General features: G+C 41.9%; 7 protein-coding genes and 1 long non-coding RNA gene across 10 annotated transcripts in view; 4 read left to right on the top strand and 4 right to left on the bottom strand.

The window, feature by feature from the left end:
* Window positions 1–1933: 1933 nt before the first annotated feature.
* Window positions 1934–53138, bottom strand: LOC308408387 (bifunctional heparan sulfate N-deacetylase/N-sulfotransferase 1-like). 2 transcript variants are annotated; one of them, XM_080900591.1, is made up of 15 exons: window positions 53119–53138; window positions 16716–17733; window positions 14035–14517; window positions 13192–13279; window positions 12644–12798; window positions 11629–11814; window positions 10328–10456; window positions 8148–8330; window positions 7606–7702; window positions 7163–7286; window positions 6123–6297; window positions 5833–6003; window positions 4554–4663; window positions 3910–4012; window positions 1934–3823 (listed from the first exon to the last, which is right to left on the bottom strand). In XM_080900591.1, the coding sequence occupies exons 2-15, from the start codon at window positions 17259–17261 to the stop codon at window positions 3704–3706; spliced, it is 2670 nt and encodes an 889-aa protein (XP_080756717.1). In that variant the 5' UTR covers window positions 17262–17733; window positions 53119–53138; the 3' UTR covers window positions 1934–3703. The 2 variants fall into 2 exon arrangements, with proteins under 2 accessions (XP_080756717.1, XP_080756716.1); XM_080900590.1 differs by lacking the exon at window positions 53119–53138 and adding an exon at window positions 50594–50769.
* Window positions 53139–53231: 93 nt separating this feature from the next.
* Window positions 53232–59047, top strand: rbm22 (RNA binding motif protein 22). The gene is made up of 11 exons (XM_080900592.1): window positions 53232–53306; window positions 54425–54478; window positions 54585–54614; window positions 54754–54886; window positions 54985–55085; window positions 55285–55457; window positions 55593–55793; window positions 56634–56798; window positions 57173–57261; window positions 58063–58191; window positions 58347–59047. Exons 1-11 carry the CDS (start codon window positions 53253–53255, stop codon window positions 58499–58501), a joined length of 1284 nt encoding a protein of 427 aa, XP_080756718.1. The 5' UTR covers window positions 53232–53252; the 3' UTR covers window positions 58502–59047.
* LOC308408389 (myozenin-2-like) lies at window positions 59041–65630 on the bottom strand. The gene is made up of 6 exons (XM_080900593.1): window positions 65526–65630; window positions 63675–63768; window positions 61582–61730; window positions 61255–61336; window positions 60424–60607; window positions 59041–59653 (listed from the first exon to the last, which is right to left on the bottom strand). Exons 2-6 carry the CDS (start codon window positions 63754–63756, stop codon window positions 59470–59472), a joined length of 681 nt encoding a protein of 226 aa, XP_080756719.1. The 5' UTR covers window positions 63757–63768; window positions 65526–65630; the 3' UTR covers window positions 59041–59469.
* Window positions 65631–77939: 12309 nt separating this feature from the next.
* arl3l1 (ADP ribosylation factor like GTPase 3, like 1) lies at window positions 77940–82087 on the bottom strand. Its single transcript, XM_080901712.1, has 6 exons — window positions 81864–82087; window positions 80632–80775; window positions 79427–79543; window positions 79117–79167; window positions 78832–79017; window positions 77940–78609 (listed from the first exon to the last, which is right to left on the bottom strand). The coding sequence occupies exons 1-6, from the start codon at window positions 81879–81881 to the stop codon at window positions 78562–78564; spliced, it is 564 nt and encodes a 187-aa protein (XP_080757838.1). The 5' UTR covers window positions 81882–82087; the 3' UTR covers window positions 77940–78561.
* LOC308409147 (regulator of G-protein signaling 14-like) lies at window positions 79753–100893 on the top strand. Of its 2 annotated transcripts, XM_080901709.1 has the most exons (16): window positions 79753–79785; window positions 87126–87262; window positions 90618–90639; window positions 90799–90950; window positions 91069–91161; window positions 92576–92719; window positions 92816–92989; window positions 93836–93917; window positions 94048–94112; window positions 94294–94512; window positions 94750–94826; window positions 95183–95309; window positions 96272–96353; window positions 97179–97228; window positions 99164–99263; window positions 99987–100893. In XM_080901709.1, the coding sequence occupies exons 2-16, from the start codon at window positions 87137–87139 to the stop codon at window positions 100259–100261; spliced, it is 1788 nt and encodes a 595-aa protein (XP_080757835.1). In that variant the 5' UTR covers window positions 79753–79785; window positions 87126–87136; the 3' UTR covers window positions 100262–100893. The 2 variants fall into 2 exon arrangements, with proteins under 2 accessions (XP_080757835.1, XP_080757836.1); XM_080901710.1 differs by lacking the exons at window positions 79753–79785; window positions 87126–87262 and adding an exon at window positions 87890–88008.
* A 1122-nt stretch (window positions 100894–102015) lies between these two features.
* On the top strand, window positions 102016–107066 carry LOC308408841. The gene is made up of 5 exons (XR_013973854.1): window positions 102016–102106; window positions 106151–106261; window positions 106338–106415; window positions 106501–106554; window positions 106639–107066. It is a non-coding gene; the product is annotated as an uncharacterized lncRNA (long non-coding RNA).
* A 4731-nt stretch (window positions 107067–111797) lies between these two features.
* Window positions 111798–120231, top strand: part of slc34a1b (solute carrier family 34 member 1b) — a gene marked incomplete at both ends in the record, with an annotated part of 17928 nt that continues 9494 nt past the window's right edge. Inside the window, 6 exons of the mRNA XM_080900404.1 lie at window positions 111798–111858; window positions 111933–112118; window positions 112474–112620; window positions 112900–113043; window positions 119614–119725; window positions 120108–120231. The exon at window positions 120108–120231 is cut by the window's right edge and continues 72 nt beyond it. Of these exons, the coding sequence (XP_080756530.1) occupies window positions 111798–111858; window positions 111933–112118; window positions 112474–112620; window positions 112900–113043; window positions 119614–119725; window positions 120108–120231 (774 nt within the window). The remainder of the gene's footprint in view (window positions 111859–111932; window positions 112119–112473; window positions 112621–112899; window positions 113044–119613; window positions 119726–120107) is intronic.
* Window positions 115735–118736, bottom strand: LOC308408306 (uncharacterized protein; the record flags this gene model as incomplete). Its single annotated transcript, XM_080900509.1, has 3 exons — window positions 117541–118736; window positions 116596–117510; window positions 115735–116448 (listed from the first exon to the last, which is right to left on the bottom strand). Exons 1-3 carry the CDS (start codon window positions 117979–117981, stop codon window positions 115735–115737), a joined length of 2070 nt encoding a protein of 689 aa, XP_080756635.1. The 5' UTR covers window positions 117982–118736.

The raw sequence follows: 120231 nt of genomic DNA, 5'->3' as shown, positions 1-120231 counted from the left end.
CTTCTAGAAATCTCTGCATAATGGTCATCATCACGTTGAATGCTTTTAATTTACAGCTACCCCTAAAATAATAGTTCATACAAACTCCCACCTGTGGACTGTAATATATTTAAGGACTTATTTAGGACTGCAAAATTTACTACCACACGTTAACATTTTTACAGTCACATGACCTTGGTGCTTATAAGGCTGGGTCAAAATTAGGAGGTCTTTAAGCCAACTAATTATAACCAAAATATTTTTAGGCTTCTTATACCCATAATGATATTTTCAGGGCTGAAAAACATATTTACGCTCTGTTAAAAACTGCATGCACTTCGTGTCACAATTTAATACTCAAGTCTTTATAATTCACTGGAAAAAAATACTTTCAAATGTACATTTTGGTTAAGAAAGAGTTAGTGGAGTGGAAGTAGAGTGGAAGTGAGTGGCTAGTTAAAACAAGCCAGCATCAGAAAGGTGTCCTTTTATAGTAATGCAAAAAAGAAAGTACAGAGTACAGGCCACCTTTGGTAGCACTAACCGTCCGTTGATGTTTGCAGGTGTTAGTTTATGCACAGCTCTCTTGAGGTCCCACCCCAGCAATTCAATCAGATTGAGATCTGAACTTTGATTAGGACATTTCTTTTTTGCCATTCTGTTGTAGATTTGCTGCTGTGCTTGGGATCACTGCGATGTTGCATGACCTAGTTTTGTCCGAGCTTTAGCTGCCGGACAGATGGCCTCTCATTTGACTGGAATACTTCAGTATACAGAGGAGTTTATGGTTGACTCAGTAACTGTAGGTGACCAGGTATTGTGGCTCCAAACCAAGCCCAAATCCTCTTGCCAACTATGCTTGACAGCTGCTATGAGGTGTTTGTGCTAATATGCTACGTTTGCTTTTCACCAAATGTGACTCTGGTGAACCATTTCTACTTTGTCCTTTAGACAGACAAGACCGTTCAAAACAATCTTGTGGTTTGTTCAACTTTCCAAACTTAAGCTGTGGTGACATGTTCATTTTAGAGAGAAGAGGCTTTTGGCTGGCAAAACCTTAAACAAGCCATACTTGTTCAGTCTTTTTCCAATTATACCGTCATGAACATTTAACATGCTAACAGAGGCCTGAAGAGTCTGACATGTAGCTGTTGGCCTTTTGTTGTGTGCAGTATCTGAGCATTGTACTGACTGACCTTTAGGGTGTCTTTGACGGGACTTTCACACCTGGGAAATTTGTAGTATTGTGTTACAAGACACAAACGAATGCTATAAAACCATCAAACCACCAAAACTGCTGTTCTAGAGGTGATCAGACTGTTTTCAAGCAATTAGCTTTTAGCTAGCAGCAACACAAAGTTGCTTACACTCCTTAATTCCTATGGATGGACTTCACAGGACTGCATCCAACCCTGGAAGAAACTTCCCTTTTCACAAGACTCTGTGAGCATTTTGACACTAGGCTCATCTTCTAATCTCAGGGGTGGATCTACAGGGAGGCAAAGGGGGGCAACTGACCCAATGCTGTAGATCCGTGCTCCCCCCACCCCAATTTTCTGTCCCCAACTAATTTTCTCAACCTAATTGTCTTTGTTTTCTTAGAAGAGATCATGCACTTAATAATTTAAAGTGTTTTGTGGATATTTTGTTGACATATTCATATAAATAATTTCCCCCAGGGATCAATAAAGTATTCTGATTCTGATAAGGGATTTTCACAACCTTCACTGAAGAGGTATGTGCCACCCTGCCTAGACCTCTTGCCCCCACCCAAATGTAGAGTTTTCTAGATCCGCCACTGTTTAATCTTGTTTCCATATTCTTATATAATCATAGCATGAGGTAGGCTTTTGCATGACTTTATTAAATGAAAGAGCTGTTTATGTAAAACAAACAAACAAAAACAGCTGGAAGCCAAACAGCAGAGAAAGGAGAGGAAAAAAGATCCAACTACTGAAAAATACAGTGGTGTTTTATTTGCAAATTAAAAAGCACCGACAATATTAGTTACACTGTAAAAATTATTGACAACAATTACAAATCTTTATCATACAGTCCAGGAGATTAGTACCATCGTTGCTGTTATGTGTTATCATTTAATACTTTATATGGAGAGACTCAGTACCTTTGTACAACAGTTGGCAGTGAGAGGACATGAGAGGAAAGAATCTCAGCGACACACCTCTGCACAGTGAGGAGAAAAATAAAATAAAATAAAATAAAAATTTCCACACTCCCCCTCAGTAGAGCACTGACATTTCACACAATGGGCTGATGGAGAGTGTAAACCCAAACACATTCAATAATTTAGGTCTACAGAGGGTTTTCGCATTATTTACATTATAAAGTCACCGTCATGTGCATTGTTATAACATCAGAACATCGTACAAAACTATTGCAAGAAGAGCAGCTTTTTGTTACCTACGTTTGACATCTAGTTGCAGTGGTAACACCTTGACCGACAACCAAAATGTCTGAGCGGTCTCTCTGGGCGAACTGTTGGTTTGCCGGGTGACTTTAAGTGTTTGTTCTGTTTTTAAATAAGCAGAGTCAGCTTTTAATCTCCCAAACGAAACCTTTTCTATCGAGTGACATGAAACAGAACATAAGAAAACATAAACAGCTGTGATTAAAAAACAAAACAAAACAAACAAACAAAAAACAACAACAATGCTGACACCAGATTTTGAGATGCACAATCTTCTGAATCTTGTGGGACCAGAGTGTGGCGTTAACATACAGTAGCTAGCTTATGATCTTCTTCTTCACAGATTGTAGTAGGAACAATTTCGTGAGTGTGCTTTCCAGTAACCTTTTATCTTCAAACAATGTGCTTTCATCACCCGTCCTATGTTCCTGCTGTAGCCAATCAAATGGTTGTAAAACTGGCTACAGAGCATGCTAAGCTGAAAACAGTGTACGCAACTGTACTGTACATCTGGCCCATATGAAACCAATGGCGCTAAAGTGTTTAATTTTGGTACATTCTACAGCAATGCATTGCCATCCGCATTACAGAGACGTTAAAATCAAAGTAAAGGAAAAAAAACACTTTAAAAAAAAGAGCCATGAAAAGTCCATGTGGTAATAGTTTAAGGAAGATTCTTGTCCTGGCACTTGTAACGTGATAACTAGATTCTACCAAGGCCTATCAAATAAGGCTACAACATGCAGCCTAAGTCAAGACTTCAGACGTCCCATTCTCCCTTCATACAAACACGTGCATCAAAGGCATTTGGAACCAATGTCTCTCAGGCGATCGGGATATCATCCATTAAGCCTGCTTTAATGTGCTCCTTACGTGAAAATTCATTGGCGGGGACACAGGTGATGCTCTCCATCACCTGTGTCCCACAACTGAAATTTCAGACTTTATTCCCTTCCTCTGATTTCCAGGAAGAAGTTCAAGTGATGATAAGTTTGATTGAGGAGAACGGCCATGTGATTATCAAACACCGACAATTCCTCGTGTGCGTCCTCTTGAGTCTTCCCCGGTCTCTTCTTCAGTGCACACCGTTAAGGCTTCCATGTTCCTGGTTTGCTCACTGTTGCCCTATTTAGGAAGATCACAGTTGAGTCTTGAGTTGTATGCGGATGTCTCATCCTCAAATCTCAGTCAAAACAAATTGGGATCTTCAACATTTCAGGCCATGAGGCCAGTGAGCCCCAGCAGGGAATATTAGTGGTTCAGTATGAGGAGGTGTGGTTTTCCCCTGTGGTGCTGCTACCTGGTGTGGACCAGCTCTTCTCGGAGCCAGCTTGGTAGAGGCTGTCCCATCCTGTAGAGCAGCTTAGACAGCTCAATGTTATGATCCCTATAGTACTCCCTGAGGAACGCCTGGGACTGGAGAACGCAAAAATAGAGCAAATATTAAACTAAAATATAGCAATTAAAAAAAGATCATACTATAATGTGATAATTCTTCCTACCTCAGGGTCCATATCAGGGTACCTGCGTCCTTTACTCTTTCCTAAACACTTTGTCTTCCCCCCCTCCAGCAGCTGACACCAAAAACCTTTTTTAGGGTCGAACCTGGACGTAAAAAACACAAGAATACACTGAGAAATAAGAAACGACTATTTAGAATTTCAATTCTAATATTGAAAATCTAAAATCTCCCCCCAGTTACTGTGTTTCCGTCATATTTTCTTTGCTCATATGTCCACGTGCTGTTTTCTAGCGCGTGGACATATGAGCATGTTTGACGGCTCCACAAATAATCCCATTCCAATAAGCAACTTAAAGAAGTGTGATGTTCACACTTAGAACTTTCAGCATGTATTTTAGGAGGGTGGGAGAAATCTTTTTTTGAGCTGACAAACCTTCAAATTAACCATGAGACAAACACATTTTTAAAAGCCAAGTGATTTAGATTTTTTTTAATGTAATGATTTTTTAAATGTCTTAATTCTTTACTAGCGGGAGCTGTTGATAGCTAAGGTTTTTTAATAAGCTAATGACTCAAATCCCATCTTTGTATTTACATTTGAAGGCAGGAAAGCTATTAATGCAGCTGCAAGTTCATTTGTAAACTTGGCAGCTGAAAGCAACATGCTGGGATGAAGATACTTACGCTAAGATCTTGTGATAGTTGATAATGTTAGTGAGGCCAAGAAACTTCTGGATTTTGTCCATGACTGAAGCAGGCTCGGTTTTCAGCATCTGTCCATCCAAAACTAACACCTGGGAAACAGTATGTGAACAGGAAGAGGATAGTTGAGTATGCAGAAAGCTATAAGACACTCTCAAATTAATAATGAGCAGAGCTGATAAAGGAGTTTTAAGACTGATACCAGTTTATTTGCTCATTTAAGAATCAAGTTTATCGGCCGATATTTCCTTTCATATGACGCATAAACAGATTTCCATAAAGTTTGATATGCGTAGTTAATTATGAGTCTTTACTAGGATAATATGGCAATGAAATAAAAAACATATCTTATTTAAACTTCACATGAAATTGTGCTTTACGATCTGCCCAACTCTGCTTGGACCAGCTGGTTGTTTGGCGTGTGGAAACGTGTCACGGACAGGAAAGTTGTGTAGTTCCCTCTAGTGAGCAAACTATGAACACGAACACTATAAACATGGTTGAAGAGAGATCCTCCAGCCACTTCTTTATTTTTTAAATTCTAATTTCTCAATAGGACTAACATATTGGCCAATATATTAGTCAAGCTTTAGAAGTATTATTTATTATAAATGATCATATTTTAGACCTGCAAGTCTGAATATAATGATCTGTTAGCCAGAATCCACCAGAGCTGACTCTTATGGACGTTCTTGTTCAGTAATGACGCTCACAGTTAATCCCGACTCATTGTGCAGCTTAGAGATTTTGAGCAACAAGTGTTCACTTTGCTGTTGAGTGTCCCCAAAGAGCAGCTCTCTTTCTTCAAGGTCACCCGCATTTGAAATACTGACTATGAGGAATACCAAAGAGAGAACAAGCCACCCTTACCACAAGTGATTTACCATACCTACATTTATACAACCTGAGTGTTAAATTCATTTAAATTCAACTATTAAATTAGTTGTATACTTTGTAATTAGTTTAGCATTTTTATTCTTTGATTTTATTTCAGTTTAGTTTAAGTGTGTTTGCTTGTTTTAGTTTAAAGTTTTGCCAAATTAATAAATAATAGAAGGACAGAAATATTCAATTCTTCTGTATTCTTATTTTATTTTTGTTAGTGTTCAAAGTCCACAAAACCTTTTCAGGTAGTTATCTTTATTTTTTCATAGTAGTGGTAAAGTTTTTTCACATCTAGCATTGTTTTAGTTTGTTATAATGACTTTGGGTGCATCTGCACATTTCCCCCCCACTAAACAAAGCATCCTCCCCTCGGTACCTGGCTGGAGTGGTAGAAATTAAGCCAGCGCTCCAGATGGATGGCATACCAGCCTGGCACCAGACAGCGATTCTGGAGGACCCGTAGTTTGACAGGAGCATCACGCCCTGCAGTGATGACGTTGTGGAAAGAATATTTCAATGCCACTGGGTCATCGTGGGCTCTTTGGTGCTGCATACAGACACAAAAGGTGAAGAGAGTATTTTAATTGGGATGAAATAATTCTCTAACTATAATACAGCAGCGTTTATTCAAAAGTTTGGAGATTAGTGGAGTAGCAGGTCACCAACCTGGTACCACGAGTAAGCTCTGTCTGCTGGGCTGATGAGGATGGTGATGATCTTGGCTTTGGGTAGGAGAGTTGCAGCCCTCTGAGCTGCCACCTCAGAGTCAAAGTAGTTAGCACTCTTCTCAAAGTAGTAGTCTGAGCTAGTATTGGAAGGCAGAGGGAAGTATTCCATATACCTAATGCATTAAAAAAACACACAAAAACACAGCAAAAAAATTACAAGCAGCCAGAGTTGATCTGGTCCAATTTGCAACCTGCAGATAAGGATTATTTCTCTGTTCACTGTGTGGGTGATTGACCATGCACAACAGCTTGGCACCCCGAGTACAAAAAAACCATCTAACACTCTATAGTGTTATACAATGTTAATATTTGGGCAGCCCACTCATAGAAATTTCCAGCCTGCCAAGTAAATTTTGTGTTGGATTGTTTTCAGATTGTCTGCAGTGGCGCGTGAAGCTTCACTTTAATGCTGCTCGAAGTCAATTAAACCTGCAGGAAACTCAAAACAGTGACTTTTTTTTTAGATGAATGGGTGTTAATTGCGTTGCTGGTCTTGCTCTCGGCAATGTCACAAATGAGTGGATTTGTTGTTGTGAGGTGGCGTCGTTTGCTTTTTTTTTTTTTGCTTTTTACTAACAAAGTGAAAATAAATTGTTCACTGCCGTTGCCACTTTGTGTTTTTTTTTCTTTTGATTTAACTGCAAATGATCTAACCTGTGCTCCTACCTACACATATGGGAGAACGTAACTCCAGATGCAGGTGCAGCAAAGTTGTGAAGCAACTGTGACTATAATTACAAGTGAAAACTGCCTTTTTCCACTCACAGTCCGGCGTATATGCCAACACGCCGAAGAGGGATGTTAAATTAAGAGCACTGTGAACAGTTGCTGTCAGTTGCTTCGATGCTGCAGCATCACACCAGACAAGGGGGGGTGGGGTGAAAAAATGTGAACATTAATTATATTATGGGGATATTTCTGACTCATGAAGTGTTACTTCCCACTGCACAAAAAAGAGGCGAGTGTAAAAATACATACCAGTCAATGCCTCTGTGGTAGTTATGCCCATTGAAGAACTGGATCTCCTCAAAAGTCTCCTTGCTGGGGTAGTTACTGGTCAGATCAGGGTGCATGCCAAGAAACAGGTAGAGTGCTGTTGTCCCTGAGTGAAGAACAGCACAGCAAGCGTCACTGACATGATGAAGATGGTGAGAGGAAGAAAGAGGAAGTCTCTAACAATATAATTAGAAAGCAGATTTAAGTGTAATGTAACAGACATCTACAGTCAACCACGGTGACAACCTCTCATAAGATAACTTCTGCTTTTGAACTGAATGGCTGAATGTACTGAGTAAAGCTAAACATGTATATATTGTTTTTTCTGTATATGTCTGAAATAAAGATACAATAACAATGGCAATCGTCACATTTAATCACTTCTAGCTATGTCCTGTAGAGGGTGTTGAAGTACTGCTTCTCACCTGTCTTCTGAGGACCAATGACGAGCAGTTTGGGGAAGCGGTCACATGTTTTCTCTTTGGACCAGATGTCCTTGTGCCTTTTGTCCTCGCAAGGATCCTGTAGCCAACAGAAAACACATTGAAAAAACATCCAGTGTTACAAATTTTTAACAGATATGAGAGCAACCAAATGGTGAAGTGGCCATCATTAAGGTATTACGCACAGGCTTTGCTTGATTTATGACACGGCCTAACTTGGGAAAATCTAACTACACGTTGCAGTGTTGCAAATCTCAACAATTGCGATAGGCCTGTGCGGTGGTGATATATGGTGTATACTGACTACAGCAAGGATGATACCCCCGTAATGGGCTGTAATTGTATCTAGCCTGCTCATTAAGCTATGCAATAGCTGCCACTGTGAACATATGCTGTTTTTCTCATTTTCATAGCTCTAAGAATACGTGCGCAGACTTGGAGCAGGTTCTGGAATCGTCCCTCCTTTGTGAGTTTCAGTAAAATATAAAAAATAAGGAATATTACACTCAGTATGTTCTTTTCACCTGCCAGAGGGGATCTCTCTCAGATGGGAACAGGCTGAAGTACTTCTGAGCCAGCTGGACAGGCGGCAGGGTCTGCATTTTCAGGTTGGTCCATGTTTTGACAAACATGACCAGGCTTTTGAAGGTGTATAGGCCGAGGCGGTCGTTCCCATAGTTGGACAAATGGGTCATGAAGATGCTGATCTGCGAACGGAGAGGGAAACGTGGAGAGAGAGTTATAAAAGGGGAAGAAGACAAACAAAATATGGTCTGAACTGAAAACGTGGTAAACTGTGTACATTATGTAACTGTCTGTGATTATGTGAATTTGACAGGAAATAAAACAATTAGTTGATTAATTGATTAGTTCATGAACAGAAAATGACAAACATTTAGTGAGTCCAGCTTTTCAAGTGAGAAATGTCTGCCTATGTCAAACAAAAGCAAATCCTAACTCTGGTACATTATTATGAGCACACTTTGCCAACAGTACTACAGTACTGTGAAAAAGTCTTGAGCCACCTGTCTTTTAGAAAAATATTTTGCTTCCAAGTAGCCAGATTTCATTGCAAGGTTTTATGAAGGTCTTTCACTTTTTCTTACCATTATCAGAGGAATGTTCTCAGAGGAATGACACTAAACACTGACCTATGAATCATTCAAGCACAAAAAGGCCCCGAACTCAAGTGATGAACCAGTCGAGCCTACACATAACATAAGGCAACTTAGCAGTTTTGAAGTGCATCTTCAGGCACTTTGTTACTTTGTGCAAAAATGTGCAAGATAAAGAGTTTTACACATGTAAAATAGTATTCTTGCAACACAAATGTGATTTCCAAAGAGCTATCGGCATACCTCACCACAGTGTACAGTGTGTTCTTTGAAAACCCCAAAGCAAAACATAACAAAACAGTTTAAGGAAACTAGATAACTGAAAGACAAAAGAAGAAGTGGTAAGCAAAAATGGTAAGCAAAATTACCCAAGAACTGAACTGAAAAAAGGTGACAAAAGGTCTTACAGGGTGATGAACTGAAACATAATTTTTTTTAATTTCAAATCACTCTTGAGACGTACGGAGGGGGTCAGGAGCCCAACACAATGGAGACTCTGTCATGGTTCGAGGGGCTGGGCTCTTGTCAAAAGTGAACTATGAACACAGAAATGTATCGACAGATTTGGATCCACCATGTGATAGCATTCAGAAAGCATCTGATTGGCAACAGCTTCCCTTTTCAGCATGACAAGAAACGCAAACGAATGGACCAATGCAGTAAACGGTCAGAAAAACAAAAACAAAAAATGCAGCACTATCAGTCATGGATTGGTCCAGACCTCAATATTATTGAAACAGTGTGGGAACATCTTAACAAAGGACATAGCAAAACACAGCCAACACCCCAAAATGAGCTTTGAATGTCTTTCGAGAAGCCTGGAGAGCTTTTCCTGAAAACTACATAAAAAAAGATGACAACAGAGCTTGCCTAACAATGTTTTGCCTGATGTGGTCAGTCTAAAATTTGACCTCCGCATGTTTTCAAATTGTACAAACTGTGGTTTTGCCCCGGATACTATTTTCCATTTATGCTTTACTGCATTTTCCTAGCAAAATATAAAGAAATGAGGGGTGGTTCGAGACTTTTGCACTACATTATTAAAAAAATAAAAATAAACATATTAATCACAGATGAATGACTCTGACATTCATTACTATCACTATACAGTATAATAGACTTTAAATATTAGAGCATGCTGCCCCAGTTCTCAATAAGCCACTAAAACCTTCAGATGAACTTTTCCTGGATCACAGTTAATTATACGCAGTATGAGGGAAAAGGTTTCGAGCAAAAGAGGAAGTGGCAGTTTAAAAAAAGAAAAAAAAACTGTTGAATCAACACTTTATAATTATGTGACACAAACAAGTCTCACTTAAAAAGTAAAGCCTTGCAAAAATTATCTTCAGACCAGACTAACCCATTTATATCATCTCAAACAAAACATGCTGACAAACACAACGAATTCTCAACACTGTTTTTGCTAAAGTAAAAAAAAAAGAGTGCGCTTGATGCAGACATCCCTGTGTGACTCACCGACTAGTCATTGTCCCGTCCCTCGTTTAAATTTCAATTTACACCATCAGTAAAACGGTTTTTCCAAGCTCGCAAGACTATCGAGGTGCTGTGCGGATGTGTAATTGACTCACGGGGTTCAGAAGAACAGTGAGGAAGAGCTCTCCACCATTGATGAGCTTGTCCAGCTCATTCGGACTGCCCGGGTAATCTTTGTAGAAGATAGTGTGCGTGAAAAGACCACAGGTCTGTCTGGGCAGCACCTGCGACACGAACAAAAACACAAAGTCACCAAACCAAGAGCGAGGAAACAAAAAGGGAATGAAGTTACACACTCACGTTAAAAAAAAAAAAAGGATCATGAGAAGTGCATTGTCACAAATAAATACACACCATCAGCCCTCCGCTGAGAGCAGAGCGAAGCTGTCAGTACTCCAAGCAGTTACCCCACACATTGTTTGCTTCCAATAACATTCATATTATGCAGCTCATCTAGCCAAGGCAAACCTCTTATTCACTCCGAGTCTATATGGAAATTCATGGAAATGCGTTTACAGTTTGGAGTGTCAGGGGAACTGAATATCAATCATCAGTAAGCAGTGGAGACTGTCCATTCAGACTGCTCTATCTCAAGGACAGGAACAGAACTGTGGGACCACACAGGCTGACTGAATGCCAGCACTACAAAGCAACTGGACTGAGGCTGCACTGCCTCTTATCAGCAGTGAAGGTCAACCTGGGAAAGAAATGGATAAGATCCCCCCTTCACCCACCCACCTTTTAAAACCTCCTGAATGTATTCTATTCATCTTTAATTTTGCTCTCTTCAGCACCAACTCGGATCCGAAGCTGAATAAAGTCAAGTGTATTTTTCTTTCTGTTTTTTTTTTTTGAGGAGGGAGTGCTGACATTTCAATGATTGCTGTATGCAGACACTTGCTATGCTGTTGCCAAGGATGTCAGTCTCCATTATGCTGCTGAGGCCTCCTAGGCAGCGCAACCTAGACAGGTGTCTCATGCAAGACTGGTTCACTTGACTACATTATCATTTGGCACTCGATAGGAAATACAACCAAGCAGGACTGGCCTTTTGCAGGACTCCTGATTCCAAAGATGGAAAATAATAACACTGTCATCACAATTATCATCTAGGAAAAGCGGGCACGCTGAGAGCAGTAGATGAGGGGCAAAAGAACAGGTTGAAAAGAGAGTTGGTCATAAGAGAGGAATAAATATAAAAGAACTGAAGGAGGAGGGGGGAGTGATAAAATATGTAAATAGTAGAAGATAAATAGTAGAAGAGCCCCCTGAAAGGGATTATTGGCTCAGAAGGTAATGGATGTTGAGAAGCCAAGTGGAGAGAAAGCTAACAAGCCAGAGGTAAGAAGATAACGAGGCTTTTTCGAATGCCTGGGTGTATGAAAAGTTGCCTTACACTGATGCCGCTATGGATGAAACCTCGCCGGAAGCGAGCAGGCTTTAGATGTGGGTACTCTTCTGTGCTGGTCACCTTGATGCCCCACACCTTCTTCCAGGCATCGTACAGCTGTATGTGCACAGGGTAAACGCCCGAGTGGTGAGGAGCCACCGCGTAGCCCATGTTAGTGGGGATCCCCTGCTCCTGGGGATGAAAAAGAAAACGAGGCGAGGTTTAACGACACCCGTCAAGCTCTGGGGATATTGAGAATTGTCTGAATTTGAAAAGGGTGTCTGCGTTTTCTTTGCTGTATTCACACTGACTGTATAAGCAGAAGGAATTCACAGGAAAACAATGCAGCGTGTGCAAATTTATGCAACTAATAACGGGCTCGCTGTTCTGTTGCTCATATTACACCATTTAAGAGCTCTACCAAACCTATAATTTCCCGTTGCTGCTGTGCAGTTAAATCTTAGACTTGTTTTTTAACTGTTAAAGGGGTCATAGAAGATGCGTCGCACGTGCTAACATTGTTAGTGGAGATGGAAATCATTCTTTTTGAACAAGTTCATTTTTATGCGTCTCTGTTTGAGGAGTGAGTGAGCGAGCAGTGAGGAAGGAAAGAGCAGCCACAGCGAGATATTAGATAAGAGCCGAACGACGCCTCAGCAAGCCTACTTCCACAGCGTCTTCTTGCACAGAAGACATGCAGGTCCGAATCTTCACATCTGATTAAAATTGCACTAGTTTTGCATTCTTAATCAAAACAACGCAAGACTTTTTTTTGGCTACAGGCACAGATGCACCAGATGCCCTTTTGTATTACAGACAAAACAGCTGCTCGAGGCACGTGTGCCGCTAACTGAAGTGAGCTTCAATCTTTATTGTTTTTGGGTTTTTTTACTTGCAAAAACGTCACCAGCTCGTCCGAGACTGCCTATTTAAATCAAAACAGCAGGATATGCAAAAGATAAGGCCGATCACTGTGTTTACTCAAAACAGCGATGTGACCTTTACCCCCAAGCTGACTCACCATGGCAAATTTCTTGTTGAGCAACATCTGCTCGGCCAGCACGGACTGGTTATGAAATAGATGGGGCTGCATGTGGCTCCACATGTGAGGAAACCACCAGAAATCCTTCACATAGGAAAGCAGCAGGTCATCTCCCAGGTCCTCCTCATCAGATCCTGGACGTAAGAGAGAATAGCATGGGAAAGGAAGAGGGGGAGATGGAGGGAGATGAACGGGGTTAGCGCAAAAATGAGGGGCGGTGGGTTATGAGGAAATTGAAGATATAAAAATGGGAGATGACAAAGAAGAGGCAAAGGTAAAATGGAGCGAGTGATGACAGGGAGAGGAAATGAAAGTCAGCAAGGCAAAGGGAGAGACAGAGTTCAAATATTAGAAGGAAGCATTTGAGAAATGAGAAGCAGGAAATGGACAAAGTCAGGGCATGACAGAGAGGACAGAGAGGAGAAGCAAAATTAAAGAATATGAATCACGACTTCACCAGCTTGAAGTTTTATTTATTTTAGTTTATCTCAGCAACTGGCAAAAGTTCTCGTCGGGTTGCATCTCACCAGCGTGAAAGAATTTCCCTGAGAAGCCCAGATTGAAGGTGAAGTTGGGCACATGGGTGCGCAGCTCCCTCTGTGTCTCCAGCAGGGCCTGAAACAGTAGGAGGAGAGGAGGGTGAGTCAATACACGATGCGCTGAAACCGGTGCACGAGCGCATTAATGAGAAAGCGCGAACACCCGTTCGGTCTTGTGCCCACATGCATATTTTATTCTGAAAGTTTCTTTCGGTAAACATCCAGCATCCACTCCCAGTTGCCTCACTCCTCTCCTCCATTCTGTTTGATATTTTGCTCTCCTCTGATTCGGGTGTTTGTTTCATTTGATCTCCGTGCTGGATGAGGCTCCCAGTGCACACCCCCTCTCTCTCGCTCAGATTTCTCCATCATGTCAGGGTGTGATGCGTCTCTAAAAGCTAGCTGCTGCGCTGCCAGTGAGGGGGGCCTTGATGCCTCTTCCATAACTTTTTCTCATACCCTCTGCCTCCACATGTGAGGCGAGCCTGTTCTGCTCTGAGGGGACGCAAGCAAGGAGCTTTTCAACATTCTTTGTATGTCTCTGGGCCCCTGAAATATTCATTGCTGTGGAGCTTCTGTGACAGTGTGAGCAGTGGGGCCTGTCAGCTTTGAGCAGCCTACTGGGACGAATGCATTCAAAAGGAGTAGAGGAGTGAGAAGAAGGGGTTTCTGTATGACTGGCAGAGGGTAGAACATGCTATGTGTGAGGCAATTTTTTATTTTCCAGCAAAGGGCTGTTGAAAAACAGCGGCTGATGAATAGATAAGTGGGTTCAGTTACTATTCTGAGAAGATGTTTTTCTTTTTTTAGCACTTTGAAACACAAACTCACCTTTACGTCAGGCACCTTCATGCGGGTACCCTCTCTGCCCACAAAGATGTCATCTATATCCACAAGGATGTAGCGCTCCAGAGAAAGCGAGAGTCGCTTCCCTGTCAAAAAGGCCACAGCGTCCACAAACACCAGCTTGTGCAGCCAGAAAGCCAGATTGTTGCCGAACAAGACCCTCTGGATGCCGTCGTGAAGCCCCAGGTCCTGCACCACTGATGGCAACAGAGCAGCATTCTGCCCCATCGACGCGACGCTCTCAGCTGATTGGGTCTTGGCCAGTAACACGGGTTCGTATGTCGAGTGGTTGGACTGAAAGACGGTCCAGTCATCTCCGGGGAGAGGACCTGGCAGCGGCTGCCCAGATCGAGTGATAAAGAGAAGCGGGGACTTGGGGTTGACCGTGCAGTCCTTCAGACCCAGGTTAGAGTGAAGAAAGAGGGGGAAGCCTTTCAGCTGTGCACTGAGCAGGCTGTTTTCATTGGCCTGATCAACACAGAGAGACAGAGACGAGAGAGAAATCACACAGATTCATCATACACTGGAGTGATGAAGACAGAAATGCATTGGAAATAACTCCCCAATTTCTCCAGTCATGTGTGAAATAAGGAATGTCAGGCCTGCTCAAACGTGAAGGCATGAGGCAGCTTCTACCTGCTATGCTCAATCTGCTATGACCTGAGATTGCAGTCAAAATGAATAACCTCCTGCTGTGTTCTCAAAGACTCTGAGACTGAGACTTCAGCAAAGGCTTAATGAAATTTCCCCGCCAAAACTTGCCATTCCCTGATTCTCTCTTACTTCATCTTGCACTTCAACATAACTCTTCCTTAGAATTTCAACACAGTGTTTGGGTGTTAGTTAGAAACATTAACACTAATATACACTGTGCAGTGTCCACATGATGGTGATTATATCTAAAGAAACATTCATTTGTTACACTCATTTACCTCGAGGCTGTGGATGTAAATAAAGTGATTACCCATGTCATCTAATTGATTTTTCTTTTCATCACATCTTATCAGAAACTAATATGAAGAAAGTGATACAAATACTAATTACAAATTAGGCCTGCTCTGTGAGGTAGACTGCATTTAGAGCCTTTCATTTCATTGAAAAGGAGCATTTTATTCTCCGCAGACTACACGTGACAAAAAGTGTATTCGCTTGATTTGCTGTATGATTACTTACAGTCACTTCATGTTGCACAACTTAAGTCTTCCTTTAGAAATACAAAACAGCGCGTGGGTGTTAGCGAGAAAAGTTGACACTAACACAAACTGCGTGGTGTCACGTCACCGTTTTTCCCATTCATGTGTGCAAACTATACGTTACATCTCTGATCATATTTAGTAGTTTTAAAAATCTAATAAAAAACAAATCAGCTGATTTTCTTTAACCATTCGTTCATTCTGGCTTCTTTTGCCCCGCATCATTTGGAGTTAAATTACCCCGAGGCTGTAGATAACAACTATTGCAATGCTTAACTATCTAATTGTATTTATTTTTCTTTGTATTTTATCTTATCAGCACCTAATATGTAGAAAAATAAACAAGCACACATGCAACATCAATTTCCTTTTCCATATATCAGGCGTGCTTTATGAAGGAGATGAAGCCTCACTAATACACAGAATTTTTATGATTTCCCTAACAGTTGTTAGATGTAGTTATTTATGAGTCTTTATTAATATGAGAAAACAATATCGATATATTGGCAAATGGCTAATATCAGCCACTATATCAGTCGAAATATTTTATTTCATTTAAAAAAACAACTATTTTATTCTGCACAGACTACACATGACCAAAAACATACCATATCATGTTTGCTATACGGGAAATTCTACAGTGTGCAAAACTCTGGAGACATGCTATTCGTGTTCACGGTCATGTGAACCCTGTAGAGTTTTAACTGTAAACAACACAGAGTTGTAAATCACAAATAATCCAAATAAACTTTGTAGGGCTACATGAAAAAAGTAGCCAAAGCTAATTACAGATGCAGAGCAGATGCAAGTCCACTGTTGTACAGCTGGAGTCTAATTAGAAGCAATGCATCTGCGTCTGTAGTGGACTTCATGTGTATGTAACAAACTCGCTGATATCCATCAAGGAAAGGCCAAAACGGGACAACGACATCAATCATGCAGATGTGTAAGTGTACTGGTTGCTTTCTCTTTCTCCTTGTGGTAAATTCTGCCAGGAAACCATGACCTGCCTAAAATTTCTTCTACATCTCTAGATCTTCTGTACATGGCTCAGAAATGGTGATTAAAACCATAACACCTTAGAAGAAAGAAAAAAAAAGCTGGCCTTGGGCAAACATAAGCATCTACGGATTTACTGATCTAGAGGAAAAAGGAGAGAGCATGAGAGAAACACAGAGGGAGAAGGAGGCTGGGGAATGCATGTGTAGGTTAAAACAAAGCAGAGAAATAAGACACTGAGGAAGAAAAGAGAAGAAGGCCAGATTGCAGAATAAAGAAAAACATTGATACAGAGAACATAAGAGAGACAGAAGACACTGCCGTGGGACAGAGTGATATTGAACCAGGCAGGTCTTTCCAACTCTGTGAATCCCATCTCCTTAGAGACGGTGGAGCCAGATGGACAGGGCAGAAGGTGTGAGTGAGAGAGGGGAGAGAAAGGGGGAGGCAGAAGGAGTGTGGTGTTGTCCTAACCTTGAAGAAGCCAATGATGCCTACTCCATATTCCACACAGTATTTGTCCAGCAGCTCTCGGTTCCAGGCGTCCAAGTTGACATACTTGAGAATGTTCTCATAAATAACAAGTGTAAAACGCCCCTTTTCTTTGTCCGTCAATGTGGGCATGTCCCCTTTGCCAGGAGAGATTTCAGTCCGGTACCTGAATCGGCCAGACTCCAAAATGGCCACAATCTCCTGCCCCAGTTGAGAATATTGGCTTTCCACAAACACCAGGACAACAGGTTCTGTCCTTGTCCCTCCGGGATCTGCCCCAGGGCCCCCTGAGACAGGCCGCAAAGGCAGCAGTCGGGATGGAGTGACCCTTGGGTCATCGGTGTCGGCGGATGCTCCCTCGGCTCCGGATACACCCCCTCCTGATGGCTCCAGCTCCCGCTTGACGCCATATAGGAAGTAGGCTGAGATGAAGACGCTGACGGTGCAGAAGAGGAAGAGAAGTATCAGCGAGGTCTGCAGGGGGAGGAGACGGACCTGCCGACGGAGGCGGGTCACACATCCCAGCATCGTCTCACGCCACACCGCTCTGCCGCGCCGGCTCAGCAGCACACCTTGGGGGACAGTCTCTCTCTCGGTGTGGATAGAGGACAGCGAGCAGGGGATTCTCAGAGCAAGGTCAGCCTTGTTATGGAGCTAAATATAAGAAGCATTAAGATAGCAGCTGCAGGAGCTACTGGAGAAAGAAATGAGGCGGTTTTGGTTCTCCCTCATATTGCAGCACTGCTTATGTCACCATGGCAAACAAATAAGGGGCCTTGGACTGCTGGTACACACTTATGCCTCGCGGGGAGAGCTGGCAGGCCGAGTCACTGGTGGAGAAAGATGATGGAAGACTCCATCACCTGTCCATCATGTAAACCTGTCAAGCATGTCCTGGCTCGATTTTGCTCCACTCTTTTGATTGGAGAATAATCTCTTGAGGAAACAAAGGCCACGCAGGTCATCTCAACAGCATTCCCCCAGGATTAAATCTCCTGACCTAGAAAAACGGCAAGACAGAAGGAAATAGCGTTAAAATCTAACAGCACAAGCATCAGCTCCTATAGAACAAACAGCATATCACGTTCTTTTGTTGAGTGGGATTAGCCGTGTGTGGGAGATGTTGCATACTGGCAGTGCCAGCACTCCAAAAGTTCGCTCCAAAGTAGTCCTTGCATTCACCTACACAAAGTAAGAGCTGCCAGTTTTCCCCTACACACACACACACGCCTAACCCCTGTGTGTGCAAACATAACACACACACACACACACACACACAAATCACCCGCTCACGCAGCCTCCACACAATCAATAGGCAAAATTTGAGTGACAAAGCTTCAGGATGAGCCAATTCCCAGTTCAGCTCAGAATTGTGTGACTGCGTGCAAGTGAAGCCATCACCCATGGGGACATTCGCCTTCTATTTCTCTCAAATCCGCACAGTATCGGAACCAAAACGGAGAGAAGAAAGGAAAAACAAGCCGATGGAAGGGAAGCGATCCAAGAGCAGAGGAGTGGATGGGAGTGACAGACAGACCTGGCAACAAAAGGATCCTTTACTCTTGGAAAAAATCCCTTATCACACTCTATATACATTTCCATACCCTCAGCAGACCTAACATAATATACCAGCCCTTTAGGCAACCTCCATCAAGCCAAGTGTGAAAAGTAAAGCATCCAGCATGAGAATGGTATGAGCGAGTCACTTACAAAAACATCATTTCTCCATTAAGTCTCCTGGTGGAGAAATGAGATGGAGCATCATTACCTTTGCATGGAAAATGGTCTGACCATTAAGCGGGAAGAGCTATTGCACCGTGCACACATCCCTGTGTAAAAACCATAGATGCTGCATTAGAGACACATACCCCTCAACCCGAAGACATTAAACAGTGACCACGAAACCCAGCAAGACACAAAGGGGACATAAAGTAGATGTAATAATGCCATTAAAGGGTTTATTGGTAACCCGATAAACCTAGGTTTAATTAAAAGTAAGCAGTAACGTCAAAAATACACAAGTGGCCGCGCTGAGCTCGGCTCAAACGGAATTCCAAAGTGGAGAAAATCAAGTGCATCCGGTGTCCTTTTAATGAGAATCAAGGTCTGGCAAGTGTCTCTGCCCCGGCTATCCTTCCAGCTAAGCTTAACAGGATGCCTTAAATCTGCCTCCTGCAAGATCTGTGGAAGAAATTGCACGTCTTTTTTCTCTGAGTCGTGTCCAACTTCTCCCTTCATGGGGATGCAGAGACTAATGTAAAGAGAGGCAGTGAAAAAAAACAGTGGGTGTTCAGAGAATATATCACAGCGGTGCAGACAAAAACCAACAGAGCTGGTTGCTTGAAGATCCCCGGGTACCTTGTTTGTTCCTTTCTTATGGAGCCAGGGTTCGTGCCACAGCATATCAAAGTATGATTAGCCACAGGAAGTGACTCCTGATGGAAACAGTGAAGCAGAGGACATGACCAGGGTGACAACTATTACCACTGTAAAGAAGCACAGTTTTCTTTTTAGATTTCTCAGCGTCAAGATGCTTCAGAAATCTACATGGCTCCAATAATGAGGACCAGAATATTAATCAACAAACCTTATTCACTTGATCTTAAAATTGTATCACGATGATGTGTTATGGTTTTATGGTCATGGGTTTGTTTTCCCAGCATTTGAGTTTTTGGACTTTCTAGTTTTGTTTATTTACTCGATATATATTGAGATCTCAGGGTTGTGTGAGGTTTAGATTATGTCTTGTATTCCTTCTCCTAGCGAATTTAGTCTAGTTCTCTTTTCCTCCCTCCCGTGTCAAGCCTCTTGCATTTAGTTTATTCATGTCTCGTGTATGATGTTTTCCTCATTAAGTCATCAGTTCCTGTTTTACTTTGAGAGTTTGTAGTCCTGGTGCTTTGTTTTTACTTTTGCTTCCTTTGTCTTGTTCACTGTGATTTGGTTTAACGGTGTCTCATTCTCCGCAGCTGTTTCCACTCCCCCCATCACCCTCCTGTGTAGATATACTTGCTGTCCCCCCTTGTCCTCTGTTGTAGTATCTTTTCACCTCACCACAGTGAGTTCCTAGTTTTAAATTATAGTAAGTTTATAGTTTTCCTCCTTTTAAATATGTGAGCATATGCCTTTTGGCATATGCTCACCTTATTTAGTTTAATGTACTATTGGACATTAAACTAAATAAGCAGCTAGCTCTAAGTTGTTTTGTTCAATGAGCATAGAGGCATGATTGCGAATACCGGCTGAAGTTCAAACTTACTATTGAAATGGAGAAGAAAGGTGATTTAAGTTACTTTAAATGTGGTATGGTTGTTGGTGCCAGATGGGCTGGTCTGAGTATTTCAGAAACTGCTGATCTACTGGAAATTTCCCGCACAACCATCGCTAGAGTTTACAGAGAATATATCCAGTGAGTGGCAGCTCTCTGGGAGAAAAATGCCATGATGCCAGAGGTCAGAGGAGAATGGCCAGGCTGCTGTGAGCTGATAAGATGGGAACAGCAACTTAAATAACTGCTTGTTACAACAAAGGTATGCAGAGGAAGATCGATGAATACACAACACATCCAACCTGGAAGCAGATGGGCGACAGCAGCAGAAGACCACAACGGGTATCAATCATATCAGACAAGAACAGAAAAAAATGAGTCTTGATTTCTGCAGCAGCATTCAGATTGTGGGGTCAGAATTTGGCATAAACAACATAAAAGCACGGATATATGCCTTGTATTGGTTCAGGCTGCTGATTGCAGTAAAAGTGTGGGATTATTTTCTTGGCAGTATTGTTGCCAACCATGTCCATCCCTTTATGCATAGTGAAGCAGTCTACTTATGGCTGCTTTAAGCAAGATAAGACACCATTTCACAAAGTTCAAATCATCTCAAACTGCTTTCTTGAACATGACAATGAGTTCACTGTACTCAAATGACCCCTACAATCACCAGATTGTCAATCCAATAAAGCACCTCTGGGATGTGGAGGAATCTACATTACAAGATTTATATCGCGGACGTGCAGCTGACAATTCAGCAGCAGCTGTGTGATGCTGTCATGTCAATATGGACCAAAATCTCTGAGGAGTGCTTCCAGTTTTAAAGGCAAAAGGGGGTCCAACGTGTACCTAATGAACTGGCCGGTGAGCGTATGTCAGCAGATATGCAGGAAGAAACATTGAAATACACAAGAATATTTGTGATAAGAGAAACAACAATGTAGATTTAACAACAAAGTAACACATTTATAGTGGTCTATTAAGAACATGGACACTAAAGATTTATTTTGTTCTGACGAATAGTCAAATGCCAAAAGATTTGTTTTTAAAACAGGAAGAAACAAAAAAGAGAAACAAATTAATCCTAACCGGTTTGGTTGAACGCTAATTAGTAAAATGTTTCCTCCCCAAATGATAAACCTTCTAATGATGTATATATTTTCAGATTTCTCCATTTCCAGCCATAGTGGCCTGCCCCGATCAGAGCTATATTAAAGTCAATTCCTGTTAATGTGTAATCAGACTGAAGACATGCTATCTTTGGCCGTGTCTGCAGGGAGACAATAAGCACTGCTGTGACTTTAATGACACTGTTAACATGGCTTGGAAGCAGATCTAATGGCAGCGCGGAAAGACTGAGCAGACTCACAGGAAACCACATTTCTTGCCCAAATCACAGTAGAGATGACCGCCTCCCAATGTTGACCTTCACACTGCGATGCAGTGAGCTACAGCTGAAGAAAGGAAGAAGGCAGAGAGAAAGAGAAGGCCTGAGAGGCGGAGTGAGAGAAGCAGACACAAATAAAGGGAAATCTCAAGGCCTTGAGTGCGAAGCAGTGAGGTCAGACCCGTTAAATAGAGAGTACAATACATTAGACCATGATGGGGCTGAAGATAAAGCACCTAAACCGAATAATGGCTAATGGATCTCAAAATGTCTGCATGCCCATCTCACCTAATGTGCTACGTATACCTTGGAAGAGGCCGAGATAGAGCTGGAAACGTGCCTGTGCTCCTTTCTTCAAAATAATAGATTCAAAAATGCAGAGGGAGAAAGCAAGGGGGACATGAATATTTCATGCTTTGCAGAAGCTGATGAGAGGTATAGCCAGCAGACATATTGGGTAAGGTGAAGAGAAGCCAAAAGGGTTCACAGACACCACGGTGTTCCAGTCTGCCAGAGTCCTAACTCATGCATAAAGGAGCGGCAGTAGGAGACTAACGCAGATCCCATAGCCAACCTTTTCATTCTTGGTGATGGAAAGAGCTCAGACCAAATATGAACTCTGTAATTGCACATGTGGACTAAAGCCTCCCTAAATAGAGGTGGCAGACCAGAGTAGTAAGAAAGGAAAAAATGAAAGACAATAGCAAATGAAAGGACAAGTTGATCAACTCGTACAAGACAAGAGAAATTAGCGAGAGATTCATCCCAAAGTATAACCATCAATCCCGACGCTTCGAAAACTACAATTAAAGCACTTTGCTCATTATTTTAGAGCGGCTGATAGACACGAGGCGACAGAGTGAAATGTAGGCAGAAACACTAGCAGGTGACACCGGGGGCAGACTGATGCTTTTCCTCAGGGTGGGTGGTCACTTAAACCTGCTCGCTCTACATCGCTGGAAACAAGCCAGAGCCATAGTGCTAGATTAATGAGAGACAAAGAGGAGCAGGGGGATGGAGGCTAGTCCTCAGCTGTAACAACTCTCTGGAAAAACAACGCTACGGTCGACCATATGCGGCTTCACACGTCTCCCCCCCTTTTTTGCCCCCTCCCCTCCCTCCCCGACACTGCTGCTGCACTTCTTTTAAAGTGTGAATACGACTAAGTGTCTGAGGGATTTGCGAGGACAGTCGGTACATTAACACCAACAAACCAGTGTCAGACTCCGCCGTAGGCGATCCCTTGGACAAATAAACTTTTAAAGGAGATTTAGGCCCTCCACATCCCCTCAGGACCCAACAGTTCCCCCTCTTCTCCCCCCCTGCTGTCCCCTCTCCAATCTGCCCCCTTTGCTCCTGTCAGACAGAAATAAACGATGACCCTCAGCGCTCAATCGCCACAGGACTTGGCAACTGCACGTTTCCCATGGAAACGCTGGAGTTGGGTTGCGTTCAAAGGCATGGAAGCTGTGGCGAAGGAAAAACAGTGAGGGCGCTAATCCATAGGACCCTCATCGAAGGGCTGCTGGTGTGACCACATACGCAAACACACACAAGACACTCCAATAGTAGATAGGCTTGTTTGCGTTCAGTCCTGGACAACACTGCCAAGTATCGTGTTCAAACACTAACACTGAACTTGGTCTTGTGTTTGCAAAGGCCTGAAATTTTTCAGCGGGGCATGCGTCAAGGTTAAATGGGTAAGAATGACGCTAGTGTAATCCATAATCTGTAATCCTGTTAATCTGCAAACAGCACCAAATGTGCTTATGGCAGCTCTGTTACTGTGTGAGATACCTTGAAGGGATTAAGAAATGAGACACAATAGAGCCACTATGGTGAAGTTTTGACAGTACATTGGGAGGGAGGCTGGGATGGCAGCCATGTTTTTGATTTGAGAACTGAGATGTCCACGACGCTCGCTCAGAAGGCTCACTCAAAAGCCTGACATTTTCGAAATGCTGACTGTCCGCGGCTACAAGATGCCCAAGTCTCAAGCAGTAAATAGCAAAGCCGGAGCAAATTTCCACATTTGCATTCTGCCTCCTACCCTTTCTTAAGAGAGATTAAACTTCAAAAAGCAAGAATTTTTCATATTTCTTTTGAAGCACATCTAAAAGCAACAAACGGGCACATGAGAGCAGCAAGGACTCGCCTTCTTAAAGAGGTTACGTTTAAAAAAAGCCACAGTCACAGTTCTTTTTCCCCTTAAGCCAGCCTTGGCATTCATCAATATAAAATCAATCAATCTGAAATTTGAATTCCATTTTATGCATTCATTGTAGCTGCTGCGATTAAAGGCTTAGGCCGTGAAATAGTGTGGAGCGGAGTACCGTATCCTCGCTCGGGCTACCGCCTCTCACCCTTCAGCCAATCTGAATGCGCGAGCAGGCAGCTTCATTTTAGCTGCAAACATTTACACCGACACTTCCCTCTCCCTCCGTCTCATCAATTCATTTCATGCCACTGCGTGAAGGACAGAGGACTCGGGAGGGAAATGTAGTTTTGCCTTCTAATTCTCCAGAAAGTGCCTTTCAGACAATTTCCCCTTACCAAACCATGTGGCTGAATTATCACATCATTTTTCAGCACCTCAATTTACTGTCCCCAAGACTGAGGCAATTTCGCAGAAGAAAAATGCCTTTCCTCGGTTCGCCCATGCCCTTCCAATTACTTCTCAAGGCCCCACTCGATGACCTCGATCCCAGCGCTGTCATAATTGAAATGATTGCAATGCTATTCTTTGACATAGTAACGGGACAAGGAGGGAATTATCTTCAAATGCGCACGAGGTAGTGGAATCTTTACCTAGGAGCAATTATCGAGAGAATGGGAAGACGGTAACCCTGCCCTCAGACTTCTATATTTAAGAGATCACATCAGATCCCATCAACACAAACATCATCGTCAAGGGAGACAACCTAAGTAGGCGTTGGCATAATGGCATGATTACACATTTATAATATGTGAGAATGATTAAGACCGAAATGAATAAGAAACAGGAGGAGCAGGGAATAAATTATACATGGCACTCGTGAGTCATTTTCATCTTGGAGGCTCACAAACCTGGCTGCCACCTTCCTTTAGTTTTCCAGTGGGTATCTGAGAGCAGAGGGAAGTGTAAAATGGATCACCTCACAGTGGGAAAAGCAGTGCGGAGTTGGGAGCCATGGGAAAACTGTGGCTGAGCGGAGAAGGATCATTAGGGAAGGGTCTAAGTGAGATGTGAAATGGTATTGCACCCCTGGGCAGCAGGATGGAGGGGCCGAGAGTGGAACCGGCATCCTCATCAATGGCCTCGATCACTTCCACGGAACATGTGAAAAGCAGTACACACACGCGCACACACCAGCAGCTCGGTGCCACAGTATATCTATTTATAGACGCTCCGTGTCCCATTTACAGGCATAGGGGGACACTGGATCAGAAAAAGAATATGTATAAAAAGCTGAACGTGTATTAAGATGGACAGTCGAACCACAAACTCGATCGTGCGATTTACACAGGGGACAAATTAACCAGATAATAATTACATAATGAGACGACGGTCTGATTAAGCCAAAGAGAAGAAAATAATTGACATCATTTTGGAAACTGTGCATATGACTACTTATTTAAGTGACACAGCAGACTATCAGAGGCATTAGCCGCAGGGTAAAGCGATCCTACGGCGTCTGCCATTGAAAATGCATATTAATTTCCTTCATTTGTCTTCCTTAATGCTCTGACATCACGGATATGGGCGTCCTGCAGGGTTGAAATTATACCCAGTGACATGTTTATGTGTGGAAATTACTGCAAAGGTGGTGAACAACCCGCACACCGGCAAAAACTACACTTCAGAGAAAGGGGAAAAAAGGCAAGCACACTCTATTGGATTTCTGAGGGTAGAAAATAGGTTTGTAGAGCCTCGGACAGCCAACGTGAGGCAGAGGGAGGTGGCGGAAGAGGGAGGAAGGGGTTGGTCATTTATCATTTTTGTCAGTCCTGGTAGAAAAGGGAGGTGGGGGGGGGGGGGGGGGGGGGGGGCTTTCATATAAATTGAGTGTAGGTGGAATCAATGTGGCGTTGTTGGTGAAAGCAGGGAGGGGTGAGCCAGCCAGATCAATGCTGGTGGGAGTGCCTGTTTGTTCCCATTGTTTATCTACTGTCATCTCAGGATGCTAGTGAAGGACAAGAGAGCATGGCGGGCAGCCTGATGTCTCCATCGGGAACTGAAGATCCCTGACGGGTCTCTCTTTATGCAGACAATACACATCACTCAGAGGTGAAAGTCGCACTGTTCGCGAATAACGCACGTCTCCGTGAATGTGAGTGTGGGAGTCGGGGGTTCCTGAGTGGAAGGGGAACGTAGAGACAACAGCACTTAAGTGTCAGCGTGGTTTGATGCTGCAGGGTCTGCTGATCAAATGCCCATTCAGCTGAGAAAACCCTACGTAGTGCCCCGCAGAATGTCTGACTGAAGCACAACGGTTTTATTAGGACCTCCCCACCTGCAGCAGAACAGCAATAAGAGATCTGCTGACCTGACATGAACCAGAGATGCTATCAAACGGCAACAACGCGCATGATGGCCGCAGACGAATAGAAAAGAAAGCGATCAAACTAATAACAAAATCTCCAGGCAGGCTGTTACACGAGTCGTGGCACTCGCATAAACAATATAACTGTCTAATCTGCTCAATCTGAGGGGAAACAGAGGGAACGCAGCCGAGGTGAGCTTGCATCCCGGCCTGCAAAAAAAAGGGGGGCAAGTAAAATACCTGCTTATGAAATGATGATGGGCTAGATTCAAGAGCCGCCGCCCTCCCACCCAAATTTCAGGTATTATGATTCCCAGAGGATCTCTTCCTCTCTCTCGTCTCCTTTCCTCTCCCTCACTTTTACACCTTCCCTCTTCCATCTTCCCGTCCTTCATGTCCAGATAAGAACCGGCCCGCACTGATCTGTCTGTGATTCGCGCAGCAGAAACGCGTTCCCATGAGAATATCGCAGCGCGGAAGAATAGCTGACACAAGAGATGAGATTCTGTTGTGCTGCCCATATTTTTGCCTGCGAGATCAAACAGATATGATCCCACCCACACCCCCGTAAGAAAACACACTCATAATCATCAGCTTGCTTTCAGCGCACAATCAAGAACAGCAGATAAATGGAAGGAAGTGGAAATTTGTCTACAGTATGTTTTACATAAACAAACAGCGCACACTTGACACATCCAACTGCAGAGAAACACTCAGCCTCGTGATTGGCTTATCGCAGTAACAATAACTACACACCGGATTGTAGGCCCAGTCGTGAATCTTATTACAAATCCTATGTGTTGCTTGAAACTGAGCCTGAGACTTTTTTTTCCTCTCCTCTCTCTTTCTCTCTAATTCTTTCTTCCACAGCCGCGGTTTGAAAAAACACGACCGCAGTCAAGCTCAGCGATACTTCCAGCTTTTCCAACGTGGCAGCACGAGTGTCTCTGCTTGTTTCTTAATTGAAAGAAGAAGAAAAAAGGACCAAATGTGAGCAGTTCATTTGAATGCAATTCCAAGACCTTTTTTTTGCATTAGCTCCATATGTCAATATTAATGTAAAAGCTCTCACAATGGTTACATGTTTTGGACCGGGGAGAAAAAATCCCGGCAGTGTTACATACTAAATGGTAAGCAGCAGTGGAAATAATAAACACGTCTATATAAGCCATCCAGTGATTGAAAAACTTTAATTCATGGCCATCTTCAAAAACTGAGCATCTCTGCATTGGAGGACACCACTTTGAAGCCAAGCGAGAGGTCTGCAGCAACTTTGAAGAACCTACAAGCCTCCATGGCTGAGAGATGAGAGACAATGTACAGTTGCCCGGGTGATTTACCAGCTAGTTTTCTGGTAGACTGAAAAAGAGAGAAATCACTGTTAAAAAAACTGATGCCATCTCAGCTAGCGTTTGCCAGAAGGCATGTGGGAGAATTTGGAACAAAGCTGAAATAGTTTTTGGAATAAGGAGAAAAATGAGCTTTGCTTCCCCCCCCCCCTTCTATCACACTAAATGCTATGTTTGGTGTAAACCAAACAGTGTGATGTCATCATAACTCATCCTTCATCCACAAAGCCTGGTTCCTGCAGAATCATGCTTGGAGGGGCTTCCTTGCAGCATAATTTGGTAAAGGTAAAATAAATTCAACAACAAAGGAAGGGGAAAAACGAACTATGGGAATCTCTGTTATGAAACTATAAAGAGAAGGTTTTGATTTCAGCAAGACATAAATCCCAAACACAGGCCAACAGCTACACAGGAGTGGCTTTAACACAGCTATGTTATTTTATTAAAGTGGCTAAGCCAGCTTCCAGACCTCTGTGCAACGCAGAATTAGTTGCAGGACTCCAAACTTGCGGTAGCTGTGCAACTTACTGTTCACAGCTATATGTGCAGTCCCAACATTAGCTTGTAACCGCTGACTGCAGACTTAAGCTAAAAATATTTAGCACTCATGTAGTTAAACCCTTCTTATTTTTGTGAATCTGTTGATCTGTGTGAACAAAAGGGAGCAAGAATTTACGCAGCGCGTACCACACCTCTGCCGTGGCTTTACGGCTCTACCTGCACCCTGTCACGCTTCCTTTCCCTTGCTCTGGTCTCATCCCAGAGGAGAGCCTGAGCCATGTGTGGGTGTCACAGAGCTGACAGGTCTATCTGGGCTCTGTCTACTGTGCTGGCTATTCCCATTTCCCCTCTTCACCGCCTCCTCCACAGCTGCTATGTATCCGACTGTGACACCACGCCTGCACGCGCACGCACACATGAGGTATATCAGTTTACAAAAGGGGGAGGCTTGAGGCTACGCACGAGGTCAATCCCAGAACACCTTTAAAAATCCAAACTATATTTTAGCATCTGTTAGATAAAAGAAGAGAATCAGAGAAAAGTAGACATATGTAAGTGGGAAGAGAGACACTGCCAGACCTGTGGATAAACAGCATCCTATATAGACATGCATATCTACTGTTTGACCATTTAATGGAGTGTATATTGCTGTTGTTGTTTATGGGTGTAAAAGTGTGCACGTTTCTGCACGAGTGCGTGGATGTTAATCGGCAGTGGGTTATGGGTTCTAGCACTCAATCGGAAAAGCAGACTGTCATATAGTGTGTTAGCCCTGTAAAAATCTAAAATCTGTCTCCTGCCACGGATCCATAATAAGGCCCAGCAGCTGCTCAAGTCAATGCGGTTCAAGCACACGCCGCCACCATAAACCCTATGTAACACATTTCTCATTTAATACGCCTCTCAGACGTGTGCTCTCCTGAGCACACAAGCAGCCTCTTGCACTGACACACGAGGATTTGCACGCGCAGATGGGCCGTTTGTGTGTGTTCTTGCTAGCTGTGGCAGGTGTGGTGACGGAAGTGGGGGTAAGAAGGAGTAAACTGATCCATCCACTTGTAGTCCCACTGCTATACTATAGCTCCTAAAGGAAAACTTCCAATCAGCTGGGCAGATCAATACACCCAAGCTTCAAGATATGGTGCTCAAAAGCTAAGTAGAAGCACTTAAGGTGAGAGGAATCGTATTGATTACAAAGAGTTAACGTGACCATATGTTCTTAATACTTTCTCTTTCTGAATTAGAAACGTATGACTTGGTCAGCTGATTGATAAAAATTGGTAATGCTTTACTTTTCACTCCGTGGCCTTGTTTTGAAACCTAAAAGTACATCCATCCATCTACAGCCAGCCATGCATTCAGCTGTCATAGGTCGAGAGGCAGGGTACACTTGTGGTAGGTATATATATATATTAGGGGTGCAACGATATTCGTATCGATATTGAACCGTACAGTGCTTTCGGTTCGGTACGCATATGTATCGAACAATACAACATTTGTAATTTATTTTATCAATTTTCCTTCTGACGATGCTGTCTGTGTTGAGCGCTCAGTGAATCTGTGTTCGACTACTCCGCCTAGGCTGCACTGTCCAGCGCAGATCCACTGAGCGCTCAACACAGACAGCATAGTCAGAAGGAAGAGCGCAGGGCAAGCTAGCGAGACAGAAGTTAAGCTCTCCTTGCAACAGGCAAATTGAACCTCATTCAGATCTGGTGTTTGGAATTATTTTGGTTTTCATGTGACGTATGACCCTGAAGGTAAGCGAGTCATGGACTAAAGTAAAACAGTATGTTGGATGTGCCATGCAATGCTCAATTACATTGGTGTGAACTAGTGTGTTAGCGCAGTTAGCTCGTTAACGTGTTGGCCGTCTAGCCCCATGCACGGAGCGATCGGCGGTAGCTCGTTAACGGAGATTTGCCGTGTTGTGGCGTTAAGGTCATTTCAACGAGATTAACCTGAAAGCACTAGTGGGAACACAACGAATATGACTGCACATTTACGCCGACATCATCCTAGTGCAAAGACAAGTGGAAGCAGACAAAAAAAAGCAAGCATGCTACTAACTTTAGCCGAGTCATTTAGACAGCTGTTAGCACATGATTCTCCTTATGCTGCTGAGAATATAGCCCAGAAGAAGCGGATAGTATAGCTTTTATTTTGGAAAGAGCCATTTCTCTGTAATAAACTCTCTTTTCCAAAGATGAGTGATTCCTCAATCAGATACAGGGCTTGCAATATCGCTAGCCCGACGTCCCGAAGCTAGCGATTTTTTCAGTCGGGCTACCAAAATCTATCTCTTCCCTGCCCGTCGGGCTATTGTAGGAAAAATATATGTCAATGCTTTTGCATTCTTTCAGAAATGTAGCTGGGTAATTATGTCATTGGCATCGGTGAGCCACTGTCAATATGTGACATATTGAAGTCGCGTTTGAATTTGGGCTTGTTTTTTTGCTTTCACTTTGCAATTGTGCGAACTGTGTATAGAGAGCGACAGCACTGATCTGTGAGTGATGATAATTTGTGCACCAATTCCTCTGACATCGTCTTATTAATCGTTAGCTTACTATGCAAACATGACAAGTGAAATCTCCCGCAGCAAGCTTAAACATGTGAGAGGTTGATCGTGCAGAGAATCGCTGAGCTTATGTGAGTGAGTGTGTAAAAGCATTTCAGTTCTGCTGAGCCAAATAAGACAGGTCAGGGTGAAGAAGTGACAGCCAAAGAAAAGCTTACCACAAAACGGAGAAGTTATGACAAATCAGACTATAAGGCAAAAAGAAAGTGCAGCTTTATGGTTTCATGGACAAAAGAATTTCTGTGGCTGCAATATGACGAGCTAAATAACCAGGGCTGCACATAAGTGGTCCGCAGGTGCGCATTCGCTGTCAAAATAAAAAACACGCACAAGGGTTAGGGTTAAATTTAAAAACTGTACTTTTGAGTTAAAATATATATTTATAATTTTAATAAATGACAAATTAAAAATGCATGAACATTTTTTTGTATCGAAAAAATATCGAACCGTGACACCAAAGTATCGAACCGAACCGTGAATTTTGTGTATCGTTGCACCCCTAATATATATATATATATATATATATATATATATATATGTAGCTCCTCAGTCACAGTGTAGCATTGACCACAATGAAACACTGCTAGCTGAAGTAGATGACCAGAAAGCAAACTGGTAAATCTTTTATCTGCACTGCAAGTTAAAACACTGAGCACAATGAGGTTCAGGATGCCACGACATCTTTGCTCCAATATCAATTATTCAGCATTGCCTTTTCTAACCCTTTAATTATACATCAATGTTAAGATAACTAAGGCTAAGGACGCTCACTGTGTTTCTGCTTACAAAGACACTGCCAATGAAACCCGGATGGGGAAACTTTAGCCTTCAGTTAAGGGCTGAAGGAAGACAGAAGCAAAACGGCCTCCAGGATGCTTTTCCCTGCTGTCGAGCTGTCATTTACGATGTGTCCACCTCACCCACTGTGTGATCAGAGATCAAAGGGTTAAATGAAACTCTGGCCTATAGCCCTGTGCTTACATTATTCAACAGCTTGTTACAACAGCCTGTTCACTGATCTCACACACAGGGAGATAGAGCTGGAAACTCCAGGGAGGGGAACACTGGGGACGAACAGCCAGATTTAACAAAAAAGGGATGACAGAGAGACTGCGAGGCTGGAGAGAAGAAAGAATAGAAAGAGGGGTGGACCTCAGGGATGTTTTTTTTAAAGGGTGAGCTGCGGTGAAAAAAGGAGGACTTACTAGGATGAAAAGAGGTATTGAGAAAAGGGGAAGGATGAGAAAGTGGTGAAAGATTGTGAGCACAGGTGGATGACCTGCCAGTGCTCACAAGGTTGCCAGGGGGAGAACTCCTGAATATGGATTTTTAACCTTTGCCCAGAATTTGTTAGCTTTGTGCTCAATGTCCATTTATGCACGTCTCAAATACGGTGAAACATAATGGTGATGAAGGCATTCCGGGTTTTCCTGACAAAAAAAACAAAAACGTTCCAAATTCTTCCCCATCTTTCACTTCTCATTCTCAATAATAGACAGCAGAGTTTTGTCAGGCTGGCAGTGTGTTCAAACAGATAACAGTATCCATTTGCTTTGGACTGCTCTGAAATAGTCCTCTCAGACGCGCACTTACACACGCGCAAAGCAACAAAGCAAAACAACATCCATCAGTTGAGCACTGAACTGACAGTGACCATGTTTTGGGAGCGCCCTGTTTATAGTCCCAGACTTGCGCTGCTGCTCAGTGAGCGGTCTCCTTTGTTCATTAATTGATTGGCCTCCCCTGCTGGGCCCTCAGTAACTAGGTTACACAGATCCATGAAAAGAAGAGGACTGCCCCCCCCCCTCGGTGAAAGGCGGAGGATAGACAGACAACTCCGGGGCAGGAATCCGAGTGTTAATATAACTAATGGAGTGAGGACGACGGTAACTTTATTGAAATCACCCTCATCTAATTAGAGCGAGCAGCTGATGAGAGTGAAGAGGGACTGGAAGGAAGACTGGATTCCATTATGCAAAGGGTGATCTCACCATCAATCGAAAGGGTGAGGCTGGGGGAAAGGTAAAGTGATGGCTGGGAGAGAGACGGAGAAAGCACTGACAGGACCTCTAACATCCTATCACTTTGCTCACTGGCACTTCTGCTCCCGACAAAAAGGAAGAGCGGCTTTCTCTAAAACAATAGAAGGGTTTTTGGGAAGAACGCATTGGGTGATGTTTTGAACTTTCCTCCCACATCATTAGCTCTGACTAAAGCACCAGATCTTTGGTGGTGCTATTTGAAAGCGAGTGACCTCTGTGGCAAGATGAAAATCTGCGCACGGTGTACTGGCTTTGGGCAGGAAAGGCAGCTAAATGTTAACATTTTGCTTCTCTGTCCTGAGGTCAATGAATTAAAAAGGCACTGGAGAAGCATTCCTCTTTGGAAGTCCTTCGAATATTCACAGACTTTAAAAAGAAAAGGATGCAGTGCCAATAAGTCGCAGATTGCATTCCTGTAACTCACTCTGTATACTTTATACTGTCACACAGAGGACGAAATGTATCAGTGTGATCTCTACTCATAAGGGGCTCATTCTGTGTAATATCTGCGTTAAAAATATATTCTTGGTATTTTGGTCAAAATATAAGCAAGTCTACAGTTTAAGGTAGTTAAAAAAAATAAAAAAAGATGAAGGAAAAACTGTCACCCTGCCGTCAGCAGCACAAGCAGGCTGACCTCAGACCAGCCGCTATAGCCATCAACTAACCACTAACAAATGTTTTTTGAAAAAACTCAGTCATAAGACACTAAAGCCTGGGCTGCTTAGCGCTAGCAGATTTCTTTTAATTTTTTAACAGGGGAATAAAAGACAACTTAACTTGGACATTTCTTTGCATAAAAACAATGCAAATGAAATAATGCACAGTTAATAAAAACGCCCCTGCACAAAAAAAGGGAAAAAAAGGACCGCCATGACCCGAATTTAGATTTAAAGAGGCGTGAAAACCTTCTCGCAAACAGTAAATGTCTCGCCCAGCCCCGTAACTCCTCCAATAACAGAGACGGAGGCCTGCTGTGCCTTCCCCGCCTGTACGAGGCACGACAGCTGAACCAAATGAGGGTCTGCATCTACCCCGCATACCTCAGAGGATACAAGTTTCCACCACACAGTTTATCCCTCAGGTGACAGGCCTGAGCCCTCTCCACAAACGAAGAGGAGCGCAGACAGATGGGGTGGTGGGGAATGTGGCAAACACTGCCGCTATCAGCCTGATGAATATGGGCGCTGTGTGCGCTAGTGGCGGTCAATAACTGGGGGAGGGGGGGATGAGTGGTGTGGATGACACTGGCAAAAGGTTGGAAGCTAAAATCAAATCAAACCGGGCCTAAGGCAGCCTTTGAAATGAGGGCTCATCAGAGCATGACTCTACAGAAATTTTTTTGCCAGCGTAGCGCTTCTCAACCTAAGTGTGGCGTGACAACTCGCAACATAATATTAATATAATATTTGATCCGCCCACCCCCGAGCGATGCAGTCATAATGCATTATGAGCTTCAGAGGTTCAAGACCCTGAGCAGCAGAACAGTTGACCGCTTCTCACGAGAGACGACTTCCAGGTCACATGATTCCCATGCAGCGGAGAGGAGGTTAATATTACTGTCACTAGTAGTTGGAGGGAGAAAGACAGGGGGAAGAAGCAGAGAAAGGGAAATACAAAGCATGCTGCTGGTATTTCTTCAGACTTCAAATTACCTGCTTGGCAAATTGAAAGGAGAGGGAAAAAATGTCCAATTTCTCCTCAGAGCTCCTCTAACGGTGTTGTCTTTAAAACCTTTATCACTAATTCATTGCTTCTGATTTCCCAGCAGCAATGGTTGAAGCTTTGTCTTCTGTCTAATTGAGAGCCAGAGGCTTCAGGCTCTAATCAGTCAAAGGTACTAACAGCTTTTCTTGGGCGAGGATGAAGTCAAACACGGAATTATCGTACCAGTGTGTGCAACTTCAAATTACTTTAGTTTCAAGCTCTCCAAAATGGTGATGTGGCAAGAGGTAAAAGTGTCAAGCTGTAACGAATGTTGGGGTTTGCTGCTTGTCAGGATGTGAATTCTATCACCGAGCGGCATTCAAAGAATGTGCCACACATTCAAGACATGAGTTTGGAGCAACTTTAAGCACACGTAATGAATAAAAACTTCCAAAACCAACCCTCCCCGCCCCTCTGTTTTTGCTAGATCTCACTACACCCCCACCTTTCCCCTCACTTATGGAAGAGTACACTAGTCTAATTAGCTGAGCCGTATCCCTTGATGACTCCGCCATTTCCTCTCACTGGGAAGATTAACCACCACAGCACTCCTATCAGCCTCCACATCAACACAATTAGGTGAAGAGTGAAATGTGAGGCATGTCGTCACATTTCCCCAGCTTCATTAGGGCACACGAAAGACAGCTTGACGACAGACAGACTGCTGCATCTGCAGACCAGGGAGGCTCTCGAGCAGGTATACTTAGCAACCATATCGGCATGGGATGCGGTTAGAACTTGTCCTACATTTGACTGGCCAGATTTATTGTTGATAGCAGAGATTATAACAGGAGCTCAAAGGCCACTTAACATTATAGTCAGCTGCTTTAAGTTTTCACCTGTGTTGCAGCTGATTAGAGCTCAGCAGTACCAGGATGTCAGCCCATTATTAAAATCTACCCATGGGCTTAAAAAGGTATTATTTCCTCAAGAGGTCTATCGGATGACCGGCCAGGGACAGGAGTCTCGTGGTCGGCTGGGAAGCCTCACATATGTCCAATTACAAGCCGGTCCATTTCATGTGTGCGGTGGCACAGGCAAACAGTCATGTACACAATCAGAGCCACACACTAGCATGTGGTTAGCATGGGAGCTCCTCGCTGTGAGTGAAGGCACAAAGTTCGCCAAAGTAAATAACTGGGAGACCACCATGCATCGTTAATAACAACAAACCTGGACAGACACTTAAATCACCCTCACCAAGCTGAAAATGCCCATTTTACAGAAGCTGACAAAGGTGAAGCTACTGAGAGCTAGCCAGCCACAATCCAGCAGCCTCGGTATGAGCAAATGATCATACCGAGCCATCGTAGTAGATGGCTGTCCCTACCCAAGCCTGGCTCAGCAGGCTTCTTCCTGTTAAGAGTTTTTCCTCCACACTGTCTCCAAGTACTCGTTCATGGTTATTGGGGATTTCTTTCTAATACTGTGATATCTTTGCCCTATAATAAAGAGCCTTGAGGTAACTGTTATTATGAACTGGCAGTATATAAATAAACTGAATTGAACTGCACTGAAAATCAGAATGTCTCTCTCTCTCTCGAGGAGAGTTCACATAAATGCATATTTTCAAATCAACTTCTGGTACTTCCTGATAACCTTCACAGGGGTGTCTCAATCTGGGATGCACCTATATTATATATATCTGAAGCTTTGTAGATGCTGAAGTAGTTTTTAGTAGTTTGCCAGATCATTTAAACGCACAATTTAAACGCACGCTTAAATAGCACAAGGCTGGAAAGTGCATCTGGTTTTACGCTGTCAGGTTTGGGTAAAATCTGGAAAGATTCCTATCTGTCAAACCACCAAAACTATTCCGGCATGCATGAGGATGATGATTTTTGCGATGAATATAAAATCGAAGCATAATAAATCAATCACTGGCATCAACTAAGATAGTTGTCTGAAGAGGCCTAAAGTCAGGAAAGAGAAGCATTTATTCAGTCTGACAAGGAGCCTCCTAAAGACAATCCATTGTTTCAAACTGCTTCCAGATGCTCTCTTACTTTAAACTGTTGCATTTTCAGGCTATGATTTGTCATTCTTCCAGTCAATGCTGGGGCTTCCTGTTAGCCAAGCCACCACCCAAAGCATCCGCAGAGAGCAAGTGAACTTCAGGAACACTTGGGTGCGTTTGTATTCGCTTTTGTAACGAGACATGTTTCAATTAAATGCAACGAACACAACAACGCGAGTCTGAAACAGGAGGAGAGGAATGCCCCGTTCCCCACAGTCGACATGCTGTTAAACAGACAGCTTTATCAACACCAAGAAAACATTTTTAGGAGGAAACTGACTATTTTATCATTTCATGGAAGGTTCACTGTCAAAACAACATGAGGTTTAGAAACAAAAGTCTGCAAATCAAAAATAAACTTAACCTTTGTAATATTACTCCACAGCCAGCACGCTATACTACAAAATGCAGCCAGTTCTACTAATGATACCATTAATTAAAGGCTCCATTTGTCATCCGAATGTAAACCAAGCCCATCATTAAAGCTCAAAACACTGAACGGGAGCCTACCATAATTCATTAACTAACAAGACACACAAAAATATCCAAGGCAGCAATTCAATCTCACAACGTTCAGTGTGTACTAAAAGATTTGCTTTTCTTTGTCACGTGGTAGATGTTTGGGACACAATGAAAAGAGCTCTGAACTGTGAGGCTGCAGTGCAACACCACGTTTCAGATGTACTGACTTCATAATTGCAAGGTTAAGTATTTTGTGAATACCGATCCACACCAGGTGGCCAACACACACTGACCTTTTAGTAAAGAAAAGACCATCTGGATAAGAGGCTGGCCGTGAAGAACTGCACTAATAAATCACACAGAATCAGAATCTGAATTTCATACAGGGTGAAGATTGTTTAGTACTCTTCAAAGTTAATGCAATTACTCTAACTACCACAATTATTTCACAATTTGACGATGGCTTCAAGTTATCCTCAAACACCTTTCACTGCTTTTTTTGTTAAAGCAAAAATCCTCAGTTGTAGCTCAGTGGGCAAAGGATAGGAGTCAGTGGTTTGGCAAAGAATGAACAGCCCGCGGTAGACGCCAAAATAAAAATGCCACCCCTTCTTTCAGTGAATCAAAATTTGTTTTGAAATAAGAATAAATTCTGAATTGGAGTCAAATCGGTAGACTGCCAATGATTACCATCCTTATGTAACAGGCATTTGTGACTCTTTTGTAATGCTTTATGCACCAAGTAAGAAAAAAGCAGAAAGATGAAACGAAAATAACAGTTACTCACTGCTGTGATATTATCCTTTGAGTCACAAACAGTCTTTTGTTTTATTGAGGGCTCTAAAGTCAAGACGATTTATGAAGAGGTTGATTTTATGCTGGATTTTCTTTTTCTTTTTTTCACATTTCAAAATGACCCAGGCACATGGTATAATGGCAATATACAGTGACCAGCCACTTTGTTAGGTACACCTGCTCAACTGCTACCAGCAGTAATCAGTGGATAGACTGCTGATGCTGGTCTATAAAGCTCTGAATGGTTTAGGACCAAAATACATCAGTGACCTCCTGACCTGAACCTTCCAGATCCCTCAGGTCTAGGGATGGGTACCGGTAATGGCATCGGTTCCGACATAAACGGTAGTAACCAGACCGAAAAGCAGCGCACATTTCGGTGCTTTATTTCGGTGCTTTTTTTTCCTGAGATGTCATACACTTTGGATTCTAGCCAATCATTTCACCTTTGCAAGCGTAGTAGGCGGGCCCAGGTACGTACGTTCTATTAGAGCAGAGCTACAGATTAAAAATGCCCAAGGCGAAGCGGTCAAAAGTCTGGCTGTACTTCACAGCAAAAGATGCAAACTCAGCAGCCTGCAACAAGTGCTTTAAGCTGATACTGTGCAAAGGAGGTAACACCTCGAATCTGATGAAACACCTGGCGACGCATAGCATTTTGTTAAAAGCCGAAAAATGCACGGTATTTGATAGCTTGCTGCGAGCCCTCACACCATGCACATCTACTGCGGGTGGGTTGCCTGTTATTGGACGCAGAGTTAGCAACATCCCCCAAGAACCCGAGGAGTACAGTCCTGGCCCCTAGCCCTGCCAGTATAGCAGAAATGATGACAGATGATGATGGCAGCAGCAGCTGTTCTTCTCTGAGTGAGTGGCTTAATGTTGTTCGTGTGTAATTTACGTTGAGTAGGCTAACCACGTTATTAAATTAATGCACGTAAGGTGAACTAGCAAACACCGTCGTAGTTACATGCAGCTGTCTTCTTGTTTGACGGCAGATACTCCCTTCACCCTGGCCAAAAAGCCTAAAATGACCAAAGAAAAAGTGGAAAACAGCTAAACATGAGAGGTTTTTGGACAAAGTTTGTGTTTTTTCCATTGTTTAAGCACTGCTTCCAGCCAAGAGTGATACCATATATGCCCTATAGCTGCAGAAAAGGCTAGCATTGTTATCTTTTTTACAAAAAAACAGCTAAACATGAGAGGTTTTTGGACAAATTGTGTGTTCTCCATTCTTTAAGCACCGGTTCGAGCACCGTTTAAGCACCAGCACCATTTCAAAAGTACCGGTTTGGTACTGGTGTCGGATAAAACCTAAACGATACCCATCCCTACTCAGGTCATCTGGATCTGTTTTTTTTTTTTATCAGTTCCCAGAGTCAGAACCAGACACGGAGAAGCTGAATTCATTTATTTGAATAAAGCACCAAATTTGCAATGTTTCATTTTTAAGTTTAAATTCTAAAACTTACATTTTAACTACTGATTTTATCCATCTATTTTAAATCATCCTTTTTATACGTTTTTATTTTTTTAATGTCTTTATAAAGCACTTTGAATCACCTTGTTGTTGAATTGTGCTATATAAATAAACTTGCCTTGCCTAATCAAAAAGTCACATGACAGCAGCTCAGTACATTTAGGCAAGTAGACGTGGTCAAGACGACTTGCTGAAGATCAAGCTCAGCATTAGAATAGATATGAAACGTGATTTAAGCGACTACGGACACACGACCTGGCACCAACAACCATGCCATTTCACAAGCATTTCAGAAACCTCTGATGTACGAGGGTTAGGGAAACACCCCCAAAACAAATCGAAAGAAAAATTGGTGCAACATAGCATCATGATATTTTGCGTGTTGATGTTGTATTGATACACCAAACATCAATGTTTTATTAAATAAATAAAAATACTTATCTCCTGCACCACCATCCTGAGAGAATATCAGCAGAGCAAACTGATTAATTACATTAAATTAAAATCCATCCAACACAATTAAGCTGCCTCTTAATTCAGAGCAAGTGAATGGCTCATTCGCATGAGGGGTAAATGGGACAGCAACCTGCTTGCACTAAAAAAAATAATTAAAAAAATATAAAAAGTGGATGTCTGGTGATTATATTGATTGTTTCCCCACATTCTCCGACTGATTGCAAATTGTGGTGATTGAACGGTTACCCAGACCTTAAGGGTGCTGCACAATTACAGCCACGTTTAATCGCAAAATGATTGCAGAGGTCGCCTGATAAGAGGCAACCTTTCTGCAAAAAGTTGCATATTGCAGATTGCCAACATGTTGCAATCGGTCTGAATGAGCCTTTGTCAATGACCACAAATCGAGAGGACTCAACACAATTGGTTGTAACGTATAAAACAGGAAGTTTGCTGAGCGCAAATATAACCCATCTTCAAATAACTGCTTCCAGCAGTATAACGCACCACTTTACAAATCTCAAATCATGTCAAACTGGTTTCTTGAACACAATAACGGATTCACTGTACTCAAACAGCGTTATAGTCACTAGATCTCAATCCAATAGAGCACCTTTGGGACGTGGCAGAACAGGAGATTAGCATCAAGGATGTGCAGCCAATAGTGATGGGATTTCCGGCTCTTTTTAGAGAACTGGCTCTTTTGGCTCGGCTCACTAAAAAGAGCCGGCTCTTTCGGCTCCGAACCGGCTCTTCAGGTTGTTTTGTTGCTTTAATTAACTTATTATTAACAATAATATAAAATTATGCACAAAAGGAATTACTAATGTAAAAAAAAGTGGTTTTATATGTGGTGGCCCCTAGAGACAAAGCACGTACAAACTCCAAAACACATTCCTAGAGTTAACTGAACTTCCAAATCAGAGCTACCTAGATCACTTAAATTACACAATTGAAAGCATATGTGTATGGTTTGTGTATTTATACACAAGCACTCATATATATTCAAATAATTTAAAAAAATGTTCATTTACCTGTTACTACCACACACCAAATCCGGTCGTTGGTACTTCCTGGCTTGTGTAGCCACTAGGTAACAAAAGCTCAACACTGCCCATAGCATCCTGGAGCATTTCTGTTGTGTTTTGTATGTGCTTCAGAGTTTGTACGTGCTTCTGGAGTATTTACGTGTTTTGGAGTTTTTACAAGTTTTGGAGTTTTTACGTGTTTTGGAGTTTTTACGTGCTTCAGAGTTCGTACGTGATTTGAAGTTTGTATGTGCTTTGTCTGTAGGGGCCACCGTAAATATACTTTTATTTATTCACTCCACATAAAATGTAATAAATAAATCATATAATACAAAAACCAACAAGTCACAGTTCAACTTTTAACTATATAAATGTTCCGCTTTTTCCTTTTAAACCAATTTGGAAAATCTATGAGGAAAGTTCCAGCACCTTGTTGAATCTGAGTCATGAAGAACTGAAGCAATTCTAAAAGAAAAAAAGGGGTCCTGACCTGGTAATAAAGGGGCCAGTGAGCATAAATAAGCAAAAATATCCTTGCACAATGTTTTTTATGAAACATTTGGACCTTCTGAAAAACTTTTTCCCTGCATGGAAAACAGTCAAGGACAAAAAGACTGAGGCATCCTCATGATCAGACATGCTTCCAACTGACATAAGAGTACACAGAACACATGTCGGGCTTTTTGAAAACATCTGTAGGCTCAGAGAAGTCTGTCAGGCAGGCAGGGTAAACAACATGGTTACTAGCATCTCACTCCCCCATGCTAGCCAGGCCTGTCAATCACATGAATCAAGCTAGTGGCTGCAATTCAAGTGGTTAAAGGAAGCCCGAGACACGGAAGACACGAGCTACACCGCACGAACAAAAACATGGCAATTTATTTAAAAAGGAAAACAGACACAGAAAGACAAATTTGAGTTTAAGGCTCAATGAAACAAAACACAACAAATGTGTAGCTAATTGAGATGTTCAGCTCAAAGAACTGCTGTGGTGACAACTTGAGCAGCAGGTTCAAAAATATGTAACAGAAGAAGAAAGAAAATGCGAAATCTGCCACTGAACAGGATGGGACAGAAAAGAGCAGAGAAGCGAAAACATGCAAAGGGAGGAAGACGAGCGCATCGGAACAGAGGAAATCTAACAAAAGACAACAGAACTCAGTCGGAACACAGCGAAGCCGAGCACAACACACCAGAACAGGCTGTAATTGTGTTGTGCGGGACTGACCCCAGCGCATCCCAGCAGGCACTGCATGATGAATGGGCCTGGCGATGACTACATCCCACTCCCCTCCTCCTCCTTCTCACATGCTCTCTTCTCTCCCTCTCTTCTCTGTCGCCACTGTTAGCCCTTCTTCTGTCCCTCCCTTCCCCAAAACCGCACTCTATTCAGCTGCTGCCATCCCACAAGATTAATTTGCATTCAGTGCACTTAGTCCTCGTATTGTGCTCTGACACAATGACATATTACAGTGCACAGCACACCTATTAAACATATAGTCTAGCTTGAGGGACGATGCTTTTTTTTTTTTTTGCTCGATGGTTATGATAAAGTACAAATGTGTGCAAGCAAGAACCGTGAGGGTAGAGCTTGATTGGTTACAAACACAGAGAGGCTCTGACACGCGAGTCCAGGCGGAATCATTACAGGAACAGTTAGATAACCTCGATTAATGATTTACTAGACCCAAACTAATAAACTGGGTCAGATTGTGTTAGCGGCGGTAGCGAGAGCAGAGAGACCTTCAGGTTAGGCCGCATGAGAGCGAACACCAGCAGTAAGAGCGAACTAAAAAAGGAAAATTAAAGAGAGAGAAAGAAAAAAAGTGATAGAGGTGTTGGTGTTACTCCATCCTTGACCCTAAGGACAGAGACAGTAATGCATGGGAAATGGGCTTTTTCCTCTAGCTTTTTAAGCTGTTGTTTCTCTTTCTGCTGTTCCATCCTAACAATGTCCTGGGAGAAAAAAAAAATAGGGATACAAAATTTAATTTGCTACACTTTCTCTAGCCATCACCCACTGTGCCCGGGGGCAAAAGAAATGGATTCTGGAATTTATAAAGATGAGTGAAATAAAGAAATAAAACAGGGCACTCAGGAGAAGGCACCAGAAACAATGGCACAGAGGGTGGCAGGGAGAAACGAGAGCAGAGTTGGAGGAAAGTGGAGGGGCGGGCAAGAAACTGGGAGACTGTTATGTAGGCCAGACATGAACTCTATGGTTATCATAAACCAGCGCTGGGGCGCGGCCAACTAAAGACCAAGGGGTTACTCAAACAATCAGATGAGGGTGATGATAGCTGCCACTCCTGATGCTATCACGGCTAAACACGGAGGTGACTGAGGGGTTAACAAGTCATTACCTCACCCTGTTGCACTCCCAGGGGAGACACAGCATAGAGTTGTGGCAGCAGTGTATATGTGTGTGTGTGTTTTCCTCAAAGCCTGAACTGCACCTTTGGGCTAGCACTCAACAAAGGGAAGCTCAGCAAAGTGACGTCAGTACGGGGATGAAGCCAGCGTGCGGGAAGAAAATGGGAAACAAGGGTGTGGAAGATGGCGAATGGGGAGGTTTTGGACCGTATAGTGGAGTCACATTACTCCCCTGCAGCTCTGCTCTACCTGTCACATAAGCACTTTGAGGACTCGACACAAAAGCCTGAGCCTTCACAACTTCAAATGCCTGCTTTGCTGGGGCAGATCAGAGGCATTGGAGGGATAAAGGAAAGAATAAAGGTGAAAAAAAAAGTGCCAGGCTTGCTCAATGTATATTCACAGGATCCCCGTCATGAATATCATTATCAGATTCTTGACTCTATTTCATCCACTACTCAGTCCTACAGTTTAGGGGGGGGGAAAGGGAAGGGGGGAGGTTCCATCTCGGCCCACTGAGAGCCAATGAGCTCGGTCAAGCTGCAGCAGAGAGTTGGAGGCCATTACTAAGAGAAAACAAACACAGACCTCTGGCCAGGCACATACAGCCCGGCCCAGACACCTGTGTCCCATTCACCAAACATATCCGGGCACTTAACACTCCACAGAGGGGGTAGGGTTGTGTTTGTGTTTTCAGGCTCGCACACCCCACTAAAGTTCCTTCAGTTTGGTTTCTTTACCCAAACAAGCCTCCCAGCCTCTCTGCAAGGACCGAACGCTCGCTGCCGTACGCTTTCCGCTGAGAGCGGCCAGCCGTTATGCCGCCTGACTGTCACAACTGACCCCTCTCGAAGCTGCGCCCTTTGAATAAAAACTGGCCAAAAACCTGGCAAAACAAAGCTCATTCATCCTGCTGTCATTTGCAGTCTCCAGCTGTCCTTCTGTCTAGGTACCCCAGCTGTGTCTGGACCAACCTCCGCCAACACCTGTCCTGCACAGACAGGGACAGCTACACACACACAGGCAGAGGCATATCTCTCTGCCACACAGGATGAATGAGAGACAGCAGGCTAGGCAGACGTGGCACCGCCTCGGATCAGTGGAGGGGTACGCGCGGAGCTGCCAGAAGCTAAACCTGGGGTCGGCACCGTCACAATTCTTTCCACCTCAGCAATTCAAAATGGAAAAGAGGCGTGTCATCAGCTGCGGTCACTTTGTAGCGCTGTATTCTCAGTGTCTCGGTATGATTTTATGAACTGATATGGAGATGACCCATAACCCTGAGGATGACTCACAGTTTCCAAACAAAGATGAAGGGGGAGGAAGAAAGCGGGACCGAGCTGTTTAGATGTATTAGCGGCCGTTTGCATGCTAGAATGTTTTGTTTGCTCTGAAGTCAAATACACTCGCAGATGGGAGCCGACTGGACACCAGATGACTTGCTGTGATGTGGTAAAATCGTCTGCTTTGGGGCCAAGAGATGGGAGAGAGGGAAAGAGAAGAGAACAGGGGCACTGGGCACCAGATGCCCTACAAAAGTCAATGCAGTCCTGGTGGGATGCCACCACTCTGGCGCGGTCGACTCTCAAGCAACTGGACGGAGAACAGAAAAGAGCGTGCCACAGATCTGCCTGCTCTTATGTTGTATTGCCGTCCCAACGAACAACAACTATCATGACAGGCTAACAAAGGAAAACTAAAACCTCTACCTGACTTTGCGTAGGTGTTCACTGCCTGCTTTTTTTTTTTTTTTTCACAGTATCACGGCTCATCGTGACAGCGCTGTAAACATAAACTCGAGTTGGCAAACAGAGAACACGGGTTGCCTGACAGCGTGAGGTCAAAGCTGTGATCTTGTTTAGGCTCGAGGAAGAGCCGTCAAACAGCATGAACACAGGCCTGAGCACTGCAAAATACAGTACAGACACTGATTACACTGTCAGTTATCTGTAAATTGGTACACTTAAGTACATCTAATGCAACCTGCTACACCTCCTTTTGTGAAGGTCACAATTTGTGCGCATGTTAGCAGCTGTAGTCCGTAGTGCTCCCGAATTTGGAAAGGTTATTCTAAATTTATTCTCACTTCATGATTAAGAAAAAAATGATGGAGCTTGTACTTGTGTGACACGTGTGGTCTTTGCTTTTTGTGAAAGCTACTTCATTGAGTCCGTTTCACACTTGGTGGGTGGATTACTGGGACCCAAAACAATGCAGTGCAGAGACTGAAGTAGTTTCCATGGCCTGTAGTCAGACAAACATAAAAGGGAAGTACTTTATAATGACAGCATGAGACTACATTAGGGGTGGTGCAAGTAATCAACGCAATCAAAGCCCGGACAATGCATTCCAGTGGAGAACAAGCTGCAGCTTAAACTCACCCATGATCACTTATAGTGAGTACTAAGACAGAGACCCAACAACGTGACGCTCTACAAGCACTGCAAATTGAAAATGGCTTATCACAAGTACGACTGCTACGCGCAGGCACTTGAAGAAAAAGCATCCAAGAGTGCTTTGTCAAGACTGCAGCAAGCGCAAGACACAGTATTGTTTACTTTGTGTCCTCATCCAAGCACGGTACATTACGATTATAAACACGAGAAACCCTTCTGTTAGTAGCAGACGCGTTAAAATTGATTTCGAGAAAATGGCCTGAATGAACGACTGTTGGTAGAGGATGTAAATCATTTCTGTTATTTCCCTTGCCCACAGATTATTTTAACTGCACATTACTCCGACTAATGAAATTAATCTATGTCATAACAATTTGGTTATGACAACAATCATCCGAGTAAAATTTTTTTTAAATATAAATCAAGGAGAGGGCTGCTGTAACGTAAAGTAATTCAATTAATCAATGTGTCACAGCAATACTTTTGAATTTCAGGACCAGTACTTTTCTAATTAGGCGTCCTATTTATTAGGGCTAATATAATAGTATTATTATTAATGTGCTAACAGGGCAGGTAGTGAAATTAGGTGAAGATTAAATAACTGACATGCAGTATTCAGGTGGGGAAATACATATTAACCTTTGGAACAACTGTTATATTAATTGACTTATTAAAAAATAATCATTAGATTAATTTTAAAAAAGTGTAATTATTAAGTGGTGCCCCATATTATATTCACATGCATGAAAAGCAGTGGTCAAATGTATATTTGGTATATGGCACTGCTTAACAATTTACTAGTTATTAGTTATGCAATTTTGCAAATCTTGCAAAATTCCACTTAAACCTTAAATTCTCCTACTGCCTGTTCCTCAGTGACATACATGCAAATAGATGAACTTTTCTATTTAGAGTAAGGGATGGATGCTATTTGCAACTAAACTGTATACAGACTGAGACATGCATGCGTGAGAGCGTGCACACATGCCAGTTCGACAGTAGGTGAGAGTATGTTTGTGGTATGCGTAGTGCAGTCACACACGGCCGGGGCCACGGCAACTGAATAAACACAACCACCCTCATCCCCGCCTCCACCACCACGCCAACTACCGTTACCTATCTTCCCTCAAAGTTCATGTAAATGAGCTTTAAGCACCAAACCTATAGTTTAAAATATAATCATCATTGATTTCTAGTGTAATATGTAAGACGGGCTTAAAATTTAAAATACCTGGATGCGTTAAAAGCATTTCTTAAAGCAACACCGAGACAAATCACTGACAGATCTCTAACTCAGTTGGAAAAAAAAAAAGAGCAAACCAAACATCTAAATGGACAAAGGAGGGAAAAAAATCTAATCATATCCGATGACTGATAGCACTTATGATGAGGATGGGGGGGTTAAAATATCCGGCGGTGAAGTGGTGCGTTCCCATTACGGCATCTCTCCATCTCTGAAAATGGCTTCATTAACAGGCCTGTGCCGAGAGCTCCCTCGCCGAGCGTACGAACGCGCAGTACCCCGAGGGTCCACCGGAAAGGCTGAGGTGAAGTCCATTAACACCCGACAGCTTGTTTTTTGACCACTAAATAAAACAAGATACTTTTTCTCTGTCTGCAGTATAAATAGCCTTTAGCTTAGGGGCTGGAGAGCACGAAAACTCTCCACTCGAAGTAGAAAATTAAACCCATTGATTTAGTGCTGTTGATCTGGAGGAAAGTGAAGATGTAAAAACCCGTACGAAGAGCAAGGTCACGCAATATTCAGAAGCCCGTGGACCTGAGAAACAGCTTCTTATCAAAATTTATACAGAGGGTAGCCAAACGAGGCTCTTTTGTTATTCATTAGAAGCAATTTAACAGCCAATCTTTGTTCAGTGTAACTCCCGCTGTGGGCCTAATCAGAGCACAACTGATGTTTTTCCTACTACGTCATTCATTCATTGTATCTTTTTCTGGATGAGCATGTCAACTAAAGAGATGTAAAGGTCTCTATCTTAGCAGTGGTAAGGGGAAATGGGTGTGATAAAAAAAAAAAAAAACCCTGTTCCCTGCCATATCTCATGACCTGTCTTGCTTTTCTGGCATTCATTCTGACCCCTCAGGCAACTAGAGCCGGCTACCTCGAAGCCCATGACATAGGTCTTAATTTCCCAGCACTTACACTCCAGTCATGTGTCATTTGATGAAACACAACACCCCAGTTACCATTATTTGTCTGGATACAGGATCCTCTGGAATGTATCGGATTCCTGCCTCAGGGGGTATGCACCTCGGAAACATGGTCCTACCTCCACCAGCGACTCTCTTCCACCCTCCTCCCCCAACCCCCTCCGCTTTCCATTCAGTAAAATTCCACTAGAGGCCTGCTTGATTCGCACTGCCTCATCGCCGATCAGCCTAGCACGCATCACAATAGAGGAACAGTTTATTGTATTGAGGGCAGTTTTCCTCCTTTGCGTCACACTGCCAGCTAAAGAGTAAACATCACGCTGAACTCTACCTTTTGTGCAACCAAAGTTGAAGCCAGGTCACACTGCCATCTGTGCATGAAAGCAGGTCCCGGAGCTCTTAATGAAATTCAAATAGAAAAAAAACGATTTTGTGCTCTGGTGCAACAAGGGTCACAACATATCTCCCCCTCCCCAGAGAGCAACAGTTATACCATGCGGTACTTGGGCTGGTAGTACGGAGTATCTCTGAGTCACTGGCCGGCGTAATTCAGTCTAGGGAATTATGACAGTGGAAAATCATTTCCCCGGGCCGGGGATGGGAGGCCATGGCTAATCGTTCAGTAATCTGATCTGCCTGCATACTGTAGCATTCAGCTAGCCTCGCCAGCCACTCGCACATGTGGACACCCCTACCGCCTGCCAACTGTCTGGATGGACGCTAGCGCCATTCAAAGACAACTCTCCAGGTTTTCCCGAGGATTACAGATGATATCGGATCATTTGCTAATACTCGGTTGTGCTGCGCTGTCTGAAATGTATTTACTTTTCTCCTGCTCTCCAATACGCCTCATGGTAGCCCAGCCTAAGCCCAAAAATGCCACCTCCACATTCCGGGACAGAAAAGACACTTAAACGCAATCTACTTTTTAGAGGCTACAGTGGCGCAATCTGCCTCTCGAACTCTGGCTTATTAATCCAAAAGCTTCATTTTAATGAGGGAACATCTGACTTTGTCTGTCAGACAGCAGGCTCTAGCTGGGTTTACGTCGAATTGCAGATTCCAGTATCTTGTGGAGCTAGTGGTGTTGTAGTAATATGTGAATAAAAACCATAGGGAGCAGCTCTGTGGCACAAAGCAGTGCTTATAACCAGCAGAGAAGGTTGAGGGTTGTTGGGGGGGGAGTTGAGTTTGGAAAGATGCCTGGCTTCGGCCTCACACTAAAGAGAGGTCTGCCCCCCACACACAGAGTGGAGCTACAAGGAGCAGTGACATGGAAAAATACAAGCGCTGGCAAGTTGTTGGGCCCTGCAGCTCCCAACAATTACTGCACATAGCTTTAAATGTGATGATAGTTACTGCTTACAATTAAATTTACATCCACCTCTACAAGGAGATAAGCAACGACGAAGGGCTGGAGCCTCTGATCGACAGCCGATCTCCCTCTGTTCCCTGTTAAAACCTTAAAATCTACAATGACATACTGCCTGTGATCATGCCTCATTCTGATAAACGCTCAAGACGCGCCTCGGTGACGCGATCTGTCATACAGCATCATACCCGCGCTATTTTATCAACCTGCGTGTATGTGTGTGTGTGTGCGCGCGTGTAGGCATTGTAGCCCTGCTGCGCTGTTTCACAGGTATATCTAAGTGAAAAGATGTTGATATATGATCAAATGGATGCGGCAGCAGTGGCAGCCTTCATCAGTTGAAAGCGCTAGATCACAGCATGGTTGGCAGCCAGTGGGAGCAGTCAGATGGAGGGTTAGAACAACCAGACAAACAGTTGGCACGGATAAATAGAACACAACTTAGGATCTGGCTTTCCACAAAATTTTGACAAACAAATGACAGCAACCTCACTCCTTAAAAAAATATAATCTGAAAATGGAATAAGCCCCACTTTTTTTTTCTCTCTCTCTCTCTCCACAGATGCAGGGTGGGACATTTGATAAACAACACATGGCTTGGGAATAGCAAAAAAGGAAAAGAAAAAAAAGTTAAGCAATGGTCAAATGAATCTCTTGATACATAAAATCAGCAGGGCACTGCTTTTCACTTGCAAAAATTTGCTCTGCAGCTGAGGCAAAATGCAGGGAAAGTCCTTGTGACTTTGCCAAATACATTCTGAGCGTGAGTCACTGTTCTTTAGTAATCTCTTAGTCACTTGAGGTGCACACTTCCATGCTCCAACGCCCCAAGGCAACAGATTTCAGGCAGGTCTGGACTGCCTACCCCCCTTTTTTCTCTCTTTTCTTTTTTTTTTTTTTAAGTGTTTATAGTTTTTAACGGATGCGGTGCTTGGTGGAGGCATGCATTTGCTCTATTTTACGCCAGACAAGAGCAACAAAGCAGGCTCACAGAGAGAAGACACAAATCGTATCTGAGCCTTCCTTCTGTGCATGGCTGGAGCCCTTTTACAACAACCACCAAGCCACATGTAAACATATCAGAACCGGGTGCCTTTCTCGTGCATTTGAAAATGTCCCACTTTCTCAGAATACAAAAAACCCCTCATCTGGTTAATAATTTGACCTAATCAGCTTCACATTATTAGTTGTAAACAGTTAGTAAATTAGAAAAATCAATAAACAAACACCAGCATTTAGATGACTCCTACAGGTATCTGATAAATCCCATAATAACAGCTTTGAACAAGCAAGTTTCAAGAAAAAAATATGATCACCTAAATCAAATGAAGTCATATTAAAGCACTAGTTACACTCCCGTGCTAATCTTTTGTCCACCTCTGCCACGCGCAGCAGACACTCGCATAAATCTGTTATTTTACGCACACTATCATTCGCCTTTTTAACCACAGCACTGTAACAGGTCTGCTGTTAACACTGCGGCCGGATAGCGCAAACTTATGGGAGGGCGATAATTTCCTAACACCGTGCACACTGAGCCACAAAGTTGTAGAAAGCAGTTCTGCTCGGTGCCGAGCTGTGCCGTCTGGTCCCCTCGATAAAGGAATTCCCGTGAAAATCACGGAGCGGTTCTATCCTGAGCACAAACTTCCACCCGACGCGCTCCACGACAATAACGTTAGCCCCTCGATCACCGCTGCTACGTGGACGAGCGTGAAATCTGTGCCGAGGGGCCGCCACCATAATAACAACGCCGGGGCTTTATGTTCCCAGCTAGTGGGCAGAGAGAGAAAGAGAGGGAGATCAGGCCGAAAAAAAACTGGCCTCATCTCCGTCTGCGCCAGACAACTAGCCTGGCCTGGGGAGACCGAGCGACGAGGCTTTCGGTCGCCTACCAAATAGCAAAAACACCGCGACGCTCCGTGCGGTCGTGTCGATTTTCACTCACCTTGTCCGTATGTGACGACGCACGAATGTTGTGCACAGGAGGCCGGCCGGGTTGAATGTGGTGATTTAAGCGCGCCGGGCTCACGTCGTCTCGGTTTGCTGTCGGCCGTGATGTGGAAGCGGGCAGAGCGGACTCGGCTGGGAGAAATCGGGAAATGTGAGAAAGACCCTGTCTCCTGCAGCTCTGTGCACAGGCAGTAGCCCATAACTGTCGTCAGGAGGCGCCAGCGCGGCGCATTTTTCCTCCTTCTGATAGTTCTGATAGTTCTGATAGTTCTGATAGTTCTGATAGTTCTGATAGGAGTTCTGTAGCTTGCATGCATGCAAGCTACAGAACTCCTCAAAGAAATCACTGTGCGATCTTGTTCCTGCAGGAGATTACTGCGGGAGCGTCCCTGATCGACAATGCGGAGATTATTTGTCTTCTTGTGCTTCCACATTTGTCGAAAACTATTACAATTGCACTTAAAAGTTTTTGATATATTTTTTTAGGAAAAGGGGTAGTTGAGGGAAAGGAATGCTATGCGCACAAGGAGCCAACATTTAGGTCATTTAACCGGTTTTGCATCAGTCTCTGTTTCCTTATAAGAAGCACTTACACAGTGTTGAGTCATAGTGGCTTTATCACTGCATTACTACAGTTATCCTTTCACACTACGGTATTTTCATTATCTTGTGAAGGATATGTCTAATGGAATACTTGTATTTGCAACCATAGTCTTGGTGATGCTTAATAATACAAAACATTTCACAGCAAACATCAATATCTTTGAATCATCTGCAATAAAACTGGTGACGACGGTCCATAATAGCCTAAATAACAACCAACTGTCTGTCGTGTCATGTGCCAAACAGATTCACACAGTATCAAGGCGATGACTTCTTGAAGCAGCTCTGTAACACGAAGCATCTGAGATGCGGCAGCACACCTACACGTCCTCTGACCTTGTGACTCTTGCAGTTGGTGATTTTAATTACAGGCCGGTTAATCCGAGACAAAGCCGTTCTTCAAAACAACTGGCTCACATGATCAAGGAGAAAGGGTCAGAAAACTCATTAGGACAAAAGGGCTGTGCCCAAAAGGTTTGCTTTGTTGTGCTATAGGGCAAGAGACTGTCTGTTCACCCCATTTGAAGAAAAACAACAGGACAAGGCCAGTGGAAATTTCTGCTCCCCTATTATGTAAATATGATTACTCAAACCCTCAATCATTAACAAATGGAGCCACCTATCTGATAGAATTCAACCAGTTTACACTTGAAATCCTAAATCTAGGTAAGAGATCAAAAGAAAAAGGACAACATGGGGATTTTCCACTTGGAGGTGATCATAAAGAATCCCAGACGCTTCATCTTGACTTGCTAAAGGGCAGCTGCATGCTGCCAGTGCTCCAGACCTCCATCTAATCCCTGCCCTCTGACTCCACAACCTCTCTGACCTTAAATAAACATTAGGGACTTAGTTGCCATCTGTAATCTTCAACATCCTTTGGCCCACTAATTGGAGTTTCACACCGCAAAGACACCCTGACCTGAATCAGAGCAGGTGGATAGACAAACTGTGTGTGTGTGTGTGTGTGTGTGTGTGTGTGTGTGTGTGTGTGTGTGTGTGTGTGTGTGTGTGTGTGTGTGTGTGTCGAGGACACAATTGGCCTACACGAGCTCTCACACATCAACCAAGCAGTCTGTCTGTCTTCTGTTTTTCCCTGTCTCCGGAAATAGCGCTTTACAGCCTTTGTTTACAACAAATATCTCTGTATCAGCACCTCAGTTAAGCAAATAAAGCATTAAAGTCATTTTAAACCTCCCCACAGGCTGTAAGCCATATCATATTAGGTCACTGATTTTTTTTAAGACATACTCAAAAAACACCAGTTGCGTTTTCTGTTTTTGGGGTAAATTAATATTATACACCTTCACAATTAACAGTTCGTGTCATAGAGCCAAAGGGAAAAGCACACAACAAAAACACACTCAGGTTTACACCCAAGGTGCAGATGGACGAGTCGGGGTTAGTATTTCTACTATACTGACAGTTATTCTCTGATATTTACGTTCCCATTTTATTTTATCGTAAACCTGATAGTTTCTTGAAATAGAGCGACATCCTTAGGTGAAACGTGGCTATCTGGCCCGCGGTGCATTGTGGGCTTTTGTAGTCTCGCAGACTACACAAGATTCCCACATCCCGCTAAACGAAACACATCCTCAAACTGACTCCTGATAGAACACATCCTAGACTTAAAAGTAAAAACAATAGTCAATTTAAAAATGTGTCGCCTTTCGCCCAGTGTAGAGCGAGGTCTGCAGGGTTGCCAGTTCTGCAGTTTTCCCGGAACTGGGCTACAGTTAAAATGCTGCAGGGTAAAAATTATTGGTTAAGTAGACACATTTCGAAGGAACTTACATGTACATCTATAAATACAAATTCATTTTTGAAATGAAACAATGCATACATGACTAAGCAGTTATATACATGTTTACATATCCCAGCAAACTGGTTCTAGTTCACATGTCATCCACTTACAGGTACTCTCTGCCAGCCGCTGCCTGTACCGCTACCAGCGTTGGCTGATGTGGGCGCCAGTTTTGATTGGCTATTGGGGTGGTTTTTCACGCACAGACCTGGCAACCCGTTCCGGTTGATCCACAGTCTGCAAAATGGCGACTTCCCTAGGCTCCAACACTTACAACAGACAGAACTGGGAAGACGCGGTACGTTTTATTGGGGTTATATGTTGCCGAGTGGTTTCAATGATTGAAGCACATTATGTTACGTTTCATTTCACGAGTTAATATAATCGCGAAACACGCTAGCTTTTTATTAAACTAGTCAGTTTTCTCGATAGTTAGCCTTCCGCTAGCTAGCGGTAGCTAGTTGTAGAAGCGTGGCTGCTAGCTTCATTAGCTCACCTGTGTACATTATTGCTTTCGATATTTTACATTAGTTCATGGAACATACCTTTTTCCACTGGATCCAACGAGACCATATTATAGAGTGTAGTAAAAACGACAGTGACTGAGCTTACAGCTATCATTGCTAACGTAACCTAACCCTGCGCTGTGTGATAGTTAACTGGCTGCACCTATAAAGGCCAGCACTAGCAGGCTAACAATGCTAAAACGATGGTAGGCGGGTGAAAATTTGCTTATATAAATGAATATGAGGAAACGAAAAAAGCCACATCATCCTGGGTGGAACCGCTCTAAGTGACACTGAAAAAACGAACCTTCTTGTTAGGCAGGTTTGACAGCGGCGAAAATATTAGAGAAAATTTAGTCTAAAAATAAAGTCTTTACACTACTGGGTAAATTCAACAGCGACTGATTGTTATATAAGGTCACAAACAGACCAGTCCTTAGTTGGAAACAAAAAACGTGTTTGTGACCTACCTAAACATTACTTACCCTATAAGGCAACAAATCAGTTTCCCTTATTGAGCTATGACACCACAGGGCATTTATCCAATGTTGGTTTTGTTAAGATGCTAGTCTATAAACTTTGCAACCCTAGATTATGTAGATGTCGCTTCAGCCATAAGATCTGCCTATATTTAGATGTTTGGCTGATGCTGTCTGTGAGACGGATTAGGGCAAGGCCGTTTTCAGCACCCAGCACTTGGACTGAAACAGCATCCTTTAACAGATGGCAAAATAGGTCCCATAGCACGTCTTGTATTCAGTCTTACCTGTACGTGTGCCAAGGTGCTCACAGCAGAAGGTGAAGCAGAGATGGGGAGCCAAGTCGGTCTGTTGAATAACTTAATTCAAGGAATTGTTGGATAAACCGAAGATTACAGTGCTTGATTTTCACGGTTCTTCTTTCTCCTCAGGATTTTCCAATTTTGTGTCAGACATGTTTAGGAGAAAATCCTTACATTCGTATGGTGAGTGAGCATCCCTGTGCTTTCATAGCAAATTCAAAACTATTTGCTTGTAGTGTTAATACCAGCAAATGTGCAAGTCCAAATATGGTCATGCTTTGTTTTACAGACCAAGGAAAAATATGGGAAAGAATGCAAGGTATGTTTTTTTTGTTTTTGTTTGGGGGGGGTGCCTTAACTGTTTAAATTGTACATATTTAGCCCACATTGTACAGGCCTTTTTGATGCATGACAATAAAGGGCTATTCTATTCTAATACGTCGCTCTCCGCCTATCAGATCTGTGCTCGGCCCTTTACAGTGTTCCGATGGTGTCCAGGAACACGGATGCGTTTCAAAAAGACAGAAGTCTGTCAGACCTGCAGTAAAATGAAAAATGTTTGTCAGACATGTCTGCTGGACCTGGAGTATGGTGAGTCTCCTCTGGGTTTTGTCGCTGTGCAGATTTCATGAGCTCCTCATTTATATAGTTCTGAGCGTAACCCTCCTGTCATATCTTGTGTTTGACAGGTTTGCCTATCCAAGTCCGAGACACTGGACTCTCCGTTAAAGATGAGGTTCCTCGGTCAGATGTGAATAAAGAGTACTACACACAGAACATGGAGAGAGAGGTAAGCTCCTTTCTCATGACTGCAGTATGATTTTTTTGTTTGTTTGTTTTGGTTTGGGTTTGTTTATTTTTTAAGTTGTTATGCTTGCACAGTGATAACAGTCTTTACTGGTCCAATGTCTGATCCAGTGGTTTTTTTTCAAGCAAACATAAGAGAGATTTTCCATCCATCATGCCTCTCTGGACTTCTTTGTTTACAGATAGCCAATTCCGATGGCACTCGGCCAGTGGGCCAGCTTGGTAAGGCTCCAAGTTCTAGTGATATGTTGCTGAAGTTGGCTCGGACCACACCATATTACAAGAGGAACCGGCCACACATCTGCTCCTTCTGGGTCAAGGGAGAGTGTAAGAGAGGGGAGGAATGTCCCTACAGGTGAGTGCCATGATGCTAGTCTCCATGGAGCTGATTCTTTCTTTTGATATCAGCTCACATATATTAAGACATCGCTATGGGTTAGTTGAAGTTTCATATCATATTTATTGTTTTTCTGTTGCCCTCTTTACACAGGCATGAGAAGCCCACAGATCCTGATGACCCTCTAGCAGACCAAAACATAAAGGATCGTTACTATGGCATCAATGACCCAGTGGCTGACAAATTACTAAAGCGGGCTTCAACTATGCCCCGACTGGACCCACCAGAGGACAAATCCATCACCACTCTCTACATTGGGGGGTTGGGAGACACTGTTACAGATGGAGACCTCAAGTAAGCATTTCTGTTTCATAATGACCTCTTTTACAGCTTGCTGTGATAATTTATTGTTATGCCTCGATGCCCGGGACAGCTGTGGCTGGAGGCATTGTGTTTTTGGCTGTCTATTCATCCATCTGTTCCATTCCTATCTTATCTCTCTCATCACTATTTAAATCAGGCACAAACAAAGATGAGCTGGTTAGAATAATACAAAATACAAATGTCTAATTATACTAAAATGATCATAGCGTATGTATCTTTGCATGCTCCTTATCGCCTCCAACACAAGTGCACTAATCTTGATGAAACTTTGTATAAACATTGCCTAGGGCCCTGTGAGTGCCGACATTTATATGGCCTATAGGAATATTTTATAGAAATCCCACAGTCGTTTATTGTTGTACATTTGACAGTTCAATTGAGCGGTGCAGTGTCAGAATAGAATGTTGCCACAATATAATGTATCATAGCATTACACTGTAATGATCGTAGCATATGTATATTTGTTCCTTCTCCGCGATGCATAGCAAGGGCGTTTGGCAGTAATACAAAATGCTGATGGGATGTTCTACGAGAGCAATTTGCTGACTTTTACTCAAAGAAATAAGTCAGGAAAAGAAGAAGAGATTGTGGTCATATGTCACGTTTGGTCAGATTCTAAATTGGTAACACTTATCTTTCGTGCCTGCTTAATAAACTCTTCTAAAGCTTCCGCTACATGTATTATTAGGCTAGACAGCTGTTGTTGCCGGCTAGAGGGTTACAGCCACAAGCGGATATTGTTATTTCTACTTACTGCAACACAGCAAAATTTACAAAGTATTTTTATTTCACTATTTTGTGTCATTGCAGGAGTCACTTCTACCAGTTTGGTGAAATCCGAACCATTACCATAGTCCAAAGGCAGCAGTGCGCTTTCATCCAGTTTGCCACGCGGCAGTCAGCTGAAACGGCTGCTGAAAAGTCCTTCAACAAACTCATTATTAACGGACGAAGACTCACTGTCAAGTGGGGAAGGTAAGAATCCGATCAAAAGTTAAACATTGTCCAGCTTTGTGAATATTAAGAGCAACACCAGAAGGTACTGAATCCATTAAAGGGGGCTCATAACAATGTAAATTACAAAACATCATTTTGCAATCTGATTTATAAGCTTAACTCCCATAAACCCCCACCAAGGAGAGCCATTTAGGTAAAGATGTCAATTTTAAAAGTGATAATTTGCCATGTTTAAAGGTAATGCCCTGACATAATGCTTGACTCAAAGTGGAAATGTAGAAAGAGTTTAATCAAATTATGTCAGGCAGGAGGCTTAAAATTGATTTTGTCCTGGATGGTGAATGTTGCAGTGTCATTAGTCATTGTTTGACTTGTGCTGTGTGCCCATTTAGGTCCCAGGCAGCAAGAGGAAAGGAGGGAATCAAAGATGGTGTCAGTGAGATGGGTACCAGACTTGATCCTGTGCCTGGACTGCCTGGAGGTGAGTCTCGAAGAGTGTGAGGATGTGTGTGTGTGTGTGTGTGTGCATGAAGAACATTTAGAGTTGTTCTTGCGGCGCTGAGCATTTGTGGTAGGTGTGTATGGGCAGGATTTCAGCTGTGCTTGATTTAGGGTTGAAAATGTTCCTTATTTATCTTATACTGAGCTATTCAGTTCATCATCTGTCCCACACCAGTCATTTTAGCTTTTCTCCCTTAAACCTTCAGTTCTGTACTGACACTGGTGGGGAATAGAGTCACTGCAGAGGGGAAAAAAAGCTGAGTGAATGTGACTTTTGGAGTAAAGCAAAGAGTCTGCCGTTCCTTTTTTTCAGTGTTTCAAGGTAGTTGCACTTTAGAGCACAAATAAGATTGTGTGCAGCTCCACACAACCTTGGAGGAAGTTGCCACATTTGCAGATTTCATGTGAATCCAAGTGGAACGGACACTTCATCTGCTGTGACTGCGTATGTACTGCAGCTCAGGTTCAGCTGTCAGACACAGCGAGCAGAGGAGAAAGCGAGCTGTTGCATGCTGTTTGATGTCTGCATCTAATTCTTATTTGTTGTTTTACAAACTCTCAATTAACTCATTCACTGCCAGCCATTGGCAGTGAATGAGTTAAACCCATTGACTCATTCACTGCCATTGACGGCTATAGACGTCAATGGCAGTGAATGAGTTAATATGAAATCTGTGCGTGTAGAATTGGGCTAATTTGGCAAAATCGGACATAAAAACATCTTGCTGGCCTGTTGCCATTTCCTGTTTAGTTTCTAAAACTTTGCTCTTCTTTGCACTAGCTCTGCCTCCACCGCCAGCTCTAGATGAAGAGCCTCCTGCCAACTACTTCAACCTTGACCCCAGCTCCTCTCCTGCTGTCATGAACATTGCATTACCCCCACCTCCAGGCATCAATCCACCTCCTCCAGGTAAAATTATGACTTATTAATGTGTATTTTATAGTATAGTTTATGAATTTTTTTTTTTTTTTTTAAAGGCATCAGTCTTGGTTTAGTCACTTACATAGGTGTACACAGTTTGTAATTGTAGATACTTAGCATGTTTATTTCCTTTGCTCCCTTAGGCTTTGGCCCTCCAATGTTTCACCACATGGGTCCCATGGCCCCGCCTATGCCCCCTCCAATGAGCATGAGACCTCCAGGTCAAATCCACTACCCCTCTCAGGATCCTCAGCGCATGGGTGCCCATGCTGCACATGGAGCACGTCATGGCGATTAGCAGTCAGAGGGAAGTCGTGCTGTTATTAGATGTCGCTCTTCTCCTTGTATTCAACCTGGTCAGGACACATTGCAAACTGGCGGTGAACCCAAAGGCAACGTCTGGGAGCAGGACATCGCATAGAAAACAGTCGGGTTTTTTTTGTTATGTTTTTTTTTTAAATACTCCACCTGCAGAGCAGTGAATGATGTGAAGAAGCACCATCTGTGTTTGGAGAGACGACAACCAGGATCTTGCAAGTTGTCAAAAAGTAGCCAAAACGGCATCTGAACACCGGAGCCTAACGTTTTAAAAGACTTTAAAAACAAGAGCGCTGACCACACGGGTTTCAAAGCCTCCTGTGGTAGGAACCATTGTGTGTGTATATATAAAATGTTTTTCCTTAGGTTAAACTTGTATTTGTCACATTGTGTGTAGTATAACGTGCAGTTAGATTCTGTTAATTTCAGTTGACTTTTTTATCTGACATCATCTGACTTACTTTATTGTAAGGCTTTCTTTGAATATTGTTTTCATTTGTCATTAAAACGGCTAACTTTTTCCATCCATCGTCTCTGTGTGCATTATTCATCATTACTTGTATAACGGCGTCTGGCAGCTTCTGATTAATAGAGAAGATGTAAAGCTGCAGAGTGAAGGGAAAGGAGAGGGCAGGCAGACATTGAGACATTGATGGGATCAGATACTGCTCGAGGTGACAAACAGGAACAATAGGTAGGACTGATCAGCCTGTGGCAGCATTGTCCTGGACTTGACTGAGTGTGTAATGAACTTGGGAGTTCGCCTCAGCTCATCAATCCACTCGGCAGTAGAAAACCACTTTGTATATCATGCAGGAGTACTTTTTTTCTTCTTCTTCTCCCCTGCGGTGCTTTAGGATTAACAGAGGGTTCGTCTTTGTAGGAGGAGAAGAGCGATCATAGGCCAGAGTTTCAGTCTTTAGCTTCTTTTAGTCTGTCAGCTTCTCTTCATAGTTCATTAGATTCAGGGCAGTAATCGGGTCCCCATCCCCTGGGTGCTCTGTTGAAGTTGGGGCGACGGCACATGCGGTCCAGAGCGATGCCAGGAAGTTGCTGGGATTCTACAGCCTCAAAGCTGATCACCGGGATCACCCGTTTGCTTGCCACAGCGCCCCCAAATGGCATTGGAGATCTGAGAAACAAAGAAGAGTCTTTTGTGGTTAAGTAAACACTTTATGGTGGAACATTACCTAGAAGTGTTAGCTTACACTCCTTCCCTTAAAGCAGGTGTCTTTCACATGATACCTAATATGAATTTGGAAGTCCCTGCTCTAAACAGAAGGCTCTTTTAACGGTTAAAAAAAAAAAACCCCTAACAGGCATTGGGGGTGAACTTGACCTCCTTTACTAACACTGCTGCTCTCACTGTTAGAGTTCAGATTTAATTAAGCCTTCATAATAACTGTAAGTGTGTAAAAAGATCCTTCCACATTGGCTTCAGTTTCAACCTGGCTGTCAGAATTTATTTATCTGACAGCTTCAAGTGAGTAAAGCCAGTTGGTCTTTCATATATTCTCCGTTTATCCGTCTGCCCAAGCGTAACCTTTGTCCTGCCCTCGCTTGTGTGATGCAATTCCTTGTGTGCCATGAGAGACGTGATTCTCTTTCGTGTGCTGGTTTGTCCTGTGGGGCCATTTAAAAGCTTGCAACCCCTCAGTAGATCGTTTTTCAAGAGCCAGTGTTCAAAATAGCCATCACAGATACGTCACTCCTAAGGAAGTGCAAGCCAGACACTGGATTAATTTTCAAACCATGGAAACATGGAGCGGAGCCGACGGGAAGATATGATAGTGATGGATAAGGTGGTGAAGTCATCTGTGGGACTATTTGTAGAACTGTGGGCTTCTAACAGACTAAGATTTACCACTTTTTGATTTATTTGGGGTGAAAGGGCAGATTTACCTGTTGAAGCACCTGTAGTTGGAAGCCTGTAGTCTTTGTGGGGGCTGGGGCAGCTGAGTATTGAGGGTGTTCAGGAGCTCCTCATTGTCTCCCAAAGCTTCCATCCATGGTGAGCAGTAGGATTTGGGGATTACCGTCATGTTGAACTTCTCACGAGGAATTTCCTTCAGAGGGCCGGAATACCCTGACATGAGCAAAAATGTAGTATCAGCGGCTAAAAATAGCACACCGCTTTGGGCAAAGAGAAAAGTTTGACTTCAGTTGTGAGTGTGTGCTAAATTCTATGTAAATGAGCTCAACTAAAAAAAACTCAAAACCCACTAGATAAAAATCATAAAAGCTCTCCTTATTAAAGCAGACACAGATCTAATATGAATATGTTTGATATCACCCCTGTCAATAGGAAATAGGAACTACAGTAATTAGATCTCAGTGTGAATCCCTGATAATAAACACTGTCAGTCAGAGTGTAAGCGGTGCCTTCTGTTGGGGCAAATACACAACAGCACTCGGCAAAGATGCTCACACTTAATTGCTTTCTACAAACTGCCAACTCTCCTGGCACCAATAACCATCAAACAAATCCATGTGCCCGATGCATTTCCAAAACAAAGGTGAGCACTTGCAAACCAGAGTGTGCTACAATGACCATGCATTGCTCAAGCGTTTCCTCTATCCAGGCACTGGCATTGCAACGAGCAAGTCTCATGGCTTGTGCTTTTGGCAGTCCTTGGCAATCCTTTCATTGTCGTGTATTACCTGGAGCCAGGACATCAGGACTGCCCTTCTTTGCTACAGTCTTCTGAAGGTTCATGACCAGGCTATGCTTACCAGGGATGGAGAAAGCCTGGTTCTCTTTTCCTGCCTGCACCTCTTGGATGACTTGCTGGGTAGGAATGGGCTCCGCATAAACCTAGGAAAGATACTGGGTTAATTTACTTATTACTTTCCTAACAAGTTTCCTTGTTGTGATGCTGATATGGCAGTAATTCTTCATGATGTGAGGTAAAGTGGCCTCTTGCTGTACTACAAATTGCACAAGGGCTAAGAAAATGCTTTTTTGCTATTAATCGTAACTGTTCGATCCATGTAGCACACTAAGCTGTTACAAGAGAGTATACACATGAGAAACAGTTTCCTAATCTCTCACTTTCTTACATTACTGGTGTTGGCAGCACTCTCTACTGTGAATCTCTCAGCCCTCTTCTGTCTCTCCTGAAACATGCGAGAACCCCGATTAGAGAGAAGGTTGAGCTCCTCCATCATCACGTCTTTTGGAACGCTAATCTTCTTCCCCAGGTTCAAACCTTGTGCAAAACAGGATACACAAAGAGATACTCATGTTTTAAAAACTGATTACACGTGGCATTTTTTAAGTTACAGCTCATACTACAGAAAATAATTTGCTTCAAGATTTTGTGCAGTGAGGCAGCGTGGATGTGACCCTCCATAAATACTTTTAGCTGTTGGTGCTAATTAATGATGGCAGCAACTTGCAGACGTTTGGAAGGAGAAGGGCAGTAACAACAGGCTATTAAGGACCTTTGGCAAATCATAAAGTTCCCTCTGGTCCTCTTATTTCTGTCAACATTAAACAGCTGAGAGGGACTTATATATAAAAGTAAAAGCATGGGAAGCCTCACTTAGTTGGTATCCTCAGAGCTTTTGCTCAGGGTCTCTTCTTGTGTGATATCCCGGCACTGTGGAGGGTCTCAAATAACCTCAAGGTGATGTCAAGAGGTGTGTAATGTCTGTTGTGGTCCAAGGTTGCATGGGTAACCGGCATATAAATAGGCTCTTTGGATGAAAGACTTGTGTAAGAGCGGCTCTCTTACTTGCACATGATAAGTGTTCGGGGAGGTTTGGGCATGTGCCATCCTGGAGGAGCTGTCTTTGATCAGCTTGTGTAAAATTCAGTGGTGGGAGTCACATTTTGCTGAGTTTAGGAGACTTAGTTTCAAAGTGTAGCTGGCGGCCAAAACTGGAAAACAAACAGTGCAAATGGGATGGTCCCCACTGGAATGTGCAGAGAATTTCAACAGCACTTTGGCCTGCCGGGGATTTCAGTATACTACAGTTCATTTCTCTCCAGGCAGTGGGCCAGCATGTGCTGATGTTTGGCTCAGTTCAATCTGCTGGTCCCAGATATGCTATATGTCACATGGGACATGGGCTCATATCCACACGTTATTTTATGGAATATGAGGAACTGTGATCCTGCATGAGGAAGTTAAGAGTAGAAGGTATGTGAGGGTGATACAAGACCTGCATGAGAACAGTGAGAGATTGGTGAAGTGTGTGGTAGGAGTGACAGAAGGGTTCAAGGTGGGAGTGGGATTACTTTCAGCCCCTTCCTTTTTGCAATGATTGATGGAAAAAAAAATGGCGCTGGCAAAGGTCGGCAGCCTTAACCCAATTTCCTTCGGGGTCAACCTTCAGGATCAATAGAGTTTTATTGAATTGAATTGAATGGACGGGCTGACAAATGAGATCGGACACAAGTTTTTGTGGACTATGATGTTTGCAGAAGATATCTGTAGTGAGAATAGCAAACAGATGGGAGAGAGCCTGGAGATGCGGAGGTATGCTCTGGAGAGAAGAGGAATGAAAGTCAGTAGAAGCAAGACAGAAATCATGAGTGTGAATGAGAGGGACAGAGGTGGAAAGGTGAAGATGCAAGGAGTGTATGCAGTAAAGGTGGATGAGTTTAAATATCTGGGGTGATCCAAAGCAATGGACAGTGCACAAGAGAGGTGAAGAAGAGAGTGCAGACAGGGTGGAGTGGGTGGAGATGAGTGTTAGGGGTGGATTTGTGACAGAAGGGAAAGGGAAGGTTTTTAAGATGGTAGTGAGACCTGCTATGAGGTATGGTTTGGAGATGGTGTCTCTGACAAAAAGACAGAAGGTGGTGCTGAAGATCTTAAGACTTTCATTGGGAGTGACCAGGATGTACAAGATTCGAATGAGTCGTATAGAAGAGGGATAGTGGAGAAATGATGCTGAATATAGAGGCACGAGAAAAAAAAACACAGAGAAGATGGATGTAGTGAAGGAGGACATGCAGAGAGCCTCTGTGAGAGATAATGGGATAAAGGTAGATGATCTAAAGGGACCAACTAAAAGAAGAAGTAGACCAACGTGCATAAAAGCATTGAAACTAATATGCAAATGTTTTGTACACATATGTCAGTTCTATTTCCTGATGCCCTGACATAGGCAGTAATAAAACAAAGCATCTAAAATACACTTACCTCCCCTGACTTCCTTAGACAGACCCATAGTCTGCAACAACCTCTGCTTAGTCATGTGATTCACGTCTGACTGCATCATCATTCACAGCTTCCTCTAAGGAACACATACATTTTCATCATCAGTATAAGGGCTAATGTGTAATTTCTCCCATATAACATAAACACAGAATCTTTCTAATCTGTCTTTCTTTCTTTCTGATTTAGTGACATTTTATAATTAGATATTTTTATATCACTGATGTTGATAAAACTTAGCTATGCCACCCCTCACCCATATGCCACAAATCCTTAGTAATGTAACCCAGTACTTAAAGAAAAATGTTTGGATTCTGTGTAAAATGTAAGAAATACAGATTACAAAAAATTACAAAAGATCGAAAACCAATTTCTTAAACGAGAAACTGAATTTTTTTTTCATACTGAATATGTTAAGTAGAGAATTATCTTTTGGTCAGATGGATTATAAACAACTTCTTGCACAAATTCTCTGCATCCTGTGGGTTAAAAAAGAAAGGGACTATCCAGCTTAGAGGTGGAAAGCACCTACCTGCAAATTGCAGAGACTATTCATATTATGCAAATCTGGAGAGGCATTATTGATGCTGAACGTTATACACAGGCATCGGAACATACAGTTGGGTTCATAAATATTTGGACAATCACACAACGCTTGTAGCTGTGTCTCTGTACACCAAAATAGATTTGAAATCACACAGTCAAGATGTGATTGAAGTGCAACTTTAATTCAAGGGGTTCTATAAAAGTATGGCATTAACTTTCAAGGAATCGCAGCCAATTTTATAAACAGTCCTCAAAAATAATTGGGCAAAGTAACATACATACAAATATAAGGATTGTCTATTTTAAGAAAATACCAATTGTACTAATTTGGCTACTTCAGATCTTTAATATTTAATTTGCCACAGAATAACAACAGAGATAGGCCTCACCTGGTCAAGAACCTGCTTGTAAATCAAAATCCAATTACTTATGATCCTCTGAAAATGCGGGACTGTGTTTAAAAACGCCTGTGATTCCCAAAGAGTTCATGTATTTTTTTAAACCCCTCAAATTAAAGCCTAAAGGCTACACTATAGTCACATGACTGTCTGATCATAAATCCACTGTGGTGGTGCACAGAGGCAAAATTACGAAAAGAGAAGGTCTTAATTATTTTACTAAAACTAAACCATATTCATAAGATCATGACTGTAAAGTTAAAGACTCTGGGCTCTAAACTTGGGTGCCTGCAGTCCGGGCCTGTCAGTCACTGAGAGCGTTTGGTGCACCATGAAACCCAAATTATGACAAGGGAGACCGCAAACCGTTAAGTAGCTGAAATCGTATATCAAGTGAGTACAAGAAAATAATAAACTTGGTCAATAAAGTCCTCAAACCCTTACAGGCTGTCTGTCGCCTGTAGAAAAGTTAAAAAAAACCCCCAACCAACCAAAAAAACAAAAAACTGTATAAAAACAGTATAAAAAACAGTTTTTGTCAAAACAAAGTTAAAAATTAATAAAATCATGTCAGTGTTTACATTTAATCTGCACTCATTTCACATACATATAGTCAATGATGATTTGCACTGCATCACCATACTCTTTTTTAAAAGGTGGCCCAGCTTTCTTTGAAAAAAATGTATATTCTGCAGATTTTTTTTGGTACACACGTACTCCGGTCATGGGTCTAAACAAAACGGGCAGATTACTTCTTTACAATGAAAATAAAAATATTCACTTAGCTGTTCAGTCATGCTTCTGATAAACAGTCATTTATGAATCCTGTGTCTTATGTCACTCCTTATTTGGATGATACAAAGGTTTGCACTCCCCTTATTTTAGTCCTTACCTGCTTCTCTTGCTTCTGCTGGCTGCCTGTTTGCCGGGTGTTGGAGCTGGTTGGGGTGTTTGTGTGGTTTGTTCTTTTACTGTTGCTGGGATGCTTCCACGCTCCACTCTGACACTCCTCAGCACAGAGGGAGCAGTCTGTATAAAACTCATCCCAAGATGCCTCCAGTGCTTACCTCACTGAGTTTATTTTAGCAGAGGGGTAAGAGGGCGAGGATGGATCGAGGGAGTATTTGAGGAGGAGGGGTGGCACTAGCGATTTAGGGAAAGGGACGAGCACAAAGATTTACATCCTGACCTCAAGCTTCTGTGATGATAAAAATCGGATCCCTTCAGCGTGTGTGTTTGATGACAGCAGCTGTCCAGACACTTGCGCACTGAGGCCAAGCCCCCAGCCTCCCCCGTTGCAAACTTGGACACTAGAACGCGGTTTTGGAGAAAGAGCTTCAGGACTGATCCGAGGTTGTGGCTCTGAATCTAGTTTGGTTGTTCTTTGAGTTTCTAGAGGTGGGAGATCTTTAGCTGAGTTATTCGGCTGTGTAAATGATCACAGTAAGCAACCATGCAATACTTTTACTATCTGGATTTAATTTATTTGTTGGTTTACCAACTGCAGAGAAACTCCAATAGTGACTTGTGCATAAATACTTTTTGCCTTGCACAATGCGTAATGACCTTTAACTTTATTTTTGGATGCCCTTTTTGAACTAAAGTTAATTTTATCATGCAGTTTTTCTTCCCCCCCCAAATTGATTCATTGAGCTCAGCAGGAGTCTGGAGGGGGGGAAAACCATTTTCTTTATCCCTGCTGAGATTGGATATCGATTTTGCACCTGCCCTGCTCCACAATACCACTATCTCCCAGTGGGAAGCCTCCCAGCCTGAAAGAAAATGTGAAGTCATCCCGAGTCACAGAAAATCAGCTGCAAACAAACAATAAAAGCTGAAGAGTTTCTGCCCATTAAAGGTTTATTTAAGAGTGTTTGTTTAGTAGAAAAAGCAATTTTGCTTTTTTTAAAAAGAAAAACCCCCTCATAAAGGTTTAAACATTAAAAGAAAAAATAAATCTGCTTTGTGTGGTTCAGTCACATGTCGGGAACAGTGAAAACAGTTCATAACTCAAGTCTACTCTGAGCTAGATAAAGTAATAAATAAATAACACACACATACACATTCAGATTTTGTGCATTGATAATTTTATTGCAAACAAGAGGATGATAAAATGAAGGCAGAAGTTTCTCAAATTGGTCTCATCTGTGTTCGAGAGGCGTCTTCCGCAGGGAGTTTGTGTCACATCGAGAGGTGCACAGCCACCAGGCACTGACAGCTGACACAAGAACAAAAGAGTCCCATTCAGACTCAAGGGTTTTGTGCAATTAGGGCGCCTTTAAAATCGTTTGCCCCGCTGGCCTTCAGATGAATCCTTATTGGCAGAGTGAAGAGCTGGAGAAAGCAAAAGCAGCAGTATAAGTACACGTCTTTTTATAGCTTCCCGCTAAAAGCTAAATGCATTAATATTCAGCTTGCAGCCCTGAAAAAGTCATCATTCTGAACTTTTCTTATCGCTTGCAGGTGCCTTGGGGAGGACTGTTGCAAGTCAGTCAGCTGGGGAGGCGTCTTGCTATATAGTGCTAGTCAGTCTGAGCTTCAATCCAGTGAGAAATAATGTATGGGCTTCTGTGTGAGAGTCATGACTTCATCAAGGAGTCTTACGGAGACGATGTGTGGAAGCTGGTCAGAGAGAGCAGATGTCAGGTGGGTACACTGGCATGGCTTTATGCTTTATAGTCATCCATGGACTAATAATATATTTTAGGTCTGTAGTGTGTGACTGCATCCAAGTCAACATGATAGCACTTTTATTCATTGCTCTGTCACTTTTGTCTGAAAGGTCATAGTCAACAGGCCAGAACAGCTTCTTCACCTAAGTCAGAGCGTTTGCATTTGCAGGTCTATATTGAGAGTTTCATTCCCCGGATTGCAAAGGCAGCATGTAGAGTGACAGCAACACCCCACAAGAGGCTGATGAACTCCTGGGGTGTCTGCTTCCTGGGTTTTGTTGAGAAATATGGTTATGACAGGATCCTTGAGGTGAGAAAAGATACAGATGACAAAACTGTCACGGCTGTTGTTCTGCTAGTGGGTGTTACATGAGTGTAATACCATGCAGCTTCTTCCATATCCAGAAGATATCGGTGGGTTTGGAATAGCTTGTGTAACTGCAATAAAGGACTAATAACACTTAGATATAGCTGGCGGACTAAAACATGGACTGTAAATGAAAGATATTCAGAGATAAGATGAAATAACATCAGATTGGATTATTTTTAAAATGGATGAAATATTCTGCATTAAACATCTTAAATGACTTTGTCCCTGTATGATTACTTTATTAAAAAAGTCAGAGTAACATGTGACTAAAGGTGTAATTTCTCTGTAGTTAAATTGCATTTCACTGTATTTTATCAGCTCTTTAGATTTTTCCCCACCTTATGGTAGAGATGTAGTAGGGATTCAGAACAGTGATGGTGAAAGGAAGAAAAAAAAGTTAGGCTTTGTTTCATCATTTTACGATTATTTAGGGATGCAACTTTGATGATTTGTTTTTTCTTGTAAGGCGGTGAGGGAGAACAATCCTCAGAGGGTTTATATTCATATGATAAAGGGACAATCCATCATGCACATCAACATAGTCAGGATTAAATAAAGCTAAAAAAAATAAAGATGTAAAAAGGCTAAATTAATCCAGTCCATAATACGGCCTGTGCTCTGAGAATTACAGCTTACTTATGATGTACGATGAGGAAATCTTGTTTTTCAGCAAAATTACCATGAAATTATGCATCACTTAAAACAACCTAGAATGTACTTAAATGTAATTACACTCTAATTTGTTTCCAGAAAAACCTGACTTGTCACCCCCTTATTCTAGTGTACCTACCTTAAAGTATTTGTAGGTAAATATAATTACATTAAAATTCAAATAAAATACAATGAATTTCCAGTTACTTACAAAGGGATTACACGCTTTGTTGCAGGGCACATTACAAAGGGTTTCCAAAGTCATTCTCTCTCCATCCAAGTGCTGTGCCGACACATACGTGACTTTGTCAATGGCCTTGATAACTTTCACGAATACCTGCTACCCCAAGGTGCAGCCGCCGACCTTCTTCTGCCAGGAGGAGGAGTGACCCTCCACTACAGGTCTGCTACAGCAGGGGTGGGGAGGTGGTTGGGGACTGACTGCAGCGTTGGGCTGGGGCAGACAGGAGACATAACAGACATAAAAGCTGGAGTAGAGACAAGGAAATGCTGCGTGGTTAATCTCTTTAGAAAGACATTAGATTTTCTTTGTCTGTCCCCTGCAGGAGTAAGCGATAGGACACTTTGCTAGGGGTCAGCTGAGGCAGATGTGGAAACAATTTTATGACACTGACATCCATGTGGAGGTGCTCTGTGAGCAGATGACTGGGGACTACTCCCATGTTACCATGAGGTGTGGAAACAGAGAAAAACATAGAAGATCAAGTGGTGGGAAGAACTCTTTATTTTCATTTATTGCAACTGGATACTTTTTTTTTTCTGCATGTATTTTGGAAGTGACAGTTAAGATATAATATAAAAACATGAAATCAGTGGTTACCAAATCCTCATGCCCCGCTGCCTTTTTCTAAAGTTAAGATCTTCATGCTTCTTTCAACACAGTTTTTTGAAAACTTAACTTTAAACTTTTAAAAGAAGCACTCATCTGCTTCACTACACAGGCTGAACTTTGATAACTCAGCCTACCGGCACATCATGAAAGAGGATGAGGAAAAGCAGAAAACCTTTCCCATTACTTCTGACTTCTTCTTTGAGGTCTTCCCCTTTAACAGACAGGTAATTATTTTAAATTGCCCCCTCTTTATATAACCGCTGGCAGTCTGGAATGAAATGAAGACACACTCACTGATCCTTTAAATGATTTAGGACATGGTGGTGCAAAATGTTGGCTCGAGCCTGGCTACAGTCTTCCCTGATCTGGATGGAAAGAAGTTCAATGAAACCTTCTTGGTGGCTCGCCCCCTTGTGGAGTTCACCTGGAACATGGTGAGAAATTTCAGACGGCAACAATGTTCTTGTTAACAGCAAATAAAGTTCAGACTAGACACTAGTTAGATTACAATGTAGTCTTTAAAATATGAGCTATTCAGAATACTGATCTAGTATTGTGTAAACAGATAATCTCCAATCCCAAAAATCTGTTTCAGATCATATTCAAGCAGCTAGCTAAGCGAGAGGAACCATCAAACCAAGACCGAAGCTTGTAAACAGTCACAGGGGTGTGTGTCTGATTTAGAGGACTTGTGGTTTAATCAGATATACTGTAGTCAGACACAAAGTAGTGCCTGGCTATTTAAATTTCATTCTTTTAAAGAAGTGTGCAGTTAAACTGTTAAACTGTCTGTTCTTGTGCAAGGGAATGAATATTTCACCTAGAGTGGAATCAAATTTTTGAGGTCCTGCAGTTGCAGAAATTCAACTCTTTGATGTTTTCAATTGACTGAATTTATTTGACCTGATCCAAGCCCGGGTAAAACACGTTCATGAGTCTCAGTGCTTCAGCTTGTTTATCCGCAGATTCTGACTATGAAAATGTCAGCTGCTCTGCTGATGTACATGTGGAGATCATGGCCTACCAGTCTGTCATCGGAGATGATTATAAAGGTCAAGTCCTCTCTGTTATTCGCAAAAATGTATGGCGAGACTCGTTGGGTTCTTCAAAATATTTATATATATTTTCAATACCTCTTTCTTTTCTTTTCAACATGAAACTGGAGCCAGTAGAAAGTTTCTGAAGTCCAAAGGCAGCCCAGAACAAAAGCTGAGACAGAGTCAGGCAAGCTTTCTCTCAGTTAGCGCTTCCTATGCCAAGCTGTTGTATCCAGCTTCACTCTGAACACACAGATATGAGGGTATTATCTGTTTTCATCAAACTGCCATCAAGAAAATGAATAAAACTACTTCCCCAAATGTCAAACTACTCTTTTAAAAAATGCTAAGTCCATTAAATTAAGATGACATTGTTATCACAGTGTGCAAACCATTATCCCCCGCTGAAATGTACTGCTGAGTATCTACAGTTAAAATCTAACCTAAAACACCTCTCTGAATGTTTGCTTTCTCACCGTTTGATTGCCCCTCTTTTAGGCGGTAACAGTGCTAATGCAATGGAGAGCTGGAGTGATGGGAGCTGCTGCCTCAAACTAAAAGGACAAATGAGATACATGCCAGAGTGGGAGTCCATCATCTTCCTGGGAACCCCTGTATAAAGCCTCACGTTCACCTCCAAAGACACACACACACACACACACACACACACACACACACACACACACACACACACACACACACACACACACACACACACACACACACAGAAAGAGAACTTTATTAAAAGGCTGCAGTTGAAAAGTAAAACATTCTAAAAAGCAGCAAGAGCTAAAGTGAATTACGAGTGAGAAATAAAAGCCTGGGCAGTGAATCAAATCAGAGGCCCATTCTAACAGCACTTACCATGCATGAAATGAGCTGCTAATTAGCTTGTAATCAGACAGTGCAGCTCTTGTGAGCCTAATGGGAACCCATTTGCAATTGAGAGTGTTTTCCACTGAGTACATTACAAAAACACCCCCCTCCTCTTCTAAAACATTTTGTTTTCCAAGCAAAATGCCCTTATCCCTGTATTGACAAAGCTAGTGAAATATCAAATGCCACACCACACTGCTTACATTATTAATGTTGCAGGAAACTGAAAAAAATAAAAATAATAATGCATCCCATGATCACAGTTTTTATAATTTTATAAGTAATGATAGTATAATTTGATTTTATTACACATAACTACCACTATCATTGTTAATTAATGTATTTTTCCACCTCCACTGTCTTTCACTGCATGTGGAGGTTGGAGAGCCTCAATGTGATGTTTAAGACCGGCTTGTACATCAACGACCTGAGGCTGCACGACTCGAGCAGAGACCTGGTGCTGGAGGGAACGCAACAACAGTGAGAGGAGCTAAAGAGAGCTCTCATACAGGTACTTGGTGCTAAAGTGCAGCTGTATTCTGTATGAGTGATCGGCTCGCTTGTCAACCTGTATTATGCAAAGTTGCTCTAAAGCCCAGCTTTCAGTCTAGCAGAACCAGTTTACCAACCTTTTGCACAAACTAATACTTTTTCTCTCTTTCTTCTCACTGGGGAAAACCAGGAGCAAAGGCAGTCGAGTAAGCTGGAGGAGAGCGTGAAGTTGCTGGACTATGAGATGAAGAAGACTGAAGACCTTCTTTACAGGATGATGCAGAAAGGAGAGCTGGCTGTGAACACTTCGGCTGTTAGAAAATGCTGTTTTTCTACTGTCTGTACCAAGCTAAGCTAACTATTATTGCACACAGGTGGTACTGTCTTTGTACAACATGCTGGGAAAGAAACCTTGAAGGTAATAAAAGGTCATTTGTTTACAAATGTTCTGGTGAAAAATGTGGCTCCATGTCAAAGAAATGTTTCTTCTTCTTCCACAGAAAAAGGCAAGTGAATATATATTACCAGCATAACTTTGATAAATTTTACAATGTCTTCAGCGGACTCAGTTTGCCTCATCAATATTAGGATACAGACGCTGCCCTTAAATACTTGCCTTTAATTGGCTCTAATTAACTCTAAAAGAAATTGAGATGAAAGAAAATGGTCCATCTATAATGAAGAGGGGAGTACTGAGGGTAGCTGTCATAACAGCATGATTTGCTGTGGCTGCGCTAGGGAGTGAAGAAGGCCCCGAGACATGTGTGCTCTGTGCACTTACTCTAACTCACACGCATGTATGAAGCACTTAAAAAAGTCAAATTTTTTTTTCATTACATCTCCAATCTAGCATTTACTAAAGCATAAACTGAGCTGTTTATATTGTGAAGAGTTCCCAGACACTTTGTGTCTTTTCTCCCAGGTTTTCCGTGATGTGACCTTCCTCTTCAGTGATGCAGGGATTTACTCGCATTTGTAGCCACATCACACTGAGGCAGGTGGTCTCCATGCTCAACACCATGTACACCCTATTTGACACGCTCAGTGTGACACAACACATCTTTAACTTTTTTCTTTCTTATTGTAAAGCACTTTATACCCAAGTGTGTTTGGGTAAGAACACTTGTCCTTTATTATGCAGGTTGAGTACAGTGGAGATGCAGACACGGTAGTTGCTGTGACATGGCCTTAGACATGATGCACTCCATAGATCACCTCAAAGACCAATCTAACAGCAAAAACATACCATTTTTTCTTGGTGGGTAGAAGCTGCGTAAACTCCGGTGACAACAATCAAATACAATTTAATACAAGTTATGCTAACTTAAAATAAAGAAATTCTGTAATATTAATTATGGTAGTAGACATATTTATTTATTAATTTTAGGAAGCTTAGGGTAGTTAAAGGAAATATTATTGGAAAATTAAGGGAGAGGCGATAGAATCCCTCTTACATACACCGCACAGCTTTCTAAAGAATGCTTTAATGAATGTATGACAAGCAACTGGAAATGGGTCATTGGCTAGAAGCTATTCATCACTGCAGGTGTCTCAGTCATGGTGGATTGTTGCTAGCCAACTCTTGCAAAAAAAAGATCCACAAAAATAAAAGTCTGTGCATGATAATAATAACTGAAAAAAATACACAAATCAGGTTTAGACTGTACCAGTCCCACAACTTGTCAGTGTGGAAATGTTCCTTGCTCAGTATGTATGTATAGTCAGAATGTCTTTATTTAGTTATTGTTGGTAATTTGGGGGATTTTCTGGGGACTGATGACTCTGTCAATCAGGAGCTGCACATTCAGCGAAGCAGTGCCTCCTACAAGCACCTGAAAGGAAGCCACCTCATGTCTGAAAGGAGGGGCATCGTTAGCATCAAGGTCAGCGATCAAAACTCTCCCCATAGCAACGACACCTACTTCATTTGTTGCGCATAACGAGCCATTACAGAAACATGTAATCAATTATCTATTGCTGTGGAACAAATACGCATCATAGTTTAAATCAATTCAATACAATTTACCTCAAGAAATTGTTTAAAGTAGCAAATGACAGAAATAAGAACACAGGTCTCAAAAAACAGAGGATGAGGCAACGACGTAACAGTATTAAATAGTCTGAATGTTTAGAAAAGTATAACGGGCATGCCTGGATATTGTGGACAGGCCTTATGAGACCCAAAGACTGAGGGTTTCATTTGTGTTAATGGATGCCTACCAGCAAACAGAAAGGATAAACATTTATGAACCTCAGAAACACATGAAATAATAATAACTGACAATGTTTTGGCTCTGGGGAGTCAGCACACTCAGTATTCACAGCTGGTAATTGCAGTTTGCTTCTTGATTTACTGCTTTATCAGTGAGCCCGACTTTGAGGCTGTACATTCAGCGATAATACCGGCAAAGTGACTCCCAGAGGTTTCTGAGGCACCTGATTACACACACCAATCTCAAGAAAGCAACAGCAATTCATTTTTCATCAGGGAACTAAGAATCTGGCAGCTGCCATTTCACTTCCAAAGCAGAAATTGTGCCTGTGAATCTCTGTCTTTGAATATAAGTTTGTATGTTAGGTACATTTATGGTAGAACCCCCCCCCAAAAAACAACAAAAACCATCAAATTTCTCTTCTTTTTTCTTCCCTTTGTACATTTACAAGGCAATGTTGAAATAGAAACATAGTGGCTGAAAGGCAAAATGGACAAGCATTGTAATGCTCAGGCAGCGTGTCCTCAGTTTGAGACAAGGACCATCAGTAAAGCCATCAGCAAGGCCACCATATTGGACCCTGAGGCCACAGGGGATGAGCAGGGACCGGTAAAGGTTCGGCTGAGACACGCTTGAATGGTGCGCACTCTCATTTGCTTTATTGCCACAGTCATTATCTCTGATTCCTCGAGGCTCTTTCTGTCTCTGCGCTCAGGTTTTCCCACTGGTACCAGGGGAAGACAAGGATGATGTCAAGTATGTTCGCTCTCATCGTATGAAAATGGAGATTTCAGGCCATTTTCTGGGGACTCGTTGAAGGAAAGCAGGATGGAGGAGATAACTGTTCATGAGTTGAGAGAAAAACTGTGGTGCAGGAATTTTTAAATTGCTGAATTAAATAAAAAGATTTTTTTCTTTTGCTTTTCATATATACACAGTTGAGTCAACCTTGCTGTTTTGTTATTAGGATGATTAAATAACGTCTTCCTTCTCCAGTCTTACTATAATGATGGTCTCCAGGACTCTCACCTTGATTGGGACTCGCGTGGGTCAGAGGACAGAGACGACACTGTGGTTCCCGCTGCTCCAAAAGTGCCATGTGCTCTTTATCATGAATCATAAGATAGTAATGCAATCGAAGCTAAAATGCAGTCACGTAGAATTCAGAATGCTGAATATTAGCCTATAAATGACAGATAATGAAGATCATCTTGTGTTGATGTCTGTATATAAGCTGTAATGCTCAGAATTACTAGTGACCTCATGTGGTGTTGAATTTCCAATATGGAAATAATTCATTAAGCTCCAAAAGTGCACAAATTGATTTTATTATTAGTGTTAATTTGCTTCACGACTGAACAGACAAGTCTCAGTTTCAGCCACTAAAGCTCTGTAAGCTTGTGTCTTCCAGCCAGACACAAGCTCAGTAATTTCCTGCACTCCTTGTTTTTGCTGCATCCAAATGTGATGTCTTGATTCACCCTTTAAACAACCTCTCTCCCCCCACCCTGTCCCTTCTTTCTCTCTTTCATTTGTTAGAAACACACAGCAGTGGCACAATAAAATCACCTGTCACCTCAGTGAAAATAAAGCACGATGGCTGCTGGGATGGGTGCCAATGCATTTATTATTGTTTTTCTTGTGATTCAGTGGCATTCAGACTCATGTGCACATATATTATACATATATTCAACAGATTTTTATTGGACACAATAGCTATGGATCTATGACATTTAAGTGCATTTGGATTCGTCTTACCTAAACTCATGTGAGCTTAGGAGGAATCCTACTAACAATACTGTTTTGGAATTATGCTTTCATTGCACTGCTACTGCAGGAAATTCCCAAGAAAGCTTAATCACAACCACATGACAATTATCTTGGTCTGGCATCACAGTCAGACAACATTCCCTACTGACTGGTTATCAGATGAGCTGCACTTATATGTGGCGTCCTCATGATCTAGGCTGCATCCGTTATCTGCATGCGAGTCTTTAAGCGACGTACTGATGGAGCAATGGAAGCAGAAGGCGTAGAAAAAGGCTGAAAGGAGCAGGACAAAGACCACGCAAAAAATGACCACAATCAGGAGGGTGGATCCTTCTATGTGAAAGCGCTCATGTGGCAGAAGTGCTGTGGTGGTCAGGAGGCTGAAAGCTGTCGGGCTCGCGTCAAACCTGGGATGGGGAGTGAGTGTTGGGAAGGGCGGCTTCATGGAAGACAGGTAGGCGTCTTCTGGCATGATGGATATGTTCCGTCAGTGGGTTTTGGAAGGTTTTGTTGTGGCCTTAAACAAACCAACCAACAAACAAACAACAAAACATTTTAACTAGCGTAAAATGAATCCAAGTGGAGTTTAAAAGCAAGATAAGCATACAGTATATGCAGTGATAAGCCAACCTGTTGAAAAGACAACATTTGGCAATAGAAACAGTTATTTTGAATCTCTATTAATGTAATGACATTTTGTAAATTGTTAACCCTTTCAAATGTAAACATTAGCTTTCTGTTCTGTATTTTTAAACTGGCAGGTTAATGAACACACAGACAACCAAACACAGAAAAAGTTTTTTGATTCCTACCTGCAGTGTGTAGTTGCAGTGTTGTGGTCCAGTTTCTGTGCAGGATTCAGGATTTCCTTGGTAAAGGAGGTAAGGCGAGCTTTGGGGAAATGAAAGAAATGAAGGAAGGGAGAGAGAGAAAGGGCTATACCGAGGAAGAGCGGCAGCTGCTTCTGGACCAGGGATAACAGGGATGGTTGCTATGGCAACACTTGCCAAGGGGCTACTTGCATGAGAGTGACATCATGTCTCTTTAAGATTAAAACACGTTTTATTGTATAGAAATTAGGAGATTTTTACATTTTAAACAATCCAGAGGTAAAGCCACTAAATTGTTGCCCAGTAACCTGAATGAAATACATAATTTATTTTGTATTTACAGAAAGCAATAAAAGCATATGCTCAATCACACTTGACCTTTCAAACAGCAAACAAAATCAGAGGAATTAGAGAGTGTCAGATCACTTATGTGCAAATAGAGGACTCCCCGTCTGCCACAAGAGTGATCCGACCCTCTAATGCTGCCACCTGTGGGCGAAAGAAGCAGCACTGAAAAGTCCATTGCAAACCTCATTTCTCCACCAAAGACTGTACATGAAAAGAACTCAACGCCCTCCCAGCCCCTGCACTGTCTGGTCCCTTTCAGACTGCCATAAGGTTCTTTAGTACATCTTGTAATTGGTCCCACACACCCCTGCTGTGCTCCCTCAAAAGACATTGAATGTTTTAAGGCTTGCTCCAGTATTAGTCACCATGGAGATGACTCACTTAATCAGCCAACATCTAGCGTTTTGTTAACACTTACCAAGTAAACAAACATACATTTAATTTTTCAGAACTACTCAAAAATGTCAGACTAAAAAAAACAAAACAAAAAAAAAGGGGTGGGTGGGGGATATTAATTTGCATAATTTAATGCAGAGCAGAACACACGGAGTAAAGCCTGCCAGCTGATGTGATTTTAGAGTGCTTTCAGATGGCTAATTGCAGCTCCAAACAATAGAAACAAAAGATCCATTAAATCCAACTGCAGCAAAAGCAGGGCCAAAATGGCTGAATAGAGGACTTAGCTTACACCAAGGTCAGCGTAAAGGACAAATATGTGGAGAATGACCACAGGGGTAACTGCTCGAGTACCAGGACAGATTAACTGATTCAGGAAGTACCTTTTTTTTTAACACATCTCAAGACAGAACTTGAATAGTAGATGAGACTATATGCATTTCTGCTTGAATGCCGTGCATTCACAGCTGGATGTGAGATGTGTCATATGACCAACCACCACCGTTAGAGCAGCTAGACAGGTCGCACGCTAATACAAAAGTCTTGGAATTAACATAGAAAACATCTGAAGAAAAAGAATCCCTGTCGAAAATGTAGACAACTGTGTAATTTCCTTCTCTCTGTTGTTCCGCTGTGACTCAAAGATTTGATATCTTCTTCTGCCACGCAATGTGAGTGTGTAATTGTAAACCCTCTTCCCTCCAACTTCTCGCTTTTCAATGAGCCCCTCGCTCACTGTACGGTGTAAGTGCTTGTCATCGTAGAGTGGAAATAAAAGCAAGATGACAGCTGAGCAGGGGCAGATCAGCTCGTTATTGTTCCTCTTGTCACTCAGGAGATGATTTACAGTCACATTTGTGTGTTTCTGTCACTGACAGCTATTATCTGACCCGTAAATGCCTTTATTGTCTGTGCATGCATGCATTCGTGCTTGGACAATCTGATTACTGATGGCTACATTTGATTTGAAAACAAGGAAACACAATGGCAGAAATGACTAATTGTTTTATTTGTTAAAAATCTCATGACACATACATTACACTCACACTGAGCTGGTGTTTGTGTAACTGACAGACCACTACATAACTACACACTGAGCTTTTCCTTCCCCCAAGAAAGCACACAGTTTGAAGAGACGAGGATAAAAGAGGGAACAAAAATATATTTTTTAAGGACGGAAGAATGACCAATGTATGCCTAATTGACTTACTGGGGCTAAAATGTGTCTTTATATTGGCTAATTTTGCATAAAAATGTCAGAAATTGTAAAAATAAACTTGTTTTTTAAATCTGTAAGGGGAGCTGAATCTGTTATAAGTGAAGTCTGGAGATATTACATGAAACATATATATTTTTTTAAAATTCCCTTATGTGATCTCTGCACTGTTTCACTCCGATCGGTTTTGCTTGGGATGATGATTCACTTCTTCTTATTCACAATGTTGTTACAAATCCAGTCCATCCCATCCTAATGGAGAAATGAAGACAAAAGAAAATGATCCAAACGATCCAAGCATGGAAAACAACACAAAACCATCAAATTAATCACGTTAAAGACTTCACTGAAAGAAACAGGGTCTCTGTTTCAATTGATTGTGGGCCCAGTGAATAAAGGAGGGACATGAAAAGCATTTGTTGCCAATTAGATTCCATATGAGGGAGAAATCAATAAATCAAAGTCAGGTCTGACCTGAACTCCCTCGCCAGAAACAGCAGAGCAGGCCTGAATCTGCCACTCGCGGTCCCGATACGTGTGCAGGTTGAGCCCCTCGGCGATCTCGCTGGCCGGTGATGCTGTGGCCAGATCCTGCTTATTGGCAAAGATGAGCAGCGGAACGCCCTTCAAATTCTCCTCGTCAGTCAGCTCGGACAGCTCCTGCACATACACACATAGGTGCAACTTTTGATTCTATTTTGTGCACAATAGCATTACCGTTAGTAATAAGGCTGTTAGTAAAAGGGTTTAGACACTCACCAGCCCCGTCTCTTCAAAACGCTTCTTGTCCGCACTGTCAATAACATAAATCTAAAAGAAGAGACATGTTACAGTGTTATCACATCCACATTTTCTGAAAGTTTACATTTTATTATCTGCAAGAAATTATTGTTAAAAAATACTAGAGAAGAATGTGGTCACATCATGTCCAAAACATCCTTAAAGAAGTGTTTAATCTCTGCTTATATGTGGGATAGTGTCCTGAGGGTTAAAAATATATTAAAATAACATAAAACTTCTCTACTTTACTGTGTTATTGATTTAAAATGGCTTAAAGTGACCTACTCACCAACAAGTCTGTGTTTTCCAGATACTTTTTCCAGAAGGGCCTGATCTTTCTTTGTCCTCCGATGTCCCAAACGTTAAGTTTCATCCCATGGGAGGCAACACTCTTTATGTTGAAGCCCTTAAGAAAAAACACAGCACCTAGAGTCACTGCCCTGCCTTCAATTTAAAAGCTGTTTCCACCTGATAAGGTAATTCATGAAGTGTCACTGTACTTGATCAGTGGTTACACTCAGTTGTTTATAAGGATATGGTTGCTCTTCATAACACAACACCTCTGTTTCAGTTGGCAAAGTTGTATAACAACTTTATCCCGAGGGCCATCCGAGGAGCAAATCTGAGGATAAGACTCGAAGGATCAAGGTAAGTGTATGTGTTCATGTGTCACGTCTGATTTAGCTTTGTGTCGACTATTGCCATACTGGACTGCGTCCTCCCTCCCTGGTGTCTGATGAGCTTTCACACTTGCCCAGTACCGGACCTGGCAGTACATCAACTCAGTGTTGGCTTGTCTCGGTAGAGTAATACAAGGTCATTAGATAACGACATTAGAGCTTAGATAAATACATCAGAGGGAGATGAGAGAAAAAAAAGAGAAAAGGAGAGAGAGAAGCAGTCATAACGCCAACCAGGATGTTCTCAGAAAATGTGTGGAGAGCATGCAAATCAACAAGGTCATGTCGGGCTACAGTTTATCTCGCGATGAAGGGTTATTTAACAGTGTAACAGCGTGATCTGACAAATCTGGTTAAAGCATGTGTGGTGTGAGGCCAATGATTGCATTTTACTGTGTGGGTCAGGAAAACAAGGGTCATCTGAGTCTCATTACTTCAAATGTGCTCTGATTTAGCAGATATTGCAAGGTTAGACACGATCCTCTCACCTGTTATGATGCTTGGCTACAGTATCATGAAAATACAAACCATCTTCCAATGTTTTGTATTTTTAATTACATTTTATTACATTTATTACATTATATTTAGTATTCAGAAGAGCTTTAATGGTAAACTGCTTATTAACAAAGTATTGATGGAAAACTGCTCACAGACGGACCTTTTTTCACTTGATATACATATAATAATGAGCATCGACTGTTTATGTTAAAATTGAATTGATTTAAACAAGGAGATGAAAACACAATGATCAGCATGTGTTCTAATGTTATAGAGCGGATGCACACTGCTTTTTGAACACATAACTTCCTCTCACCTGCGTTGGCGTGATAGTGTTCACATCCTCAGAGGCGAGGCTTTTCAGCAGGGTGGTCTTGCCAGCGTTGTCCAATCCTAGAAGCACTATCCTGACCTCCTGCTCTGTGGATCCCTTCAGTTTCTCTATGACAGAGAGTAAGCCCTGTGGAGAGGCATGGGGGCAGGAGGGGCAGGCAGAGCAATAAGGCAAAGAAACTGTCAAGCATCGACTCCCTCAGAACTGAATAATAATTAAATTAAAGCATAAAGCCAGCCAACTTTGTATGTAAATGTGAGTAATTAATACAGTCAGGTTATTGAGAACTAAACACAATCTGAGAGTGCATCTTTAGCCTGGGCCAATGAACTGCTTTGTAATTTAAAAGAAAGTAATCCAGACTAAAGTCTAATGGCTTATTCCTTTTATCCTTTTTCTTCTTTTTTTTTACGAAGTTTGTGAAAATTCAGCTCTGTAGTCTTTACATAATCCTTCTGAAAAACAGGAACCAAATGGCAGCCGTCACATTATTTTGTCCCAGCCCTAACCTTTGGAGGCAAACAGAAAATACTTATGTACAATGCATCCTTTTTTCTTGGGTGCATTGTTTCTCTCATAAAAAACAACAACACTAATCACACTATTACTATCCAAAAAACAAAATTACATGAATAGACAAAAATAGCTTTAGCCTCTCAAAACAAAATCCCACTGACCTCTTTCTGATTTGAGGTCAAAGCTCCCCTCACAGAGGCCTACTTGTTTTTCTTCCTCAGTTTTTGAAAAGACTGTATTGCTACCACAGACACCCTGTGAGGATCACTGTGTTGCTTTATTTAGAGAAGCACTGGTGTAAAAAATAGCTCCATTCATATAGCTGTACATTAATGTGATTAGTCTGCAGGGTTGCACAACTGCAGACAGTGCAGCAAGGCTGCCATATTGTTGACTACAGGCACCATAGTTTTCAACATTTCATTTGCATTTCTGGTTAACTGTACAATAAAGAGATTCCATTCCATTCCAAGAGATTCAGGAGTAAAATCTTAGTTACTGTTCTGTATTAACACAAGGAGTTCAGATAATCCATCGTGTCTGTGAGCTGCAAAGACACACAACACAACCGCAAAATACTTTATGTCTCATGGCCCACTGTTCAGGTCACAGCTACTTGTAAAACCTCTTTTTTATGCAGACTCATAAGGTTATCATTTGAGTTTGTAAGTCTTGCTGCTCCAAATCAGGTCACCTACCTTTTGAGCTTCTCCCATGTTGGTGTGTTTCCTGTGGCGTGGCTGGAGGGCTACAGCTCCATTCTCCAGTGAAGCTCACACACAGGTGTGTTAGCTATCCAGTCACCCAGCTATCCAGGAAAGGGACCAGCAGCCTCTGTCTTTTTCCCTTCCTTCTCAGTAAACCTGGGTGGGTTACGTGATGCGTTTATGTGATAGTAATGTCTACCTGGACATGAACTGCTCCTCAATATAACTGTAGAGTTACAAGAAGGAAGAGAGGCAGGGCGTATGGGACTGGGATTAAGAGGCCAGAATTAGCCCTAGGCATCCATGCAAAGGCAACCCCATCCCCCTCCTCCCCCTTCCTCTGTCCATCCCTCCGTCTCCACTTTGCAGTGGCTTTACCTGGATTATCCCTTAGCCACCTGTTATAGAAGGAAACTGAATAAACAGTCCTTCCTGACCCACTCATACATGCGGATAAATAAGTTTTTGCCATATGGCCGGGAGGGGAACCCCCCCAAAACACTGCTAATGCCAGGCACTCTGGCAGCATGAAGACCGAGCTTAACACTTAAACTTCAAATCATTGCATCCTGACATTGAATCGAGGCACCTAACGCTATTACTATGTTCATAAGTCAATCTTCAAATCCCACATTCATCCCTCTCATGGATAGGAGTAGACAGCATTACACTCCCATATATCCATTACATGCAAGCCACTGTAAAGCTGAGCAGTGTGTGCCACTGTGAGTGGAGCATTCAGCAGGATTAGTGCGAGCGTGCCAATCCTGTGTGTGGATTAAAACATTTCTAGGTTCTTTTTTTTTTAAACTGAGCAAACTAACAGAAATGCAACGCTACATTGTGGAAAAGTGTGACTTTAACTGATTAAACACGCACACATGCACTCAAAAACAGAGATTAAAGAGTATTTATTCAATTTGTGAGCATTCAAAAGTCTGAAATATCAAAAAGATAAATATATATTATGTTGCATAAGATCAGAATTTATTATATCAAAATATGATAGAATGTTTTCTTTTTAGGACTCTCTGGGTGTGACAGGATATGGCCCACCAGCAGCCTGTCCAGCCTGTCTCTGTCTCACCCTCTCCCTGTGTTTATCTGCAGAGAGAGAGCATTCAAATCAGTCAGATGTGTCATTCTGAGTTCTGATGTGTAGATAGATTCAAGATCATCAACGATATTGTTCAAAGTTGTAACTGAAGGCACCAGCCTGTTAGCTTAGCCTCGCACAATTACTTGTAATGCGGCAAAAACAGCCTGTTTTCACCCAGACATTCATAATAAGCATCAAAATTTGTTGTATTTTATTGATAGTCATATCATGATAGTTAAGTTAGTTAAAACTAGAAAAACTTCTTTCTTTCTTTCTTTCTTTCTTTCTTTCTTTCTTTCTTTCTTTCTTTCTTTCTTTCTTTCTTTCTTTCTTTCTTTCTTTCTTTCTTTCTTTCCTTCTTATTGTTGTCTAATACCACAGACATCTTAAAATGAGCTCTTACCACTGTCTCTTTTCAGCTTACACTTCATAATCAGTCCCATAATCAAAACAAGGGCCAAAGCTGCAACACCACAGACCACCAAGATGATCACAGTGTTGTCTGGACAATGACACACACATAGACAAATACACAGGAAGTGAAGACACATGGTATCAAGGGCTGTTGATAGCATGCCATTATACACATTTCTAAAATCATAACATATAACAGAAGTATACAGATGGATGGACTTACTTTTTACAGACAGTGTGTATGGTTTAGAATCACAACAGTAACGGGAGCAGTTTACTGAGCAGATGTATATGTCAGAAATTGAAAGGGCACTTTGGATAAGAAAGGTCTTATTATTTTCTTTTTGTTCGACCGCATTTTTCTTCCACTGAAAAGTCACAGTTGAATTTTCACATTTTTCATTGCATGTGAGAGTGACGTCGTCACCCTCATTTGGGCTGGATGGCTCGCTGCTGATGAACACTTCATCTGATGGGCAGAGTAAACATGAAAAGCGAGGAAAGCAACAATAAATAATGTTAGGTAATTAGAGTGTGCTCTGTTATAATCCATTGCTTCAGACAAAGGTATTCTCAAATGTTACATTCAGTGCATTGTTTAAATGTTGCTCCTAAAGAGAAAAAAAATGAAGAAGAATGAACACTGTCACATTCAGCATTATTAAAAAAAAGAAATTTAAACGTAATCTGGTCGACTTTCTTTACTCTTAAAGATTTAATTTTAGAGATACACAATTATCAAAGAAAAAAAAGCTTATCAATATTTAATTTATATTTCATTTTAGTGTCAGACACAACCTTAGGCTGTTATCACACCTCTCTACCAGTTGCAGTCTATTCAAGTTCACAGGATTTATAAAAAACAAACAAACAAAACAAATAAAAACAAAGTGAGGACTAACCATTACACAAAGTGCTGTTTTCACATTTCGCATAAGTATCTATGAGAAAAACAGATGAAAAAAAATAACGTCAGGAACATTTTTCCAATGCATCTCATTTTGCATTTTATTGGCAGGCAATGTTCAGGCACATTAGCTGCGACATGACATTTCCAGATGTACAATTTTCCTTTTCCCCCATCTGCCATAGTTTACCCTGTGATGGTACATTTCAAAAACTCAACAGTAACACAGGCAGTCAGTACCAGCTACGATATCAGAATATAGAGCGAATTATTTAGAGCTAAACTGGCACATATACAAACAGAGAACAAGAAAATATAGACATATATACATAAATGTAGGTGAGTGCTTACCAGAGAGGAGATAACCAAGCATGAGATAAATGATAACCATTCTCTACTAGAACAGACTGGATTCACAACCGTTAAGAACAGTCTGAGAAATTAATGTCATTAATATCTAAAAAAAAAGAGCATATAGAAAAATAGGAAGAACAAGTTTCATAGCAATGAAATACTTTAAAACTTTTAGACAAAGCATTAAATATATTTTTAAAGTTATACATATAATACGTAATGCTCTTACCTGGATTGCCTCTGACACACAGACCAGAGTGATGACCCGCTCTGCTTTGCTTAACTGAATAGTCTTTGCATCAGAAGAGGCACGGCAAAACTGATTCTAAACACTGATAGCAATGCAAATATATTCATCCCTGGAATATTATAGCATGAACAAAGCAGCTGTTTGTTGTGAAGGTGCATGTGACGACAACGATGACGGTAAAGCCGCCGCTGCTGCTTTCATGTAACATTGAGTGACGTTTAGGTCAAAATGATGAGATTTCTTCAGCTCTGATCAAAACACCCAAAACATAAGGACACATGCTGAGAGATGGAGCTGTGCTCTAATATAGCCTGTTATCAGGGAAACATTGGTTTACTTAGGCAAACTACCCTCTGCCTCTGTGCACACAGTTTATTATGACACATACTAAGATGAACTTTTCTAAGAATTTGGAAGAATAAATCCAAAATGATTTAGTTTAAAAGGCACCTCAAAAATACATTACTGCCTTTTACTGAAATCATGCATTACTTTAAACAGTGACTTATTCAAACAGTGGCCACTAGAGAGTGCTGCTCATCACAAAATCGTATTCATTTTTTTCTGAAGGGCTCCCGTGCAGCTAAATGGTCTACCATTGCCAAAACATGTTACACACTGCTAAAGCTAAATGCTTTACAGCACATTCAGAGACTGAATTGAATAAAACCTCTGTTTTGGAAAATGCATGCATACAAACCCACACACACACACACGCTGGACATGCAAACTCCACACAGAAATAGAATGACTGGCTTTGCATTCAAATTCTCTCTGGGCCACCTTAACCAAAGTGACCAGACGGTAAATAAGATGAATATGGTTGAGTAATGTGGCCCGTTGCTGTTTACATTCAATTTGTTTAGTCAGCTTAACGTTAATCAAAAATTTCCCTTACTGTGGCCAGTCTCGATAGATACCTAAACTCATCAAACACAACAACAGAAAACAATAGTTCACGGAATGATGACACAAGGCTACAATTTTGCTATTCCATTTGCCATCAAGCTCTTTATAGTTGCTGATAAGAAATAACAATGAAACGGATTAAGCCACACTCTAATTTTCTTGGCCTTGTACCAAGTGATTAAAGAGAAAACTGACTTGTTAAAAGGAAGCGATGTAGGAGAATGTGAGCAAACTGGTATTTTCCCAGATGTGCTCAGGCTGCTATTTGTGCAAAGTGAGTCCATTCTACATGGACCTCAACAACCTTTCAAATCAAACAGCTTTGGAAATAGTTTTAAATGAATTTACAACTGTTTTTGAGGCAAATATCAGCCTGCAATCTGTGCTCATTAAAGCACTTAAGCAGCTCTAGTTAAAGTCATAACTTTCTGTTTTTGAGTGTAAATTCAGGAAGCGTTACAAACTAACCTTTGTTTCCTCTGCTTATAAATTGCATAGTGAGACCACATGGCTTTAGAAATGTGTACGTTTCCTTTCAGTTTTAATTCTTCCACCAATCAGTTTCACTTAATACATCTCTACTGAAGTTGATCCTTTGCTTTTTATATACTACACATTCACTTAACATGCTTAACGTGATCAAGCTACTGTATAATCCTCAACATTAACATGGTACTTCGGGAATATCTATTATCTATCTATCTATCTATCTATCTATCTATCTATCTATCTATCACTGGCTGCCTAATGATTCATACACTGACGGCCTACGACATCCTGTAGCGTTTCACAAAAATGCCCTGTGGGACCAGGAGGTGCCAAATGCATGAAATATGCATGAAATTCTCGTGCTAGTTAGTGTAGCATGTTTTTTTGGTATCAATATTGTCTCTTTTATTATATAGCATATATGCTAACATGTTGAGTTGTTTTTCGATAAACCACTCTCATGAGTTTTGCAAAACACTTAAGTGAAGAGTTTTTTTCATGTTATTGTAGCATTTAATGTGTTAATTTAACAGCACTACTAAAACATTACAACTCAAATGTACTATTAGCTACTAAGTACTAATAATTAGTATAGCTAAGTACTATCAATTAGTATGGCTAATGTGATATCATAGCTAAGTAATATAAATTCCAAGCTGCCAAAAAACTATCCCGGGGTAGAGGGCCGCTGATTGACCAGGGCTGCTTGTGAGCATGTCAGGGCTTAATTAGTTGTTAAGTAGCACCCAATTGGCTGTAGAAAACATTTATACAGTCACGGTAGCGCCTGGCTAATGTTGTCTACACTGTGTTCTGTTCTGTATTTTCTAGTATCGTGAACCATGGTTACTTTCAGCGGAGTGTATAACAGGTTTTCTCGCCTGGCAAAAGTTGCAGCCCAAAAGCAGCAACGGAAATATAACAAACTGTGCGCCATAGCCAGCAACATCTTGGGCAACAACAAGAAGGTATGCCACATACAGTGTGAGCTTTCGGTGCATGTGTGACTGTGCAGTTTTAGCCTGAGCGTTATCTTGAGTCATCTGTTTGCAATAGCGAGAGAGTGGTACTGTGATGATTTTTATCTCTTATCATTTCATTTGAATCTGCGCAAAGCCATGTAACGAGTTTTGCTTTCAGATGATCCAGAAACGTGTTAAATGATACCCTATAGCAAAATTGGGCTTATAGCAAAGAAAGGCTTCTTTCACGAGGCCCGTTTGAAGGGTAAGACTTGAAATGTGTGTGCTTTAGGCCGCAATGAGTTAAAAGTAAAACCGACAGATTCTGAAACTAAGGTCTAACACTAAATCTGCAAAATTGTCATGTTTATTTAGAAAGATAGAAAGCCAAAATAACCAAGCGTTTCATTGACTGCGCATAAAAAAAGCAGAATGACAGTCTGGCTGCCTGTGTACCCACATCACAGTGTTTCTCAAGATGTAGGCTGAGAGCAGTTTGATCATAGTAACCATACTTCCTCTTTTGTGGCTTGTTGCTATGGTAAGACTTCCCTTCCAGGCAGGAAGTGACAGGAAGACCCAAGTGATGAGTTTTGTGTGTGAGTGTGTAAGGAGTGTGCATCAAGTTTGGGTGGAGCACTCTGCTGCGTCCCCTGACAGTGTGCACATCGTAGGACTTCAGCTCTGAAACTGGTGTCTGGGCCATCATGGCGAAGAACAGCAATTCTTTAGAGATCCCTATTGGCCACATGGTGAGTTGGCACCATTCTTGTTAGGTCTTACTTGGTTCTGTGGCCGTCCTTTGGGTAGTAGTTCTTTGATACGCTTGTTACATATACGATAGGAGGCTTTGACCGGCCTTCCACAGTGACTAGTCAAGGCATTTTAGTGTTGAGTGTGTTGACTACGCTTCTTGTAGCTGTGCAGGCACTCTAAATCTCCCTGTATGCTGTTTTGATCTGCTTTTAACGGTGCTGTTACTATTAAGCTGACTTCCAATCCAGAGTATCAAGAGTACGGTTTGAGCAGTTGTCTCGTGCTGGCTTGTGTTTTGCCTCCAGTCTTTGATAGTGCCAGAATCAGCCTGTGTGGCTACACTTGGTTGCTACTGAGAACAGGCTGGGCCATTCTGAGCCAGAAGGAGAAACTGAGCCATGCCTGTTGTCCAATCTGTCATGTGTAGGCTGAGTTGGCTTCAGTGTTCTCGGTGTGAGACCATTGCATTTCTTGAAATGGTTCAGTTCTGCCAAAAAAAGGTGTGAAAATGTATCAACGGATATTAAGTCACAAGAGCAGGATGTTGCCGTAGTCTTAAAAAAAGGGGCTTTCTGTGGCTTGCGTTTGATGTCTGCATTTTGATATCGCTCCTTTAATAGATTTTTCAGAGAGTTAAAAGTGCATTTTACGAGAATGCAAGGTTTACAGCTAAGACAGTGACGAATCGATTGTTTTCATTAGTGTTTAGAAAATGTACTATTGACTATGAAAGCAGTATTTGCATAGCAGAGCAAATAACTGAAGAGGTGGAGTCAGAGAGACTCACACCTGCAGAGATAGACAGCCCATTTCAACCGTATATGGTCAAAATGTAACAATAGACAGGGGCTGTTGTCAAGATCAGTTATTTTTGGTTACAACAACGCACTCTCTGCTTAGAGTGCGTCGATTTATAGATACATCTATATAGATGTATAGATTTATCTCAAATGTAAGCTTGTAGCAAATGTCAAGCATAAAAGGATACAGTGACGTATTAGGAAAAATAAAATGTTAATTTTTTATTGTATCGACACATGAGGAGCTCTACAGCGAAACCCATTGATTCTGTTTTGGGAATTGAGCAAACTGACCTTTGATTAGTGGATGATTTTCTCCACTTCCTCAGCCTGTGTTGCCTTGGTTATGTATCTGAATTTCACTTTAACTATACAATGTAGATGACCAGTTTGGTTTGTGTTGCACTAATGTAGCTGGGTTACTTTGCAAATTGTGCCTTGCAGGACTTCCTAATCAGAGCTAGTTTTAGGATGACAGATAACTTTATCTAGTTATCTATATCCAGTTATATAGATTATAAGTAATGTAACTTCATGATTTAACATTTGACTAAAATTCTGAACTGAAATCAAGATTAACTGGCCATGTTGTCAAAACCTTGATGTTTACATGGCCTTCATTAACAAAATAAACAAATAATTAAGAAGCTTGCCTCAATGACTTAAAAAGCTAGAATATCAAGTACAGATCAGGTCACAAAGGTAATATTAAACACAGAATGAAAATGAAAGTAATCTATTCATAAAAAGTTAAATGCTCTACTTTAAAAGCAACAGTTACTGTGCAGGGTTGTGAAGATATTTGCCTTTTTCTGTAATGTAAAGGATTCCGTTACATTAGTATTATCAGTTAAAAACAACGTGTACTGTTGCTTAATAGTACACTTAATAGTACATTGATTAAAATGGCACTCACAGCTGTCAGTTCTGAAAATGGTACTTTATTTATAAGACCTATATCCTCCACACACTCTGGGCAAGTTGCTACCACACAGACTATACAGACATGTAGACACACACACATTCACACCTTTGGGCAATTTTAGAATCAGAGCCCACACGTCTGTGAACTGTGGGAGGAAACCAGAGCATGAAGAGGAAACCTTGACAAAGCTCATAAATGTATCCATCGACGGTCTCCTATGGATTAAAACCAAAAATTCTGCTGTGAGCTAATTTGCTGCTGTTTAAACAATATTTCCATAAGCTGAAGCTTTTCTGTGTATACGTCAGATCAGTATCTTGGTGACTTGAAAACATGTTTGTGATCACAGCTTGTAGGTTACAGGTGTTTAAATAGTCTGCAGATTTCATTTAGTTTCTGTAAAAAAAAAAAAAAATGTGTCGGTTGAAGCAAACATTTACAAGATGTGCATTTTGTGTGCTCTGAAAGCTGAATGAGGCTTATTGTCACCAGTTTTGCAACCACTTCCTGTAAAAACAGCCTTGGCTGATTGCGCTACAGAGTTACAGGTTGGAAAAAAAAAACAAGAAGAGAAAAATAATGTGCAGCTGCTGTTCGTGTTTCCCTTCCTAAAGGCTTTTATCGTAGTGCTGTATAGTTGTTGCAGTAATATTGAGTTGTAGTGAGAATCTCCACAATCCTGTGTAAATGGGGCCAAAGTAAACTTTCTTCTTTCCTTTTGACTGTGCAGCCTGAAGAAAATATATGTAGGATAAATTTGAATAATATTATCAGTATTATACAGACAATAACAAAGAGTATTCAGTATTAGGCTTTTTCTCAGTTTTAGTTTTAACTGTTGAAGTAAAGTTCTTTGACAGATTGCTCTCTCTGTTCACAGAGCCAGGCAGTGTCAGATGGAGGTAAGCATGAGCAGCCAACTTGCATGCTGCTAATCCTGTACATATCTCAGTTCTACAACGTGAACATGTCTGTGCATGAAAATATCTGATTCAGTCTCACTCTTGGTCATGCTTTTCTGTGCTGATAAATGGGTGTGTTTGTGCCTGGATATGCTTTAGATTTGAACATGTCCGCACGCGGCTGTGGCGGCAGCAGCACCAGCCTTCCTGGGACTCCAGCCGGAGAGCATGGCCCAGCCAACAGTGTCATGAGCTGGGCCGTGTCATTTGAGAAACTGCTGGAGGACCCCTTTGGGGTCCGTTACTTTACGGTGAGGCAAACTAATGTTGGAATTTTTCAGTTAGGAAAAAGTTCAGGCAGAGTTCAAGTGTTGACATTAACTAATCATTACCCATACCTAATAATGCTGTGTGTGTGTTTGTCTGCAGGACTTCTTAAAGTCTGAGGTGAGTGCGGAGAACATTTTATTCTGGCAGGCTTGTGAAAAGTTCAAGAAGATTCCGGCCACTTCCTTGGATGAGGTACAAACTCTCTCTAAACTTTTCTTTTATGTATTTATCTTTAATTAATACTTTATTGCAGTAGTTCTTGTACTATGGGAGACAGAACTACTGCAGGACCAGATGTAAAGTATACATAAAATTAACAAGAGTTTGATCATGAAGTTGTGATGGCCTTCAACTTGGATCATATTTGATGGGTGTGGAGTGTGAATTTTCCTGCCTTCTGAAGTGGGATATGGCAGGAAAAATATTTGTAAACCACTACCCTGATAGCACACATTTGTTAAAACACATGTTTTGTAGAAAAGAAGTGGACTGTTTAGTGGGAATAGGGTTGCCTTGTTGCTGTAACTATGGGTGTCTCCAGCAATCGGAGGATGGCAGTGCGTCAGTAATTCAGTAATATTTTAGTTGCTTTTCAAGTAACATAAGCATTTTTCTGTTGTAATTTTGAGATGATCCCTCCAATAAGTCATTTGGTGCACTTTAACTGCTGACACTAACTTTTAATTGCATCAACCACAGTCAAACAGCCAGAAGCTGTGCATTGTTGGCAAAAAATAGATCTGCCATATGATAATTTTTATGGCTGTTTTTGGAGATTTACTTTGTGAAACAATGTGCAGAAATTGTAAGTATTCAGTTATTAAAAATGAAGAACAGGTTTGGTGGGAACTACTTAATTTTCCATTTTACAGAATGGTTGTTACAGTTACCAGCTGTTGCAGTTTGCTCTATAAACTTCTTTTGGCAAATATATTGGAAAGCAAAGTTATGTAATGCAAGCAAATGCATCATAATTTGGAGGACATTTGTATTCCTCTATAACAGTTTATATTTAGTGGTTACAATGAAAACCTGTGTAAACCCCATCACCAGGACCAATGTGTTAATATCCACAGTAGCTCATAATTTAGAGTATTCAATGGGATATAGTATTGTGTTACACAAGTAAACTAACTTTTACCATTTGACTGTGGCTGACCTGAATCTTTCTTTCACCTCCTGTGGAGATTATTTCCATTGGAGATTGACTGAGGAAATTAAAAAAAAAAAAAAAGTATTGAAAGGATCCAAATGGATCATACATCAGCCATAATTATGTAGGTGAAAGGTTTACCTTATCCTTTAGAAATCTGTATGATTTACATCAGAGAGCCACAGAAAGGTTTCCTTTAATTTATGCTACATAGAGTGTGCTTAACGCTTAAAGTAATACCACCATGTAATTTGGGAGCTTTGCAAACAATAAGTGACTTACTAGAGGATTTAAGAAGGTGAACATTCAAATGAAATCCACAGGGAAATTAACAGAGTGTCTGATCTTACTTGTGCCTCAGCACTTCATGAACTGTAATTAAGAAACAAAGTTTAGCTGATTGCTGACCTTCAGAATAGTTCAATCTGACAGAGCTCTTGCTGTTTTTTCCAGCTGAAAGCAGAAGCTCGCTCAATCTACAGCACCTACCTGTCTGAGAGTGCTCCCTACTCGGTGAACATTGATGACACAGCAAAGACGGAGGAGAAGGACCTTCAGCAGCCTACACCTGACATGTTTAACAAAGCTCAAGCGCAGGTTGGTATGAATCAACCCTACTACTTCTGCTTAGTAATTATGACTCATTTTTGACACACAGATGACTGGGTGCCCCCTCTTGTTGCTTTGCTTCAGATATTTAAGCTGATGAAAATGGACAGCTACAGGCGCTTTGTACGGTCCCCTCTTTATCAGAGCTGCACTTTGGCAACAGTAGAAGGCAAAGGCCTACCTCGGCTCTCCAATGAGTCTCCGCGCATGGGATCCTGGGAGGATATGGCCTCCAAAGTCCCCTTAAGGGAAAAGAAGGTACCGTATTTTCCACACTATAAGGCGCACCTAAAATCCTTTAATTTTCTCAAAAATTGACAGTGTGCCTTATAATCATGGTGTGCCTTATGTATGAATTCTGGTTGTGTTTACTGACCTAGAACCGAATTTACCGAACCGAAGTTAGCAGGAAGTTAGCTTGCTAGTTTCCACCTAAACATGATATAGCATGTTCTGACTGAGAGATTTCTGAAAAAATAAAATGTACAGCTCTGCTATCACTTCTAACATAAATGAAAACACAAAACTAAACAGCAGTGACTTTTATAGGGTTGCTGAAGTTGGGCTAGCTGGTATATAATGCTGTGCTACATGATCGCTAGCGACACAGCTATGTTAGCATAACATAAACACAGTGAAGCTGGAGGATGAACGCTAACTGTTTTCCACTTGATAAAAGTTAATGTGAGGGTTCTCGGTGGTTGGGGACAAATGCAATCGCATGGCAGGACGGACCAAACTTCAGTCAGGAGAACAACTCAGATAATCCATCCACAATACGAGGTTAGTCATTAGTATACTGCAACAACATGGGGATAGAGGAGCTGCAAGAGAATTCAACATTAATGAATCAATGGTACGGAAGTGGAGGATCAAGAAGGATGAGTTGAGTAAAGTTTGACTTATCGGACTGTTTTGTTTCGCTTAATGCGCCTTATAATCCAGTGTGCCTTATGTATGAAAACAGACCCATTCATTGACAGTGCACCTTATAATCCGGTGTTCCTTATGGTCCGAAAAATACGGTAGATGGACTGAAGGTCGAGATGAAGAATACCTGTTTTATTATTCGTTTGACATTTATTTCATCGCTGCCTCCAACAGAGCAAGAAGTCAGACCCTAACAGCTTTCTAGGTGGTAAGAGTGCCTCAGAGAAACAGCGACAGAAACGAGGATCCTGGGGAGGTAATGTGTGCCAAATGACACATCTCATGCTTCTTTGATATCTTATGTACATCTTCTGACTTTATTTATTTATTTTTAAATCTCATCAATAACAATGATTCCAACTCCTATGGCGTGGTTTCCTGGAAAGAGTCCCATTTGTCCATCAAGTCGACCAGTAGTGTGGAGCTTGGCTCCATCTGCAGGCATATGGAGGTCAGTACATTTATAAAGCATTTAGAGTTGGTTGGAATTATGGGAAATGAATGTTAATTTACAATTTATATGATTGGAGGTATACAGTTAACAAAACTAATATTTGAGGTGACAAGTATTAGTATAGAGGAAAATGTGTGATTGGGATTACACTTTTCTCATTTCTCTGTCTGTGATGTAGAATGGTGGCTCGAGTCCCCGCTCCCCTGAGCTGGGGGGTGGAGGTGGGAGTCGTGTAGGGTTGGAGGGGGGATACTGCTGTGTCTACTTGCCTGATGGCAGTGCCTCCTTGGCACCCACGCCTAATGGCCAGCCAATCAAAGACTTGCTGACTAGCCTTTGTGAGAAAAGAGGCTTCCCACTGAAAGATGTTATCATTTACCTTCATGGCAAGGACAAGGTGAGCACTTTTGCTGTGCTTCAGCTGCAACTTTAAATCAGGAGGCATTTTTGAGGAACTTGAGCCACACTGTAAAGTTGTTTACAACAGTGAGCATGACCGACGACTGCCTCCTTCCTGTTCTGACATTTTCGTGCTGTGTTATCTCACCCCCTCAAAGTAACCCATGTTGATGTTCACATCTATAGAAATCCCTCTTGTTTCTTTCTGTTTGAAACATAATTTCTCTCTCTACAGCAACCATTATCGCTGGACCAAGACTGCTCCGTACTGAGAAATCAGCAGGTCTCTTTAGAGCTCAGAGTGACGTTTGCGTGAGTCAACTGAATGACTTCCTTCACTTCCTATTTTCTCCTGTCTTTGACACCATAGCAGGCTTGCACACCCCCACTACATGTCCCTTCTTACCATATTAGAGGGAAGTCCTTGTGGTAATATGCACACAAAGTCTAGCTCTCTGAGCATTAATCTTTGTACTCTTCCTTCACATTGACTAAATAAAATTCAAAATGTAATCAGAAATGGGTTTCCTGCTAAGATATCCCTTGCCAGCTGCCCTCGTGACTACAGACATTGTCTGACAGTAATTCTGTACTTCTGTTCCATTGCACTTGATTCAGTGTGAGTCACAGTGTGAGAGGAAAGTTATAGAAATAAGTGTGTGTTTCAGGGTGGAGATTGCCTTCACTGGTAAAACTGTGGGGATCATGGTGAAGTCTAGTAAGACACTGCAGGAAGCTCTCTCTGTGGTGCTGCAGAAGCACAATATTAAGCCACAAGAGGCCTTGGTCACCATGGTGAGTGTTGCATATGAGTAGGATTATAATATGTTACCTTTTCTTTGAGTCATTTCCATATAAAGATTAACAATATTGTCACTTTTAAATGAATGATTGATTTTCTGTGGTTGAATTCTACCGACAAAAATATGTGAAATGCCTTTTAACCTTTAATCTATTAGGAAAAATCAATGTGCATGTTTACCTATGTAAACATGTAATTTCAAAGTGTTACACCAGTGATTCTTTTCAATATTATAATATCAATATCTATTTTACATATTTTTCAGCCATGTATAGTCTAGGATTATTTTGAACTATAGGTCTTGCAAAGATACTCAGTAGAGCAAAAAAGCTGGAAATGAGCGTCACTTTTAAGGATGGATTTCAAAATCTGTCACTAAATGAATGGCACACCCTTGTTGGCATTGTCATTGTAGCTGCATTGAAATGAGTCACACACTTGAATGTTTCTCACGTTTCAAAGTTTCACATTACATTTTTTGAAAACTTGCTTTACTTAAAACCTTTATCTTTCTCAGTAATGGGAAGCCAGCTGCACAGAAAACATTTTCCAGCCACGGTTTCTTTCATTTCTTATTACAGGAAAGAAGGCCTCTGTTTGCAAAGCTGCTACATTTTAATGAGTCATCTTCTTTATTTGTCAACTTTCACAGACACAAGTTTAGCTTATTGTTTTAATGAAATTGCTTTAGTAAAATTACTCATTTTAGAAATAATGCATGGTTCAGATTATTAAGATATCATTTTGAAACTAATGTAAGCAGCTTCTGTGTGTCCTTAAGATGCTGGTTCTACTTTTAATAAATGTTACACTAGTTTGTAGTGAGTAATGAGATTATTTTAGTAATGCATTGTCTTTTCTAAGTTATGCACAACCCATTTACTGCAGAGATGATTGATTCTCATAGTACTGTTCAGCTAAGTATGTCTGCATGTGTGTATGCTTTGTGTTTCAGGTTGGAAGTGATGAGCCTCTGAATGTGAGCACCAATGTGTTTAGTCTGGCCAATAAGACGCTCCGACTTGACAAAATCAAAGGTTAATATACTTGACCTTTTTAGAAACCCATAAATTTACCTCAATATGAAACAGGCTGATTAATGTTTATAACATTAATTGTAATACAGCATGCAGCTACCAGAGGAGCACAATAAGCCACAGAATGAAAACAAACCTACTTAGCTGATAAGTAAATGAAAACAGTCTTCAGTGAAATCAGATAACAGCACATTTCATCTCTCCATCAGCTGATTATGTTGACGATACATTGGCCATTATTGTGTGTTCTCTGGTGCTGTCTGTGGCTCCTTATTGATTTAATCGTTTCTTAATGGCTCGTACAAAGTGTTTTTCAGCTCGTGGTGCTCTCTCCCTTGAGGCTGTCTGAAGAGTCTTTTCACTGTCCATTTTGCGGTCATGTTTTTTCTGCATCACTGTTTGCATGTTTCTTTCTTTACTTTGCTTTCCTCTTTGTGCATTTCTCTTTTAGCCGCTTTTTTTTTTTTTTCTTTTAAATTGAAGTTAAAATGTCTGAGTCCATTTGGTTTGTTGAATGCTGTGCCACTTTCAGTTCACTCACCTCTTTTCCTGACTGCTGAGGCTAGATCTGACTTCAGTTTGGATCAGTGCTCTCGGCCTCAGATTCTTTTTATTTTGTTCAGGAGGAACTAAGTAGATTCAATTAGAGTGGTTGTATCCCAGGAGGACCATTTTAATACTTAAGATGTTTTATCTGCCTAATGTCAGTGTTTAACGTAATGGGTATGCTAAAGTTCTGTAGCATCGTCAGCTTTTTGTTGACTACTTGTACACTGAAAATAAGAGTTCTGTTAGAAACTCATTTCCATCTTTGTGTGTATACAGGCAAAGAGCAGACCAGCATTTCCAGAGGCGGCAGTTCTGCAGCCAACCAGGTGAGGCAGTGTTTATTGAAGCGTCAATAAAACGGCAACAAAAATAATTTTACCATCATGAAGAAACTTTGAATTGCTGCTTTGTGATTCTTAGGCATAAATATTCTTTTGACTTTTGGGTAACTTATTTTGGAAAAATAACAACTCAAATGAGAATTTTTGTATGAAGCCAAGGCTGAACATGAATAGTGTTAAACAACCTTCATTACCTTCTTAGACAAGTCCCTATGTTGCCCTTTTTTGTCTATTTTATGGGACCAGTCATTTCCCTTTAACAGTATCTATATAAACATGCATTATATAAATCTATGAAAAGTGGTATGTTGCAGTGTGTAAATGGGCCTCATTCACAAACTACATTATGTCAAATCTATATAATCTTTCTGTACAAATGTTTAATGGACTAGTGTAAGCATATACATGCTGGTACTCTGCAAAGAAGACTTAAAACCTCCTGATCACCAGATGGTTTTGGGTAATTTTAACGGACATCTTTGTATTCAAGGTAAAATAAGAATATTGTCAGAAATGATCGTTTATAGTTTTCCAACTTGGTATCACAAAATGTTTACAAAATTAAATGACTATAAGGAATATGTTAGCTAAAATGATTTAGGCCTTAGCCTACATTTTTATCCTTTCAATATGAGGTCTCACCAGTTCAAAAACAATACAGAAGGCAAAGTCTGAGACATTTCAGGCTATATTGCTTTAATGATTTATTTATTCTTATAACTTTTATCCAGCGCACTCCTTCTGGGAAGGCTTTCTACAAGTTTTAGGAGTGTGTTTATTGGAATTTTTGATCATTCTTCCAGAAGCGCGTTTGTGAGGTCAGACGGTAATATTGGACGAGAAAGCCTGGCTCACAGTCTCTGCTCTAATTCATCCCAAAGGTGTTCTATCAGGTTGAGGTCAGGACTCTGTGCAGGCCAGTCAAGTTCTTCCACACCAAACACGCTCAACCGCTGTCTTTATAGACCTTGATTTGTGTACTGGTGCGCAAGTCATGTTGGAACAAGAAGGGGCCGTCCCCAAACTGTTCCTACAAAGTTGGGAGCATGAAATAGTCCAAAATGTCTTGGTATGCTGGAGCATAAAGAGTTCCTTTTACTGGAACTAAGGGGCTGAGCCCAAGTCCTGTAAAGCAATATGCCAAAACCCCCTCCCCCAGACTGTACAATGCAGTCAGACTACCACTCCTCTGGCAACCAGCAAACCCAGACTTGTTCAACAGATTGCCAGATGGAGAAGTGCGATTTGTCATGTTTCCACTTCTCTAGTCCAGTGGCAGCGTGCTTTAAGACTCTGGCGTTTGAATTGCACTTGTTGATGTAAGGGTTGAATGCAGCTACTTTGCCATGGGAACCACTCCATGAAGCTCTTTACACACTCACTCTTGAGCTACTCTAAAGGGTACAAAAGTTAGAAGGGGTGTGTGACCTCTATGCGCTATGCTGCTGAGGTCTCAATAAACAAAAAACATGTCTTTTTATTTGCCATTCTGCCCTTCAGGTGTTGGTCTTGTGCACTTTTGAATTATTTTTGGCACTGCTGCAATTTTAAATTGCTCCCTAGATGTCTTTTTCTAGCCACCTGTATGCTTCAAATATGCCATAAATATACCTCAAACTCCAGCTGATCTAATCCTTATGTTGAGGAGCATCCCTAGTAATAAGAGTTGGGTCTCTGACTGTGAGCCACACACCTTTTCTTCAAGATAAAATGTAAGTTGAAGTGAGACACACTAAAGGAGGTTCGTTTGTACTGCAAGGAGGAGCGATCTCAAACTAAGTCTGGAAATGGTATATGGCTGCACAAGACGCCGTCAGATTCAATGATTAAAACTAGAAATGAAAACTTACTAAGTGTTACTGAGATTTAAACCTTGTGAGCTGAGAAATGGTTTGTTGATGATGCTGAAATCTGTTTTAGTCCCAGGGAGGAGCAGCAAGTACAGGTCCAGAAGCCAGATCACTGAGCCAAGACAGAGCTAAGGCTCAGCCAAGGTCTACCAAGAACCGCGAGATGGACGGTAGGATGACTTGGCAATATCTAGTGTGGTTTGGTTTAAGGTTATTGAATTAGCTGAGTTGTTTTCAATGTGGGGAAATAATTTTGTTATATCAGTCTTTATCTGCATGCCAAAATATATACATGTAGGTAATACTTCATTAGAATATACATGATTGTTGCATCGTGAAGTTGTATGACTATCTTTATTAGCCAACCCATCTAAAAAGGATGGGCATTTTGAGGCGTATGCGTTTTAGCTTTTTACCCCTCAGCTTTAAAAGGCTGATGGGGTATTGTGGTCACTTGCTGGATGGGTGGCATGGACACAGGTTTGGGTATCTGATATCTTGAAAACAATGCCTTGTAGAATTTTTTATAACTGATACCATAGATGCATCCCCTAAAAGTCTTGGATGAGTTTGAATCGGTGACCTCGACCAATGGAATGCAATGGGTACTTCTGCCAGGAGGCTTGGGCGGGGTAGGTAGCACCACTGGCAGGTGACAGTATTGAGGTTTTTTTTTTTTTTTTTTTTTCTCTTCTCAGATGTTTTATATTATTATTGAAATTCTGTTCAATATCAAGATTATTGTCAATATATCAACTATTTAGATTACAAATTAGATTGGATGAAACTTTATTAATCCCTTGGGTTGGTTCCTCCGGGAAATTCAGATTATATTACATTTATCTGATTATCAGAACAAGAGGGCAACAATAACAATGATTTGTCCATGCCAGGGTTCCTGGACATGCTGACGAGGGCTCAGAACTCCAGGGTGGATGATCAGCGAGGTCTTCTCACCAAAGAGCAGCTGGAGGTTCCTTCCTTCCTCCAGCTGCCCACAGAGCAGGTGCAGGAACCAGAGGATCCCAGTATAGCCAGCTCTTCCACTACTGACTCCAAAGCAAAATCTGAGGATAAGAATTCAGCTGAAAATTCAGCCGAAGCAGCGAAGGAAGCCCCCGACTCTGCTAAATCGAAATCCCCAGACATGAGGGAAACAACAGTTTGAAAGACAATCATGTGTTGGATGAACGAAGATGTGATCAAAAAAACTACGACGAACATTTCACAAAACTGTGATATGATTAATTTAAGAAAATTAATGCAAGAAAAAATTAGTCCTATAGCACTTTTTTCTAATTGTTCGCAGTATAAGCTCTGAGAAAGCGGTGTGCTACCACACGCTGCTCTATACTTTTGAATGACCTTCTTTTAAGCCAATTTGTAAATAAGGCAGATCATGGCAAGCATTTATGGTGTCGTTCTAAAACACTACACATCCTTATGGGGAAAATGTTTGCTATGAAATGATTAATTCAACCTTATATGAAAAAGTTATAGGTCAGAATGTCACCCTGAAACTTTAAATGTTTTAGTATACATTTTATTCATCCCCTGATTTGTAATACTGTACAGATTTTGATATATCGTTCACATTTCTTCTGTTTTTTCACAGCCGTACTTTGCAGTAATGTTTTCTTTAAACTAAGCACAGGAAGGAGTGACTGTCCAAAATGGGTTTCAATGTTTTTGCACGGTTTCTTTGCTTCAACATGCATGGAATATTTGATGCAGATTTATTATTTAATATATTCTTTTTAAATTTGTGTGTTGCATGCTTTAGGTGTGTTGTGTTTTCTTTTTTTTTTTTTTTTTTTTTTTTCTCTCTTCCCTTTTTTTTATTTTTTTTTATTTTTATTTTTTTAAATTATCCCTATGTTTGCTGTGACTGCACTTTGCAAAGCCCTGGTCATGTCCTGTATTCCTGTTCTCTACATCTCAGACTACAGATCTAGTTCATTAAATGAGTAATGTGATAATAAAAATGAAATGGTTGCAATGATTCTAACGATAATCCACAGGGTGTATTGAAAAAAATTAAAGTGTTTTATAAGAAATTGTTATCCTGTCTGTCTGCATTTATTTATTTATTTATTTATTTATTTATTTATTTTGGGGGGGGGGTGATGAATCACTGAGGTCAGTTTCTGGCTTGAGAAATGCTACGTGATTGGGTTTTATATGCAGTGCAGTCAGACCCCACAACCCCTGTGGACCAACTGTGTGATTCATACAGGGTAAAGCAAGTCTTTACACATGTAACTAGCATTGATTACATTATTCATTCTTGAGTCTTCTGGTGTATCTTGGTTAAAGGAAAGCTCTTCGAAAATGCTGTCACATAATGATGTCCTTTTTCTTTTTCTCTTTTTTTTTTTTTTTTTTTTAAAAAAGAACCAATCACAGCACTGCAATGCTATGATTGGCTCTTTAAGTTGGTTCTGTGGCCAATGACCAGCTTAATCTGTCTGCAGACTTGTTGCTGGAAGGTGGCTTCCTGTTGTATTTGGCTATTGTATGGGTTACAAAACAATCTGGATGAGTCATAGATGGTCTCATCAACATGAATGATGTCAGCATTATGCATATTTCAGAGTACATGTTTTGAAAGTATCTCAGTCAAGCCATCTTACATGCATCATCATCTGGTATAATGTGATTGTCATTGAAATAACCTAAAGTAATGATGAGAGCTGTGGACGTCAGCATTGATGTGCAGTGTACAATACCTGTCTGTCACACCCACAGCTTCCCACTGCCAGCCTGGAGACATTAGCACACAGAGCTTTGAGTGACACACCTGGTGGTAGTCTTGGATGTGCGTGTGTGAGGGGGGAGGGGGGGGAGCTGGCTGGCTGGCTACTGACTCCATCCGTGAGTGGTGCGTCGGCAGAGCTATGAATGGGCAGAGAGGGGTGTACTCTCACAGACACCATAGCAGCAGTGAGATGAGGAGTGTCATTTACTCCACTGCACGCCTACTGTACTGAGAGGAGAAAAGAGAGGGAAGGAGGTGAGTGTATGAATTAACCCCAGGCATTTCATTTGTCTCATTTGCGATGATTGCAGGGCTCGTTCAGTCAGTAGATGTGGGTGCCTTTTTTTCTCCTCTTTCCATCACCCGCATCATTCATCCTCCACTCCCTTCTGTCACTCAGTGCTTTACTGTGCTTGATGAAAAGTACTGTGCCTCCTTCATTTCCTCATTCATGGAAAAGCACGTTTTCATTCAGACTGTGCTAGCGCTCTGTCTTGTCTCGGTTTTGTTGTTTACAGCTTTCAGTTTGAGCTAAGCTTCATGTCCATTGTACATCTGGATGAATAACAAGCAGGTTCTGGATTTCTAAAATAGTTCTTCTAATGGGAGCTCACACCGCCTTAGAGAGTCCTGCAAAATATGTGTAAGTGCTGTAAAACAAAACCTGTCCAGCCGATCGATGCAGGCACATTAATGTGGATTGAAAGATTGTGCACAGTTGAAGGGCAGTCTTCAATCAGTCTTCAGTGGGTTAAGAATGAAAAGATTATGGAGTCATAACCATGACTCTGGTATCAGGTGAGATACACATGGCTCAGCTGTGATTCCGACAGAGGGCAGTTGTGCTGGTCAGCTACTGACTTAATACATCCAGCTGGGTGTAGTTGGGATGTGTGCATGTCCCACCTGAGTGTGACAAAACAGACAGCACATCATCATCAATTACACGGCATAATGTCCTTGACACTGAGCCATTTTCATGTGCTCTCTTCCATCACTGCTCACATGCTGACCTTGGTGCTCCAGCCATCTCGCTGTGTGTTGTCTGTGGTAAAACAGCCCATTTTATTACACAAATCCTGGCCACGTGAAGATTTGCGATCAGCATGTTTGCAGACACTTGTGTGGTGGCTGAGAAATGTCAGACACTGATTTTTAACTCCTGGTTTGAATTCCTCCCAAAAGACTTGAAACCATCAACACATGGCTGAAGCGATACAGGCATCCAGTGTCATCACTGTTTGACTAAATCAGCGAATGAAACTAATGACTTCTTATTGTGTTTCCAGGAGGGAGTGATTTGGCAGACCTTTAGGTTGAGCAGGAAGAAGGCAGGAGTGACAGTGCAGAGGCAGAACACACATCCACAGGAAACTTATGCTTAAGGAGCTCTTGTCATGTTCTGTTTCTCAGTTAGGGAGTTAATTAGTGTTGACCCGGACGCAAAGATAGGCTCTGTGTGAGGTTCTTTCAGGGTTATGGATTCAAACCTCCGGAATAGATTTGCTTCTTACGTAACGCAGATGTGAACAGCAGCGTTTATTAAGGATCGTAAAGGCTACGTAGTCATTAAACTTTTCTGCCTTATCTTTTTCCTTCTGCTGCATCTCAAATTGAGTCTGTTTGTTCATCCCTGCAGAACAAAACTTATTCAGTAGCTTTAAATGGTAAAGATTGCTTTGCATGTGTATGCTCCCGTCTGTAGGGGCATGTAAAAGCTTTATGCATGTACATTTCTTTTTATCTATATCAAAAAAAGAGACGTGATGATTTCGATGTGCCACCTTGATTGTTGCTCATGTGGACTAATCGTTGGCGAAGTGTTTCTAAAAGCCACAGGGGTTTTTATCTCTGCTACAAAGGAGCTGGACTTCCACCCGCCTCAGTCTAACCTATACGATCCTCCACTTCTTGGCTTCGTCTGCAGTGGAAGAATTTCTCTTCTACACAAAGATGAAAAGACGGTAACAGAGGAAAGCAGGGGTTGACAGAGTGAGGCAAGCAAGCAAATCATTCACATTTAGGTCATTTCCTTCAGCGAGTTGGTCAGAAAGAGCACTCAGGACTCTTTGAATGCCTGCCCTGCCATCAAGCCTCAGATTATCCTCAGCTGTCCCTCAAAGGACTATAATGCACATTTTAAAGTAAGTGCAGAGAGTTCATCATCCCTCCTGGCTGTACCTACCGAACAAACATACATGTTCTGCGGTAATGGAACTTGTATAAAAGAAAGCAGAAACTCCACTGGTACTGACCAAGTGGAGTATTTCTGGCCTCACTGAATATCACATATATTCCACTTCAGGTAGGACTTTGTACCAGAGTTCCCTGCAGCATCAAAAGTGATGCCACCATGATGTCAGCCATCACAGCGAGTGAGTGCGCTCCCGTTGATCATTTCCTATTCATTCTTTATGAGCCCTGGGCTAAATGCTTCCTGTAAGCTTAGGCAGAACTGGAGCCCAGAATAGTAGACTGTTTGACTTCAGTCAGAGTGTGTATGTATATATGTGTGTATATGTATATATGTGTGTATATGTGTATATATATATATGTGTGTGTGTGTGTGTGTGTGTGTGTGTGTGTGTGTGTGTGTGTGTGTGTGTGTGTGTGTGTGTGTGTTTGGCATTCTAGCCTCATCAGTAAGTAATAAGTAAATTGTAATTCCATGCATCTTGGAAAGAGATAAGCTGTCTGTTAGATGTGCTACATTTTGAAAACTCAGCAATGATTGACGCTTTAAAGGCTCTGAAAAAAAACACAGCTTTTTGTGAAATGACTCAGTTGCCTCAGTTACATAATGGTAATGTTGCATATGTCTCTGCACCAATCAGGATTTAGAAACAGGTATTTTTTTAATGTAGAAACATCAAGGATATGAAGTTATTTCTGTTACTATCACATCATTTTTCATATTTATTAGGTTGCAATATGCCAAATTACATTATTAATTCAATTTACAGTTATTTTTATACTATTCATTCACAACAGCAGTCACCTCAAGTTCATTTATATTATAAGGTAAAGACCCTACAATATTAAAGAAACCCCAAGAATTACACAACCTCCTCCGAGCAAGCACCTGGTGACAGTGGGAAGGAAAAACTCCCTATTAACAGGAACAGACCTTCAGCAGAACCAGGCTCAGGGTGGGACACCCATCTGCGGTGACTGGTTGGGGGGGAGGGGAAGGAGAATAGAGGACAGAGAGACAGAACAAATGGCAAATCATAGGAAAAAGAGCCAGAAAAAAAAAATACTGGCAAAAGTGATAGATCCACTTAGATGGTGTTTCTGCTATTCTCTGCAGGATGTAGACAAAAGCATCAGAAAACTACAATAACTTCCTAATTTTAAAGTTTCCGCTTTCAATAATGTTGGTTCCCATGTTCAACCAAGAGCTTTTAAGCTCAAGTCTTTTGTTTGAAATACCTATGACATATTTTATTTCTTCTTTTTGAACAGCAGCACTGAACCACCCCTTCACACCATTAGAATCTCATCGGTGTGCCTGACAGAGAGAAGCAGACATCAAAAGGGAGGCTGATGGACTGTTAAAAAAAGAAAGGGAAAAAAAGTCTCTTGTTCACTGAACCAGACCCAGTGGTGTTTTGTCCCTCAGCCAACAGGGCTCATGACTCCAGCTGTGGCCCTGGCTGTGACTGTTGCCTAGTGTTCTCTGTGGTCTTTCAGTTCTCGAGGAATCACTGTTTGAGTAACTGTGTGTGTCCTTGTTCAGAGCAGTCCTTTTCACGATTTTATTTGCTGTGACTTGCTGTTTTGCTTTCATCCTCTGAGCTAAAGTTGAGCTTCTGTTATGTCAACCGTTAGGGCTCCAACAAGCAATGTTTATATACTGAAATACAATTTTTAAAAAAATATTTGGTGGATTTATGTATAATCAAACAAGGTCAGAAGAATTACCACCCCTTCTTCCCCCCCACCGCTCCTTTTTTTTAAAAAAGTATGCCTGTTTTGCCAGTAGAGAAAATTGAGCCAAGCTAACCTGTAATCAGTCATAATTTTTGCTTCTAGTGAATCCCAAAGCTAAAAACAAACAACAGGACACTGAAATCTGCAGTAGTGTATCTCTGAGTCAGAGACACCCTCTAGTGAGAAGAGCTCATAACTGCACACTCTCTTGCTCCACTTGGATCTCTTGCAGTGGATCAGACCGCTTAGGGCAAGATTAATTGTTTGCATTTTACTGGATATATTAATGACTTTCCCTTGTCTGTTGTTGTTGCGTGCAGTCACGCTTTTTGAAAGTTTCTCTCGTTTTTTCTCCTAACCTTTTAGTTGCACAGCCAAAGTTTGCAAGAAAAACAGAGTGATCCATCCTAAGTCCCCACAGCCCCGAACTTCTGAGGAAAAACTTTCAAGTCAGCCATGGAGCAGAAGACAAATGAGGTACTTAAGAACCCGATACTCTGATACACTAAATTTTAATCATTTGCCGTCTAATGCGACCCTTCCCTCTGCCTAGTGTCCCACCAGCACCTCTCCTCAGAAACACATGAAAAATAGGTCTAAGTCCACAGAGGAGGTACAGCAGTCAAAGAAGGTGAGCCTGCAGCAGCCTGATGTTCACCCTAGCACACTATTTCTTCCCTCACCCTATGAGTCAACCTAACTGTCTTTCCTCACAGGCCTTTTCCTCACAAAAATCACTCCCAGGCAGACCAGAGCTGGAGAGAGTGAAGGTGAGATGTATCACTGTTCTACTGTATTGGCATTAAAGCCTAAAGCTATGTTTAAAACCAGAGTTTTATTTTTATTTGTTGCAGGAATGTTCTGATGGCTCTGAGACACCGTCATCCTCCAGCGAAGAACTGAAATGATGAACAAAGACAAAAAAAGATGCCATAAAGCTACATCATCATAAACCTGAGACATAAAATGTGCAGATGTACACAGCGGAACATGCAGAATAGTATATGAAAAAAATGCAAGCCGTGAATTGATTAAAAGGAGAGAATTGGACTAAAACACACACACACACACACACACACACACACACACACACACACACACACACACACACACACACACACACACACACACACACACACACACACACACACACACACACAAATTCACCCTACCGCTGAAACAACATGTATGTGAACAAAAGGACACCTGTGATGATATTGTTTCATTGTACTGTGAGTGGTGTATACATGCCACCTGAATGTGTAGTAACAATAAAGTGATGTTGCTGAGTGAATCTGTGTTTACTAACCTCCACTAAGCCAACTGCCAAATAATAAGGCTGTCGGAAACAATACAGATAGATGATGGTGTGCAGCAGAGGATGAAAGAAGCACAGCTTAAAATCGAAATCTTTATGAAATCACCCAATAATATGTAAGATTATCCCATCGATGCATTCAATGGCAGTCTCAGTGTATTTTTAAATAAAAATAAATAAAGGTGCTGATGTTTAAGGACGGAAGAGCTGCTTCATCACACATAAATATATGTATCATTAGTTTCAAATGTTCTTTTCACCCTGCAACGTCTCCTGCAGTTTTTTTTTTTTTTTTTTACAAACTTGCAAGGTCCGAAGCCCAATTTGAAATCTGGCAACCTTCTGCCACCCACGCAATCCTTTAATCATAACTCTGATTACTGCATGAAACTACGATGGAGTGTTTTCTTCTCGGTGATTTATTTTGATTTGCTTGTTGAAGTTCTGTTGATTGATTTGCTCGTTAAAGCCGATTCTCTCTTATGAGCTTTACGTCTGCCACCTACGATAAGAAGTCATTTAAATTCCATGGGTTTTATTTTAATAGTTGTGATTGCTTTTTGTTTTTAATTGTAAAATGCGCCTCCTTGGCCAGCAAGCCTGCAGGCCTAACTTCAGCACCCACTAGGGGGCTGCAGCAACCACTTTGGGAATCGCATAATCTGAAACGGAGGCCGTACATGTGGCAGGATTGACGCTTGTTCCTAAACCAGCAGCTTAGGTGCTCAAATCCTGAAATCGAGTTGATTATTTGAGTCTGATTGTTTCAGTTCTGTGAATGTGAAGCTCCAGTTAAGATTTTAGCTCTTGTGTTAACAACAGACATGAAAAACACACAGATCTATATAAAATATCAGAGTGCTTTTTCTTTTTCTCAAAGCGTCATTACTCCCTTCGTGTAGATGACAACAGTGATCAAGGTAAAAGAGATTAGTATTAATCTGAATGACTTGTGCTGATTAGTGTCACCTAGCCAGTCAAAACAAGAATAGAGTCTTTAGAATAAGACACACACCTGTGTAGAGATAATTAACTGACGTTTTGTTCATAGTGTTATGGGCCCCTTTGTTAAAAACCCAGAGGCTTTGCTTTATTTATTTTTTAATATTAGATAAACCAAGCAGGACGCCTTGCGTGGCAGAATTTAGCCCCCGTCTGGTTCGGCATGCTGTGCAGTAGCAGCAGCCACCCTGTGACTCGCACATCTGGAGATGGGATTAACTGCAACGTGGAGTGTTTTTTAACCAAAGAGCTCTAGAGCTGCTCAGTGTGTGTTTACGTGATTACATGTGTGTGTGCGCGCGCGCGCGCGTCCATGTGCGCTGGTACATCTGTGCTTCGTTTTTTTTTCTCTCTCTGTATAATTTTGCTCCAAATCTCAAGGATTTCTCCTCCAGTTGCCACCTACAGCAACAAACCCAGCTCCCTGAAAAACAACAAGGCTGTTATTTCTCTCAGGCTCCCAGATCTCATAACAGATTGGAAAGCAACAACTTAGTCTAAAGGGTTTATTAAGTTCATAGATGCAAGTCTGGCGTCAGCAGGCTTGGGAGATTTGGTTGAGAGCACTGCTGATATGACAGAACCGCGGCTGCACTAATCATTAACAATTACCCCCACAACAACACAGGCGGGCGCTGCGTGTGGATAGTGGTGCATGCGTGTCAAGAGGCTCTCAGAAAATCTCCTTGATAGTCTATTTCCAATCAAAACAGGCTTGATGCTGAGTGCTGGCAAAGTACCTAAGTACCTGAACATTCTGTACAAGTCAAACAGATTACGCTTTGCGTGTCTGAAATACTTCCACTGACTTATCTCGTGAAAGAAGTGATCATTTAATACCCCGGCTTTAATCTTTGCCAAGACTACGAAATGTGATGGAAACAGCCGCATGAGAATGTGAGCGGACTTACAGTTTTTTCTGATTGCTTAAGGACATTTTTTGTAACTATTGGCTAATTTTGCAAAACTCTTCACACAAATAAGAAAACCTGTCACCCAATAATCAAAACATTGTAGTTCTCTTGCAAAAGCAAACACAGCTAGATTAACTCTTCACACCTTCGTAAAAATGGTGTTTCCGTATCAAACAGTACACACAAGCCATCATCTACTAAGCACACAATGCGCCAACTGCACACTGATGGTATGAATACAAAACACATCTGGCTTTTGCTTTCTCTGTGCACAAGGTAGGCTATGTCAGTTTGAGCTCATACTTCTGTCATAGATCCATAAGCATAGAGGGATCCAAACTTCAAGTACTGGTGTTTATTCAAACACATCAAAACAAACACAAGTGTTTATTTCCAAGTATAAGATTATTTGCAATCGCCATAATGACTATATGGGTTACTTGGTCTGCAGTGAACATGCTTCCTCTGCCCCCAGCATCTGGTCATCTAGCAATTCTGTAAAGTAACAATTTCAGTATTTTTACATCAATGGTATTGGTGTGTTTCTCATTGGCATATGGCAGTGCTACAAATCTTTGTGCAAAGTGACTGTACTAACCGATTCTCATTTCAAGATGTCCTTATGGTACTTGCTACAGTGTAGCGGCTCAGTTTAGGCTGGACCCGTTGGCCAGCTACCCTCAGGGTCATTCCACGGTTGATGACATGGTCCACTATTGTAGCTCTGATGTCATCAGCAATTCTATTTCTTACTCTTCCTACCCTTCCTCTCCCCCCTCCTCATCTTCCTCTCCCCCCTCCTCATCTTCCTCTTGCTCCTCCTTGTCCTTGTCGTCCTCTTCATCCTATTTCTTCACCTCCACGTCCTCTTCCTCGGCCTCCTCTACTTCTCACTCTTTCTGCTCCCTCCATTGTACTCCGCACACACAGCTTACCTGTATTATAGTGCTTAGGCTGATTGCAAAGTGAACTAATTATCTAAAAAAGTTTTCACATGTGAAAGTGTGCCAGACAGTTGGCAAATTAGTGTTAATGATAGCCATACATGTGTATACTTTTGCTAGGAGTGTGTTGGAAATTTGGTAATTGAGTGTTGTGCAGTGAATTGTGCCTACAGTTTTGCAAAGTGTGTGTTACAAAATTGCAAACTGAGTGCAAAGCAGTTTTTGTGCTTTTAGTTTTGCAAACTCAGTGAGTGGTTTTGCTATAAGTCTGAACAGTTTTAGAGATTGTGCTACAGGAATCACAGTTAGGGTTTAAGCATTCAGAAAAAACTGTAAGAAAACAGGAGCAATCTCCCAGGTTTATCTAAAACACGCCACTAGATGTCAGGTTTCTCCTGCATTGCTACCTAAAAACCTCAAGTGAGAAGGGCTGATAAATCACATCAAACAGGCCACTTCATCTTGCAATCTTTATCTGGGGCCCAAATCAGGTGAAAATAGCTGGCTGAACAAACATCATTTATTACCTAATACACAACAGGCATTTAAGACCTATGCATCATTAACTTAAGACATTGTGTAACTGATTAACAATGCTGTCTCTGATGAGAGAGCAAGTTAATAACCGAGAGATCACGTAGATGTTTCCCCCCTGATACCTCCACACTCGGTCTATTTAAAGATGTTTTAGTCTTCAGTTTGATACCTTCCTTTAGCGGGGTCATGAGCAACACCTAAGCCTTTGGACAAGGTAAGAGGCAACACTATTTTACTATATACACTTTTTTTTTTTTTTAAATTCCAGCTTTTATTTCGATGTCTCATACATACTTTTAGAAAATCTTGCCAAGTAAGCTGACTCACACTGACAACATTGGCTAAATGCTTGAGAAAAGCCTGCATTTTTCTACAAAGCAAAACAAAATTGCAGCAACACTAATTGAGAAATTATCCATGTGAGTCACAGAGACAGCCTTAAACACAAACTTGCACGTAACGGCACAAGAGCTGAGACGGGAACGGTAGCAGACTGACAAACAGACGAACGGGGCAGTTAGATTAGAGGATAACATTCAGTACACACGCTCACAAAATCAGCTCAGATACATTCAGAGTTTATCCTGCTGCAGTGGGCTGTTTCTCCCACATACAGACAGATGTACATATGTTAACGCAGGCCTCCGCGCGCATCTGAAACCTGCAGCAGGATGACACGCGCGGTGAGGATGATGCAGTGACTGTAATTACTGTAATTTCGGCTGCTGTAATTACCTCCATCCTCTTTGCTTTTAAGAGACATTGGTACTCCCTCCTCCACTGGAGTCCCCGAAGTGGAAGACAGAAAAAAAAGAAGGGTGGGATGGGGGTGGGGGTTTGGGGGGTGGGGGGTGGGAGGGGGGATCTCTTCAAATCAAGAGCATGAAACCCTTTGAAGAGACTTGCTCTATAGATGCTGGAGAGTCCCTTGAAGAGCTGGCTCGCAGCTGTAGGAAATGGAAGACAGGATAAGCTACACGGATCCTAATGTGTTCTTCATGATCTGATGAGGTTGTTTAGTTGTTTGGGAGGTGAGACGCCTGACCTCACATCACGGATGGCTGCCAATTACATAACCACGTGGGCTGCCTTCGCTCTCTTCTAATTGCTTGTCTGTTGATCCCTGTACCTCTGTGAGAGATGGGCTCATATACACACTTGTTGGTCTCTGTTGGCTTCTTTTTCTTACTGCTGCAGGTGGCTGATAAATACATCCACTATCAGATCTGTTCCCTCCACGGTGGTAACATCCTGCGATTTTAATTGCTTGCATATCTCCACACAGCACTCACAGCGCCATGTCCTCTCGATCTATAACCATAGTGTCCTCTGGACGGAGCACGGAGCTCGGCTTCAGTGGTAACTCATTAGTTTAAATTCCCACCATTCTTGTTTTATGTCTTTGAATTGCCTGACTCCTCTTCTGCTACCAGGGGTGAGAATACACTCGGCTCAGCTCCCCTCACATCCCAAACTCCCACTGGCAGAGGAGGACAGGGAGTCTGGCATCGGCTCCACCCTTGACCTCACTGGCAGCTTTGAGGGCTGTAACCAACATACCAATCACCACTCCGACAAACCCTCACTGATGGAGGCAGGCACATTCCCCGGGGAGAAAGGTACAAGAGAGGCATAAAGAGGAGAGTGACACATACATCTCCCACGCTGGCAGCAGGTTTAACCTCTTTGAGGCGGTAAATTACAACAGCAGAAGCGAGCCACAGGCTCATTAGATAAGGACATGCTCAGGAGACACACAGTGCCAGTGGGATCATGTGGCCTCTCACTCAGCAGTGTTTGGCTGCATATGGGTTATGAATGTACTTTGTCAGATGGCTTCTATCTCTACATGTGAGAGGACACAGCTATCAGAGAGTCGAGCAGTGGCCAAAAACATGCTGCCGTTTTGTTTCATCAGATAAAATCCCTTAAAAAAAGATTTCAGTCTAACTGTCTCTTTGCTGTTTTCTCCAGACAGATCTCCTCAGACCTCAGCAGCGAGTCCAAACAAGATCAAGAAGGTCCTTATCAATCTATCCAAGATCCCTCTCCTCTTCCTCCTCCTCTTCCTCTTTGTTTGCTCCTTGGACACTCTGAGCTCTGCCTTCCAGTTAGCAGGGGGTAAGCGCTCTGACCCTCACTGCCCCATCAGCAGGTTCATAGTGACTCAGTCTGTTGATATTTGACAAATAAGTGAGTCACCGAGCACCAGTTCACACCATCCTACTGGGCCCTGCTGCTGTATAATTTACTGCCGAGTTTGATCTGTGACCTTCTTGAAATTGGGGAAACAAACAGTTTGATTTTTGTTTAACATTGCTCTTGGCAACCTTGTGATTCCTAAGACTGGTATTTTTTTATGTGTGTGTTTCTGTGTATGTGGGTGGCATATCTAACCAGGTAAAGTGGCAGGGGACATTTTCCAGGACAATGCAGTGCTGTCTAACCCCGTGGCAGGGCTCGTGGTGGGGATCTTGGTTACTGTGCTGGTTCAGAGCTCATCAACCTCCACCTCCATTGTAGTCAGTCTGGTGGCCTCCGGACGTGAGTAGGCACATAAACGCATGTGCAAATGTGTGAGTGCCAGAATTCAGGTGTGTGCGCGTGTGTGTTTATTGTACTGTCTGCACAGTAGGCTTATGTCTCTGCAGGTTATTATTTTGCATATATAGATAAGTTAATAAACAGAAAACAAAATCCATTACCGTAGCAATAAAACCAGAGAAAATAACACCCCCATGGCGCCTTATTGGCAGCAAAATCAATTTGCAGTCTATAGTTCAAATCGAAATTTTCTGCCTCAAAGTCCTATAACAACCCGTATTCCCTGTGGAGGGTTGAATCCATTATGATCGGTTTGTTATTTGGCATTAAGGATTAAATTAGCAAATAAAGTTTGGGTTACATTAACAAACTATACCAGAGGATTGTTCTTCAGAGAACAGGAAGATTTGCTTGCACACATTTCTCCACTAACTAAACTAGCAGATGAACAGCTAAGAGTGATGTTTCCTGTCATCTAGCATCTAAACAACCCCTTGAAAAATATTAAAACGAGCATTGTGCCAACTTTTCGCTCCATAACTCACATTCACGGGTTTATTAATCTCCTGAAAGTGCTAGGAAAGTCTATTGTAAATGATTTATTTGTTGCGTGCTACTTTTGGCTGCAGATTAATGCACCGTTGTTGCTTTTATTTTATTTTATTTTTAGCTTTCCACTATTTAGATGTTTATGTCAGTTTTCAAACTTGTATAATGAAAGAATGATTAATGTATAGTACTGTACACAAGTCTTGAGTTGCCCCTCATTTCATTACATTTTGATTCCAAAGATCTACATGTGGTCTTGAGCAATAGTTCTCCAGGCTTTCTGAAGGTCTCTCAAAGCATTTCATTGACTTTTCACTTACTTTCAGGTCAGTCCCCATACCTGACTGTTCTCAAAAGGACATTTTTTTGAACCACTGAACACTGACCTATGAATCATTCAAGTTTAAAAAACACCACCTAACTGAAGGGGTGAACCAGTGTTATGTCTACGCAAATAGAAAGAAACAAATTGCACTTTGTTACAGACTGTCGCAAAAACATTTGTTCTTTTCATTTTTGAATCCACAAAAAACAAAAAATGCCAAAGATAATACAGCTGGACAGGATAAAATAGTAGTTTTCTGCCAACAAAGTAGTTTCCAAAGAGCTGTTAGCTGAAAACTCAGTGTGTCCTTAAAAATTGAGTAACCTGGACACGTGAAGGACAAAAGAAGAAGGCAGACCTAAAAAAAAAAAACCCCTATATACAGCAGACAAACAGTATCTGAAAATCATGGCCTTAAGAAATAGGAATGTAATCAATCAAAGATCTGACACAGGACCCGAGAGATGCATCTGGCCCTTCACCTGATCCAGCTACTGTTCAATGATGCCTCATCAGTAATGGTCTCAGTGGAAGGGTGGCTGTCAAGAAGCCATTTCAGAAGAAAGGAAAACAAGCAGAAAAGGCTGAGGTATGCAAGATTACACAAGAACTGGACTAAAAATGAGTGGCAACAGCTCGTACGGAGTAATTAATCCAAATTTGACATTTTTGGTTCAAATCCTCATCATTATATCCAGATGAGGTCAGGAGAGAAGCACAAAGATAGAGATTAAAACACAGTAAATGCTATGTGATGGTTTGGGGCTGATGGAGATCTTTTTTTAAAACTGATGCAATAATAAACAAAGTATTGTTGATTTTGATCCAACTCAACATTATTGAAGCAGTCTGAGAACATCATGACAGACCAACATCCAAAGAAGAGCTTAAATGTCCTGCAAGAGCCCAGAGAACTATTCCTGAAGACTGCTGTTACGTTCTGGTCCCGGCAAGTAAATAAACGTAACAAATAGTTTGCCCCACTCACTTCCCACCCACACACAAACCCCAACAACGACACCTTTTTTAAGTATTTAAGCAGCCATTTATTTTCATCAGCAGTGAGCAATGCCAAAACAATAAACAAAACTCCCTATAAAACAATCCCTAGTCTTCCCTACACCAAAATAAAAAGAAGCCCAAACAAAAGACAAGTCACTTACCTAACTATCTAACGAAAAACAGGAGAAAACTTGTTCAACAAAAGAAAACGGCTTCTCACGCCTACTAGGCTGCGACAGTGAAAGTTATACAGCAAAGGAACAAAAAAGTGACCGCCACTGGTTAACTTATTTACAATTATTTATATGGCAAGGCTAGAGGTACACGTGAATACTCCAGCCTGCACTACAATGACACAACCCACAACTCTGTGACCGAGTCAACGGGGTTCCAAACAGCACTCCCAGGTGACTGTCATCCGGACGTTAAGTACTGGAGGTGGTCCATCAATTATCCAGTCGGAAGGTGTGTAGAGACTCCACCCAGATACCTAGCAGCCACGCCCAGGTGTCCACCTCCTAGGAGAGAAAAAAGGGAAAATACCGCCACCATCCTCCGGTGGGAGGCACAACACCAACAAACACATCACTGGGTCATAACAGTTTCCCCCACCCAAAAAAAATCAAACATCCAACCCCACACAAAGATGTTTGATTTACGACCTAGAGAGGGCATCGGCCATAACATTCTCTAAGCTCTTATATATTGGATCTCAATATTGAAATCCTGTAGGAGTAAGGACCAACGCATGAGGCGCTGGTTGCTGTTTTAGAAATGTTCTAGAAAAGAAACAGACTGGATGGTCAATGCCATTTTCATCCTCCTGCACGAGCACTGCACCCGCCCCCAAAACACTGGCGTCCACCTCTGAATCCTTGGCCCCTCAGGAACCGCCCAGGGACACCAAAAGTCTCCAGATTGCGCTTTCGCTCCTCTGCCCACGTCAGTCTGAGCCCATTATCAGATGAGATGTTGTCAAAGAAAAACTTTGCTTTGTCATAGTAGCACTTTGGACCAAAATGATCCTCCCCTGAACTCAGCTGCAACCCCTCCTTTTCCCTTCCCTCAGAATTCCCATCCTTTAGATTCAGCCCCTCCTGTAACTTCTTCTCAAGCGCCTCCTTAATGAATTGCGCGTTGGAGGAATCAAAATCAAAGTCTGTGTCAAATTTAAGGGTGGGAGATGGAGCATTAGCCACCATCAGCTGGCCTCTTCTGCGGTCCCTATGCCGTCGAGGTCCTTGTCTTTTTCTAGCAGGTGGCCTGGTTTCAGCATTTTGCTGCTGCTGTTGCTGGGATCCACTCGCACCTCTCCTCTGCCTAAATGTCTTTACACTGACGGTTTGAACAGCCTTTGATGTGGCACGATCGAAACCACTGTTATCTGTAAGTGGTATATCGACTACTTCTGGCGACGGAAAAACTGTGCCGCCAGCTAGATCGTTTCCCAAGATGATGTCAATACCTGCAACCGGTAACTGGGGCCGCACCCCAAGCTTAACCTCACCAGACAAAAACTGAGACGAAAGCTGCACCAAGTGTAAAGGAACCCGTATTACACACATCCTAACTCCCCAGGCTAACACATCCGCCCCACAACAGGATTGAGCTGAAAACGGTAAGACCCCCTCACGAATGAGCGACTGTTTCGCACCAGTGTCTCGCAAAATACTGACAGGAGTCCGCCGATCTTCTCCTATCAAGGAAACAAAGCCGTTTGACACAAACGGCTTAAACTCCTTATCTACTTTATCATTTTCGGGGGCCATCACCTCCCCCCAAGTAGGAGAGTTTGTCTGTAGAAGGTTTATTGGGGAAGGAGATGTACCCTGCCTGGTCATTTCTTCTCTCTTCAGAGCAGGGCAAACCGCAATAAGGTGTCCCTGCTCATGGCAAAAAAAACACACGCGGTTCTCAATGGATGAGGGGATGGCACGGCGGGTGCCCCTTGGAGACCATCTGGGCGGGCTACTGGAAGACGGAAAACTGTGAGCAGGAACCGAAAACACCACTTTGTGTGTCAACACAAACTCATCAGCCCGTATAGCAGCAGCGGCGAGAGTCGTAACCTTCTGTTCGTTTAAGTAGGTTACCACAGTGTCTGGTAGTTGATTTTTAAACTCTTCTAACGTCACCAACTCACGCAGGTCTTCCAAGGTTTTTACTTCTGTAGCATGACACCACTTATCAAACAGAGTTTTCTTTTCTCTGGCAAACTCCACATAGGTCTGGTTGGCGGATTTTTTCCCATCCCTAAATCTCTGCCTGTAAGCCTCTGGCACAAGCTCGTAAGCGCGTAGGACAGCAGCCTTCACCATATCATAGTCAAAACTGTCCTCCAGAGAAAGAGCGGTGCATACCTCTTGAGCTTTCCCCACCAATCTACATTGGAGTAAAAGAGACCACACATCCTTTGGCCAGTGCAGCGCACCTGCGATACGTTCAAACACTGTGAAATACGAATCCACCTCAGTTTCCCGAAACGCCGGCACCATTTTGATGTGTTTACTCACATCAAAGCCACCACCTGGCATCGGGGCCGGTGGCTGCGGAGATGGCGACTGCGGGGATGATGACTCCGGGGAGGGTACCTGCGGGGATGATGACTCCGGAGAGGGTACCTGCGGGGATGGTGACTGCGGGGCTAACCGAGGTACAGGAGGGCTGGCAGACACAGAGGCTCCCCTCTCTACCTCCAGAGCCCTGATCCTCAAGTGCATAGCGTCCACCTCCAACTGCTGTTTCTTTAGCTCCACCTCCTTAATGCGCAGCGTTAACTGCAGCTCCTCCACAGAAGGGCTAGGCGGAAAAGGGAGATTTTTCAGTGGGGCAGAAACACCAGCAACAGCCCCCAGCTCAACCCCCCCGGCAGGACCCGGCTCACCAAACAACCCCCTGTCCGTCAACTGGACACACAGGAGCTCCCTAAGCTCTTTCTTCTTCGCAGTCAACGGCACAGTCACATCAAAGAATTCAGCAACAAGCAAGAGGTCAGCCTTTTTACACCTGTCCAACTTCTCCGCAGACGGGCTCAGAGTGAAGTCCTCCAACTTAAACTCCATCCTAACACACACACCCCCCCACACAAGAAAAAACCGCCAACCAAGAAAACAAGCCACAAAAAGAACACAAAAGAGACGAGCCCCCAATATGTTACGTTCTGGTCCCGGCAAGTAAATAAACGTAACAAATAGTTTGCCCCACTCACTTCCCACCCACACACAAACCCCAACAACGACACCTTTTTTAAGTATTTAAGCAGCCATTTATTTTCATCAGCAGTGAGCAATGCCAAAACAATAAACAAAACTCCCTATAAAACAATCCCTAGTCTTCCCTACACCAAAATAAAAAGAAGCCCAAACAAAAGACAAGTCACTTACCTAACTATCTAACGAAAAACAGGAGAAAACTTGTTCAACAAAAGAAAACGGCTTCTCACGCCTACTAGGCTGCGACAGTGAAAGTTATACAGCAAAGGAACAAAAAAGTGACCGCCACTGGTTAACTTATTTACAATTATTTACATGGCAAGGCTAGAGGTACACGTGAATACTCCAGCCTGCACTACAATGACACAACCCACAACTCTGTGACCGAGTCAACGGGGTTCCAAACAGCACTCCCAGGTGACTGTCATCCGGACGTTAAGTACTGGAGGTGGTCCATCAATTATCCAGTCGGAAGGTGTGTAGAGACTCCACCCAGATACCTAGCAGCCACGCCCAGGTGTCCACCTCCTAGGAGAGAAAAAAGGGAAAATACCGCCACCATCCTCCGGTGGGAGGCACAACACCAACAAACACATCACTGGGTCATAACACTGCTTAAAGAAAGAAACTCTGTTTTTGCCTTATATGTGTATATTTGCATGTTTCAATTAAACACTGCACCCATTTTCTATTTTCCATGCAAAATATAAATAAATGAGAGGTGGCTCAAGACGCTAACTGAGACCCATTTCGAGATTCCAGTACTGCAGTTGCAATTTGTAAAAATGATGTAAAATAAGTGTAGTCTGACAGGGTGAAGCAAGATTAGAGGGGCAATCAAATCCAACCTTTCTTACTCTGGGTAATGTCTCATCATCTCAGTCAGCCTTGTGTAAGACCATTATGTGGTAAGGTTACAAGAAAATGTCCAGGCTTTTGCATGTAGGTCTTCCACTTTTGCTCTGGGTAGTTAAAGTGAATTACATCAGTATGCAGGAGTTGCTGCTCTGCTTCCAAAGATTTGTTTTAAATAAGAGAGCCATGAGGATGATTAGAGGTAATTATTGGAGACTGAAAGATATGGAAAGGCATAAATGTTTGTCTTCCTGACGTCTGCCCTCTGGGTCATCGCCATTAAAGGCGTATTCAAAAATAACCCATCTCCAAAGCCGTCTCACTTAGCCTAGAATTACAATCACCTCTCATTTCCATTAAAACACATGTTGCATCAAAAAAGTACAAGGCCATTTTCTGTAATTATGTATATATATATATATATATATATATATATATATATATATATATATATATATATATATATATATATATATATATATATATATATATATATATATATATATATATATATATATATATATATATATATATATATGATGCATTACCATTTGCAATGGTGTTTATGCATTTACAATGTTTAGTTTTTTTTGTAACATGCTTCTTCATTTTTGCCTCATCTCATAGTTTTAGAAGTCAGGTCGGCTGTTCCAGTCATCATGGGGACCAATATTGGGACTTCGGTTACAAACACCATAGTGGCCATGATGCAAGCGGCAGAACGAACTGAGTTTCAACGGTGAGTGACAAAACACAGCAAGACCGAGGAGGAGAGTGGAGGTAGAATAGGGTGGGGGTTGAGGCAAGAAGACACTGAAATGGAAAAGTGAAGTGGATAAGTGGTTAGATGGAGGGAAGAGGGAAAAAGTGTTAAGAGAGCAGAGGAGAAAGTAGAGGAGGATGATGAGAAAGCATCAGCAGCTGTAGCTGCAGCTTCACACTATAATAATGGCACCAGTCCACACTAATCCTATACCAGTAACCAGTGCCCCATTACATCACTGCCAAAGACCAAAAAAGCAAAAGTTGAGCTGTGAAAAGGAGATTAACAAGCAATCACTCTGAGTAGTTTATGATGCTCCTGGATAGCTAACACAGAAAATGACTGTGATCCACGATAGTGCTTTTGCCGGAGCAACAATCCATGACTGCTTCAACTGGCTGTCAGTCCTGGTTCTGTTGCCCCTGGAGGTGGCGAGCGGGTTCATGACTCGGCTGTCTCACCTGCTGGTCACCACTCTGAGG

This window comes from Rhamphochromis sp. 'chilingali' (genome assembly GCF_963969265.1).
Source record: "Rhamphochromis sp. 'chilingali' genome assembly, chromosome: 13".
Classification (NCBI taxonomy): Eukaryota; Metazoa; Chordata; class Actinopteri; order Cichliformes; family Cichlidae; genus Rhamphochromis; species Rhamphochromis sp. 'chilingali'.
Note: the sequence above shows the minus strand (reverse complement) of the source record. Positions and strands in the feature narration are given on the sequence as shown.

Bases quoted from the DNA above. Each gene is read 5' to 3' on its own strand.
- LOC308408387 (XM_080900591.1), bottom strand. From the start codon at position 17,261: ATGCTGGGATGTGTGACCCGCCTCCGTCGGCAGGTCCGTCTCCTCCCC. The intron at 8,331-10,327 runs GTGAGTCAATTA...CTCCGTTCGCAG, and splicing joins TCACTGTTCTTCTGAACCCC to ATCAGCATCTTCATGACCCA. The intron at 6,004-6,122 runs GTTGGTGACCTG...GTCTGTATGCAG, and splicing joins GAGCTTACTCGTGGTACCAG to CACCAAAGAGCCCACGATGA.
- LOC308409147 (XM_080901709.1), top strand. From the start codon at position 87,137: ATGGTTACTTTCAGCGGAGTGTATAACAGGTTTTCTCGCCTGGCAAAA. The intron at 91,162-92,575 runs GTACAAACTCTC...TGTTTTTTCCAG, and splicing joins CGGCCACTTCCTTGGATGAG to CTGAAAGCAGAAGCTCGCTC. The intron at 94,113-94,293 runs GTCAGTACATTT...TCTGTGATGTAG, and splicing joins CCATCTGCAGGCATATGGAG to AATGGTGGCTCGAGTCCCCG.
- LOC308408389 (XM_080900593.1), bottom strand. From the start codon at position 63,756: ATGATGATGCAGTCAGACGTGAATCACATGACTAAGCAGAGGTTGTTG. The intron at 61,731-63,674 runs GTAAGTGTATTT...GTTTTGCACAAG, and splicing joins GTCTAAGGAAGTCAGGGGAG to GTTTGAACCTGGGGAAGAAG. The intron at 59,654-60,423 runs GTAAATCTGCCC...TTTGTTTCTCAG, and splicing joins AACTACAGGTGCTTCAACAG to ATCTCCAATGCCATTTGGGG.
- arl3l1 (XM_080901712.1), bottom strand. The intron at 79,168-79,426 runs GTGAGTAGGTCA...CTCTTCTTTTAG, and splicing joins TGGAAAACACAGACTTGTTG to ATTTATGTTATTGACAGTGC. The intron at 78,610-78,831 runs GTCAGACCTGAC...TTTCTCCATTAG, and splicing joins TTTCTGGCGAGGGAGTTCAG to GATGGGATGGACTGGATTTG.
- rbm22 (XM_080900592.1), top strand. From the start codon at position 53,253: ATGGCGACTTCCCTAGGCTCCAACACTTACAACAGACAGAACTGGGAA. The intron at 54,479-54,584 runs GTGAGTGAGCAT...TTTGTTTTACAG, and splicing joins AAAATCCTTACATTCGTATG to ACCAAGGAAAAATATGGGAA. The intron at 54,887-54,984 runs GTGAGTCTCCTC...TGTGTTTGACAG, and splicing joins TCTGCTGGACCTGGAGTATG to GTTTGCCTATCCAAGTCCGA.